At 42.2% G+C, this 144,179-nt stretch overlaps 1 protein-coding gene across 2 annotated transcripts; it reads right to left on the bottom strand.

Annotated features, from left to right (window-relative positions):
* Positions 1-59,159: 59,159 nt before the first annotated feature.
* SLC39A12 (solute carrier family 39 member 12) lies at positions 59,160-141,355 on the bottom strand. 2 transcript variants are annotated; one of them, XM_075553187.1, is made up of 12 exons: positions 141,062-141,355; positions 134,596-134,877; positions 126,159-126,366; positions 119,717-119,889; positions 115,806-115,977; positions 108,249-108,424; positions 104,242-104,391; positions 101,002-101,094; positions 95,023-95,089; positions 82,286-82,444; positions 79,212-79,399; positions 59,160-59,288 (listed from the first exon to the last, which is right to left on the bottom strand). In XM_075553187.1, the coding sequence occupies exons 1-12, from the start codon at positions 141,311-141,313 to the stop codon at positions 59,160-59,162; spliced, it is 2,049 nt and encodes a 682-aa protein (XP_075409302.1). In that variant the 5' UTR covers positions 141,314-141,355. The 2 variants fall into 2 exon arrangements, with proteins under 2 accessions (XP_075409302.1, XP_075409303.1); XM_075553188.1 differs by lacking the exon at positions 101,002-101,094.
* Between the last annotated feature and the right edge of the window lie 2,824 nt (positions 141,356-144,179).

Raw genomic sequence — 144,179 nt, 5'->3', positions numbered from 1 at the left:
GGAGGTGACAGTCTTGAGGCTGAGTCTTCCTGGCACAAACATTCAGCATGCACTGGTATTGAGCCAGGAGTATAAAATACAGCACTTGCCTCCCCGTTAACTCAAGACACTCCAAAGGCAGACTGGCACCCTTACCCTCGCCAAAGAGCTGATAAGGGTTAGGGGTTGAATTATTTTTCCAAAAAAATATGTCAAATCCTAGCCTCAGTCCCTGTGAACAGGTCTTTCTTTTGAGATGAAGTCCAAGCAACTGTATTCTATTAAAATGAGGTCACATGATGTTGGCCCTGGACGCCTTTAGTGGCCAATATTGTTACAGGAAAAGGAGAAGTGTCATCTATAGACAGGTGATGGCCACATGGCGACAGATACAGAGATCAGTGTTGCTATGTTGGCACAAGGCAAAAATGGCAGAATCACCATTATTACCAGAAGCAGACCCTGAACCCATGATGCCCACACTAAAGTGTGCCCACCCAGACTTTAGGGGTACCCAGACAGTCTTCAGAGTTTTTATAAGGACTGAGAGATTTGCAACAAGTGGATAAACTGTTTTGAATTTTTATGTATCAATCCCTTAGGAAATGCTTAAAAGCAAGCCAGCATTGACCGGCGATGAAAAGGTTAAATCAGCAACAAATCCCAAAAGACCAAGAACATCCCCTCAAGGGACACTGGTTAGTCCACTTCCCAAGTCACACCCACTTATGTCTCCTAAATTCTCTTTCTCCCTTGAATATTGTGACTCCCTTCCAAGATTTCGAATTAATTTTTAAAATCTAAAGTCATTTTTGTTTATTATTTAAGAGACAATGAATAAAATCTCTCTCTTTCTCTCTCTCTTTTTAAAACCCCTCTATAGAACAAAACAGAAGTAAGGACATAAATGGTGGACATTCATGAACATTTTGATCTTTATAAACAAGATGAATTGAAAGTAATTTTGACACATATAAGAATCTGCCTGCTTCCAATGCTTGTTAGCTGTGTGGCCTTGGGTAATTCAATTAACCTCTCTGAGCTTCTGTTTGTTATCTGTGAAATGCTCACGGTAGTTCACAAGCAAGGTGATATAGAAATTAAATTAACGAAGGCCTGTTCAGGCTTACTTTACCTAGTCTCCGGTGTACTACTAAGATTTCAACACTTGGTAGATAATTTCTGTTGGCACTGTTGCTGCTGACAGTGACTGCCATACCCTGTGCTGGGCAAAATATAACTAGAGGCCTTGAGCAGGTATGCCAGCTCAGGGATCTTAGCCATTTCTCCCATCTGATCCTGGTGCTGACCATTGGCCTGCCCTTCATTACCTTGTTCTTCATTGACAAGGTAACCTCTGTTAAGAACTTTCAGTGCTTACAAAGAGCTCTTCATGGCCTTGGTAGCCTCGGTGTTTAGGGGTGAGGTGAAATGTCATTACTTGTTTGGGCCCTTCTACCCATAGTCTTTGTAACGCCCATCAAATGAGCTGGTGGGATCATGAAAATAAGGTCTAGAGGACTGTAACTGAGGGACTGGCCGTGCCTTTTGCCATTCTGCTGGGTGTAACAATGAACCATCTCAGAAGCAGGAACAGGAAATTCTGTGACCATTAAGAAGAACCACCAGCAAAATGTGTACGAGATCCCTGCCTAAAGGGGCTGAGACAGCAGAGGCGTAATACTGTAACATGAAACAGGGCAGAGGAGCCGTGCAGCGACCATGTGATAGAGTGGCGGGCTTCCAAGCCCCATAGAATGAGCAAAACTGAGTGCTTTGAGGTGGGAGTCTGGCTGCAGCTTGGGGTATCTTGTGAACAGGTATTCTTGCTAAATACATTTTGTGGCACTTGCTGGAGCTGGACAGAGGCCGTGGGGCCTGGTGGCCTAGGATCATATCAGTTGGCATGACTGAGAAGAAGCACAGTGGATCAAAAACCTATATCCTTAATGTTTCCCAATTCTGACTTGTGGTCACCTGTTAACTTTCCCCAGTAACCCCCCACAAATGTGAGTATTGTCTGTGAATTCCGGGTGGCCATTGCAATGCATTATTGAACCTACTCGAGAAACGGGGTACAGCGGGAGGGATGCTTGCTGTCAGAATTGGCTAAAGAAGGCTGGAGGGCGAAGGCATGTCTGATGGCTGCCGCTGCCTTGTGATGATCCGCCTTGGACCGGGGTAGATTTGGATTCTCCCCTTGAGGAGCCAGAGGAGGTCAGATGGACCACCCATGTCCTTGCCCCAATAAGCTTCAGTGTCCTCTTTTCGCTCCTCTGGGCTGCATCTGTGCACGAGTCCCCAAGAGTCACAACCAGGCAGCGTCACGGAATTCCTGCTTTTATAAATGATTTCTCCAGTCTGACCAGGCTCTTCCTACCCCCGGAGAAGACCGGCAGACCATCCCGGCAAGGAGCGTTGACAGGAAGGATGAAAGAAATCAAAACAGTGAATGCTTTTGACCCTGACTTAAGATCCTTTTCAAGTGTGACCTTCTCACAGACATTCTGGACATTCTTTTCCTGGACTTGACTTTGAGATGCCGCTCTCTGCAATAGCAGCGCATGGCCAGCCGGCACGACGATGAGAGAGGAATGATACAAGACCATGGCGGCCTGCTATGTTTAGTCAGAACTACTGGAAAATAATTAGGCACAAAACTCGGTCATCGTTGTCAATGAGCAGGAGTCATTATTCCTAGTTCAAGGCAATTATGTGGGTAGGAGTCAAACCGATGACTAGTTGAGGGAGTGATAGACTCTTGAGGCTGCGCCTTCCTGCCACCAACATTCAGAATGCACTGGAGTTGAAGCAGGAGTGTAAAATACAGCACACACCTCCCCGTTTATTCAAGATGCTCCAGAGTTAGAAGTAAAGGCAGACTGGGACCCTCACCCTCGCCAAAGAGCTGATCAGGGTTAGGGTTGAATTTATTTTTTCCAAATTAATATGTCAAATCCTAACCCCAGTACCTGTGAATAGGACTTTATTTTGAGATAAAGTCCTAGCAACTGTATTTCATTCCGATGAGGTCATTGGGTTGGCCCCTGAAGTCTTTGGTGACAGATATTGTTACAGGAAAAGGAGAAGTGTCATCTATAGACAGATGATGGCCAGGTGGAGACAGATGCAGAGATTAGCTTGTTACCAAGCAAAAATGGCAAGACTCACCATTATTACCAGAAGGTGGGAGAGAAGCCTGGGGCATTTTCTCCTTCCAAGTCCTCAGAAGGAATCAACCAGCTGGCCCTCCTGATTTCAGACAGCTACCCTCCAAAAGAGAGACTACATTTCTCTGGCTGGGACTTGGTGACTCTCAGGCCTGGGAAACCGACGCAGTCAGTTGTGAGCAGCGGACAGACAATCGGTTCCTTGGGGTGTTTTTTTGTTGCAGAAGGGTGAAAGGAGAGGCTAGAAAAGAGGGAACCAAGCGCATGGTCCTTAAGAAGTAGAGATTTGTTTCTAGCTAGATGTAAGTCTCTGTACAGAAATCCAGAGAACCATGGCCTCAAATCCTCTCTCTTACTGTATCCCTGAAAAAAAAAATGTTTGAAAAATCTCATCTCTTCCTTCTTTAAAATGTGTGTGGAATATCTTATGTGTGCCTCATGTTCTTGAGCTGGATGGGCCAGTAGAAGGAACCATTACTATTGATGCACCATATGTCAAGTTTTCTGGGTTCTCCTGTTTCTCAATGATCCTTCAAGATGAGCATAACGATGTCAGCATTCTACAGATGGGAAGCCTCCAAGGAAGGTAAAGAACTGAAAAGAATTTGAGCAGCTCGCGGGCATAGTGCTAGGTGAAAAGAAAAGTCGGTTTCAGTTTGCATTTCCTACTTTTCTTAGTTGGCCACATGAGCATCACCGGTTCTAGCATGTGTGACTGAGATCCTGTTAATGACCATTCCATAGCATTGTCCTTCTGGTACAGCCAATTTGCACTGGTAACTCCAGTGAAGACTGAGTGCTCAGAAAGATTTGCAGGAAGAAGAGGAGAAAGTACTGCTGACTTTCATGAAGAGCTGATGTTTTCTCTGGCAAGGCAGGACGGGAGTCCCTGCTTCTCGAAGACAGCCTCATAGTCACAAGACGGGACTGAGGCTCCTTAGATAATGACCCCACCTGCTTCCGATTTTCTACAAGGGCCACTTTAGTCCACATCTTATTTCATGTTTTTAAAGAAACATTCTGTCTACCTTTAATATAAAGAAATATATTTCTACTCTGGTCCCAAAAGATCCTTTTCCCATTAGGCAAGGAAAAGGATGCTCAGTTAATCCGATATTGCTGGACTATGCCTGGAAAGGAGTCTGTGATCTGTCCAACAATCTATGGAAGCAATTAGTTTGAAAAGAAATGCAGCAGCATGATAAATAGGGGGAATATTTTTGTTGTTGTTGTTGTCAAAAATGTCATGTGACTTGGATTTACAGCCAAGGGCCATGGCAGCAGAAGCCAGGAAAGCAAATGGCAGAGCGCAGTAGGAAATTCTTTTGCCAAAGACCTCTTTCCAATGTCAACAAGTGAGGATGCTGCTTTGAAGACTAAGGTGCCCCCGATCCTGCCATGATAGTTTTCATTTAATAAGGAAGACAGCAGGATCGATGTCTTTGAATTATGGTGTTGAGAAAGAATATTAAATAGTCTACGTGCTAGCAGACAAATGAGCCAGTCTGTTTTGGAAGAAGTAGCACAAGAATGCTCCTTCAAAGCGAGGATACTGGGACTTTGTTTTGCTTGCTTTGAACATGTAATCTAGAGGGGCCGGTCCCTGGAAGAGGACAACATGCTTTGGGAAGTATCGGGAAGATGAAAAAGAGAATGGCCCTCAATGAGATGGATTGACTCCGTGGTTGAAACAATAGTGTTTAAGCACAGCACCTGTGATGTGAGAACTGCATGGGATCCACCAGTGTTTCACCCTTTTGAACATGGGGTCACTCTTGGTCAGAACCAACCAGACAGTACCTCACAGTAACGACATGGATGGCCCTAAGTTGCACACCTGTGAAAAACGGAATGACAAATGCTGTGTGATATATGGTGTGGTTGGTTTTAGATGCCATCAAGTCTGCTTAGACTTCCTCTCTGTCACTGTCCCTGCTTTACCAAGCATGGTGGCCTTCTCCAGAGACTGATCTCTCCTGCGAACACGCTTGAAGGACATGAGATGAAGTGTCATCATCCTCGCCTCAAAGGAACATTCTGGCTGTATTTCTTCCAAGATAGATCTCTTTGTTCTTTTTACAGTCTCTGGTACTTTGAATATTCTTTGAAAACACTCTAATTCAAATGCATTGAGTTTTCTTCAGCCATCCTTTATCAATGTCTACCTTTCACATGCATATGGTGTGATTGAAAATACCGTGGCTTGGGTCAGGTGTACCTTGGTCTACAAAATACCACACTTGCTTTTCAACACTTCAAAGAAGTCTTGTGCAAAAGATTTACCCAGTGCAATGTGCCATTGATCTCTTGATGGCTGTTTCCAAGAGCATTGCTTATGGACCCAAACAAGATGAAATCCTGGCCAACCTCAATCTTTCCTCCATTTATCAGGATGTTACCTGTTGGTTGGTCCAGTTGCAGGAGTTTTGTTTTCTTTACATTGAGTAGCAACGCAGACTGAAGGCCACAACCATTGATCTTCATCAACGAGTCCTGTAAGCCCTCTTCCCTCTCAGCAAGCATGGTGGCGTCATCTACTTGACGCTGCAGGTTGTTAATCAGCCTTCCTCCAATGCTGATGCTGAATTCTTTCCTGTATAACCCAGCTTCCCCGATCATTTCCTGAGCACACAGATTGAATAAAGATGGTGAGAGGATGAATTCTGATGCATACCTTAGACAATAAAACTAAGCCAGCTGCTGAGTTGACTAATGTACAACCAGACGCTGTATGTTGTTTGATTTCTTTTTTAAAAAAATAATTTTATTGGGGACTTGTACAATTCTTATCACAATCCACATACATTCATTGTGTCAAGCACATATGTACATTTGTTGCCATCATCATTCTCAAAACATCTGCCTTCTACTTGAGCCCTTAATATCTGCTGCTCATTTTCTCCCTCCCTCCCCACTCCCCCCTAGCTCATGCATCCTTCATCATTCATATATTGTTATTATTTTGTCATATGTTACACTGTTCGACGTCTCCCCCTGCCCTCTTCTCTGGCGGGTTGGGATCACGTTTTAATGGGACATCCCAGTGAACTGGGCAAAGATCATGTGTAGTGTTTTTTTTCTACCTTTTAACTCCTTGTAGTGCCTAGAGTCTTAGAAACTTACAAGGAACCTTCAAAATACAATGATTGGTCTGGATTGGTCGGGATCAACAGAGGCAGCAGGAAATTCAGGAATTGTCTCCATGAATATTTAAAATGGCCTCCTTTGTCATGAGCCCATAATTAGATGGACTCTGGTTACTGTTACTGGATACTTTGATCAAAGATTGTACAGGCAAATACTGATCAAAAAGGGTGAAATATGGGACAGAATTTCAAACTCACAGAATCCAAACTCTCCAGAGCCACTGAGACTGGACAAAACCTAAAACCATTTTCCTGAGATAATCTTTAAACCTAAAACCTTTAATCTTTAAACCTAAGACCTTTAGTCTTCTCTTATTTAAACAATGGTTTGTTTTAGGAAGCAAATATATAAATTTATATATATAAATACATTTATATAAATTTATATGTAAATGTTTACATATATTTACTCATAAATTTTTATATAAGTGTTTTATTTACAAATTTATATAGTTATAGGTAAATGTATAATATATATGTAAAGTAAAAGCAAAAGAAATATATATATATATGTGTGTGTATATATCTGCTTTGAACATGGTACTGTTTTAAGAACTTTCTATGAGGGATGCAATTGACAACAGCAACTCTAAAGGTAAAAGAGCACACCCAGTGGGTGGTAAGTTTGGGTTCATGGGGCGTGGGGGGTGGGGGGTGGTAGTAGCAATTTGGGAAAGGAGACCGAGCGTGTTGCACAACTTGATGAATATCATCATTGCCACCATACAAGTTTATGTAACATTGTTGAACTGGTATATGCTCTGTACCTATTTTCAACAATAACAAGATAAAATAAATGATTGAAACATGTACCTCTGTCTAGAGAGAGAAGGGAAGTTATGGTTTCCTGTCTAAGAATTTGATTTCATTTTTGACTGGTGGAAATTTAAGGAAAACTGAGGGACATCATCTTTTCCTTGAACTTGAACTCCCAGTTTATTTTCCTTTCTGTAGAGTTTTCCTCAAAGCACCACACCCATATTTCCTCATGAGTTCCATCTCCTCCTCCTCCATCTTCTACTTTGTTGAAGGAAAAAAAAATGATGCTGTATAAATGTAAAAGTAAAATATGCCAAGTAGCCAATTTAGAAGGTAGTAGGATGTTACCAATAGTTCCAAGGAGAATTTTTAAAAAACAAACATATGTATAGGACAACAGGAATGCTGAAAAAATTTACATCTAGGTGCAAAAATGGTCAATATTCACATGGTAGTATTCAAAAAGCCAAACTCACTGCCACTGAGTCAGTGCTGACGCACAGTGGTACCCTCTGCGTTTCTGAGACTGTCACTGCTTATGGGAGTAGAAAGCTCAGTCTTACTCCCAGGAAGCTGCCAGGGGTTTCAAACTGCTGACCATGCAGATGGCAGCCCAATGCGCAACAACCACACCACCAGGGCTCACACGGTAGTAATCACACAATGTGCGTTTTCATGAACCAACATCATTTGTATTGCTGCCAGTCTTCTGCATATACAGCTATAAAATAACTCAAAGGGCTGGAGTGGAACCCCCCTACAGAAAAGCAAATTGGCCTTTTGGTCCTGATTTCTGAGCCCGATGCTGTCTGGCCTGGACCAAGATCACCTCGGACTCTGCTCAGCCTGAACTAGCTGGGGGAGCACATCCTGCCGTTGACTTTTACATAGACTGGTTCCCTTCCATAACCAGGAGTTGCCTTCACATAGATTAGCTGCAGGACTAATGTATCACCTATCTATTAACTATCTCAACTACTGAGCGACTAATTGAAAATGTAAGAACAAGGAGGCTCTTGAGCCACATGAATCAGCGGGGAGTACAAAGGGAGAACTGTCCAGACAGGGCCATCCGCAATGGCGGGTGGCAATTGAGGCAGTGGCTGCAAGGGTATTAAAAGCGATAGGGATGATGAGATGGACCAGATCTTTCAGATGATGCCAGCACAATGCAAAGACCAATGGCCAAGGTCATTATATTTCCTGTTGAAACGTTTCATCCTCTTCGAAATGTAATGGGGTCTCTTGAGGTGTTGTGGTTCAGTGGTAAGACCGTACCCAACCTCTCTCTCTCCCTCTTCGTTTCTCTTGTGCCTTTTCTGTGACTACTGCAATTAATCATCGAACCCAATAAAGAAGGAGTGTTGGCTCTGAGTGGGGGTGGGGGTGCGGAGGGGTCATGAGAAGCTGTGAAGAAGCTGGTGTGAGAAGCTGTGGAGAAGTTGGAGAATGGAGGTATATGTGCTTTCTGCTGCCTAGGAACCAGCCTGGAGAAGATTGTCATGGTCAAGGTGATCCTTTCATTTGGTTTCAAACAAACATTCTCTGATTTCACTCAAAGACAATGAAAGACAGAATACCAGGATGAGTGAACTGGGCAGGGCCCTCTGGAATCTTTTTTACCCCCTGCAATCTTTCCTAATTTTTCTCAATACCTTCACCTTCTTCATTCTTCAAAGGAAATAGCACAACATGAAACAGCGGGAGGCAAGTTGAAATTTAATATGTTGGGCATCATTTAACATTAAATCCACCTGTGGGTAATAAAGACTTTCCCATTGGCCATCTTTCTCCTCAAAGAAAGGAAGTCTTCACCAACTTGTCCACAGCACGGTAATCATATATTCATTTTCCTCCTTTTTCTTACCAGTGACCAACTTCTTTCCCTTTCTCATCCAGACAAGCACAGATTTTTCTTTTTTTTTTTTTTTGCAGATTCTAAAATTCCCGTAGAACTCCTGATGACATAGTGGTTATGTGTTGGGAAGATACGCACAAAGTCAGCAGATCTAAACCACTGAGGTAGTTTATTGTGCCAACCTGGCCACTATACACTTGTGGGGTTATTTGAAGGGAAGAGGGATAAATGGCTCAGTAAGCCTCACCCTTCTAATTCTCGGGTCTGTTGCTTTCTGATAGTCAGACCAGGGTGCAGCTGCCTTAGCCAGTTCCCTGCTTCAGCTGACAAGGCTCACTTTCTGTGAGACATCCCCAAGGAGAAGCTACATGGACTTACTCTGATGCAGCCCTGGGTGCTAGAGCAGCCATGTGGAGACCCCTGTTAGTGCTAAGATGTTTACACATTTCACTGACTCGGCTTTCCTCCTGCAGTAGGCATCATTGTGTATGTTTTGTGAGATGGAGGAGGACTTTGTGGATTAGTGTTGGATATATGAGTTAATGTTGCACTTGTGGGCTTGGGCAGTACTGAGTTGAGATGTTTTCTTGATGTGCGCTTACCCTTTATATAAAACTCTCTCTTACACAGGCGTTTCTGTGGATTTGTTTCTCTAAAGTACCCAGACTGACACAACCACCAACCTCTTGGCAGGAGAAAGACAAGGATTTCCTGCTCCCAGGAGGAGTGACAATCTTGGAAACTCAAAGTGGCAGTTCTACTCTGCCCTAGAGGAGGTCATTATGAGTCGGAATGGACTTGATAGCAGTGTGGTGTTTTTTTCAAGGTCCAGTAGGTGTTTTTCCAAACAATGAATATTTTTCTACTGAAGTAGTATCTGCTATCCCTGTGATCTGCTCCCAAGCTCTGGCAGTGTCAAGTTTTAGTTCTTTGAGGATATCTTTGGAATTCACAGCAATGAGTGCAAAGTGAGACATCAATAACATGTTGATGTTTGCAACTTTGATCAACAAAGTATTTGCATTGCGGTTAGAAGTCTCCTTTCCGGACGCTCTACCCTTCAGCATTTGCTATCAAGATCTGGCTCCTGGTTCCCTTTCTAAATTGCCTGCAGGATTCCTTGCCTTCAGAGAGAACTTAGTGTGAAATAAGACATCTCTTACTCCCTTCCCAAGTACATGTTCAACGGACCATCTCCCCCAGTTGGCCTGCTATGAATCAGACAAGAAACCTGGCAGATGTGAAATAATGACAATCAGAAATGCAGAAAAACTCAAACGGAATGGTTCTTGGGCTTTAAGTCATGGCTTTTTGATGTGTTTCCAGAATGTAACAAGCTGAACACTCCAACTTGTTATTGGAGGAGTTAAGCTTTCTATTTTTGCAAGGAAAAATAAAATCCGTTTATCAAAAGAATAATTCATTGACAAGATAATTTGCTGTAAATACAGAGCCATGCTCGACAGGAAGACCAAATGAAGGCATGGTGAAAAGGAGAGGTATTGGGAAGCCTGGACTGTGTTTGCCCCTAGGTTCCATAACTATGCCCTGCCTTTTTATCCCCTTTAAGGTTGCAAGCTCTAATATCTACAGTTGTCGTCCTATTACCTTCAACTTACAGGTGATAAAATGCTAATTCAGAAAATTGAAATAGCTTGTCTAAAGTGAGTCCAAGGTGGAATGTAGGTTTCTACGACTAAACCATAGATCTTTTTTCTACTTACTGCTCTATCATTCTGGTGCTAATATATCGGTCAATAGTCAATGAGTGAGCAAGAATTCAGAAAACATTATGCTACAGAATCTTTGGAACATACCATTTTAGGGCAGAGAAAAAAAATTAGAAGTGACAACCAACAACAAAAATGGTCAGCTATTTATTTTCCTTTCAAATGTTACAATGAACTGACTTCATTCTCCACTCCCATTTTCATTCTCATAGTCCAAGCCCTCATGATTATATGCCTGAATTGCCATAGCGACCTTTCCCTGGGCTCCATAAGCCAACCTCTCCAACCCTTCCCCAAATCACAGACAGTACCTGTCTCAGGTTGTTGGATGATACACCATCAGACACCATTTTCTTCTTTGTGTTTGTCTGACTCCTCATCCAAAAATGCTCAAGTTCTATCTGTTCTCAAGGTCTTCTCAGATAAGCCCATGCCTCCTGGATGCCCCTAGTCTTGAAATTCATTCAGTACTTGGATCTCGCGTATATTGGTGCTATTTCCCTGGGTAGAGGATAATCTTTTTGAAATGACGGAACCTGAAGATTTGCTAAGTAGTGTGGTTTGTACAGGATCCAGCAGAGTGTTGAGTTCATTGTGTGCTAAGGGACCCATCTATTGGAGTGATAATAGTAACAGAGGTTTAATTGTAAATTGAGGGAGCAACACGTAAGTGATCATGCTAACCAAAAGGCTGTCCATTTGAAACCACATAGCAGACCAGGCCATCTGCTGCCATAAATATTATAGCTTAGAAAACCCAGGGGGTACAAACAAATATTGTTGCAATATTCTGTTATCTTTGAGTTCCATTTTCCATGAACTTTTTAAATCTCCCTGGTATGACACTCTCATAAGAAGCCACCGTTAATCAACCCAGCAGTACCCACAACAACAACAATGACAATACCTTTGAAAAATGAAGAAATGCCTTATGACTTAAGTAGGAAGGATTAGAAATCAAAATGTAAAAGATGTTTCTGATGTTCGAATAGTAAAACCTCTGAAGATTATGTTTGAGTCCCTTATCTAACTCAAGGTCATTAGCATAAAATATTTCAATAATTTCCTCTTTTAATATTGTTTATTTCAAACCCGTAGATGTAGACCCCTTTGTGTTATTCCATATTCTACCGGCCCTGTCTCTTCTTCATTGTTTCCTCCATCCACACATGAGTAGACCTCACAGTGTAACCCTCTCAGGTCAGTATTCTCCATGTGAGTGCAGACATTCAGGTTGTGCCCTGTACTGTCAAATTCCTGGATACCCATGGACCTCAGTCAGTCTCAATCAAGTACGCACTGGTTGATACGTGAAGGTGCCAGGTCTTCCTTCATGGTGGCGATCTCCATAAAGAGACAGATGCACACTGGCAGGTGGGGCATTTAAGCAGGACTCAAGCCAACTGCTGGATGGAAGTCCACATCTGGATGCTTGGGCAGCACACTAATTGCTCAAAACCATTCGTGCTGCCCCCAATTCAAGTAGACTTTGTAAGGAAATAGCAGAGAAGAAAGCAAAGCACAAAGCTGCCCAGCCTCAGGATACTAGTCAGGGGAAGCTCATTTTTGAGAGATTCTTAGGGAGCATTAAGGCACTGAACTCACAGAGTCCTTACACTAGCTCTGCCACCCTCTTCCTTTCTAATTCCTAGTTAGCTTTCCTAACTGCCTACTGTGATGCAAAGCATTTCTTCAAAAGTGATTTCAGTCACCTAAGCTTCCCAAACAAATAGCTTCTTGGTATTGTTTTAAAACACCCAAAGAATTGCTTGCTAAGGACTAAAAGAGATTTTACCGTCTAAACAGCTGAATTCCTAACATTTATTGATTTAATCATTCTACAAACATCCACTGAGCACTTAAAATGGGCCAGGGCTATGTTAGGGTCTGAGAAAATCATACCAGACAGTCATTTCCCTCAAGGACTTACATACTAGCTACTGGAAGACAAAGTTCTCAGATATCTTATTATATCATCACTGACACACAAGAAAACATTCTTATTCTCTCCCACATAACCTCCATGCTGATATTGTTTATCTTGAAAGGAAGGTGAAGTCCTGAGTACCTCTTAAGATATCCAGTGAAATTTGAATGAAGAAATCTCAGTTGGTCCCCACAGACCTTGATGCCTTTAACAACTAGTAATCCGATCTGAAATCTGCATATTCCACAAATCAGAATCCTATCATTTGGGGAAGCTTACATTCTGGGAGTTTATATACAACTTTTGCCTTCTGCATTCAACCTTTGTTCTAACTACTCTGTAATTTCTGAAGTTGCTGTATCTCATCAAGCCCACTACAAAAATACAGACTGGGAAATGTTGATGATCAAAAGAAATAGAGATGAATAAGAGGCACAGGGCGACCAGCACATTCTAAACTATTTCAGCATCAGGCCTCTGGGTAAATGCACCCCCAACCTTTTCTAAAAGGAAAATGACCTTTTATCCAAAGTTGCTCAGGATCAGTTCAACAAGGGAGCTTTGAACTCTTGTGTTGGGCACACTGCCCGGTGGCTCCACATATCTTCCCCTGGCCAAGGACCAACATGTGACAGTTCAAGGATGAGGTTGGGCTTTTGTTTGTTTGAAATACTGGCTTCGTGAGCTGGGGTTGTCCTCCCTGGTTTCAGCCAGCTGTGCAGCCAGTCTGAGGGCTTGTAGTCTGAAAACTCTTTGAGCCCACGAGTCAGAGTTGGGGATCCAATCCTGCCACTTTACCCTCCTTCATAGTTTCTGAAAGTTCCAGAGAAAGTCACAGCTCGGTCTCCACATGAAATGAAGTGCCTGCAAAAAGCTGTCCTGCCTGGTAGTTAAACATTCTCCTTTAAAAAGAAAGACGAAAAGAACAGATCCTTAAAACCATCATAATCAAACTCTACACTGTGAAAATAATGAGCAGGCGTAGCCCAAAGAACCCAGGCCATGGCCTCAGCTCGACCACTATAATAGTTATTTTACAAAATGTATTATACTCGAGAAAACACATATGTGAAATGTGAAACAGAATTAGATTATTCTGGGGTATGTTACTATTAAATCCTAAGTATGTGAACACCTGCCATTTAGGGTGCTGTGCTAGTCTGGGTAGACTAGAGACACAAATTCATAAACATGCAAATGTGTGCAAGAGAGAGTTTTATATCAAGGGTAATTGTATGTTAAGAAAGCATCCCAATCCAGCCCACTCCAAGCCCATAAGTCTGATATGAGCCCATATGTCCAATACCAATCTATAAAGTCCTCTTCAGACTCACAAAACACATGCAATGATGCTGAATGCAGGGAGATCAAAGGCAAGTGGGTGGAAAGTCTTTGGATCCAGTGGCAGTGGAAGCATCTCAATGCTGGTAGGGGTCTTTACACAGCTTCTCCAGCACCCTGGAGGGGTGCCTCAGGGTAGGTTCATGTGGCTTCTCCTCAGGGCTGTCTCACAGGGAGTCAGCCTTGTCGGTAGAGAGTCTCCAAAGGAGTGAGTAGCGTGAGAAGATATTTCCCGCCTCCAAGGAAGAAATACAGGAGTTCCCAGAATTCTCAGGAGAAGGCCATGCCCACACAGAGACCTCATTGGCTATGATCCGATGGACAGGCTAGACTCCACCCCTACAGTCTTCATCCTCAAAATGACAGATGATTATCTACCTACCACAGTTGCCGTCCCAAGCAATTCTTCAACACATTGAGAGATCGGTCAACTCTCAAAATCACGACAGGAGGGAAGACAGTGCTCTAAAATGGACGGTGGTGATTGTTCACTACTCTTTGTAATATGGCTAAAGTGTCGACTTGGTTGGTTGAACTGGTGACTCATATGTCAACGGATAAAGAATAAGGACAACAGACTGATATTCTCGAACATGAATACATTCATAAATAGACAGAAGAAAGTGAGGCATCTCCTTACTGGGAGATTTGGGGACATCATCAAACAACATCCCAAAGGGAACTCCAGCTCCCAGCAAGCTTTTCCCTCATCTACAGTGCCTTTCTTGTACAATCTACCAACTCAGCATGCATTTGGCTTAATAAGCTGACGTTTTAAGATACAAACAGTTTTTGGAAATAGTCAACGTTAACCATTTTTTAAACTATCATTCAGGTCTGTGCAGAGATTTTATTTCGTTAGCAAATCTAGTGCTCTGAGAACAAAGACTGGGATGACCGAGTGGGGAAGAGGAGAGAGCAGATAGAGAGGCCTCTGTGTACGGGCCGGACCAGCGGGCTTTGCCTGCTCAGAGGGATGCACCAGCTCACCCTGGTAGTTCCCTGAGTGTGAGGAAAGAGGCATTTGGAGACAGAACGAAAGGCCAAACTATTCCAAGGGAAATCCATTATATGCCTTGAAATTTCCTTCAACCTTAATCATTTTCCTCTCCCCTCTTAATAACACTCCAAAATGTCCTCCCTGATGTTTTTGGTTCTCTCCTCCCTTTCCATAAGTGGGGGATTATTTTTTTAATTTTCCACGACTTAGAGTTCCCTGAGAGTGACCAAGTTGGAGCAGAAGAGGGTGAGGAAGTGACTGGCGTGCATGGCAAAGGGAAGTAGGGCAGAAGCCCTGCAGGGGGCATGCCTGGCATGTCTGGGAAATTCTGGAAAATGGAGAGGCTGGGGGACAGAAGGAAGGACGGGTCTCTGAGGACCCTGAAGGCCCCAAAAAGTGGGCTTTCAATTCGGTGTGAGATGGGAAGCATTGGAGGGTTTTGCGGAGGGTAGATTTTGCAAGGTTCTGGCTGCTGTGTTGACAAATAGTCCTGACTTAACAACTGCTGTCCAACTGAAAGTTGGCCATTGAATAAGGAGCATCGAAGAAGCAACGATGCCCTGACTTGTGGTGCTGGAGAAGACTATTGAAAGTACCCTAGACTGCTTGCTATAAGGACGAACTCATCTGTCTTGGCAAAAGGATGGCCAGCTTGTCCCTTAGAGGCAAGGATGGTGAGACGTTGTCTTACCTACTGTAGACGTGTTGCCAGGAGATGTCCCTGGAGAAGGACATCAAGTATGGGGTCATAGGAAAAGAGGAAGCCCGTCAAGGAGATGTGCTGACACAGTGGCCGCATGGGAAGAGTTGTGAGGACGGTGTAGGACTGGACAGTGTCTCCCTGCACCTGTTTTATAAGATTGCTGTTGGTCAGAGTCACCTTGACGGCACCAACCAACAACAAGAGCGGCCACAGCATCAACTTGTGAGGAATTGTTTCAGTCTATGAAATCCAAAATTAGCTTACTATATATTTTTGGAGGATTTATTCTCTAGCAATCCTGCAAATATATATCTCAGTTTAAAAAAAACACACCCCAAACTCACAGCTGAGTTGATTCCAACTTGCAGTGACCCTACATATCTCAATAGCACCCCAACTTAGGTGTGAAGAGTGTTAGATGTTTTATTTGGACTTCTATATCTATAGCAGTTGTCTAAACAAGGTTGGAAATACTGAACACCTGTCACTTATAAATGGAGCCTAGTAGTTCACTACACAAGCTCAGACAATAAACGTGTGGCAGGTTCCACATCTACCCGAGGAAGCAGCCAATATGCATTAATGAGTACTTCTATTGAGTCTGGAACTGTGTGCAGAAACAAGCCATAGAAGGCCAATCCGCAAGGAGTTCCCATTCTGCTGTGCGAGGCCATGAAGAAGCTTCCGAAGGGAGATGGGTCTTGGGTTTCCTTTGTGTGGGTGGAACTGAGCATTTTCCCAGGCGGAGGGAAAGGAGCTATCTGCCAGGAAGAACGGCCTGAGCTTTGGTCTGTGGGAAAGAGAAGAGCGAGCGTGCAGAGCACAAGGAGAAAGAGCCAGGTCTTCCTTTGTGATAAAAAGGACACATGGCGACCAGAGGTCGTGCGCTGGGAAGTGAGAGCGCGTTATTAGAAGGCTTCCAAGACTGTCCTTCTGCAGTAGAGGGGGAAGCCACCTGCGGAAGGTGGGGGCGGGGGGGGCAGTGAGAGAGGCAGTGAAGTTTTGAAGCAACTTCTGTGGAGAATTAGCCAGTGAGAAACCACGGGGGGGTTTACTTTCTAGAAGTGCCAATCTGTGTTCTTTGTGATTTTTTTTTTCAACTCCAGAGGGTAGAAGGGGAGACCACTCACATTTTCCATTGCTTCAGAATTGGGGGGGGTCGCAGCACAAGCCAGACGTAGACACAAAGAAAGCCCGGGATGGAGGGCATTGGTAGAGCCATTGATGTGAAGGAGCGTTTGCTCTTGGCTAAGGAGAGGAGAGGAGAATCTCTTGTGAAGGTTGAGGCAGGAGCAGAGGGAGGGTTAAGGAGACGGACAGGTGGAAGATGGGTTGTTTCATGCAGCCCTTGACCTTAGTCCTCTGGAAAAGAGAGCTGTCCTCTGGAAAAGAGAGCTGTCCTCTGAAAACCGAGTACTTCTGTTTACCTGAGTTTTCTATTACAGAGCGTTTGCTACTCTTGTCCAAGTGGGGTCTTGGTTACAAGGTGGGGCACTAACAGAAAGGTCGGCAGTTTGAACCCCCAGCTGCTTTGCAGGAGAAAGATGGGCATTTCTACCCCATCAAGATTTACAGTCTCAGAATCTCACTGGGGCAGTTCTACCCCGCCCTATAGCATCACTGTGCGTTGGCATCGACTCGACGGCAGCGAGTGGGTAAACTTTAAACAACGTGTGCCTTGGTACTTTGTGTTGGGTCCTGAGCGACAGCCTGCCTCATGACTAGTTTATTGCCTGTAGGCATTGATCAAAACACTTATGCAAATGTGGTGACCAGAGCATACCATAGGAATGAAGTATCTATGGCCTAATGAGCGGAAATTAGCCCTGAAGAGAGCTAATGCCTTGAAATTCATGAAGAGTTTACTTCGTTGGGTAGATAGAAGTGTGAACCCCACAGAGCTTGACACCCAGGAAGAGAAGGCAGACAGCGAGAAAGAAGAAATCGGCAAAAAGGAGAGACACAAGAAGGGTGAAGAAGCAGAGAGAGGAGGTAAGGAACCTTCTAAAAGATTTATGACACGGTAGGCACCGAGAAGCCTAAAAGAGGCCCCAAGGCAATGCCAGCAGCCACAGGCTGGGGAAGGGCACTGTGGCTTAGTGGGCAGCGATGATAGAAATCTGCTGGCAGGAGCACAACTAAGAGATATGGACAAAACGGCTGGTGCCACGCTGCCTCTGAGCAGGGTCAGTTCAAAGAGGGAAAGGCTGACGGCCAAGAGGCATGTCTTGACAGGGCTGAGAGAGACCTGTCCTCTGGGCTCAGAGAAGCCTATCTTCAGTGGACTGGGAGAAGACCTCTGCTCAGAGGCTGGAAGGAAACCTGCTCTGTAAAGACAGAAGGGATCCTGTCCTCTGGAGATGTAGAGGAGGCCTATCCCATAATGCCATGTTGACCAAGGCGCACGTGACTAAGCATGGCCTATTCAGTGGCCTTGTACGCAGGTGTGAGCTGGCGATGATTAAAGGAGACCGGAGAGGAATAGACACATTTGGACTAGAGTGTTTGTGGAGACTATTGAACATACTACCGAAAAAATGAATCAAACGGATTCCAAGTTGCGCCTTGTGACGTCCTTCATAGATCGCTCAACTGTAACCATAGTCCGTGAGTTCTGTGGAGCTACTACAGTAGATTTTTGAGCCTCACAGAGAAGTAGAGTGTGCCCGCAGGAGGACATCTGGGACCAGAACTGGTCAAAAGGCTGCAAAGTGAAGGTATGTCTGACCTTGATCTCACAGGGGTCAGCGTTGGGCTGCTCTTGGTTCGCCGTCACCCCCGGATGTTCGGCAGGTTCAGCTGTTACCTCTTCTCACCTTTTACAAAAGGTGTCCCACAAGGAACTGAGTGAGAGAACTTCTCAGTGAGTACACGCTTTTGATTTGGACGTTTCAAAAAGAATCTGTCTGGGGACAATCCGGATATGGTGAGGAGAGTAGAATGTGAGAGAAATAAGAGGTAGTTGGAATTCGAGTGATCCAAAAGCTGAGCGAGGACCAGCTGCTTACACGAAAGTAGAAGGCACATGCAGCTTGGCTTAAAATCTCACACCCTATTGTTAGATTCCCTGTATGATCCATTTAAATTTGTTCCGTTTTTTAAATGTTTTCTGCTTTCTTTTCTATTGAGGGTTTCCTCTGTTTTACTTTGTTATTCTTGTTCATCTTGGTCGTTTGATTTTTAAGGTGTCTCTGTATATGAAATCTATGATAGATGTTAGTCTGGGGAGACTAGAGAAACAAATTCATAGAGACACTCATATATGTGTAAGAAAGAGGTTTATATACAAGAGTGATTGAATATTGAGAAAACATCCCAGTTGAGTCCAGATCGAGTCCATAAGTCTGATATTAGCCCATATAGGTCCAATACCAACTACATACCAACTTCAGACTCACAAAACACATGCAATGATGCTGAATGCAGGAAGATCACAGGCCAGTGGGTGGAAGTCTTGTGGATCCATTGGTGTTGCTGTAAGCATCTCAGCGCTGGCAGGGTCTCCATGTGGCTCCTGCAGCTCAGGGCACTAGCATAGCTCCATGTGTCCTCTCAGCTGGAATGTCTCCCAGGGAGTGAGTCTTGTCAGTAGAGAATCTCCAAGGGAGTGAGTGTGTGTCCCACCTCCAGCAAGCTATGTATCTCCTTAGGGCCTCCAAATGAGGTCATCAAGCTGCGACCCGACTGACAGGCTAAACGCCACCCCTTCACTCATAAGTCTCAAATTGACAACAGATTATGTAGCTACCACAATAGGTAAATCTATAGTGATAGTAACTGGATTAATGGTTCATTGTAAGTACAGCAAGGCTTTGGGGGCGAGGATAGGAAGTGAATAATGATGAGTACAAGAATGAAGAAAATCCTCTAAAACTGATTGTAGTGATTGCACAATGCTTCTTGATATGTTTGGATCATATGATATGTGAATTATAGGCCAATAAAATTGTTGGAGTAAAAATAAGTAAACCAGTTGCACACACACACACACACACACACACACACACATACCCAAGTAATTTGAAGGCAAATGGGATTCTGAAAGTGTTGATGGAGAATATCATGTTGAAATGTTCCTTACGGATCTAATATATTGTTGGGATATAAAAGTAACAATTGTATTAACAGTAGATCAAGGATTCCTTTATTTATTAAATCACTCAAAGTGCATCTCCATTCAAATGTTGTATCGTAGTAAGAATGGGATAGATTGTGATTCAGAAGTTGACCTTTTCCACCATTTTCCATCTGGGTGATTTAACTTCTCCAGTGGTTTTTCCTCCTTTCTAAATTAGGACGATAATATCGACCTCATATGATTGCTGACAGTGTCAGATACTATGACAGATGGGAAATATACTCCTAAAATAATCTGCCTATTACCTGTATTCTGAGACCTGTCATGCCCTGGATCAGATGGGAGTTATCACACTAACAAACATAGCTATGTCCCTAACCCTGATTGGTAAATTTTGGTGTAGGCACCTGGCTCTGTCCCTCAGCAGCGTTTGCTTGAACCAGAATGACTAGAATTTAGCCTCTCTCCCATACCTGAAATCTTGGAGCATACGTGCAAAAGGTGTTAGGTTTTGAAGAGAAATAAAAACAGATCTGCACATATGTGTCAGTCATTTCCCACTTTTGCCTGAGTTTCAAGGTTGAATTTCTTTAATGGAATCAAAACCAATATGTGATTGCTAATAGCTGAGTCTCTGACACCTTCCTAAGTGTTTCTGTTTTAAAAGCTGCTGTTCCATAGAATCAGAATTGGGGTCAAAAGTCTTCTATGTGAGTTAGATACAATTCTGTGTGTGTGTGTGTGTGTGTGTGTGTGTGTGTGTGTGTTAGGGGAGGAAGAGTAGGGAGGTAGATAAAATAGAGAGGGAGCAATAAAAGTAATAACAAATGAAATGATTACAACAAACCAAATCTAACAAATCAACAGAAGAACCAGAGAACACTTCCTATCTCCATCAGACTTCAAGCCAAAGTTTGAAGTGCTGCTGAGCAAAGGCAATGAATGCATCAGATACCTTAAAACCAGATGCAAGCGAGAGAAGAGCCACAGGGAAAGGGGCCTGAGAAATCGCTACAAGAAGCCAGAAAGTGGAGGAGGGTGATGTTCTGCTGGAAAGTGCACCTTACAATGCAATAAACTTAGTCACCAGACTCAGGGAACAGATAACAGGAGTGGGAGGAGGTGCTGAGGAACGGCAGTGGAGACATATCTAATAAAGCTCTGCGATTCTAACAAATCAGTCACGCTGCTCTTGACAAACAAATGGCCTTATGGAGATTTCAGAAATTAAAGAACCGACTCATGGGATAAGTCATAAAAATCGATGCTGCATTTTGTGTCGCAGATCCAACTAACACCCACCTGATGGATGTTGTTCATGTTGGAGCTGGTCCCAAATGAATCACCTACCCTTAGCATGATTATATTAGATCCTCGTTAAAACCTGCAATGGGCTGCCCAGTTTTCCAAGTGACCATTTCATTCAAATAGCCTCTGTTGAAAAAAATCTTACTCCAGAATTTCATTTAGTAACCATAAGATTAAGAAAATGTTCTCTAATTTTTACAAGCTGTCTCCACGGGGACCTGAACATGGTTCATAATGCTTGGCTGCTAAGTAATAGGGGCAGAAGTTTGATTCTACCCAGAAGCACTTCAGAAGAAAGACCGGGCCATTTGTTTCTGAAAAACCAGCCATGGATAAGCCCATGTGAAACTGGTAGCCTCTGATACAGATGGGTTACTAAGAAAATGGTGTGGGGACCATATCTGGTCTCCTCAGGCTACCTAGGGAGGAAGGAGAATTCAACCCCACATCTGCCCAAGGATGACTCTTTATGGAGCAGAGATCAGCCATGCCTCCATCCTCTATCTTTCTGACACCGACCATTCCTCCATGGGTTTGATAGTTTGTTGCCACAAAGAACTCACAAACAATACTCATGATCACGAGGGTTTCTTAGGGGATTTCACAGGGGTATCCCAAATTGGGATCAGAAAAAAAAATGACGGCTATAGCCCATTTGCCAGTAGCAGCTCTTGTTCTCAGTCATGCGGTAGACACGCTTCTCTCTGGTCGTCGACCTCTCAGTCACCAATCCCCTGGCCTCCACCGTGCTTGGGCAAATGATACAAAGCTCCTGTAGTGCTGCTACATTCCCAAAGGTGACTTCCACTCTGCAAGCCGGCCTCCTGCCTGAGTGCACTCAAATTTGCCTGCTCCATGGGCTGGGAGGCATACGGCTACATCGGGTGGCCTCTGTGCCAATCCTGTGCTCTATGTCATGGTCTAGGTTCTGAGAGCTCTTGTGCCTCTGTTGCCGCCACCACTTCCCAAAGGGATCTTCGCATGTGCTTCTCTACGGGATCTTCTTTCTTGATGGTTATGGAATTCTTTTCTTCCTGCTTTTGAGATGGCTCACTTATATACCCAGGAAAATGGCAAAATTGACCAGTTCTTTCAAATGGAGTTTTGCACACTCTATTTGCATGGTCCCAAGCAATCGTTTGGTGAGAGTTACAAAGGCTGTAGATGAAGACCTATACCAAGTATTTTATCTGCACCACAGCTGCCAATCACTGGACTTGACACAGCAGCAGCTTTCCTTTTAGAAAACAGAACTAGTGAGCAATAAAGTAAATACGGTGCTGAAATTCTCCATCCAGAAGAAGCATCACGTTAGTCAAAACTTTTATTAGTTGCACACTTTGTCACCATGGTGGGAGATTTTAAAGGCGTTCGTAGAGAAATTTCCAGATCTCTGAACACACGGCATGAAAAGTTTCAAGGCCTATGAATCCTAGTTAAGGTATGGACAGTCATTTATTAATTTTTAGTGAGAGAGTCATCATGGTCAGATTGTTTCTCGCTGTCACTCTACAGTGGACTAGGTGACTAAGGGAAGAAATGAAGGAAGCTGTTGCATTAGTTCATGTAGACAGTGACAGTGGGGGCTGACTGACTGGAATGTGAAAGGAAGAGAAACTTGGTAGGAGGTGTGAAAGAAAGGAAGAAAGGCTCACTGGAGATGGAAAACTGAGAGAGGAGTCAACAATGCTTCTTAAGTATAAGATACATGATTCACATAAAGTACGTGATATATATATATTAACACCATGTTTATATATATGTATATATATATTTCAAGGGTTGTAATCAGATTATGGGATCCCTAGGTAGTGCAAAAAGTTAACAGAGTTGACTGCTGGCCAAAAGAGTCGTGGTCTGAGACCACCTCAGAAGAAAGGGCAGGTTATCTAGTTCTGAAAACTCAGCCATGGAAAGATTATATTGCACGCAGGGATAGTCACTCAGAGGATCATCATCAATCAGACTTGATTCAAGGACAACTGGACTGGAATCAGAATGATATAATATGGCAACAAGTAACTGTGTGCAATGGATTGGACACAAAGCTCCAGAAGAGATACTTCCTCCCACTCCAAGTGGGACATGTAACTGGAGAGCTTGGGTCCTCTTTTGAATGCTGCTCACCTTGGGATGCTGAGCCCGTCATTCTCTGTGTCTCCATATTCTGATCGGAGAAATAGTGAGGGGCATATAGCATGGGTAGACTAGATGCTCCATGACGAATCACCAGGAAGCCTGACAAAAGACCCAGAGGAAAAGAAGAGGCACCAGGCAAGAATCAATTCTGGAAATCCTTTCATCAATTGCCCAAGCAAAAACGAACAGAGCTTGTAAAGGAGGAAATGGTGAAGTTGGAGAGAAGATTTTGAAAAGGAATTTCAAATAATTGCTATGTTCTCTGCAAACCAGAGTGAGCAGCTTGGCTTTCAAAAGAAATAGCCATTTATAGCTGTCAGCGCCTAACAGATCCACCTGCACAACCACCCTGATAGTATTAGGAATGTTGCCATTTTGCCTACACATTGCAGCCTGCACAAAGACACAGCAAGCAAGATAAACAATGACTTTCCATACAAAAGAGCCTCTCTCTTCTGTGGTTAGCAGCAGTTGAGTCAAACAGACTGTGACTGAAGAACAATAAATTCATATTGTTGTCCACCCTGAGGCTTGATTTTTCTGGTGGCATGACATATTCTGAACAAGACTGGAAAATTACCGCTACTTACTGGAAAGAGCCATGCTGATTTCTTCCAAGCATGCCGCACTTCGGTGTTGCTCGGGGCAGCTGGTTTAAGTCGTGGAGATTCTGCCTGTGATTGATATATTAAGAAAGGTAAAGCTTAATTTTAACAGAGTTGAGTTCGCATTATAATAAACCAAAAAACACAAACCCAGTGTTGTCGAGCCACTTCCAACTCATGGCGACCCAATGAAACAGAGTAGAATTGGCTCACTACGCTTTTGAAGGCTGTAAATACTTCAAGATCGTCTCCTCTTTCTCCTTCAGAGTAGCTGGTGTGTTTGAACAGACACTTTTGGGTTGGTACCTACACTGCTTTAATGAGGGTTTTTAGTTACAGAAAGACGCGGTTAGGAAAATCACAATAGAGTTTAGACGTGTTTAACGTGTAGAGAAATGGCTGGTACCTAAGTCTGAGTTTCTTGTGAGAATTTTCAGGCAAGATATTAAGTAAAAGAACCTTTTTTTTTCTAAGAAAAAGATTGACTGGAGGCATAGAAATAACCAGACACATCCAACCGATGCATTTTTACATAATGAACAAAAGTCACTATATAAATCCAGATTATAACGTTTTATAAAAATAACCCACAGAGTAGATTAGAAGTAAGTCAGATATGATGTAATCATATTAGTGCTATAGTCTGAAGTAGACTTTGGAAGACTATACTTCTTTATATTTTAGACAATTTCCATTTTTCACACTGACATGGGTACAATGATCTCAAATTATATATATTTTATACTGATATGGGTATAATTATCATCATCTTGCTGGCTTACTTTTCTTTTGAAGAAAATAAGCAAATGGTAAACACTCTCAGACATACATGTCATTCAAAGATGTAATGAAGTCAAAACTCAACTTGACTAGTTTATTGAACATAAGTTCCGGTAAATACTGATGTGTTAGTTAAGTATGCTGTTTGACAGTGCGCATTATCGATTGGGTCCAAGAGTCTGCTGCCAAAGTACATTCCGAAGTCATGAAAAATAACTAAACATGCATACTTTATAGGAGTCGACATAATATAGCCAGTTCACTTACTTTTGAATCATGCACACACCCTGTTAGGTAGCTAGAGGCAGAAACCACGCCTAGTCCCTCTACAGGCCAAGGCCCACCTTTTCCTGTTCACAGGAAGTTGGAAGCTGCAAGAACAAATTGAGGCCTTTGAGACAGGAAGCCAGTACACCTGGTGGGTCCCAATCAAGGCCAGGTGGTCATAATTCAGTCAATGGGGTCAACCAGTACCGCAGACCACGCCCCCCAGAGGAGGGCCCTGGAAAGCCAGAAACTTAGACACCACACCCTTTCTTTTATAGCTGCTGCTTGACTGGGCTGCAGTTTTCTCTAGCTTCAGGTCTCCACGTATGTGTGAGAAGTGCCCTGAGGGTGCAGGTGTAAAACCTGAAACTTCTTCTATCCTTTATTTAAACTCACTTGGATCACAAACCAGGCTTCACTCTTCTCAGTTAAGCCATGGACTGAAGTATTTCTAACCCGAGAAACCTAACAATATCACAGAGTCTAAGACTGTGTTACACTTAATTTCCATCCAGGTGTCTCCTATATGTGTGAAAGGTGGTGAGGGCAGAGAATGTGGCTCATCCCTTTCTGTGGGTTTAGCTCCTGGGCGGGTGCCTCCCCCAGAGGCAGTACTCAATAAATGTGAGATGAATGGGTGGTTACGTGCTTTCTTTGATTTTCACTCATCTGTGCACTTTTGAGACTTCATACAGTTCTAGAAAGTCCATCACATTCATTCTTTTTTCTTTCTGTGTCTATCTGATCAATCTTTATTCTAGCTGTCCAGGGATACCTCGTTTTATTGTGCTTTTCTTTATTGTAGTTTGCAGATATTTCATTTGTTAGGGAGTGAAGGTTTGGGGGCCCACCCTGTGATCAGTACCGTTTTCCAAAAGCATGTGTTCACTTTGTGTCTCTGTCACATTTTGGTAATTCTTTGAAATGGTTCAACCCATTTCACAATGCCGTCGCATACTTAATAGACTATAGGATAGTTTGAACATAACTTTTACAGACTTTGAGAAATCAGTCTACCTGTGTGACTCATTTTACTGCAAAGTTTTGCATCATTCCATTGGTCTGGAACTGAACCTGCAATGTGTCCAAGGTATGCATGGATGTAGGTTATTTCTTATCCTCTTGTTATTAACATTTCAAAGTATAATGCAGGAGGAGCAAACTTCTACCTTGACTCTGTGGGATTCTTAAATGAATCTTCCTGCCTCATATATTAGCTCACAGTATTTTCTTTTGCTGTGCTGATAGCTGCCATTCAGTCAGCACAATCCTCATGGTCATTGGTTAGTTTGTTGGAGTCCATTGTTCAGCAACTGTGTCCATCGATATCATGGAGTATTTCTTCTTTTCGTGGACCCTCTACTTTTCCAAACAGGAGGTCCTTTTCTAAACAAGTCCTCTTCCTGGATGGCATGTCCAAGGTTGGAGTCTTGCCATCCTTCCTTCCATTTGTATTTCTTCTAAGACTTATTTCTGAGTCTCAGCCTTCATTGTTTCCTCCATTTTCTACACTCAGATGATAGAGCACGTTTTCATTCATAAATCACTTTTGTTTCAGCTTATTGATTTTCACTAATGTAAATAATCTTTGAGTATATATAGAGTAGTAAAATAATTGTCTTCTTTTCAAAATATACCCAAAACCTCTTATTTTGTTTAGGTATACAGGGGCCAAGTATTAAAACAGCAACAACAACTAAATAAATAAATAAACTCTTACAAAAATGCTTCCTCTAATTAATCCTGTTCTGGTTTTTAGGTGCCAGCAAGTCAGTCTCAAATCATAGCCACCCTGTGTCCACAGAATGAACCCCTGCCCGGTCCTGCACCATTCTCTCAATTGTTGTGATGTTTGAGACATTGTGGCAGCCACTGGGCTGATGCATCTCATTAAGCGCCTCATTCCTTTTCACGAATCTCCTATCTTTTTAAGCACTCAGTCCTTTTTTCGTGATTTTTCCTTCCTGAGAACATGTCCAAAGTATGTGAGACGAAGCCCTGCCAGGCTTGCCTCTAACGAACACTCTGGCCATACTTCTTCCAACTCATATCAGTTTGTTCTTTTAGAAGTTCATGGCATTTTCAAGATTCATCACCAGCGCCACAATTCAAATGGACCAATCCTTCAGTCTTTCCAACATTCACATGCATGTGAAGCAACTGAAATTACCATGGCCTGGGTCAGGTGTACCTTAGACCACAAAGTAACATCCTTGCATTTCAGTCCTCTAAAGAGGTCTTATGCAGTACATTTACCTAATGCAACTCATCTTTTGACCCCTTGATTGCTGCTTCCTTGAGTGTTGATTGTCGAGATAAAATTCTTGACAACTTCAACCTTTTCTCCATTTATCATGATGTTACCTCCAGTTGTGAGGATCTTGGTCATCTTTACTTTGAGTTGTAATCTATACTGAAGACTACAATCCTTGATCTTCATCAAGTGCTTCAAGTCCTCCTCGCTTTCAGCAAGCAAGGTTGGCTCATCTGCATATCACAGGTTGTTAATAAGCCTTCCTCCAATCCTGATGCCACATTCTATTTCCTATGATCCAGCTTCTCTGACCTGCCAAACACACAGATTGAATAAATGTGAGGAGAGGATGCGACCCTGATGCACACATTTCCTGATGTTAAGACATGCAGTCTGCCCCAGGTCTGTTCACACAGCCACCTCTTGATCCATGTGCAGCTTCCTCATGAACACAATGTAGTGTTCTGGGATTCCTATTCTTCTCAAGTCTATCCATGCTTTGTTATAATCCACACAGTACAATGTCTTAGCACAGTCAACAAAACAAGAATAAACACCTTTCTTCTATTCTTGGCTTTCAGCGAAGCTACATCTGACATCGGCAATGACATTCCTTGTTCCACACTCTTTTCTGAATCCAGCCTGAACCTCTGGCAGCCCCCTGTCAATGTACTGTTGTACGATGATCTTCAGCAAAATTTTACTTGCATATAACATTAATGATGTTGTTATGTAATTTGAGCATTCTATTGGGTCATCTTTCTTTGGGATGGGCAAAGTGCTTCCAGTGCTTCATCAACTTATTGAAGCATTTCAATTGGTATTCCATCATTTCTTGGAGCCTTCTTTTTCACTAATGCTTTCTGTTCAGCTTGAATTCCTTGCTTCTGCATCATTGGTCCTTGCTCAGTGCTTCCTTTTGAAATGGCTAAACGTTGACTGGTCCTTTTGGCAGACTGGATATTCTTTCCATCCTCTCTCGAGGCTTCCTGCAGCATTCAACGTTTTGCTCGCAGCATCTTTCAAGAGCCCAACTTAAGGCTTGAATATTTTCTTGAGTTCTTTAAGTTTAAGAGCGGCTGAACATGCTTTTCCTTTTTGATTTTCGAACTCTAGGTCCTTGCACATTTCAATACAATAGTTTACTTTGTCTTCTTGAGCTGTCCTTTGAAATAGCCTGCTAAGCTCTTTGACTTCATCATTTCTTCCATTTGCCTTAGCTGCTCGATGATTAAGAGCAGGTTTCAGAGTCTCTTTTGACGCCCGCTTTGATCTTCTCCTTCTTCCCTGTCTTTTTAACGGCTTTTGGTTTCTTCATGTATGATTTTTAAAAACCGTTATCCCACAGCTCATCAGGTCTCTGTCATTAGTGTTCAATGAAGCAAATACGTGTTTTAGTTCTTCTTGAAATTCATGTGGGATCTACTCAAGGTCTTACTTTAGCTCTTGTGGATTTGTTTTAATTTTCTTCAGCTTCAACCTAAACTTAAACATGAGCAATTCATAAACTATCTGACCCAGAGTCAGCCCCTGGTCTTGTTGCAGCTGCTGGTATTGAAACCATCCCACAGATGTAGTCAATTTGATTTCTGTATTCCATTTGGGAATTCCACGTGTACAATCAGCTTTTGTGTTGTTGGGAAAAGGTTTTTGCTGTGACCACTCATTGGTCTTTCAAAAGTCTATCGTGTGATCTCCAGCTTCATTTCCATCACCAAGGCAACTTTTCCTTCTTCTTTGTTTCTACTGTTTGCATTCCAATTGCCAATAATTATCAATGCATCTTGGTAGCATGTTTGATCAATTTCAGACTGAAGATGTTGATAGAATTCTTAAACTTCTTCATCATTAGCTTTGGTGATTGGTGCATAAATTTGAATGATAGTTGTATTGATTGATTTCCTTGAAGGCAGAGAGATATAATCCTAACACAGCAGCATGGTACTTCAAGAAAGATCTTGAAATGTTCTTTTTGATGATGAATATAAAGCTATTCCCCTTGAGTGTTTTATTCCCAGTATAGTATAGCTCTGTTTTCGCATTCAGACTGGCTCAAATTCAGCTAATTAATGCTTAGAATATCAACTTTTATTTGTTTCACTTTATTTTGTACAACATCCAATTTTTCTACATTCATATTTTGTACATACCACGTTTTGATTGTTAGTAGATGTTTGCAGCTCTTCATCTTGTTTTAAGTGGTGTCCCATCGGCAAATGAAGGTCCCCAGGGCTTTGCTCCCAGAGGCTTTACTCCATCCATGCCATTATGGTCAACTCTACTTTGAGCATGCTGCTCTTCCTCATATCTTGAGTGCCTTCAGACCTGAGGGGTCACCTTCTGGCACTATCTCTGACCATGTTCTACTTCTTTTCATGAGCTTTTTGGCATATGATGATATTTTGATTCTGTCCATAAAAATTTCAGTGGATGATCCTCTGAAGTGGACAGGCTATTTCTTCTTTGTAGTCATACTTAGTCTGGAAGCTCTGCTGAAACCTATTATCTTTGGGTGACCCTGCTGGCATTTGAAATGCCAGTGACATAGCTTCCAGCATCATAGTGACACCCAAGCCACCACAGCATGATAAATAGACACGCAAGGGGTGGGAAGGAGATACTCCATAGTTTAAAATCAGAACAGGAGTTTGTCAGGGTTGCATATTTTCACCACATGTATTCAATCTGCATGCTGAGTGAATAATCTGAGAAACTGAACTATATGAAGAAAATGTGGCAACATAGTGGGAGAAAGACTGGTTAAAAGCCTTTGCTACTCTGATTACAATCTTGCGTCCTGAAAGTGAAGACTTAAAGCACTTACTGGTGAAGATCAACGATGACCTTCATCAGAGATTACACCATAATGTAAAACAAACAAACAAACAAAAGCCTCATGCTATCAAGAATGCCATTTTCAGAATTCACAGTCAACCCAGATAAGTAGCAGTTCAATAAATCAAATACCCAGTAAATGTATGGGGCAATCCAATTGCCTCCAAATGCTTTTAAGTGTTAGAGGGAAAGATGTAACTTCTGGACTGATAGAAAAAGGAACAAACATGCTTTTGAAGAAGTGCAACCAGAATGTTCCCTAAAAACCAAAAAAGCGACATTTGTCTTGTGTACTTTGTGCATGGTACTAGAAGACAACAGTCCCCGGAGAAAGATGACATGCTTGTAAAGCAAAACTGAGGGAGCCCCTCAGTAAGATGGATTAACTCAATGACTCAATGGGTTTAGGCATAGCCGGGGTTATGGATATAGTGCAGGACCCAGCAATATTCTGTTCCGTTGTACATAGAGTCACTATGAACCAGAACGGGCTTGATGGCCTCTAACAAGAATAACCACCATGATGGAGCTCTTTGGTGCAGTGGTTAAGCACGTGGCTAGTAACCCTATTTCAAGAGTTCAAACTGACCAGCGGCTCAGCACGAGAAAGATACGGCGATATGGCTTCTACTAAGATCACAACCTTGGAAATCCTGTTCAGTCCTCCAAGGTCACTCTTGGTCAGAATCAATGAGGTAGCAATGTTGTTGTTGTTGTGGTGGTGGTGGTGGTGTTCATCCTGAGGCCGATTCAGCACTTCTTGGGCATAGATATTTGCCTTCGGTGCTTGTTTTCAAGGTAGACTGGACTCGAGTCTTTTAAGAGAACAGGATATGATGCGACTTGGAATGTTGATTTTGAGAGTTGTCTCAGTGCAAGGCAGCTCTCCCTCTGCTGTACTTGCAGTACCGGAGCCCTGCAATATCAAATGACAGACTAGCCACCTGTATTTAAAGTTGGCTTGGGTTTAATACATCAGCAAATCTATTTTTTTAAGAGAGTTAAAAGCCAAAAGCTGCTAGCATCATGCTAGGCTTATTTCAGGGGAAGCCATTTAAAGCTAAAAACAGATTATTCCATTGTTTATTTGTTCGTTTTCTTTCTTTGGCTTTCTTTTTCGGTGGGAAATGCTGCAACAAACAAAACTCACTGAGGATTTCTGGGGGAAGTTTGGCTTCTTAATTCCAACACAGGGTATACAGGTGTCTTTACCCATTGATCTATATACTTATGATCTGCATGCTTTTCTGTTGGGTGATATATTAATACAGCTTTAAAAATAAAGACAAGGGAGCTGTCCGGATAAAGGCATCAGGCCTGCTGGGCAGCGAGGACAATTTCTCCTGAAGTTAATGAAGCTTCCGCTCCTGTAAGTCATGGGAGGGGCTACAAGCTGTTGCATATTCTCAGTGGGGAAGAGAAGGGAGGGTGTACTTTTATTCTTTTAAGTTAGAATAAAGAGTGCTGAATCTTAAAGATTCAATAATTTGCTATGATTTTTCTTATTCATCTAAGATGATATTCACTTTTTTAATTGGAAAAGTAAACAAAGTGAATGCCCTCCGGGAGCTTGAAGTGCTATCACCGGAAGGTGCCCTGCCCTAGCAGAGCGGCCATATCCTAACCCACACAATGCAGGCGAGATGCAGGCTTTGCATTACTGCTGTATTACTTAGTTGCCAAACAGTAGAGTTTCCAAGGGTCCCGGAGTCCTTATCAATTCTAGTGCCTTTTAGACATTCACTCAACAAATAACTATCAAATACGTACCGTGAGGTAGCAATTCTCAATTTTGGTCCCTTGGAACTAGGCAACATAGCTAGACAAAACTCCTGCCCTCATGGATCTTCCTTTGTAGAATGTGGGTTGGAGAAACAGACAAAAGGTTGTACAATATATGAGCTATAGGAAGGTGACAGTGCAATAGAGAAACATAAGTGAAGGAACAGAGTTAAGAAAGGACAAGGTATGCGTAGTAGGGGCATGGTTGTGACTTTTAAACAAGGAAAGCTTGCTTCATTGAGAAGACGATGTGCTCATCTATCTTCAAGATGAGGAGGAAAGTGCAAAGGTCCGGGAATGCAAGGCTCAAGGAGCCAATGTGGTGAGAGCAGATTGAGGGAGGCGGTGAATGGTGGGGAAAGACTTCAGGGAGTGAAGATGTCCTAAAGCAAAGCAGCAATTTGACTTTTACTCTGAGTGAGACGAACAGGACTTGACTAGAGGAGTGTATCATTTCAATTAGACTATAACAGAATCAAGTGGCTCTGTGTTGAGAAGAAACATTTGGAGGGTAGGTGTGAAGATAAGGAGGATTAGGAGATGTCAGACAGTGTAAGACATGACAAAATAATAATCATTTATAAATTCTCAAGGGCTCATGGCGTGGAGGGTGTATGGGGAGGGAGGGGGAAAATGAGGAACTGCCACCAAGGGCTCCAGTAGAAAGCAAATGTTTTGAGAATGCTGATGGCAACAAATGTACAAATGTGCTTGACACAATGGATGGATGTGGATTGTGATAAGAGCTGTATGAGTCCCAGATAAAATGATTTTTTTAAAAGAAGAAACTAGATAAACATTGATAGTGTGGTTGGAGGCAATAGTGGACTAAAAGAGAAAACGTCAGATTGTTTCTACTTTAAAGCCAATAGAACATATCCCTACTCTACAGTCAGAAGGTAGGGTGAGAAAGGGTAGAATCAAGGATGACTCCGTTCAAACCTCCTGAACTAATGAAAACTAATTGCCACTAGCTGGCAAGAGAAACACAGAGGAATAGATTCTGGAAGCCTTGTCAATATGTGTTTGTAGACATGATACTTTTCAATTTTCAGCAGAATATCAAGGAGCTATGTTGACACTGTTAAGTAAGCACTGACATCTCATTGGAAGAGAGGTGGTCAAGCCCACCAGTCACTCAGTGGGAGTAAGGTAAGGCAATGCGCTCTCACAAAGACTTGTAGCCTACAGAACACCTCCATGAGTTGCAATGGACTCAATGGCAGTGGGGATAGGATAGCAAAGAGGAGATGCCGAACCAACAGTTGAATATGAAAAGTTGCATTTTGAAGGAGAAGGTCGAGCTAGAGGTACAAACTAGAAGATGTGAGGTTTATGAAATGCTGAGGCCAGTGTTCTTAAATATTAGTATTATGAGAAATCAATTATCTCACATTTGAAATTTTTGAGCAGCTTCACAAGATTTCTCTGAAATTTACAAGAAAGAATAAAGCAACCAAAAAATAACTTGAAAGGAGCAGTATTGGAGGATTTCATCTTCCAATGTTAAAACATGTTCCAAGACTCTAATAATCAAGACCACGTGGTACTGGGGTAGGAATCAACATATAGATAATGGATAGAATTCAGAGTTCAGAAATAAGCCTACATATTGATGATCCACTGATTGTTGAAAAGATTTTCAAGACAAATCATGGAGGAATAATCATTTTTGTCACCGATGGTACTGGAGTAACAGAATAGGCACATGCAATATTGGCGCTATCTCTCTATGTACAACAATGAATTAAGTAAAAAGTAAAACTCAAAGTAGATCTAAAGCCTAACTGAGTAACTAAGACTCTAAAACTCTTAGAAAATTTGTAGGAGTAAATCTTTGGGATCTTAGCAGTCATTTCTTAATTATGGCCCTAATAACACAAGTAATAAATCAAAATGATTTGTGTTTCAAAGGCTCCAATCAAGAACTCACAAAATGGGAGAAAATTATAACAAACCATGTGTCTAATAAGAGTCTAGTAATTAGAAAACTATGGATCACCATATAAACAATAGGGATTTCAGAACACTTCATTGGGTCCATGCAGAACCTGTATATGGATCAAGAGGCAGATATCCAAATAGAACAAGAAACTACTGCATGGTTTACAATCAGGAAAAGTGTGTAAATCAAGGTTGTATCCTTCATCATACTTATTCAATCTGTATGCAAATAATCAAAGAAGCAGGACTATAGGAAGAAGAATGAGGCATCAGGGTTGGAGAGAGACCTACTGACAACCTGAGATAATGCAGATTACACACTTCAGTTGCTGACAGTGAGCAGGACCTGATGCATTCAATGAAGATCAAGAATTGCAACCTTCAGTATGGATTACAACACAGCGTAAAGAAAACCAAAATTCTTACAACTGGACCAATAGATAATATAATAATAAAGAGAAAAGAATGAAGTTGTCCAGGATTTCATCTTGCTTGGGTCCACAATCAATGCTCATGGAAGCTATAATCGAAAGATTAAATAACATTAAATTGTAATCAAGAGATTAAATTGTATTAGGTAAATATGGTGCACAAAAACTCTTAAAATGTCTAAAAGCAAGGGGTTTACCTTTTAAAAAAATCAATTTATTGGGGGCTCTTACAGCTCTTATCACAATCCATACATCCATCTGTTGTGTCAAGCACGTTTGTATATATGTTGCCATCATCATTTTCAAAACATTTTCTTTCTATTTGAGCCCTTGGTGTCAGCTCATTTCCCCCCTCCCCGAGCCACCCTCCCTCATGAACTCTTTATAATATATGGATTTTTTTCCCTGTGTCTTATACCAAACACTGTTTCCCTTCACCCACTTTTCTGTTGTTCATCCCCCTGGGAGGGGGTTATATATCAATAATTGTGATTGGTCCCCTCTTTCCCTCCCCACCTTCCCTTTCCCCTCCTAGTATTGCTACTCTCATAATTGGCCTTGAGGGGTTTATCTCTTCTGGATCCCCTGTGTTTCAAGTGCTTATCTGTAGCAGTGTGCATGCTCTGGTCTAGATGGATTTGTAAGATAGAATTGGGGTCATGATAGTGGGTGGAGGGGGAAGCATTAAAGAACTAGAAGAAAATTAATTAATTAATTAATTAATTAATTTTTAAAAAGAACTAGAAGAAAGTTGTATATTTCATCGGTGCTATATTGCACCCTTACTGGCTCATCTCTTCCTGTGACCCTTCTGTAAGGGGCTGTCCAGTTGTCTACAGATGGGCATTGGGTCTCCACTCCACTCTCCCCCCGTTCACATTGATATGATTTCTTGTTTTAGGTCTTTGATGACTGATACCTGAGCCCATTGACATCTCATGATCACACAGGCTGGTGTGCTTCTTCCATATGGACTTTGTTACTTCTCAGTTAGATGGCCGCTTGCTTAACTTCGAGCCTTTAAGACCCAGATGCTATGTCTGTTGATAGTCAGGCACCATCAGCTTTCTTCACCACATTTGCTTGTGCACCCATTTTGTCTTCAGTGATTGTGTCAAGGAAGGTGAACATCATGGAATGATGGATTATTAGAACAAAGTGTTCTTGTGTTGAAGAAGTACTTGAGTGGCAGTCCGATGTCCATCTGCTGCCTTAATACTAAACCTATAAATATTTATACATAGGTCTATTTCCCTGTCATTATGTATAAATATATTCACATATGTACATGCGTGTATTTAGACCTCTATAAATGTCCTTTGCCTTATAGTTCTTTCCTGTTTCCTTTTACTTTCCTCTTGTCCCACTATCATGTTCATCCTTCATTCTGGTTTCGGTAATTCCTCTGGGTTTCATTGTTCTTGATCAAGCCTTACCTGGCATCCTGGCCTTCCTTGCCATTAATTTTAGATCACTATTTGTTTCCTCATCCCTAGGTTTGTTGGCACCCCATTCCCTCCCTGTACTCCTGGGTTCCCCCTGGAACCATCAGTCCTATTGTTTTCTCCTCTGGATTATGTATTCCACCTATCCTATCTAGATAGATACGAAGAGACAATAATAAGCACAATAAAAGAAAAGTCTATAAATATTCCCAGGTCTGGTTTTTTTTCCCAGTTGAGTCTGATGGGGTGCCATGCCCTGGCCCCAAAGTCTATTTTTGGTATTCCCCAGGGACTTCATCTCTTTGCTCCTCCTGCTACCCTGTTGCATGCCCTTAATGTTTTGCCCAGGTGTGGTGAGGTCAGATCAGGCACAATTCCCATAGTGTGTGTCCAGTGCTGTCCCCATAGTGCTATGTATCAGTGAGGGATGTCATGTCTCCTGGTGGGGCCAGCCCTATGGTCTTCTCTGTGCATTGGCAGCTCAGAGTAGGAATATCATCCATGGGACTTGGTGGGCCAGGATGTGTTCCACGCTCTCTCCTTTCCTCTTCATTTGCTCCTGTGTGCCCTGATCAGAAGTGCTTCTCTCCCTGAGCTATAGCTTCAGTGTTGTCTTCTGGAGAGCATTCTTTGGGTGGTGTGTGTGTGGGGGGATATGTCCACATAGTTGGGATTGGGGCTGGCCCCGCAGACCTCTCTGTTAGTTCGCTGCTTCATGCTGGTTTGTTGCATTCACATCTGGCACAACTGGTTGAAGTCTCATCTTTCTTTTCATCTCCTATGGAGAGATAAACCATATCCTCCCCTTGGGTGGGTTAATTTCCTGCTCCCCGGCTACTCATGTCTTTTCTTTCTTTCTTTCTCCCTCTTTTTCAGTTGGTTGCCATATGTTTCCCTGGATTGGGTCTGGCCCCTGACATAGTACCTGGACCTCACCCCAGGAAAATTATACATAGATTAGCTTTCCCCTTATGCCCCTTTTGCATTTTTAAGCTTACTTCAGTGGACTCCTGTTGTACATGACCTTTTGTGTTTCACTTACTTCTCTTAGCATACTTTCCTCCAGTTCTTCCCACACAGAAATGAGCTTCATGTGTTCATCACTGCTGTTTAGGGATGCATAGTACTCCATCGTATGTATGTGCCACAGTTGTTTAATTCATTCATCCATTGATGGAAATTTGGGTTGCTTCCACCTCCTTGCAATTGTAAACTGCACCACAATGAACATTGGAGCACAGATGTGTGGCCGTGATATGTTTCTTTCCTCTTCTGGTTATATACTCAATAGGAGGATTGCTGGGCCTTATGGTAGCTCAATTACCATTTGTTTTAAATATCACCAAATCAATTTCCATAATAGCTGTACATATCTACAGGTCCACCAGCAGTGGACGAGAGTTCCTATCTCACCACAGCCCCTCCAACACTTGCTACTTTCTGATTTTTTCGAATTGGGCTATCTTTGAGAATGTTAGGTGATATCTCATAGTTGTTTTAATTTGGATTACTTTTATGGCTAATTATCGGGGACATTTTCTCATATGTTTATTGGTCCTTTGGATTTCCGTCCTTGAGAAACTTCTGTTCAGGTCCTTTGCTTACCTTCTCAGCGGGCAACTAGTTTTTTTCTTATTGCAAGCTAGCAGAGTATTGTAGATTTTTGTAATAAGGCCTTTGATGTGTCATTGCTAAAGATGTTCTCCCAGTCTGTGGGCTCTCTCTAGGCAAATTCTTTCAACGAATATAGGTGTTTTGTCTTCAGTATATCCCATTTGTTACTTTGAGTTTGTGCCTATTTCTAATAGCCTATGTATTCAGGTTTATCCCAATTCCCTTATTGATGGCCCTAATAGTTAGGGTTTTACCTTAAGGTATGTGACCCACCTCGAGTGTTTGTTCTTGTGCATGGAGTGAGGTAAGAGTCTTTCTTCATTTTTCTGCAGGTACATATCCATTTTTTTCCAGCACTGCTTGTTGAAGAGTGCATCCACTTCCCATTGGATATTTTTGGGCCCTTATCAAAGATCACTTGTCTGTTCACTGATGATTTTATTTCTGTGTTTTTCAGTTCTTTTCCACTGGTCTGAGTATCTGTCATTATACCAATTCCACACTGTTTTGCATCCTACACAAACCCTTCCAGAGCATAGGAAAAGGTGGCAAGCTCCCAACCTCTTTTTATGAAGCTAGTATAACTCTGATATCTAAAGTGGACAAGGATCCCACAAGAATGGAGAACTACAGATCAATATCCCTAATGAATATCAATGCAAAAGTCCTTAACAAAAATACTACTCAATAGAATACAAAAGTATATAAAACAAATAATTCACCAATACCAAGTGGAATTCATACCAGGAATGTAGGGATTGTTCAACATAATGAATACCATTAGTATTATTCACCACATTGACATGACAAATTATAAGAATCACGTGATAATATCCATAGATGCAGAAAAAGCATCCAACAACATCCAAAACCCATTCCTGATTCAAGAAAATAGGAATGGAAGGAAAATTCCTCAATATTATACAAGCTATATATGAAAAACCAACAGCCAACATGGTAGTCAATGGAGAGAAGACCAAAAAAATCCCACTGAAAAAGGGGACCAGACAAGAATACCCCTTGTCCCTCCTCTTATTTTACGTTTTTTCTGGGAGGTCCTAGCTAACAACATAAGGCAAAAAAAAAAAAAAAGACATCAAAGGTATTCGTCTGGGGAAGGAAGAGGTGAAACTATCATTATTCACAGATGATGTGATTTTATACATGGAAAATCCCAAAAGTTCCACAAGAGGAGTCTTGGAAGCGATATAGGAATGTGGCAGAGTAGCAGGATGCAAGATCAACAAACAGAAGTCTATCAGACTGCTATACACATTGGACAAGACCACAGAAGAGGAGATCAAAAGGTAGTGCCCTTCATGATAGCGAAGCACAAATTTAAATATCTAGGGATATACCTGACTAAAAGAACAAAAGATCTACATGAGGAAAACTACAGAACAATATTACAAGAAACCAAGAGTGAACTCAACAAATGTTCACGTATCCGAAGACACAATATAGTAAAGATGTCAATTAGGCCCAACACACAATGTAAGTTTAATGCTATTCTTGTATAAATACTATCATCTTTCTTCAAAGAGTTGGAAAAACTGATTACCAACTTCATACAGAGAAGGAAGAAGCCCAGAATTAGCAGAGGACTCCTCAAGAAGAAGGACAAAGTTGGAGGGCTGGCTTTACCTGCCTTTAGCAAGGAGTTTCCGTTGAGGACAAAGGTGTTCCTGCCCCAAGACGTGGTATTTTCAATATTCAATGTGCATGTAAAAGTTGGACATTGAATAAGGAAGACAGAGGCAAAAGAGTCAATGCACTTGAACTATGGTGTTGGTCAAAGATATCTAAAGTGCGATGGACTGCAAAAAGAATAACTAGATCCGTCTTGAAAGAAATTTATCTAGGAAGCTCCTTAGATGCAAGGATGGTGAGACTTGGTCTCACATACTTTGGATTTGTTATCAGGAGAGACTTCCTTGGAGAAAGGACTCATACTTGGGAAAGTGGAAAGGCAGCACAAAAGAGGAAGGCCCATGAGTAGATGGACTGACACAGTGGCCTCAAAATAACAACAAATTTGAGGATGGTTCAGAACCAGGCAGTAGTTTGTTCATTGTACCTATGCTTGCTATGAGCTAGAAACTACTCACTGGCACCTAACATCTGGGACATTCAATGAATACTTGCAATTCGAAAATGAACCCAATTAGAAAATTGAACATATGAGGGGGTATCCCTGCCCAACTGGATTTTTTTAAACCTATGTTTTCTGAAAGAGCACGTGAAAGACACTCAACATTATTAGTCATAAGGGAAATGCAAATTAGAAATACGGCATCTAAGTGGCATTTTACGCCCACTTCTCTGATTATTTGCTCAGACGCTCTGGTAGGGCAGTGTTTGGGTGTTGGGCTGTGACCTGCATGGGAGGCAGTTGGAAACCACCGGCCGCTGTACTGGAGAAAAGCTGGGTTCTATTCCCGTAAATTGTTACCGTCTCGGAAACCCACAGAACATTGCTATGAGTCAGCATTGACTCTATGTCAGTTTGGTTTATTTTTTTAATATTAAAAAGGTGGACAATCATGAATGGGGACGAGGGGAATGGAAATCCTCAGACATTGTTGAAGAGAATGCAAAACTGTACAGGTACTATGGAAATAGTTTGACAGTTCCTGAGATAGTGACCTTATGACCCAGAAATTTAGCTCTTAGGTATATGAGGGGGCTTCCAAAAGTTTCTGAGGCAATTATATTATCTTTCAATTTCATTTTTCATCAATTCTTTGAAGCCCTTTGGCACACTCCAAAGAATTGAAATTATATGTTCACACAAAAAACGTGTATATAAATTTCATAACAGCTTTAATCATTATGGGGCAGAAGAGAACCCAAACAAAATATCCATCAATAGATCAATTGATAATCAAATATGGTACATCCATATAATGGGATGTGATTTAGCAGGTAAAAGGAATAAAATATTGATGCAAAATGGATTGTCCTTCACTATGCTAATTGAGATGAAATTCAAAACAAAACAAAATCCAAATTCATTGGTATTACATAAATTATGACTCAGAGTCAGAGGGGAAGAGGGAGCAATGTGCTGACAGAAGTAAAGATTTGAGGGGTATGTTTATCTGAAGGTAGAAGAAAGGGACACAAGCCAAAGAATCCCATTTCCTGGAATGAGGAAGGAAATGGACTTTCCCTGTAGAACAGAAAGAATCAGCCATGCCAACACCTGAACATTCTTTAGCCCAATGAAACTAATTTTGAACTTCTAGTTTCCAGAATACTAAGAGGAGCCACTGTCTCTGTGGCAGTTTATGACAAGAGCAACAGGAAACCAATATACCCAATAACCATTCTTAAGCCGTTATACCAAACACTTCCCAATCACAAAAAAACAAGGGTCTTTTTCTTCCCCCCTTTCCTTCTTAGTCTCTTGGCAGGCTACCAGATGTAGTAGTGCAAAGAACATGGGTTTGGGGAGGGGGAGCACCCAGACCTGGTTTTAATTAGGGTTTTCATGTGAGAATTTCTTCCTGGAATTTCTCAGAAAATTTATGTTTTGCCAAATCCTGACGAAAACAATTGAAGAAATTGGGGGGAAATTATGCTATTCTGATGCTGTAGCAATACATACTGCTTAAGAATCAGCAAAAGAGAAAGACGGACATCGTCTATCCAGTCTCATTGTTGTCTTGTTATAAATGTGTTCGTGGCACTTTCTGCTGTGAACAGTGAGTCATGCTTGTGAACTAGGAAGTATTAATAACTATATACATGGTCTGATTTAGTGAAAGCCTATGATTGGCATTCTTTATAAAGGAAATCACCACTTTAAAGACAAATACGTCCTTAAATTGGCATTTTCTACAAAGGATTCTGCTGTAAATCTTCGTCAGAGATCTGAATGTTACATGATTCAAACACTACCCAGTAAGGCTGGCTGGCATTTTCCAGTGTTAGCATATTTATTACACTTCTCAAATATTGCTAAAGCGAATATTTCTGGTTTATTAAACACAAACTTAAATATCCATAGCGACGTGGAATGTCTCTGAAGAGTGCTGAAAGTATTTTAAGAATAATTTGTGAGTTCCTGAGAAATCTTGTGAATGCTAATTGTCTTGTTCCTGAAGGCTGAAAATAAGTATCTGTAAGGAATTTTAAAACACCCATTCAAATCCTTGCCCTACCATTTTACTAGTTTATGATCTTGGCGGGGCTGGTGAGGGTGGGGGACATGCTAATTTGATCTTCTATTTCCTCATCAATCAAAAGGGGACAATGATACCACCTTGCCTTTTTTTGGCAAGAATTAAATATTATATATGCAGGTGGCTCTGGCAGAATAAATATTTAAAGCCTATATGTGTGTGATAGGTATGTGTATTGTGCCAACGTGGCCAATGAACACATGTGGGAATAATTGAAGGACAGAGAGAGAAATGGCTGGGAAAGCCTGGCCTTTCTTGTCTCTTGCTCTTTGATGATCGGACCAGTGTGTGGCTGCCTTAGCTTGGTCTCTGCCTTAGTTTTCAAGCTACACTATCTGTGGGACACCTAACCCGTGGGCTGTGTCACTGTTGTTTGAAGTTCCTTCAAGACATGCTTCTGCCACGCTACTGGAATATATATCGCTTGAGCTAGGGGTTGTCAGACCCTGTCATCTGGCTGACTGTTGGTGACCTGCCTTGCTGTTTGCTGCCTATGTCCGGATAGCCTGAATTACTCTACAGAAGTCTCAGCTGTAGACTTGAAGGACTGCCAGTGTATTAGCTGTCTCATGGAAGTGAGTTTCCCTGAGCCATTTGTACTGCTTTATAGATTAATTGTTTATTTCTTATGTTATATCTATCTATCTATCTATCTATCTATCTATCTATCTATCTATCTATCTATCTATCTATCTAAATAGATTATAAAATCCTTAGTGTCCTGGTTTTGTTTCTCTGGAGAACCCTGTCCAATGATGCATTTAAGACCAATTTGGTAGCCTAATCAATTAAAAAATGCCATTTGGAACCTGTTGACCATTCTCGTTGTAGAACAGAAACAACTGTCCCATGGGTCCTAGCCTGCTTTTCCAAGGGAAAACAGGCCCTGAGAAGGGTTTGCTCAAAGCTATTTATTTTGGGAAGTGATCCCAGGGAATAGGAGGCAGTGTGGAAAGTGAAGCAAAGAATGAAGGTCAGCCAATTCCAAAGTACATTTTGGGCACAATTCTCCTGGAACATGCCTAGGAGCTGTGTAGAATGTGCCTGAGAAATGTCTGCCCAAGAGGCAGGTAGCATTGATCATCTGGTTCCCTCTCCAATTTTGGAAGCGTTTTCCGTGTGTTCCCACGTTTGCGCACTGAACCGTGCAAGAATATGGGTTGACTAAGACAGTTCCCTCCCAACCCTGGCTGCAGCCCTGAAGAAGCGCCAGGTCAAAGAGTGCAGATGATCCTAATGCAACCCAAACAAATGCCGTCAGGCAACATCTGGAGTAAAAGGGGGCCAAGAAGGCTTATAGAGGCGCACAGGAGCTGACTGATACCTGCAGGATCCGAATCCTGCCTACACAGAGAAGCTTGAGCATATTGCACTGAAGCAGATTCCAGTAGCTTCACATTATCTATTGAATGAAGGCTAAAACAAAGGTCTGAGTTTCCTTAGGGCTGTTACGGAAAAGCATCACAGAGTGGGTGGCTTATAAAAACAGACCCGTGTGTGTCACAGTTGTGGTGTACTGACATCCAAATCATGGTATTAACTAGATGAATTACTTCTGCAGATTCTGAGAGAAACGTTCTCATGCCTGCCTCCTAGTTTCTTGGGATGTCAACACTCTTTGGTGTCCCTTGGCTTATGTGAGCATCTTTACAGGGCTTCGTCCCCTGTGTCGATGTGCATCTGTTTTTCTCTTTTGTAAACCACCACGCAGGGAATGTCTAGCAATGTCTGCAGTATGAAGTTGATCAAACATGAAAATAAGAGGCATTGACAATTGCTAGTGATTAGAATGCAAAAGTTGGAAACAAAGAGGAAGGATTAAAAATGGGAAAATATGACCTTGGTGTTAGAAATGACACTGGTGATCAAATGATAGAATTTTGTAAAACAACAACAACAATGACTTATTCATTGCAAATACCATTTTCTAGAAACTTAAACAGCGATTTGTACCCGTGGAGCTCATTAGCTGGAGGACACAGGCATCCGATCAACTACTTCTGCCCACAACAAGAAAATCTTTCCAAAAGAACGATGAGGAAGCTTGATACTGTCCGTCAGAACAAGGCCAGAGTTGTCTGTAGAAAAGGCTATCCATTGCTCATTTGAAAATTCAGCTTTCAACAGAAGAATACTAAAACAAGTCCACAAGTGCCAAAATATGACCTTGAGTATACATGCACACCCCGCCCAAATTGAAAGATCACCTGGAAAATAGATTTGATGCATTTGATGGTGATCACTGATGATGAGTTGTGGTATGACATCAAAAATATCATACAGACAGGAAAGAACAAAATGAATGTCAGAATTACAAAATAACCCAACCCCGAAGCACCTCTTTCCTGATTTAAAATATCTCTTACAGCTCAAGCCATTGCCATCTTTTTCTGTTCAAACCATTGCCTTTGGGCCTATGTAGAGATTCCACACGAATACAAATGAATGTTCTGGAATTCCCATTCTTTGCAGAGTTAAGCATTGTTTGTTATGATCCACACAGAGGATTGCCTTATATAGTAGTCAATTAAACACAAATGATTATTTTCCTGGTATTTTCCACTTTCAGCCAAGATCCATGTGATATCAGCAATGGCCTACATATGCCCTTTGCTGTCCTTTTCTAATGCTGGCTAGAAAGTTGGGCAGCTCCTTGTGGCTGTACTGCTGCAACCATTTTTAAAATATTCTTTGTAAAAATCTTACTTGCCTGTAAAGTGAATGTTATTGCTTGATAATGTCTACATTCTGTTAAGTCACTTTTCTTTGCAGTGGGCAAAATGTGGATCTCTTCCAGTTGTCTGATTAGATAGCTGCCTTCTAAATTACTTGGCATAAACAAATGAGCACCTCCAGTGGTTTATTCTTTTCTTGAGCAATTTTAATTAATATTTCATCAATCCCTAGTTGTGTTAGGCTAGGTTCTCTAGAGAAGGAAAACCAAATTATATATATATATATATATATATATATATATCTCAGAAATTGGCTCACGCTGTTGTAGAAGTGGGTAGGTCTAATTTGGATCAAGTCCGTGTGTCAGATGTTAAATGGGAAAACTTTCCCTGATGCATGTAGCTGCCAGGTCTGACAAATCAGGAAGCAGAATGATGAAATAGGAAGACCTTGGCTAGCGGGGTCCAGAGAATGGCAGGTTCTGATGACTCCCAGGGTCAGTAGGCAATAGGGCAAACCATTGACTCAAATCCAAAGAACTAGAGATTACTGAGCTAGAGGCGAGATCCACACCAGCCAGACGGGAAGACGCTCTCCACAGTGCCTGCTTGCATAGGATTAGGCCTTATCTGAGGAAACTTTCCTTTGATGACACTCCACGCTCTTCTTGCAGCTGCGTGGCTGCTAGCAGCAGACACCATCGTGGTGTTGATTACACTGGGTTAGATCACATCACAGGGGATTCACAGGCTCTAACTGACAAACCATTGAGCATCATGGCCGAGCCAAGTTGACACAGACTCTAATCATCAGACTAGACTTTCCCCAAGTCTTTAGTGCACCTTGGGGATGTTTCTTCAATAAACATCAGATTTTGATCATAGACTACCTCCTGAAATGGTTGATTATTGACTAATTTTTGTCTGGCACCGTGATGCTATATTCTCCTTCCATCTTCTTTTGACACTTCCTGTGTCGTTTAATGTTTTGCCCATAGAATCCCTCAATATGTCTACTTGAGGCTTGATTTTTTCTTCAGGAACTTTTTTCTTCTCAGCTTGAAAATTGTTCTTCCCTTTTGGTGATTTAATCCCAGGACTCTGCACATTGCACGGCATCAGCTCTTCTTGAAATCTTCTGTTCATCTCTTTCAGTTAATCATTTCTTCCAGATGCATTAGTTTCTCTATGTTTAATAGTGTGTTTCAGAGTCTTCTCTGACATCCATGTGTTCTTTTTTCCCCTTTCTTTCCTGTCTTTTTTAGTGACCTTTTGCATTCTTTATGTATGGCATTTTGGACATCATACCACAAATCATCAATGATTATTGTTCAATGCATCGAATCTATTATTGAGCTGATCTCTAAATTCATGTGCGATATACTCAAGATCATATTTTGACTTTCTGTGGATTTGTTTTCATGTTCTCCTGTTTCAAGCTGAATTTTCAAATGAGCAGTTGTCAGTCTTTTCCACAGTCACCCTTGGCCTTCTTCTGATCGATATGTTTGCACTTTTTCACTGTTTCTTTGGAAAGATGTTCTGTTGTGGACAGATGTTGTTGTGTATTTCATTTGGTGAACTCCATGTGTACAACCACTGTTTACATTGCTGGAAAAAGATGTCTGTAAGGAATAAGTCATTGTTCTTACAAAGTCTATCATTTAGTCCGGTGTCATTTCTATCACCAAGGCCATATTTTCCCACTACTAATTCCTTCTTTTTGTTCCCAAATTTTATATTCTAATCACTAGCAATTGTCAATGTCTCTTATTTTCATGTTTGATCACCTTCGTATTACAGGAGTTGGTGGTGGTTTTTGTTCAGTGCTATTGAGTTAATCCCCATTCACAGTGGAACTGACTGGACAGCACCTAACAACACAGCAACATAATCGTCACCAGAGAACGACAAACTGACAGACAAGCGGTAAGCAGGAGTTGGTAGGCATCTTTACTTTCTTCATTATTTACTCTCATGGTTGGCTTGTAATTTAAATAGTAGTCATATTAATGTGTCTTCTTTGTTGGCATATGGATATTATCCTATCACTGACAGCACTGTACTTCAAGACAGGTTTTGAAAAGCTCTTCTGAGGATGGATATGATTTCATTCTTCTCCAATTTGTCATCCCTGGTAGAGGACACCTTACAATTGTCTGGCCCCAAATGGCAAAAACCAGCTCACTTCAGCTCATGATGCCCACAATGTTGATCTTTATGTGTCCTATTTCATTTTCCATGACTTGCACGTCTCCTGGGTTCATCCATGTTACATGTTAAACTCTACACGCACATTACAATTACTAGCAAATGATTGAGCGGTTTCTTCTCATGCTGAGTCATATCCCATCAGCAAATGAAAATTCCAAAACCTTTGCTCCATATATGTCTCTACTTTGGGAAGATATATGAAGGCCTTAGAACCCCAGAGATCATTTCTTAAACCATATCAATTAATGTTCCTGCAATATGAAGACAGGGCAGTACAGCAAAGTGAGAAGGAGTGGTAGATATTCTTGATAGCACTATATAAGTAAGAACTTGGAAATCTAACACCCTGGTATTGGTGTGCTACTTTACACTTATGAAAATGATGTTTCTAAAGAGTAAAAATTTGAAAATGTGTCTCATGATCAACTATCAACTAAAAAAGACATGTAATAAAAGTCCTCCAAGTTTGTAGAAATCATGTAGCTGAGCTCACTCTAAAACAGAATATTAATATTTAAAATATTAACATTTATAATACTATGATAATGTGATTGTGGGTGAATAAAAAGACATTGAATAGCGTCTTCAAATTTTGTAAAGATCATGTAGCAAAACTAAATTTGAAAACAGAAAAAATAATATTATTTTTACAATATTAGGATACTGTGATTATAGATGCTTTTGTGAAATCTACTTTTCTAACTTTCTGTATTTTTCTGGTGTAATCTAAAGTAAAAATGAAGATAAAGGCAATCATCCTCCTCTCAGCACACTGTCTTACTCATGTGATTCTATTTGGTGAGACAGGAAGCCCCAAAGAACTCAAGCGAAGGGTCTTTAAGCTTCATTCCTCAAAGTTCTTCCTTTGCTTTGAAACCTTTTCCAGATGCTGCGATGAACTCCATTCAAACCCCATATTCATAGGGACAGCAGTGAAGCAGAATCATGAAGGGATTTATCGTTTCAGAGTATCTTTCAAGAAACAGTCTAGCTTGTATTACAGATCAAGATCCTAAGTCCAGGGACACTGAGACAGAATCCTGGAGTTGATGATGGCCCCAAGGCATGCACAATAACTCTGGGTAAAGGCTCTTTAGCCTTTCAGGTGCTGTGAGGTTTCCTACCTTTATGAACATCTCCTACCTTGGACCTAAGTAACTTTTCTCAGTGGCAGCAAACCTTGGGTAGAGTACAGGCTCTAGTCGTTGTAGTACACTAGAAAAACATCCTTGCTGTTCTTTTCTTTTGAATTTTAAATGAAAAGATAAAATAGCAAATAAAGCTAACAGAGAGAATAAATATAAGTCATAGCATCATAGATCTGAAAGGTTCCATAGAGGCCCCAGCATGAGGGAGAGATAGGAAATGTCTGAGTTTGACTGATTCATAATTTAGGGTATTGCTGGGAATGAGATCATATTCCAGCAAGAGTCAGGCTTCTCTCTTGCTGTTCCAGAATGAGGTGGGAATTGGGGAATGGGAGAAATGGGGAGCTGAGGAGAAAAAGGGGAATAACAGTATTTTGTTCTCTTGCATCTCGGTACCTTCTCCATTCCTGTCCATGTGCCACTGATGGACTGAAACTCATGATGAACTCCTGTAGCTTTGAGTAGTGCTTCCATCTCATAGATACTCAAGGACTGGAACCCATCTCATAGATACTCAAGGACTGAAACCCATCTCATAGATACTCAAGGACTGAAACCCATCTCATAGATACTCAAGGACTGAAACCCATCTCATAGATACTCAAGGACTGAAACCCATCTCATAGATACTCAAGGACTGAAACCCATCTCATAGATACTCAAGGACTGAAACCCATCTCATAGATACTCAAGGACTGAAACCCATCTCATAGATACTCAAGGACTGAAACCCATCTCATAGATACTCAAGGACTGAAACCCATCTCATAGATACTCAAGGACTGAAACCCATCTCATAGATACTCAAGGACTGAAACCCATTTCATAGATACTCAAGGACTGAAACCCATTTCATAGATACTCAAGGACTGATTTTTTTCAGCAGTAGCTCACCAAGCCTCTTTTTCCACAAGGTCCCTCTGGATGGACTCGACCCTCCAACCTTTGGTTGGCAGCAAGCACACTAACCATTTGCTCTACCTAGGATCCCCCCCACTCCTGAGATCCCATTGTCAATTTAATCAACAGGTTCTCTACATAGCCAATTATCTATGCCCATGAATGCTATCCAGAACACTTGCTTACAGAGAGAAATCAGGCCCAGAAGAATGACCGACTTGTTTGATATCATTCTAGAAAGTGAAAGCTCACTTAGAATCAGAACCCCAGGTTGTATGCTACTCTTGCTTCCCAGTGGGTTTCTAGCTCTGTTCCACTAAGTGAATGGTGTTTTTCAGGAGGGCTTTTACAGGCTCCCCAAGACTCCCAACACCTTCCTTTGACCAGGAAAATTGCTTAAATTGGGGGTTTCTTGTGAGCTTTTCTATAAGGCAAAGGTTCCACTGCTGATGGACTTGACAGTCATCTTCCCACATTACTTATAAATGCTTCCCCAGAAGTCCTGAGTATGCCCTGTCTTAACAATAGTATAATTTTATTTCACCAAGTGAAATAAAATTCCTTTATTGTTTGGTTTTGCTCATAACCAAAGGGGACATGCAAAGGAACATATAGAAAAACTCACCAATCATACACATCATTATCAAACCTCATCTCACTTGCAGAATGGAATCAGAGAAGCCACACCCCTGGTCCCCTGACCCTTATATGCCGTCAGTCCTACATTACAGAGCAAACACTGGAAGACTGAAAACCAAGAGGCACCAGACAAGACGATCTTCTACAGCAATTAGACTTGGTGAGGAAGGTGGATGCCTGAAGGAAGCATGCTACCTCTTTCCATTTTTCCTTTGCATTAATAATTCTTCTGCAGGCTAGGGACGGGGTGGAGCGGGGTGGCTAGACAGTTGTTAGTTGAAATTAACAACGCAAAGGCTCCCAAGATCCCAGTTTGGTGGTCTTTGAGGTGAGTGGAATCCCTGGCTGGCTGGTTTCCTTGTTAACTTTTACTCACAATAGACCCTTTGCATTAGGACACTCTGAGCCAGCATCTATCTGTCAGCATGAAACACTAACACGAGGCAGGGCCTACAGCAGCTTTGAACTTATCTGAAAGGCATTATGTGATCAAGCGAGACTTGGCACTCTTCCTCTGCTGTGCTCGGCAGAAAAGGCTCAAGCGCTGATGTTAGCTTCCCCTGCTCGTTTGGCCTCCGCTAAAGGAAGGGACAGCAAACACGGTGTCGGTGTGATGACTGAAGGGACACAAACCAGACCCAGGCTTGCTAAGTTAAGTACATTCAACGGGGAAATATTTATCTTTTACATTTTAAATAGTCCCCGAGGGATGTGCAATATGTTTTTCATCTCACCCGTGTTTATGAACTTAACTGGAAAGGCCCCTTGAGCCGTGCATTCAAATGATTGTGATTTTCTTATCGGACCGATCAAAATAACAGACTTGGGGTACAAGCGAGGCTTTCTGTGCAGAAACACGCCATGTGGATCACCCCGAAGGAGCCCTCCACAGCTGTAGGCACTGCCAACTTGCGTTCGCTCCCACCACCAGGCTCGCCGAGGGGGAGCCGTTCAAAGGTAACAAGCTTGCCCACACTCCTCCCGTGTAATTATGAAATGCACATGTATGTTTGCAGGGCCGATTCCTACGACACTGGAGAGATTATAGACAGATGTGGCCCAACCGGGGCACTTGCGACCAGGATGGGAACCACACAGAAGAGGGAAGATTTGAGTGAACCTGCAAAGTTGTGTGTGTGTGTGTGTGTGTGTGTGTGTGTGTGTGTGTGTGTGGAGGCAGGCTTTTAAAAGCCTCCATGTGATCACAAAGAAGAAAGAAACCTGTCTGACTTGAGTTGGTCTCTCTGGAAACAGGAGACCACCCAAGCAGATGAAGAAGGAAAACTGGTTATTCATTACCTGCAAGAAATACTTCTCTAAGCAGATGAGGGAAAGAGGCATCTTACAGGACAACGGAACAGTGAGTCACAGTCTTGACTTCCTTCATGGGGTACAGCCTTCTATTCGGTGGTGACATCAAGCCAGATTGATGGGCCTTTAAGTTAAGGGACCCACGAGTCAACCTGGCAGGATTTGGGTTCTACCCATACCTCACCTAAGTGACTCAGTTTCTCCATCTGATACATGAGGAAAACAATGGTGTTTCTCTCTCTCCCTCTCGTGTGTGTTTGTCTTCTTTATGTTACTAAAGATGACAAAGCATTTACTATGGGTCAGAATATACATGCAAGAAGGAGCCACAGTGGTGCCCCTGGGTAAGCGTTGGACTGCTAACTATAAGGTCCACGGTTCAAGCCCATGCCTATGAAGATAAGGGTGATATAGGTTGACATGAACTTGATGGCAGCGGCTAATTTTGCCAGAAATTAGTCTAAGTCCTGTAGACATGGACTTTACTCCTTGATTCTCATAATGGCACTATGACATAGTAGTCAGTGACAGTTACTACCAGGCTTAAATGAAATCACATAAATATTACTTATTTATTTGAACAAATGCGACACTTAGAATAACAAGTAAAATGTTTTGATAATAAACAAAAATTCAAACTAATATCTATATAAGCTTAGGTAAATATTTTAAATATCTGTTTAAGTGATCTGATCTAAAAGGTTGATTTCATTAGATACTTTTTCTTTTACACAACAGATTTCAAAGTATAAAAAGATATGTATTATATGCATGCAAAGTCAAACTATGGCTACAAAAATCATAGAAATCTTACGAAACAAAACGATGAGAGCGTGAACCTGCGTCCCCATGTCGTTCTGTAGCTCATAACAGTTCTGAAGACGATGTGTACATCGTTCTGACCCTTTCCCAGAGAATTCTTTGCTGTTAAATTTCTATCGCAGCAGTTTTTGCATTCTTAAGAGAGGCACACTGTGCTTTCTAAAGTGTTATCTGAGCACCAAGAACCAATGGAAGTCAGAAGGCAGCCCTTACTACCCTTGAGGAGCGAGCAGATGGTTTTGTCAGATGACGAACAAGCAAAGTGTAGTTCAACTTTGCCAGCCCTTTTTCTTACAAACGCTGTTTTCAATTTGCTTCAGACTTCTTCACCATACCCCCTTGATTGCTCTGTGTCCATCAAGAAAATCTACCCAGATTACTGCTTTGCAATCTCAAATGAAAGTCCCCGTAATACTCTGAACTGATTGCCCTGCTTTGAATTTAACAGGCCCATTGGACCTTGTCAGAAGCTACCGCTTTGCTTGGACCTGTTTTGGCTAAAGACACCCTACGAGTACTAATAAAAATTTATCACTGAAAGCACGGGTCTGCAGCCCGCCACTGATTACAGAGACATGATTAAACAGGGCTTAGGATCAATCTGTGTACATATGAACTGAAACCCTCGTATCAATACTTTCTGATACAATAACCTCCTGCATACAAAGGTATATATGTGTATATGAGTCAGAAACAACTCAATGACACCTAACAAGGACATATAAGGGACTTTGAAAAGTTTGTGGAAAAATTACATTATCTCTTAATTCCACTTTACCATGAACTTTTTCCATTAAAACAATCTCTAAAAGATACTTACATACATTTCTTTAAAAACTTTTAGACAATAGTCCTTTATAGCCTAAGGATTTGCAGAATTCTAGCCCAAATCATCTTACCATTTGTCACTATGCTTCAAACAGGAATAGTTCTCTAATACGACAGACACCTTCAGGCACGTCTCAGCTATTTAAATACTACTCCTGAGTCTATAAAATGACCTGGTAATTAGTTTGTTTGAAACAATTAGTAACAGTTTCTACCATTCCCTCCAGTTAATCCTTTCTTCGCTATTTAGGCAAATTAAATCCGTTTCATACTGCAAAGCCAAAGTCACTGAAAGCAACTTTGTAACTAGAAATGTGTTTTCAAACAGACTTGAAATTTAAAATCTCGCTCAAATAACACGGAAAGTGGTTGAATAAACTTTGGTAGCAGATATAGTTAAAGTTTATTGTGCCAACCTGGCCGATAAACACATATGGGGTTAATTGAAGGGCAAAGAGATAAATGGCTTGGTGAGCCTCGCCTTTTGAATTCTCAGGTCCCTTGCTTTCTGATGGTCGGACCAGGGTTCAAGTTCCTTAGCCAGTTCTCTGCTTCAGCTGGCAAGGATCACTTCCTGAAAGACATCCCCAAGGAGAAGCCACATGGACTTAACCTGATACAGCCCTGGGTGCTGGAGCACCCATGTGGAGACCCCTGCTAGTGATGAGAGGCTTACACATTCACTAATTTGACTTTCCTCTTGCAGTCAGCATCATTGTTTGTGTTTTGTGAGATGGAGGAGGACTTTGTGGATTGGTGTCAGACATATGGGTTAATGTTGGGCTTGTGGGCTTGGGATGTTTTCTTGATGTGCACTTAACCTTTATATAAAACTCTCTCTTCTACATGAGTCTCTGTAGATTTGTTTCTCTAATGTTCCCAGACTAACACAGCAGCATTTGTCAAAGCACTTTGATTGATTTATTCAAGTCTAAGTCAAATATTTACTGACTGTCTCATTCGACGCCTGCGGAGATGCTGCTGCTGGAAATATCAAGATGAAGACAAGTTACCACCTGTCCTCAAGAAGATCGTCACCCGGTCGGATAGATTGCCCCCTAATCAGTGGTGGAATACAGATAGAAGTTTTGAGGAAACAAAGGAAGTGGTTTTGAGACCTCATGAGAGTTTGCCAATTTCTGAGAGAGTTAGGGAAGGACTTTTGTTGAGTCCTGAAGGCAACCCAGAATGGGTCCTCTCAGCCAATAAACAAAGGTAAGAAGTAGCAAACAGGCAAGGGACATTGGCAGCAGTTTCATTTTGCTGGAATATAATAAGAAAGAGTGGGATGTACATGAGACAGGAGATATGGAAAAGGGGTATATTATGGAGATTCTTTCATCCATCTTAAATGATTTTTTTTAAGCAGTAAGCTGAAACTCAAGCATTTTGCATAGGTGAGTTGGGATGGTTAGTTTTGTGGATCAACTCGACAAGCCTAAAGTGCCCAGTGGAATGTTTAATAATTGCAATTAGTTGCCTGCCTCTAAATAAAGGACACTTTAAGGTCAGGCAACTAATTGTAAATATTAATGTGGAATGTAAATATAATGTGTGTGGGCCTGACTGCATCAGTTGAAAGCCTTACGAACAAAATATGAAGTTATTTGAGAGAGATGAATTCTTCCTCAATTCTGTTGGAGTTGATGGTCTCCTGACTGCTGGCATTTTTAGCCTGGTGGCTGGCCTGCTGAGTTTGGACTTGTCAGCTCCACAATCACATGATCAAATACTTTAAAATAGACTTCTCTCTTTCACTTGGTCTCATTGGTTCTCTAGAAACCCTCACTAATATTGGGGTGATATGATCTGATTTGTCTTCTAGGTAGTTCATTTCAACAAAGTTTTATTTAGCATCTTCTGGGCAGTGCTCCAGTTCCTAAAATGATCTACACGAATAAGAGAATTTTACTGTGAACGGACTGAAAATCTAGTGGAAAGGCTAGCCAATACAAGAGTTAGGTTTAGAACTTTGTCCAGTGCTATGACAATGATCTGGAAGTTTGAGCAAAGAGCAAGCAGATACAGTTGGCAAACCCAAACGAGCTCCAAAAATAGATGGGAAAGTGTCCACGCCCACCGCCCTGAGTGCAGGTAGCTCAAAGATGAAGTCTTTGCCACTCAAATCCGTGGTCATTTTCTACTCCTTCCAACAAAATGCTTTTTACACTGGCATCAACTCCCTGGATGTCTAAGGTGGAGGCCTTACGCGTCACTAAGTTCAAACTCTCCTTAAGAACCCGATTAGGGGTCCCATCATACTGCAAGCAGTTTGTGTGTGGTTAGAAGCAGCGCTGTGGATAGGTCATTCTTGTGCGGTGCTTCTGAGTCTCCTCTTTTGTGTATGCTTGGCCAGTTCCCTTAACAATTGTCTGAGGTGGTGAGGTGGAATGGAAACGACCTAGTTCAAGAAATCATGGTTGAAAGAAAGAAATCATGGTGACCTGCTATTATCACATAAGTTGATCCAAACCAGTTCCCATGAAATTGACTATAATTAGTAGTGTCTTGTGGACAGAATTGTGCTTCATAAGGGTTTCAATGGCTTATTTTCCAAAAGTAGAATACCAGGTATTTCTTCTGAGGCACTTCTTTGTGGATTTGAATCTCCAACATCTCCGTTAGCAGCCAAGCGCATTAACTGTTTGAGCTACCCAAAGTTTCTAAACTAGGTTGATGAAGGGCTTAATTACAAGAAAAGTAATATATGTAAAGCACATAACAAGTATTTAACTTATTGAAGTTTAAAAATAATAGTTGTTGCAATTATTATGAAACTGTACCTTCTAGATATGCCCCGACTTCTTTAAAAAGCATCCTATTTCCATGTTCACATGTTTCTCTCAGAAGTGAACTCAGAACCTGAGATATCATCTAACCCATACAGCAAGAGCTAGAATTATTATCATTCTTGATCAAAATTCTTGATCATTCTTGACCCCTCCTCTATTTTAAGGAGCTCTGGTGGCAAGGTCAGTAGCAGCTGCTGTGCTGGACATGTGGGTCTCTGCTACAGTAAAGATGTACAGTCTCGGAAACCATCCATCTATGTAAAGCACATTGTATAATATCTGGCAGATAGTAGGTTCTGTAAAGTGCTTGACATTACATCATTACTATAAACCTTAGGAGCTGAATTAAATATCCAAAATTGGTTGCAGCTCTAACTCTTTGGGATGCTGTGGAATGAGTCATGGGGCCCTGCATAACCTGAATTTTACAGGAAAAACAGTGAGACCATGAGAAACATTGAATTCGGGAATCCCAGATTGCTTCCAAATCCCTGAGTCAAGCCAAGGATGTGAATGGGAATCAGAGGGAGCCCATCATGGGATCTTGGTGACATAGCATCTAGCACCATAGCAACATACAAACCACCAAACAGGTGTGTGCATTTGAGAGAATATGTACGTGCTTTTCCCCATTCATTTTCCAAGCAAAGATACCTCTTTGGTACCCCTTGGAGGGGGGCACTCGCCAACCTGTGGTGAGGGCGGGGCGTACCAGTGATGATGATTTAATATTTTTTGAATCATTAATATGCCGCAGGCACTGTGCTGAGGACTGCATGAGCAATAGCCTAGTTTGTGGGTTCCGTTTTAGCCCCATTTTACAGAAATGGATGTTCCGAGAAGTTCCAAGGCCATTAAGTGGCATGCCTGAAATCTGAAGCAAGATTCCCATTTCAAGCCCGAGGCCCAACCTGGTTTCTGGACTCAGCGAGTGATTAGCAGCTTTACAAAGGAGCCCCTCCCTTCCATCTCAGAAGAGTAAAAGCCAAGCGTCCTCTCAGCCCTTCCAAATCATGGCGACTCCATGTACGTCTGAATGGACCCGTGCTCCACAGAGGTTTGCATAGCTGCTTTTAGGAGGGGGTCACCGGGTGATGTGTTCCTTCTCTCTTTTTCCTTCGGGGCCTTTGGTAACCCTCACAGGGGCAGAGCACATTAACCCTTTGTGCCACCAGGGACTCCTGGCAGGGGAAGCTACACCATAAGGTGTGCATGTCAGAGAGAGAGAGATATGCACTCCACTCTGAAGGCTGCCTAGTGGAAGGAATGGTGGAAGCTTGTAGTGGTAGTAACCCAGGGGCCCTTTAAATAAGGCTGGCTCAGTAGAACCATTTTCCCAGGCTCTGTGCTCAGCATCACAGGCGGTGCCAATCGCCCTTCTTCTGAAAACCGAAGCTTCCGCCAGTGGATGATGGATGTTCAAATCAGATTTCTGTGTGATTTGCTCTTGGATTTTTCTCCCGGATTATTTCTAGTTCGGTGACTAAAAATCAGCCCCATCACCAAGTAGAAATACAGTGGGTTCCTAAATTTAGACCTGGTAAACAGAAATACTGTAACATGATTGAGAAATCTGGTTTGAAGGAAAATGCCATTTACCAGAAGACTGCGTGAGTAACCCGTAACTTAAACAACTTAGAAGAGATGCTGATGTTCAGCCGTCCCATATTAGGGCCTGGCCATAGGAGAGTGAAAACAGTTGTAGTATTCTTAGGCCACTCCACTTTGAGGTTAAAAAATGCTCATTCTTCTGAGATGACTTGTAGCTGGAAGTCCATTTGGGCATGTTGCTGTGCTGCTTGGACCCGGATGTGAATTATAAAACAGCCAGGGTTGGAAGGGGATAGATGGGGCAAAGGAGGGTAGGCCTGGAAAGGTGCCCTCTGGAGCCAGTCCATTGCATTAGCCTTGCGGTGATCCCCATAGGTGACATCTGGATAATTGAGTCTCTCTCTACTCAGAGTCAGGACATGCTGGACAAAAATCTGGAAAAGGCTCTCTTCTAAATCTTCTAACTGCATGGTGACATCACTAATAATAATAATAATAATAATAATAATAATAATAATAAACCCAAACAGTTGTCAGTTCTACTAATGAGGTAGAAATGTGCTCCATACGGTTTTCAATGGTCAATGTTTTGCAACTAGATCACCAAGCCTTTCTTCTAAGACATGTGTGAATGGACTAGAACTGCCAAACCTCTGATTAGCAGCCAAGCACTCCAAGGGATGAATCACTCAGAGATGCCAACCTCAGCATAGGATCAAGTTAAACTCACTCTAATTTGAAGACTAGACTATGGGGTAGCTCATACCAAGCAACAGTAATAAGAATTCAGCCAGCTCTCTAATACTACCAATCTGAACTGGGAGCAAAGACATCCATCAAATATTCACTGATTAACTTGGCTTCAATGAAGGCTAGGGGTTTAGGTGCATAGTAGTTATGCATTGGGTGGCTAATTGTAAGGTTAGTAGTGTGAATCCATCAGCCGCTCCTCAAGAGAGAGATGAGGCTTTCTACTTCTACTCCCATAATGAGTTATAATCTCGGACATGTACAAGGGCATTCTATAGGCTCCTATAAGACCTGTCCGGTAGGGTGGCTATAAGTCAGAATCAACTGGATAGCAGTGAATTGTTCAGGTAAATGAAGGCTTAATGTCTAAATCTGAACCTGGCCATAGAAACCCAAACACAGATGGTGACAGGCTCTTCTTGCACATGAGGTCCATGCTGTGCTTGTCCTTCACGAAAGCGTGCTTGTTTGGCTGGAATGAATAAGAGCAGAGCACTAAGATATGACACTTCTCAGATCTGACTATCCTTCCAGGTGCCTATGAATAAAAATACTGTCCGCTGGCCCTTCATCCATCCACCCCAGAAATGAATCATTTGCTCCAAATCAAGATATCAGAAAGAAGGAGTTTCAACTTCGGGAATCAGGTACATAAAATTTCAACATGTATAAGGCTTGCAGAAAAATGAAACAATGTGCTGAGAAGCATGTGCCTGGTCTGACAGTGTTCAGGGGTGCTCAGCAGTGACCTCAGTAGCCGCCACCAGGGTAGTACCCGGTGCTCGTTAGAAATCACATCTCAGGCTCTACCCCAGAGCCACCGAATCAAAACTCTGTCTAGGAAAAGAGCAGCAACCTGTACTGAAACACTTGCTCCAGCTGATTCTGACAAGCACCAACCTTTGAGAGTGATGGCATGATCCTGAGACAGCTCTTTCAATCAAACCCAGAAGAAAACTGAAGAAGCAGCTTGGAAAGTTACAAAGATGAGACTGAGTTAGATTGTACTAGGTGGGGCAGGGCAGAGTACCTGTCTATGGTGGGTCCGAGACAAAAGAAATGCATTTCACCTTAGCAGAGTGAGTCATTCTGCCAGCAAAATGGGCTTTTTTCCCTAAAGAGAAATCATTTCAAATTTTAAGAAACGTAAGGCATCTATATTCTAAGTAAATGACCCAAACTGGGTTATTTTCTAGTTTTTCAAGTGTTGCTGGTAGATCACCAATGTTGTATGTTCATTTCATGAACTTCCTGAAATACTGTTGAGGATTCTGCGTTTCCTCAAAATAATATTCAATCGATTGTGTTTGTCAGTAAGATTAGGTTCTGCTAAATCTGCAAGACTTTAGGCTTTGATCTATGGCCTGACTGACGTCAGTTCTGCTACTTTTCAAAATGTTGAACTTCATCTTTGGTTTCCAGCCCCTTTGCCCAGAACAGATTATATTTGGTAACTACACACAAGAATGGAGCATTAATAGTGCTGTCGGGTAAGCGTGGGATTGCTAGCCAGAAGGTTGATGAGTCAAACCTACCAGCCCCTCTGCCGGAGAAAGGTTGAGGTCGTCTGATTCTATAAAAATGTACCGTCTCAGAACCCCGAGCTAGGCTTGCTATGAGTCAGAATCAATGCGATAGTGGACGATGCAAAATGCTAGCATGTGTGTTCTTCAGGTTCCCCCCAAATTGCTTACTCACATAGGACCCAGCAGGTAATGGTTCCAGGTGACCACTGCTATATTGATTTGGGGAGCAATTATTCAGAAACTGGTATTCTGCCATGGAAGATAATAAAATCACACCCAAACTAGAGTTTATTACATTTTGGGGTGTGTGTGTATAAATTAATTTCCTTATAGCCTAGAATATCTAGAAGTAGAATATATCTATCTTTGCACCAAAACATTGGCCACAAATTTTATCCCTTTAGGAATCTGTTCATTTCAAATCCTACAGTCTTTATTAAGGAAGCAAAGTATTTTTAAAAGCTTACTACAATGAGCGCAGTAGTTGCTAGTTCTTAAAAACAGTAGGATTTTCCATCACAATATTGGAAACTAAGGCCAAAATTCCAGACAAGGACCACCTGATCTTTAAGAAAATATAAAAACAAAGTTGTGTTATAAAATTAATAAGTGAATGAACTAAAATACACACACCATCTCAGGCTTAAGAAAACATGTAACGTACAACAAACGAAACAAAGTGAGATCATGTTATTTTTATTTTAGGCTCTTTAAAAAGCCTTTATATTCTCATGTTTTGTTCATATAGAGCCAAGAGGAGGAGGGAGAGCCAGCCGAGCATCAATCCGAGGTTCTGCAGCAGAAACATCAACCAGGGTCGCCGTGTTTGAACATGAGTCATTTCAGGGAGCTAAAAAAAGAATGAGAAACCAGAATAAGATCCAGATATAATTCACTGCTGGGAAAAAAGTTTGGTGGGAAAACATGAGATACGCTGCTATTCGGAACTCCGTATCCTTTCAGATTCCTAAAGCAGTTACAATGTGCTTCATACCTACTCATAGTATAATTTTAAAACTTAAGATAAATAAACCCATTCATTGTGCATTTCCAATGAGAAACTCACTCACCACCACTGAGTCAGTTCCGACTAAGAGCAACCCCCCCCCCCTCCCCAGGACAGAATAGAACTCCCCCTGTGGGTTTCTGAGCCTGCAACTCTTTATGGGAGTAGAAAGCCTCATTTTTCCCCCAAAGAATGGCTCATGGTTCAGAATCCCTCACCTTGCCATTAGCAGTCTCGTGGATAACTTAAGACTACCTGGTGTTACTAGAAGCCGTTAACAGACATCGTTATCAACTGAGAGCCAAGCCACAGTTTTGTTCTGGCAAAGGCTGAAATGTGAGATTTTGATAAGGACTCGGATGACACTCTATTCTGGTAGGTTTATGGCTCTTCCAAATATACAGAGCATTACAAAACATTTATTTTGTTTCGCTTTGTTTTTCTCTTCAAAGAAAAGGCCAAGGTCTTCCTGACCTTTCTAACAGCCAAAACTCGATCTCATGCGGATATTATGCATTCATGGGAAGATAAGTGAGGTGACTGTGAAATGCCACATGGCCATGTAGAGGGAAATGTGCTCCCAAGACCCTGGACAAGGCGCCCCAGCCTGCCTCTCCTCACAGAGTTTCAGATCCATCACCTCGGGAATGCCAGGGGGAGAGGTTCCCATGCAGGACAGCCATTGCTACTGGCCTACAGTCTCTGTGTCAACACACACAGGGCAACTAATGGGTTATCTGATTCGAATACATTACTCCTGGGTTTCATAACCTCATCATTCCTGACATTTGGGTGTTGAGTGTGGGGTCTCTTATAGAAAGGTTCCCCCCCCCCTTCCACTTCAAACAAAGACACTTTCCAATCGATAGAAGTTGTACATCAGAAGCAAGTTCTGGGACAGCCCCCTTAGCTCCCTGACGTGTCCAGCAAGGTTAAGGCTTACTAACTTTCTCGAGTACCATTGACGGCCAGATGACTTGCTCAAGAATGACAGATCAACATTGGGCTGATGGAGGTCATGAACCAGACACAGGAGTGACACTAGGCAGAAATGAGCAGGTGACACTCATCGCAAGCAGGCAGCTGGCCCCACTCACACTTGCTGGCCACAGACTCAGCTTCAGGCCACTGTCTACGAAGGACGTTTCCACAGAGTGGGCACCACCTCCTCCGTGGCTGAGACCCGTCAATGTCCACCAGAGCCCTGTTGACCCATGGGGGAGCAACAGCTTCCCTCTAGTCAGGCCTCCCTCACAGCCTTAAGAAATGGGGCCTGGATGCTCTCTTCCAAAACACAGCTAGCTGTAGGGTTTGTATTATCACCCTGGTTTTTCCTCGCTAGACAAGAAGAGCACTCCCATGTTCACCCTATCACCTTCTCCCAGGCACACTTCCCAGAACTGTCCCGAAACATTGCCACCGGGGAGGAGCGAGGAGATCATCTCTAATCCAGAACCACTGGCTCCATGCTTCTCAACCTTCCCAATACTGTGACCCTTTCATGCAGTTCCTCATGTGGTGGTGGCCTCCCTCAACCAGAAAATCATTTTCGCTGCTACTTCATCGCTGTCATTTTGCTACTGGTATGAATTGGGCAACGCCTGTGAAAGGGTCGCTCGATCTCCAAAGGGGCAGCTACCCACAGGTTGAGAACCGGCGCACTGGATTGTCCAAAATCCATCTGCAGGGTCCAAACATGGAGTCTCCAGTGAATCCTCCCTGATCGCAGGCGAGGATGTGACAGCCCCAATACCAGACAGAGAGCAGCACAAAGTCAATTTCAGCAGACCCGTGTTAAAGGATCTCTTACCATTTGATCTCCCCTTTGACCCATTTCAAGGCGATTTCTTTTATTAAGAAATGTTTTATTATTATTAGAGGCTCATACAACTCTTATCACAGTCCATACATATACATACATCAATTGTATAAAGCACATCCTTACATTCTTTGCCCTAATCATTTTCAAAGCATTTGCTCTCCACTTAAGCCCTTGACATCAGGTCCTCTTTTTCCCCCCTCCCTCCCCACTCCACCCCCATGAGCCCTTGATAATTTATAAATTATTATTTTGTCATACCTTGCCCTGTCTGACGTCTCCCTTCACCCCCTTTTCTGTTGTATGTCCCCCAGGGAGGAGGTCACATGTAGATCCTTGTAATCGGTTCCCTCTTTCCAAGTCACTCACCCTCTACTCTCCCAGTATCGCCACTCACACCCCTGGTCCTGAAGATATCATCCACCCTGGATTCCCTGTGCCTCCAGCTCCTATCTGCACCAGTGTATATCCTCTGCTCTATCCAGACTTGCAAGGTAGAATTCGGATCATGATATTGGGGGGTTGCCTTTAGGAACTAGAAGAAAACTATATTCTTTATCGGTGCTACATCGCACCCCGACTGACTCATCTCCTCCCCTAGACCCCTCTGCAAGGGGATCTCCAGTGGCCGACAAATGGGCTTTGGGTCTCCACTCTGCACTACCCCCCCCTTATTCACTATGATGTGATTTTTTGTTCTGATGATGCGTGATACCTGATCCCTTCGGCACCTCGTGATGGCACAGGCTGGTGTGCTTCTTCCATGTGGGCTTTGCTGCTTCTAAGCTAGATCGCTGAGCTAGATGAGACTCTCTGCTGTCACAGAGAATTGCAAATCCTTGCAAACCCTGTTGTCTAGAGTAGATAGGAGTTGGAATGGACTAGGTTTTCCCCAGAGACCCGGAGTGGAAGTTTAAGGCAAAGATGGGAATCAGAAGAGGAAATCTCTAAAATGTACTTTCATTCAAATATTGGTGATTTGAAAAATTATCTCAAGTGACATCTACTTTTCCAGAACTATTTTCACCACTACATTTATATCCTATATAAAATGTTTTTCCTCTGCCAGGAAATCAAAAGGGGATGGGGGGATTACGCAAATAACCCATATTTTAAAAGTCTTTGCAAAGAAAGAATTGTTTAGACATCATTTACAACTTATGCAAGATGAACAACAGCCAGGTAGCACTTTGAACAAGAGAGGTAAGACAAGTTGTTAATCCAGCCACAATTTGTAAATGAGCATTACTTACTGTGATAGTTAAGGTGTATTGTGCCAACCTGGCTGATGAACACATGTGGGTTGACGGGCGGAGCGTTAAATGGCTCAGTGAGCCTCGCCTGTCTTGGTTCTTGATCTCTGATGGTTGGACCAGTTGTGGCTGCCTTAGGTAGTTCTCTGCCTCAGCTGGCAAGGCTCACTTCCTGCTAGACATCACCTGAAGAGAAGCCACGTGGGCTTTCCTCCTGCATTCAGCATCATTGAGTGTGTTTTCTGAGTTTGAGGAGGACTTTGTAGATTGATGTCAGACCTATAGGCAAATGTAGGACTTATGGGCTTGGACTGGGCTGTGTCGGGATGCTTAATGTACAATTACCCTTTACATAAAATTCTCTCTTATAAAATATAAGTGTTTATGAATTTTGTTTCTCTAGTCTACCCAGTCTAACATATTTACCTTGTCTGAAAATCAAGAAAAGGGATCTATGCAATGTTTTATTCCAATATTTAGAAGTAAGGTTAATCCAAGTTTGAGTACCTTGAAGTGACCAGGGATTACATAATTATATCTCCCCAATACAGTCTGAGATACAGCCGATAGAAGCAGAAAGAAACCAGCTGAATTTGTTGTCTGGCCTTGGACGAAATGATTGAAAACTACTTACAAACCAGTGAAAATCAGAACTACAAGACACCCTGATGATACATGTATGCTGTTACCTTCCTGAATATAACCCTCAACTGACAGTTCTATGAGGGCTAATCGTATTCCCTTCCCCAAACCCAAGCTCTGATATTACCTAGAATGCTCCTATGCTTGCTGTGGGGGTAGATTAGTGTTATGATGGCAGTGGACATACAGGTGACACAAACAGTTTGCACTCCACTGCTAACCTCAGGTTTATAATTCAAATCCGCCCTGTGGTCCTGAGGAAGAAAGGTCTGTTGATTTGCTTCCATGAAAGCCTTGTGCCCCTATAAAGCAGTTCTAGTCTGTAACACATGGACTCACTATGAGTAGGCATTGGTTTGACATCAACAACAATAGACATACGTAGACCTACACCCAAAGGCCAGTTCTCTAACTATAATGGATTCCATGGTGCTTCAGTGGGTTAAGCACTGGGCTGCTAACTACACAGTCACCAGTTCAAACCTACCCGCCACTCTGTAGGAGAAAGATGAGGCTTCCTGATCCCAAATAGTCTCAGAAACCCTATGGAGCAATTCTACTCTGCCCTGTAGGGCTCGTAGGAGTCACAATTGACTCAAAAAGAGTGGGTTTAGGATCTGGGGCTAGTTATACCTAACACATTTCTATCTAATTAGATTAAACAAAATTTAAAATTTCCAACTAAAAAATTATTCAATTAAGCATAAAATGTCATTACATGTGAGTATACGATGAAACTACGTCATGCACTATCTCGTTATGCTACCTTTGTTACAGACGACAGTGATGACATCACTACTTGTATGTTAAGACCAAAAATACACACTTCTAAAAATCTGTAGAAATAGATGAACAAAACATGGATGGTGATAATCAAGTCTTCAAAACAATGGATATCACCCTAATACAAAAACTTCTATCTCAGTTTAGGTGGCCTATCTGAACTTTCCATGTCTATATATAAACTGGTTTGGTAAGAACACCCAGCTCAGCTAAATTTTGAGGCAATACTTGGCTCTTTGTAGCATGATTACAGATGAATGTAAGAGCCACGATATCTCTTGGATACATAGCAAAATACCAGGGTCCCACAGAAAGTCTTTCCAAAGGATACAAATATAACAGAAACTACCAAAGCTCCAACCGCATCGGAGCACAACGTTCAATCTTCTCTGAAAATTCTCCTGTTTTTCACCTCTTCAGCGTCATGAGTTTTGGAAACAAAATGAAAATCCATATGAATTCATTTTCAAGGACATTTATTTCAGAGAGGTATTTGTTTTGATGTTTAAACCATTTCAAATAGAAGTTTAAGTGCACATTTTCCCCTTGAATTTCAAGAAAGAAAAGTCTCCTTTTTCCTATTGTCTCAAATCCAAATCCATTGTCCATGTGTCAATTCCAACCCACAGTGACCTTGTAGGACAAGTTCAACTACCTATAGAATTTCCAAGGTTGTAAATCTTACAGGAAGTCAACTGGCATATTTTTTCAGTGCAGTGGCTGGGGGATTCAAACCCTCAACCACTGGGTTAGCAGCCTAGCACTTAATCATGGCACTGTCAGTTGCTTCACCCCCACCCCCCGAAAGCAGAAAGCCTCATATTTCTCCCATGGAATGGCTCGTGGTTTTGAATTGCTGACCTTGAAGTTAGCAGGCCAATGTGTAACCCATGATTGACCAGGGCTCTTCATTCTAATATAGAAATTCAATATTCTTTATTGAAGGCAGGTCGTAATGTTCCTTATGAAAGTCAAGTTCTATTACAATGCTTTTTTTTCTTCTCAAGAATGTTTAGTGTTTTACTATCATCAATTATTAGAAGAGATTTGCCTCTTCATTCATAAAGTTCAATTGACAACTGATCTTATGCCCAGCATCTTTATGAAGATATTTCAAACCTCTTATGCACATTGAGGCAGGACTTGATCCATTTGGCTTTGATAAGCAGAACCAGTCTTGTTCCTCTTAATATCAGGCTAAATCAAAATATATTGCTACTGAGGTTCTAGTTAATACATGTACTGGTTTATTCAAAACAAAACATGTTTACAAAAATCTCTGTAATGATTGGATAGCTACTGTGGTCGTTACCTAATCTGGTGCCAACTTGAGGCTATTAAGAGTAAAGGGGTGGAGTTTACCCTGTCAGTCTGTTTGCAGCTTGATGACCTCATTTGGAGGCTGATAAATAGCTTACTAGCAGACTGACAGACTCTGCTTTGTCTTCCTGTTGACAAGACACATGGAACTATGCTGATGGAGCCAGAGCTCTGGAGCTGGAGGAGCCACATGGAGACCGGAGACCCACACCAGCGCTGAGATGAGATGTTTGCACTGCTGCTGGATCCACAAGACTTCCCACCCACTGGGCTGTGATCTTCCTGCATCCAGCATCATTGCATGTGTTGTATGAGTCAAAAGAGGAATTTATAGACTGGTATTGAACATATGGGCTCATATTGGACTTATGGACTTGCTCTGGACTGGACTGGGATGTTTTCTCAATGTACAATTGCTCTTTTATATAAGGCTCTTTCTTATACACATATGTCTCTGATCAATCTGGACTCACATAGCTGCACATAGGTTCTTTCAATAATACACTTATTTCAGTCTTTTAAGAGTGTCTTCAAGAAAAAGTCCAATAAAAACAATGACTTCCAAGGGACCTTCTGGGCCAGTTAAATTCTGGGCAGAGAGGTCAACTGCAGGGTATGGTGATGTTTTGTTTGTTTTTCTGGGTTTTTGTTTTGTTTTGAATTCTGTGTTAGTCTGCGTAGACTAGAGAAACAAATTCATAGAGAAAACATCCCATCCCAGTCCATATCAAGTCTGATATTAGCCCATATGTCCAATAACAATCTATAAATTCCTCTTCAGACTCACACAACACATGCAATGATGCTGAGTGCAGGATGATCACAGTCCAGTGGGTGGAAAGTCTTGTGGATAAAGTAACAGTAGAAGCATCCCAATGCTGGTAGGGGTCTCCATGTGGTTCCTTCAGCTCCATGACTCTAGCGTAGCCCCATGGGACTTGTCATCAAGCATGTCTCACAAGGAGTCAATCTGTCTCCTGCCTCCAGTGAGCTAGTTATCTCCTTGGTGGCTCCAACTGAGTTCATCAAGCTGCAACCTGATTGACAGGCTAACCTCCAGCCCTTCATTTTTAATCCTCTCCAATTGACAACAGATTATGTAACTACCACAATTCCAAAAGGATAATTTTGAAAACTTTTCACAAAGGATACAGGATAAGCATAGAGGCTTTGAGGGAAGAAATTTTTTAACATTGAAAATTGTATTGGTGAGAAAAGTGGAGGACAGTTATAACAAGGATTTTCCCCCATCATGACAATGTATTTCAGGGTGGCAAAGTCTACCTCATGAGAATTTAATTGGGAAAACTTCCACCATCCACTCTAGAATCCTGATCTGCCCTCGACTTCTTTTTGTTCCCCAAAGAGAATATTCCAAAAAGAATATCAAAAGGGAGCACAATTTGTGTCCCTCTAGGCCAGAGGTTCTCAATCTGTGGGTTGTGACCCCTTTGGGGGGGTCGAATGTCGCTTTCACAGGGGTCATCTAAGACCACAGGAAAATACTGCTCCTCTATCCGTCTCTAGGCAGGACCGCCCACATGCAGATACGCCCATATACGAGTGCCCAGCATGAAGACCATTACCCATGGTACACCATGCTTCAAGACAAAATTTCATTATTTGTCATTAGAAATAAATATTTCACAATACACAATTACATATTGTTTTGTGATGAATCACTATGCTTTAATTATGTTCAACTTGTAACAATGAAAATACATCCTGCATATCAGGTATTTACATTACATTTCCTAACAGCAGCAAAATTACAGTTATGAAGTAAGCTCCAAAAATAATTTTATGGTTGGGGTGTCACCACCACATGAGCAACTGTATTAAAGGGTCATAGCATTAGGAAGGTTGAGAATCAGTGCTCTAGACTGTCAAAATTGCGGGTGTAAATTGAATGGCACAGAATTCTCAGAAGAGAGTTAGGGAAATGGATACGCCCCCATTCAGAAAAGAATAGTCCTGGATGAAGCTATGTTGGAAAATGATAGTTTCACATTTTGATAATTTTGGTTAATAAAAATTTCTCTGATTGTATAGAAATACTTCCCTTATTCTCATTGAACAAGGAAGAAAACTAAGGGATGTAGTTGGGAAGATTTATAGGTCAAGTTTAATCTACCAGAGGGCACACATCCCATGGTCACATTTGCAGATGTCCTGTGTCCTTGCCAGAGGGTACAGATCTAAGAAAAAAGTGGAAATTTGTTGATGCCATGCACATTTTGATTTTCCAATTTATAAGCATCTGTTTGCAGGTGCAAACTTTGTATTTAAAAATTAGATGAAATAACCTAATCCTCTGGATAAATTAAAGGAACACCCTTATCTTTGTAGGAGCTGCAAGGCTGCCTGGAGAAAAGTCATTGTGATATGTCTCTCTATGATATTGCCATCTGTCTCATGATATTATCTCTCTCCCACACATACATTCGTATTGCTTAAAAATTAAAAACAAAACAAACAAAAAGAAAGAAAAACGTTTGATAGTTTGAGTGGCTGGAGTGCTTAGTGTTGAAGCTCAAACCAGACCATGCTAATGGGGAGTCTGCTTTCAAACACAGGACAGAAAGATCTCAGTCCATGTATTCTCACCCATCGTATGCCAATGATATACCAAGATGATTTTTTTCAACTGTTGATTATTGCTTTGAAGAGCCACCAAAATATCTCTTTATTATTACACTTGGAGAAAAAGACATTAGTTAATGGTTAAAACGTCTCCCTATCCATCTATTTAGAAGAGCCTTTAACAGCCATTTAATTAATTTTCATCTGTTCTTTTTTTTTTTCAGAAACACTTAGTAATTATTCACTAATAAATTACCTAAAGGATTATTTAAAAGAACTATGTAGGGATCTTAGTGTTAAATAGATAAGTTACTATGGGTCTTCATGGCATCTGCTATAGCACTTCAAGAAAAAAGGTTCTTGACACAAACCGTTACATGCATGCCCTCGTTCATCACAGCATGAGTCACATTAGCCACCCCCCCCCCCAAAAAAGGGTATAAAGTAAATGCCCACGAATTAATGGATAAACAAATGATTTTCTGTACACATGCTGGAGTACTATGTATATTAAATAATAATAAGGAATCTGTGAAATACCTTATAACATGGGTGAACCTGGAAGAGATTATGCTGAGTGAAGTCACTTCCAAAAAGGCAGATATCACGAGACCACGGCTATGAGAAGTCAAGAAAAGGTTTATACCCAGGAAGAAATATACTTTGAAGGTTGCAGGGGTGGGAGGGGAAGATAGAGAAAAACATTAAGCTAGAGAGTAGATACATATTAACTTGGGAGAAGGAAAAATCAAATAGAGTTAACACAGAAAGTAAAGGCAACAACTATAAATACTATTCCATACAAGTCTGCAGTAGCAGTTATAACAATAATATATCAGTAGACACACAGATAATTACTTTACTTACGCTTAACTGATGGGGAAAGGCCAAAGGGGCGATAGCCACTAATACATATTAGGTTAACAGTGGATGTTTTTTTTTTTAAACCAATGTGGGTTCTGCAACTGTATCCATGAATATAGTCGAGCATACAAAAGGAAAAGTTATAAAAATTTCTTTAGTTTTAACTAAACACCTTTAAGGAATGACTCATTGGACCTGGTGGCTTAGGACCTTGGGAGATGGGAAGGATCAAGTTCAATTGGCATCGCATACCACAAAGACAATGTTCTAGGGTTTCTCTTGGGAATAACCACTGGGTTCCCCCAAGGGAATGCACAGACCGTAGAAAAGCCCATCAGAGGAGACTGAAAGGGCACTGTCTAGTTAGGGATAATGCTCAGAAAGTAGGAAGGAGTCAGAAAGAAGGCTGGATGAAAATGGGAAACAAAGGAAGAAAGTGCTCACAGTGTGGTTCTCTGGTGCAGATTGCCATTAATATAATGAAATGAATCCTGTATGAATTGTTGAATGGATAATCAATTTGCTCTGTCACACAAATCATTACCCAAAATACCCCCTAAAGCAAAACCCCAAGCACCTAAGGTTTATTTACTGTTTACAAAAATCTGTATAATCATTTATCCACATACTGTCTCCAAAAATTTTTACTGTAAAAGTCACACATGATAACACACTATTTAGAAAACTTGGTAAATTTGGAAGATTGGCATTTGTGAAACCTGAAAACAAAACCAAAGATGGAATGGCCTTTGTTTACTGTTCCTCCCACGCATCCACTGGCTTGGCAGTTTACTGGTTGTTTGGATGCTCCACCAGAAAAGACATCACTCTTGGTCTCTTGGCAACTGAGATAGTTAAAGTTTGTGTCGATTTGACTGGAACCAAATTCTCTCTAATTTGGCAGTAAAGAGCTAGTAATTCTGCAGGATGAGGTCTAATATAATGAGATCTCCTAGTTTGACAAACTACTGTGGTGGTGTGTGCCTTGCTATAATGCTGGACACCATGTCGCTGGTGTTTGCAATGCCAATAGGTCCACCCAAAGTGAACAAGTTTCAGTAGCACTTCCAGACTCACAACAGACTATGAAGACCAAATAGGCTGCCCACTTCTGAGGAATTGGCCACGGAAATCCTTATAAATAGCAGCAGAACATCATGAAAAATAGGCAACATCATGTAAATAGAAGTACCAATCGGTGACATAATGATCAATGAAGAAAAGATTAAAGTTGTCCAAGATTTCATCTTTCTCGGATCCACAATCAAGGCTCACGGAAGAAGCACGTAAGAGATCAAAAGGTATATTCCATTGGGTAAATCTGCTGCACAAGACTTCTTGAAAGTATTGAAAAACAAGAATATTATTTTAAGGGCTGAGGTGTGTCTGAGCCATGCCATGTTATTTTCACTTGTTGAAAATGTATGTGAAAGTTGGCCATTGAATAAAGAAGACCAAAGAAGAACGGATGCTGTTGAATTGTGGTGGTGCTGGCCAAAAATATTGAAAGTGCCACGGATTGCCAAAAAAAACCCAAAAAAACCCAAACCAAATCTGTGTTGGAAAAAGTACAGCCAGAATGATTGACAGGAACAGCGATGACAAGATTTCTTCTAACATGATTTGGACAGGTTATCAGGAGAGACCAATCCCTGGTAAAGGACATCGTGCTGAAGAAAGTAGAGGGGGCAGTGAACAGGGAGAATACCTTCGACAATATGGATCGAACCGTGGCTACTGTGAGGACTCAACTATCAGAACGATGAAGACAATGGCGTTGGACTGGGCGGTGTTTTGTTTTGCTGTACAGAGTCACTGTGAGTCAGACCAACTTGATTACACGTAACAAAACACCACAGCAGTCACTGTTGAAAACGAAGGCAAGTCCTTTACGGAGCTGAGCCATTCATTTCTTTACAAGTTAGGTTGTCCTTGGGTGCTGGTGAGTGGCTGACGACTCAAATGGACCGTGTAGCGAAGAGGAGAACTGCCCCACCTGGCCTTGTAGGCTGGTATCCTTGAGGGGGCAGACCAGCAAGCCTTTTCTCCCACAGAGGGGCTGGTGGGTTTGAACCATCAGTGTTTTAGTCAGCAGCCAAGCACTTAATCACTGCACTACCAGGGTGCATAGGCGTTCAACTCAGACCCAACTCCACTGTCACTGAATTGATTCCAAGCCATAGTGACCCTCTACAGCAGTTCTCAACCTGTGGGTCACGACCCCTTTGGGGGTCGAATGACCCTTTCACAGGGGTTGCCGAACTCATAACAGTAGCAAAATGACAGTGATGACGTAGCTTCATATTTCTTACTCAGGGTGGCTTGTGATATTGAACCACTGACCTTGAAGTTGGCAGTCCAATGCTTACCTGAGAGTGCCATGAAGCTACTGTGATAGCTATGCTTGTTATTGCTAACTAGGCTGGGTCAAGATTCTCAGTAGGTTGGCATTTAAGATCAGAAGTCTCCCATGATGAGGTCGCCTTGAGTGTGCCCTGCTTCCATTATAAGTAGATGTTGTGGGAAAACTTGCCTGCTTTATGCTGAGCCTGGTCCTGAATCTTGTTCATTGACTTAAACTAACAGAGATGGATGTAGAAAACATCTGAGGACCCATAACAAAAGAAGACATTGGTCAAGGACAAGCAAAGCGCTATTCAAGAAGAAGAAGAAAGTAGGAAGCCTATCACTTCCTAACATCAAAATCTACTACAGAGCCTTAGTAGCCAAAACAGCCTGGTACAGGTCCAAGGAGAGATAGACTAATGGAGTGGAACAAAGAACCCAAAAGTAAATCCATCCACATATAGACAAATGATTTCTGACACAGGACGCCCATGAAGAGAGTCTTTTCCACAAATGGTACTAGCCAACGTGGATTTCCATTTGCAGAATAGTGATGCAGGGCCCATACCTCACTCCATGTGCAAAAATGAACACAAGATGGATTAAACACCTAAATGTCAACTGCAAACTACAACTGTAAAGATCATCAATGAACAAATACGAACAAACATGGAGGCCCTAATACATGACTTCAACATCCTGTCATACAGAAGCAAAAACCCACACGGAAGGGCAGCAAGCAAGAGGAAGATTCTCCACCAGGTGGATTGATACAGTGGCTGGAACATAACAATTATGAGGATGATGTTGGACCAAGTAGTGTTTTGTTCTATTGTACAAAAGGTCACTATGAGTCAGAACTGACTAGATGGCATCAAGCATATCAGCTGTGAGCAGCCAATTAACCGGAAGTACGTTTCCTTGGGTGCGGCCTGCTTCCAATGTAAACAGTGACTGGAAATGCTTGAGTCTTCCATAGTGTTTATTTTATTAAAGGCTCTTATCACAATCCATACATATTTCCATTCTGTCAAACACATTTGTACATCTTTTTCAAAATATCTTCTTTCTACCTGAGCCCCTGGCATCAAGTTCCTCATTTTGCCCCCTCTCTCCCCTTCCCTCCCTCCTGCCCACCTTGGTATTTTATAAATTCTTCTTTTTTTTTTTCCTTTCTTACACCGACTGCTGTCTCATTTCACCCACTTTTCTGCCGCCATCCATATTGTCTCTTAATTCTGGGCGTCATCAGAATCCTGCCATCTTACCTGTTGTAATAGATTTTGTGTCAACTCGCTGGTGCAGGATTCTCAGGAGGCTGGCAGTTGAAGCATGATGTGATCTGACTGGGGAATGGGATCTTTATGAACAGACAAGCAGCGTGGGAACATTCGGGTGGAGCACAACCCCTAACTCAGGCCATAGCTTCTATAGGAGTGTGGTCTACTTGATATATACGCCGCTGCTGTGGAGGGATGCTATGCTTTTTCTTCATTATATTCTGCATCTGGCTCAATGAGCTCTGGTTCTTCGAATGTATGCTAACTGTCCACCATATTGTCTGTTGACCCTGGAAGCCATTAAAGCCTGCCATCTGACCTGTTGATCTTGGATTTGTTCATGTCTGCATCACCAACCATGATCTTCTTTCATCTTCCTGCTTCCTGGTTCATCAACTCAGGCAGCTACATGAGCCAAGAAAACCCTCCAGCTGAACATCTGACTCACACATTTGAACTGCACTGAACTTATTCACTTCTCTAACCTCATTAAAACAGGTGTGTATGTTTACACCCACACGTTTTTCTTCTCTAGAAAACCCAGCCTAGCACACCTGCCAATTTTGAATTCATTCGCTTCTGCAGCCATAATCCTGATGTGCCAACATTGGATTGATTCACCTCTCCAACCACAAGCCTATCATCCTCGTGGTTTTGTATTCATTAGTCCCTGCAACTATGTGAGTCAGGAGAAGCTTCCACCCTAACATTTAATCCACAGGAGTGAAATTTGCCTGCTTCTATAAATGTGCTACCTTTTGTCTTGATATTAACTTCTATAGATACAGACACGAGGAGTTCTGGTGGTGCTGTCGGGTAAGCCCTGGACTTCTACCTGAACGTTGGTTCAGACCCACCGATCACTCCTTGCGAGACTGATCACTCCTTGCGAGAAAGAAGAGGCTCTTTGTTCCCATGAAGACGTACAGCTTGAGAACCCCTACATAGGGTAGCTATCAGTTGGAATCAATTTGATGGCCATTGGCTTTGCTTCTCTAGAGAACCAGCCCAAGACAGCAGTCCCCCACCCACCAGATAAGTGGTTATGAGGTTCCTCACTCCGAATAATCATCTGATGCTCCAGGTTTTTTCTAGATAAATGAGAATGTGGAGTTATTCAGGTGCTGTATCTTCCTAGCAGTGATCAGCTTTTACATTCCATCAACTTAAGCCACACTGATTTTGTGAACAACGTATGAGGGCCTTCGTGAGAAAGCCAGCCTGCATTTGGCATTCTCTGCCACAGACTTCATGAAAATATGAGCAAAGATTCTCTTGTGAATGTGACATCACACATGGATGGTGTCAAGCAGAGCTTTCTCTGTGCTTTTTCCGTCTGCCATAGAGCCCAGATGAATAATTTACAAAGACTCATTCTTTTTAATTTTGAGAGATGTCATGGGTTAGCTTGCATTCTTCCCCCCAAAATGTATGCCAACTTGATTGGGCTATGGTTGACAGTGGTTTTCCAGTTACATAACAATGTAATCTGGAAATTATGTAATGATGTAATCCACCACCACCACCACCACCACCACCACCAACAACAACAACAACAACAACAAACCATTTGTAATCTGCTGATTGACCAATTCGTTGTAAGAGGATTAGGTGGGATGCAGTGCCCTTCCTTGGGTCACAACCCTGATCTGTCACTGCAGGAATTGTCCTGGGGTGTGCCCTATAACACCTCTTCTCTTGTGTTGTTACGTGCTGTTGAATCTGTTCCGACTCCTAGCAACCTGATGGACAACAGAACATACACCGACCAACCTTGCACCAACCTCACAATTGTCCTTATGGTTGAGCCCATCATTGCAGCCACTGTGTCAGCCACGTGGCCGAGGGCCTTCCTGGTTTTCATGGCCCCTCTATTTTACCAAGTATGATGTTTCATACTCCAGGTATTGATCTCTCCTAATAACATGTCCAAAGTACATAAGACAAAGTCTCATCATCCTTGCCTTTAAGGAGCATTCTGGCTCTTCTTCTAAGACACATTTCTTTGCTGTTTGGCCGATCTGGTATTTTCCATATTCTTCACCAGAAGCAGAGTTCAAATGTCTCACTTCCTCTTTGTAAAGGAGAGAGGAGCTTGCAGAGAAGGAGGGATCCAGTATCACCAAGAAAGAAGGGCTGAGGTCTGAGCATGTCGTTTCGACCCAGACACCCTGCACTGAGGGCTCTCTAACTTGAAGGCACAGGTAAGTTGCACAAGGAAGTGGCCCTAGGCCCATGGTCTTCATTCTTGTCATCTTACCTTTTCGACCCCAGGCTGTACCCATAGCCTTGTTAGCCTTGTTCTTTATGATCAGTTGACTGAGCAAGAGAAAACGCTGTGCTTGGTTTCTACATCATTCTGCACAGGATGCAGGTGGCATTCGCATGCGGACCATTGCAGCCTGGGACCTCCCTGAAGGAAAGTGGTGAAGGGAAAGCCTTCCAGTGGGCAAAGCACTGAGCAGTGCAACCAATTCACTTTATTTGAAAGAAGACAAGAACAAGCCCCCCCCCAAACACACACACACACACACACACACACACACGCACACACACTCAGTGCTGATACATAGAAAAATCCTTTGCCTGGCACTGGCACCTTGAGTTCATGTTTTGATTCTTCTAAATTGTGAAAGAAAAAGCTTGTATGTCAGTCATCTCCGTGTGGTGTTTCTGTTGTAGCAAAAGTAAATAGCGAAGACAAGAGCCTATAGAGCAGCGGTTCTCAACTGGTGGGTCGTGACCCCTTTTAAGGTGGCAATCAACCCGTTCACAGGGGTCGCCCCATTCATAACAGTAGCAAAACGACAGTGATGAAGTAGCGACCAAAATAATTTTATGGCTGGGGGGTCACCGCAACATGAACAACTGTATTAAAGGGTGGCGGCATTAGGAAGATTGAGAACCACTTCTATAGAGATTTCTTTGATGTGCTTATTCTTATTTTTTTAATTTGCATGATGTTCATTTACATTAACCACAGCTCCTCCCCTGAGTTTCCCCAGCTCCCTCAACAACAACACAGCACCATTTAGCTTGAGAAATCTGATTCATAGTGACCATGAATAAAAAATGTATGCATTAAAGACACATTTACAGGTCACCAGCATGCCATCACTGATCCCACAAACTCCTTTTGCTTGCTTTGGTCTTTAAACTCACTACAAATAGAAGGCAGCAGGGATTCAGCTTCTGTAAGGAACCCTGGTGACTCAGTGATTAAAGTGCTGACTGAACTCTGTTGAACTCACACCCACCTGTCACTTAGCAGGAGTAAATTGAAGCTATCTACTCCTGCAAAGATTTAACATCTTGGAAACCCAGTGGGGCAGTTAAACTCTTCCATACAGGGTCTGTATGGGTCAGAATTGACTCGGTGACAGTAGGTCTTTTGGCTTGAATGTCACTGGATATGTCTCCAGTGGGTTGTTTACTTAATAGCACTGTATTGGTTCTTTACAAACCCCACTGAGCAGCTCTGCTATATAGTATATTGGGAAACATGAGTAAAAATCAACCAGGTGGCAAAGGTAATTTTTAATGGCATTCAAAATACAACTGGGGAAGAGCTTTCCCATCAAAGTTCAATCAATGTTAATGAGGCGAGTAACATAAAGCTTTTGTGACCTTCATATGCTGACATGGAATGATTCAAAATGAAAAGAAACAACCACAAACATCCACTAATAATGAGAATGAGAAATATACAAAATATGATGAAGGATAAGTTGGAGTAGTCAAAAAAGGAAGTGGAGCACATAAAATGTATCCTAGTCATTAGTGAGCTCAAACGGACTGATATTAGTTATCTCGAACCAATCATACATGCTAAGAATGGCCAGTTGAAGAGGAATGGCTTCATATTCATCATTAAAAGACTATTTCATGCTGTCAGTGGTAGGATAATATTTATAAGCCAACATAGAAGATCATTAATAGAACCATCGTTCGGTTATCACAGCAGTAAAAAGCTAAGACAAGAGCCTGTGGAGATTTCTTTGATATGCTTATTCAAAATTTCCCACCAATCTCTAATGCCAAAGAAGAACAGAACATTCCCACCGACTGCTGCAGTCTGAAATTGATCAAACACCTCATAAAAATGCATGGATATTTTTTGGTGATTGGAATTTGAAAGCTGGAACAAAGAAGAGGGATCAATTGTTGGAAAACAGACTTTGGTGACGGAGGCAGCTCCAGAAAGAAAGCTCATGATAGACACCTCAAGACCAATGACTTCCTCATGGGTCATATATTTTTGACTAGGATCCCTGGTAGGGTGGTGATGGCGCAGAAAGCCAGCAATTGAAATCACTAGACACTCTTGGGGAGAAAGACAGGCTTTCTATTCCAGGAAGAGTTACCGTCTCAGAAACTCACAGGAGTACTTCTCCCTGTCCTATAGTGTCACTATAAGTCAGCATCGACTTGAGGGCAATGATCTCTTCGGTTTGTTTTTGCATTCCTGTTTTTGACACCAGAAATAGTGACAATGGACGCTGATCTCTCTAACAGAATTCATTTCCTCTGGCCACACAGAGCTGCATTCATCCTCTACTGCCTTTCGAACTGATTGAGTGTAAGTGGGAATTCCAATGCTTGGATAAATTGATGCTGGATAAATTGACCCTGTTGGAGAATTGATGCTGGCAGCTTCCCTCCAGAGGATTGTTCCTGGTTGATCTCACTGTGAATGCCTCCATGGCTGTTCCCAGTTCTCTTTTCTTTGAGGAGTGTGAAATTGAGACAACCCAATTTCTTTGAAACAAAGCAAATACCTAGCTGGTCTTTTCACATTAGCTCAGTCAGAAGGTGCCTGTTCCATTTCCAGGATTTAGCAAGGAGTCAGTCAATGTAGGAATTCTCCTGGTGGCTGTCCTTTATTTCCTTTGCTGTTTTACAGCCGTGAAACCTTGCTTTTTTACCCCTTTCAATGGCCAAAAAAAGACTGTTCTCTGGCACACTTCCAAGGCCCGGCAAGGGGTGAACTTGCTGCTGTGTGAAAGAGCTGTCTGGGTTTAGAAATCACTCAAAGGCCCTGAGAGCAAGCAAGCTGGATTATAGAAAGAGTCTCCGGAAACTCCGAGTATGTTCTTTCCTGCCTTTTCATCAGGATATTGGTTTGCCCTTAGGCAATGGTCATCAGCCATCTGGTCAAATGTATGCTTATGGACTTGCATAGGATGTTAGCCATACTGCTTCTTACGAGACCCGGAGGAGAAATATGGAGGGGAAAATGAGCCCTTTACTGTAGAGCTCTCTGTGATAAATGGTTCCTGATAACCTTCCCAGATTCATCTTGGGAAAAGAGACACAAGATGATTGACCACATGCATACAGAGTCATCATACTTGAAGCGAGATTTGGAATAAAGCAAAACCAGACGACCTTGGACACTGCCAAAGAACACGGAGAACTGTCCCAGACTGACCCAGAGGACAGAGAGAAATCTGAACCCAAAGCTGACAATCGGGAGGCTCAGCAGTGAATCCAAGGCTTGAGACACAGACATTTTAAACAAAGGGGAGCCCATTTCATTAAGGGATTAGTGGCTGTCTGGTTTTGAAGTCAGGAAAAGCTCAAAACGCAAATTCCTCCAACGAGAAGGCTCTGGAGTCTTGGCTGTGCCCTAGGAAAAGGGGTACACGAAACAGGGGGTGATACCCCCCACTTTTAAACTATTTTCACTATCAAGATTAGAGATTTTTTTTCCCTGAGGATCAGAAATATTCTAAAAGAACATTTGTACGCCACCATGGCAGGACAAATGGTGTTTAAGTCATCCACTTGAATGTCACAGGAATGCAGAAAAACAGCCAGAAAGTCAGAGGCGTGAACACAGGGATTGCAAAAGGTGCTGGTGCGGCCTTTGACAGGCCCCTTGCTGCAATTCTGCTTGTATATGCACTGGTGCCCAGACCTGATCCTGAGCAAACAGTGCTTGTGTGTGAACTTCCAATACCATAGTTGGCCTCAGCCACATGACCCATCAGTCCCAAGGGGTCTATTCTACATATTCCTTTCAAATTGGTTTATTTCACTTAATCTGCATCGTGATACATGTAATAACATAGTTGACGGCCATTTGGACTTGTTTTCTATTGGTTTGAGTGCAAATATTTCTCTTGCTGGTTCAAGAGAATATTTCCTTATTTCCTTATCCCAGCAAGAATCATCATTGGGGCATTCACTTTGTGGTGTTTAAATAATAGATGAGTCCAACAAATGGTGATCTTAGAAAAAATACTGGTTATATATGGTGGTGATCAGATTTTCAAAATGCATAAAGCTTGGAAGTTCCCAGATTCAATTCCTTCATGTGCATATTGGAGGTGAGAAGTAGGGTTAAATCACCATTCAAAGAGATACACGCTACGACATTGGAGACCCAGGGCTATAGTTAATGACCTCTGTCAATTCACACAGCAGGATAGTGCTTTGGCAATTAAACTTCAAGATGGAATCAGTTTGTCGACTGAGTGGAACACGGATATAATTCAGTGAGAAGCGCCATCAAAAGGTTTTGCTTGTATAAATAAAATAGCCCGTCATTTAACATAATGCATCATTTAAAATGGAAGTATATGTATCATATGGACATGTAAAACCTGAACAGACTGCACTATTGATCACTTTTTGGCCATTCTAAAGGTCACCTCCATTCCAGTTAAATTCACATAAAAAAGGCTAATGTCCAAAAGTATATTCTACTTACAACTTACCCACATAGATTACATAGAATATTTGCTTATTCTTTTTATACTGTAACCTATATTCTTCTTCCCTCTCCCCTCTCTATCCTTCTATTTTATCGCTTGACCTCAGGTGCACCATTTCAATGTTTAGAAAAACGAAACAGACAAACGGGAAAGCTTACCATCTCCACCAAGGATAAATACAAGAACATCCCAGCGGTGACTGTTAAGATCCAGTTTTGAACAGATGGATCGGTCGATACTGAGAGGCCAGTGTACAGCCCTATGAAGGCAGTGAGACCACTTATCAGATTCATCAGGATGGCAATCTTAATGGACAGCCCAGAGTTCAAGAGCACGGCAAAGTCACCTGCCATTCAAGGGGAAAATAAAATGAATGTTTCACCGGTGATGTCAGTCATAAAGTAATGCGCTCTCAGTTTGGCTCAAATTTCAGCAACTTCGTAGACAGAGTTGAATGATTGGTTAATAAAATGTTCTCTTGTTTCTCTTGGGTTCGTGGCCAAGTATGATCAAGTTACATTTCACGTGTTCTTTTCTTTTGTCTTTGTGACTGTGATGGGAGAGCAGTTCACACTGCTACTAACCAGAGGTTGAATCAACCCAAAGGTGTCTTCGAAGAAAGATGCAATGGTTTCTTTCTGAAAACCAGCCGTGGAAACCATGGGGCGTGAGGTCTACTCGGATGCTCTTGTGGTGACTATATGTGGGAAGTGACCAAACGCTGGTCGCAGGGCCAACAGCTTGACAGATGCTTCTCAGGAGAAAGAGGAGGTTTGCCAAGCCTGTAAAGACTTACATTCTCGAGTACCCACAGGTGCTGTTTTACTCTGTCCTAAAAGAGCCCTAAGACACAGAATTGACTCAGGGCCGGTGAGTTTGGTTTTGAGATGCTGCTTCTGAGGTTAGCAAATATTCAGAGACCTGTGGCAGATGCTGATTCCTGATGTCTGTGACATTGTCGACTTAGATAAATGCCAAATAAAAACTCTTGCTTCCTGAAGGTTGAAAACTATCTCCCCCCCACCCCCTCCCCCACCCCCGGAAATCTGCCTGGTGACATCAGGAGGCAGTAAACATTTTATGAGCTTTATTATTTATTGATGTAGATACCACTATGGGGAGGGAAAGAGAACCACGTACTTCAACCAAGGGTTTTAAAATCATTGCAGAAAGTGGTTGGAAGAAGATGATTCCCACAGCTAGGTCTTCCATCATGGCCCTGCTCAATACTGGCCCTCCGGAAGGGATCACAGAAGATACGGGTGCTATAGCAAAATGTGGCGAAGAAATTAGATGGTGCCCGGCTATCAGATAAAATAGCGCCTGGGGTCTTAAAGGCTTGTCTCCAAGCAAGCAGCCATCTAAGTGAGAGGTCAACTAACTTCACATGGAGGAAGCACACCATCATCAGTCAATGAAGCATTGTAAATCATATCATCTGAAACCGAGGGAGGGATTAGGATCAGAGCCTAAATTGTGAGAATCTGGTTTTCAGAAGGCTGTGGATGACAGTGGGAGGCCAAGGGTCATATGTGGGAACCCCACAGTAAATAAGCCCCTGGTGACTTCCCTCTCTGCACAGCTGAGGGATGGGAGGGAAGTGGTGACTAAGCCAACCGCACCAGAGAGCTGAGTATGGAAGATGAAAGGCAGGGATCTGACTTGAAAGGTTAAAACTTTGTCAGTTGATCCCCCTCTCTGGTGCTTGCTGGACCTGATGTGACTTTCAATATTTTCTGTATTTTTGTTTTGTTTTTGCTTGTTCGGATTAGGATGTATCTCAGAGGTCTTATGTCATTGGAGGTCACCTGAGAAGCTGTGTTATTTGTTTTTCTGTTTCGAGATATGACACTCAGGATTGATGACACTATAGGGGCAGAGAGTACAATAGGGGTTTCAGGTACAGTGGTGGGGGTGGGGGATGGGTAAGGGGGAGATGATGTCATCAAGGTGTGCAGGAAGGAAAAGAATGTTTGGAAACTGTGGTAGCGATTGTCCAACTCTGCTTGACGTGGTCAAACTACGAAATGGCATGCAATAGCTATTAATTCCAATTAATACATTTTTAAAATAAAAAATAATATTCCCTTAAGAAAAGTGTTTTAATGTCTTGATGAGTAGAAGAAAATTATTATTCTCTATATATCTTTCTTTCCCCCAAAGAAGAATGACCTATTACATAATCACAGAGCCTCTATTTCTTAAAGTTTTGAACACTGAAAAGAGACTGCAAACCAGTAAGGAGGCAATCAAGGATGCCACCTCCTTGTTCTAACTGCGTAATCGACCCTCTGGACAGATCAGAAATACCTGTGTGGTTGTCACAGATTTTGTGCTACACTGTGGTGTTTAACTGATCACTGGATAGTATTATATTAGCAAACAGCACGAACATAAGTCCACACCAAGTCCATTTTAATGCGTTCAAGAAGGGTTTTGAATGAACAGCTCTACAAAGAATGAGTTAATTCTGAGACAAAGAACTTTGAGCAATAAGCACTGACTAGCAGAGAATGAGACTGGGGGCTGAGAGGGGATACAGAGGTATCCCAGAAGCAACGTAGACCTCAAAGGAGAAGCACAAAGAGAGGCTAAAAGACCTCTCCCTAGGGCTTATAAGTGCCTGGGCCAGCCTGTTCTGGGTCTGTTTCAGAATTGTCTATCCTAGCCTACTTTAATTCCTTGGAGGCAGGGTTTAAATTACAGGGTTATTAGGATTATCCAGAAAAAGAATCATATATGCCTCTGCTACCATAGGCCTGTCATTTCAATTTTATGCCTGGCTTTCAGCACATTGTGAAAATCAGGTTGATGAAACCATGGCTTGGTTTTAATTTAAATGTTATTTTATCTCATTGGTCTGTTTGCTGACCTAATGGATAAAGTTCCCTTCTTAATGTTTTTCCCACACTTAATATGCACAATTTAAAGGTCTAGCCAAACTTTTTTTTTTTAAAAAAAGGATCTTTCTCTGAATAGCATGCTCCAAGACACCAAAAAAAAAAAAAAAAAAGAGTCACTTTTGGCCCTGGAAAATATTGCAAGAGTTCCATTGAATTGTACCAACCATGGGGTCCAGGAATTTTTTCCCTCCCCATTCCTCTTCCTCTTATGGTTTAAATCAACCATAAGTGGGAAGACTCCACCTTTCAATTATATATTTGAGAAAGAGCTACAAAGATACCATGACTTTCTCAGGAAGCCAAAAAGGAATTCCATTTGTCAGACTTACCCATTTCATGTGGGATTTCATGACACAAGATAGCAACAGTCGTGGTCACTCCCGACTCTGATGAAGATGAGAAAGCTGCTCCGATCATTAGGCCATCTGCGAAATTGTGCAGGCTGTCGCCAACCAGTATCATTATTGCTAGCAAGCTAATGGTGGTGCCTGAAGAAGCAATTGAAGAATCAATCAGAGCACTACACATTTCATAGAGTTCTCCCAGCAACCAATGTTGCCAGCCGCCACCGGTATTTTAAACTGCTTTGTATCAGATAACCTTGCTTTGTTTTGGCTCACCAAAAAAGGCAGGACTGGAGGTGCCACTGTGATACCCAAACTGCTGGCATGGGAGTCGCCGAGCCAGTGAACAATGAGTCAAGTTATGAATGGCCATGAACTGTCCCATCGCCTCATCCAGATATGACAAGAGAAGAAAAGGACAATGCTTTTGTTTTCAATTCCCCAACGTCACTGAAGATCTCTCCACATGTGTCTTTTGAAAAGAATTAAAAAGTAATAATCTTGCCATGGAATGCAATGAAATAGAGTGTGATTTATCAAAAAATTCCTTCTGAGAGGAGATTGTCCCACATCCCCTGACTGCAGGGTACTGTCTGGGTTGTGGGCTCATTGTGTTTCACTCCCCAGGTGGAGTTCATGGCTTGGTCAGTGCCTTGTCGATTCCCCAATGGGGACTGGGACAGACAGAAACACTACCATTTTGTAGGATTTTACTACATAATATATCTTTAATTAGGAGAGTTCAATTAAACATTTAGTTCATAATGGCTTGGTTAAGGTTAAAATTTTTTGATGGTTCAGCATCTGAAAACCAATCATGGCAATACATGACATCAATAGAACAAAGATTATCTTTATGGAGGCAGAGAAATCATTTGATAAAATTCCACCAGCATTTCTTATGAAAACCCTACAGAAGACTGGAATAGGAAGGAAAGCATATATGAAAAGCCAACAACCAACTTTATAATTAACAAATAAATATATTTTTTAAAGTTGCAGGGTGCAAAGTCAACAAATATCAATTGAGTTTCTATTCACCAGCAATGAGAAATATGAAAGAGAAATGAGGAAAACAATTCCACTGGCAGCAACATCTAAGAGAATAAAATACATAGGTATCGATCTAACCAGGGACATGGAGGGCTTACAGAATGAAAACTATGGAGCTTTTGGAAGAAATTAAAGAAGACTTAGATATGTGGAGAGATCGTCCATGCTTGTGGATTTGAAAACCCGATATTGTTAGCATGATATTGATACAAATCAATCTCATGTTCGATGCAATCGCAATCAAAATTCCCATAGTCTTCTGTACAGAAATAGAAATAATCAATCTTTGAATTTATATGGAATAGTAAAAGTTTCCAACTAGCTAAAGCAATGTTGCAGGAGAAGAAAAGTAAAAAGACTTTCTGATTTTAAAACATATTACGCATACCGTGATAGTAATCAAAACAGTCTGATATTAGTATAGTAGGAGACACACTGACGAATGGAATAGAACTGAGAATTCAGAAATAAACCTACACATCGAGGATTAGCTGGTTTTTTATATGGGTGTTAAGTTAGTTCATTTGATGGGAGAAAAAGAGTCCCTGCCAGTAATGGTGCTGGGAAGCAATTGAACGTTCACTCACAGAGAAACAGCTTGCTTGCCTCACACCACACCAACACAAAACCAAGTTCAAATGTACAAATGAAAACATCACAGTGCTTACAGAGCAAGCAGGTGCAATGTGGCCAGGCCTACATCTCACCAAAGGATTCTCCAATAAAGAAAAGCACAAAAAGCAAAAGATAAAAATGTTTAAGTAGTACTTCATGAAATTAAAAACTTTTGTTCACCAGAAGACTTCACAAAATAAGCTAGGAGAATAACTTTAAAAACATATCTCTGATAAGAAAGTACATGTTATATATACAAATGTAAACAACATATATGATATATACATGTATACAGCATATACATGTATGTAGCTATATATCTGATACAGCTACCTGTATACATACACATGTACACACCTAGACAAGCTAGAGATACATATATAATATATGTATGTGTATGTCTATATGTATATCTTGGACAATTTAACAATAAGAAGACAAATAAGCCAATCATAGGTAAATAGGCAAAGAACTCGAAGAGACATTTTAACAAAAGAGACATTCAAGTGGCCAAGAGACACATGAAGAGAGGCTCAACATGATAGGCGACAAGCGAGATGCAGATAAAAGCTATCATGACGTATCCTTTGACCCCCAGGTAGGAGGAGCCCTGGTGACATGGTGGGTTACACAGTAAGGTCGGCAGTTTGAAGCCACAGCCACTCTTTCCATGGATGAACATGAAAGCCCACAATCCGTCTGTGAAGCCTCCACACCATTAGCTCTCCATAGAATTCTCTCAGCCCACAGCCCAGAGACGTGAACAGTCTTGCTCTCAGGTAAAATGTATTGGAAAGTGGATTATTGCAGATATCGTTAGTTTGAAACTTATCATATTATCATTCGATTTCCCTTTTGGCCCATTTTCAACTTGCTCTAGTTTCTGTTATCATCTGCTTTCACTTGGATTGAGTTTTTTCTGTGTTTTAGTTTGTTGTTGATATTGGGGCTTTGCATGATTTTCTTTCTTATAAAGTGTATTCATTTATTTTTTAGTATATTTTTATTGGGATATAGTGAACACATGATACAATTTAATAGTTCAATTACATTAAGAAGATTTGTGCAATCATCACCTCAATCAATTTGGGAACATCTTCTTCTTGTACTCACTGTTGTAGACTTCTCATGCCTGCCATGTCCCCGATGTCACACCCCCAGCCAATTATCAATCCAGTTGCTGCCTATAGAGATCCACCCATCCATGGCTTCATATGCGGAAATCATGTGTAATACAAACAGGAAGCAAGAACCAAAGAATATCAAAATCCCTAACAATAGTGAATAGAGAAAAACCTCATCCCATTAGGAAGTGAAGCAACTTTAAAATGAATCAAAAGGGAAATCAAGCCATAAGACATGGTCTTTTAACCTAACTGCATGGGCCATAATCGACTTTACAATGTGTTCTGTGTGATAGTAAGGCTATGGTCAAAGGGAATTCACTAAAGCTTAATCCACGTGGGGACCCTGAAAATCGATTTAGGTCTTCTACAGTCATCCCTAGCCTTCTGCAAACCAGATGTTTATAGTTAAATTCTATACCATTGGCTAAACTAATGACAACCAATTGATTTACCTTATTCCCTAGGAGGTTTATTGATAATGTTATCTGTCATAAAAAGACAGTAATGTCCTTACGTGAACCACATGCATGCACAAACTACAGATATATAAATATTATTTGGGCTCAGAAAGCTCCAGTCTCAGAACATTTGGTTCTATTGCATAGCCTGCTCGATACAAACTCCCATGAAGAGATCACCAGAGATATAGGCGCTAAAGCAAAGTGTGGCGAGGAAACTAGACTGTGACCAGCTACCAGAAAGAACAGTGTCTGGACCAGATTTTAACATTGGTGAAACAGGACACCATTGATAAAACTCATATCCTGTCGAAATAGCCACATGGCAGCCGAAAATTGTATACCCTAGGTTGTCGTGCATTCTTTCCAAATATCGGGACTTTTTAAAAACATCGCGGGACATGGGACAAATTGTTAAAAATCAGGACTGTCCCGCCAAAAGCAGGACGTCTGGTCACCAAGGCACGTCTCAAAATAAGCGGTTATCTAAATGAGGTTTCAACCAAGTCCACATGGAAGAAGCATACTAGCCTGTGTGATCGAAGGAATGTAAATTAAAAAATGCAAATCTGAAAGAGGGACTGTTATCAGAGCTTAAAAGGTATGATTAAAATCCAGACTAGGTAGATCTCCAGAGATAGTCACTAGATAAAATGTTCCCAAATTGATTGTGGTTATGATTGTACAACCCTATTAAATATATTCCAGCCATTGAATTGTGTGATACGTGGATTATAGGACACTAAACCTGTTCGTAGAAAAAGAGTTACAGTCTAGGAAAGCCGCGGGGCAGTTCTACCCTAGCCTATAGGGTTGCTATGAGTCAGAATGAACTTGATAGCGGTGAGTGATTGAGTATGGTTAAGATTCAAGCCAATAACAGAAGTTGGAGAGAATATGAAAACTGGAACTCTTATCCATGGATCATGGGAATGCAAAATATGACAGTGTGACTGTTCTTTGAAAGACCTAAAAGTAGTGCTGTCATCAGATTCAGCATAATTTATAAATTATCAAGGCCTCATGAGGGAGGGGAGAGCGGGGAAGGAGGTGGGTGGGAAGAGGACCTGATGCAAAGGGCTTAAGTGGAGAGCAAATGCTTTGAAAATGATGAGGGTAAAGAATGAACAGATGTGCTTTACACAGTTGATGTATGTATGGATTGTGATAAGAGTTGTATGAGTTCCTAATAAATTTTTTTAAAAAGATTCAGCAATTCAACTGTAGCTATAGTTCTCATATACTCAATACAATGTAAAGCAATGACTCAAACAGAGATGTGCGCATCAGTGTTTATTGTATTATTTTTCATAAAAGCCCAAAAGTTGAAACAACCTAAGTGCTCATTAGCATCTTAATGGTTAACAAAATGTGGTAGATGCATATAATGGAATACTACTGAATGTCTTTAGAGGCTACTTTGATATACAGCCAAATGCCTCGCAGAATCTGGTTCTTTGGCATGGAGGTTTAGGGCCATGGTTTCATGTGGCACACCAATTCAATGATCTAATGGCATATTTAGTGCTTCTTAGTCCCTTGCATCATGTGCATAATGACTGAGGTCAGTAACGCTTGCAAGCACTGAGCCCCGGCTCAACAGTTGGCCTCTGCTCACGTAGCAACAGAGGAAGGAGAGTCAGGATTAGGAGGGTAATTCATAGAATGGGTGGTTGCCTCCAGGAACTGTCTCCTTCCTTTCCCAAGAGACGGGAAGAACTGGATGGTGCCCAGTTACCTTGAGTAGTTGGATCAAAGCTTTCATAGAATCCTGTTCAGAGGGAGAAAGGGGAGCAAGAATACTAATCAAAAGTAGGGAATAGAAGACAGAAATATGGATTTTTTTGAGCCACACAGGGTAGATGAGCCTCTGAAATGATGCCCCTAAAATCTTTAAACTTTGAACCAAAGTCTCCCCTAGAGTCTTCTTAAAACCAAATCATAATTTAGCTTAACTGGTAAAAATGGTCCGCATGATGCTCTTTTAAGAACTGTATGGGATGAAACAGTCAGCAGCAATTTGGTAGATTAGGTAAGAAGCTGAGTGGGCAGTGAGCTTATGTTGTGGGAGAGAAACACGCTAATGTATGAGAGGAGTTGAACTCCATCCCTGCAATTAAGTTGTACAAGTAGAAACGGTTGATCAGTGTATGATCTCCTGTGTTTCTTCTCAACAACAACAAAATAAGTAAAATGAGCCAGGCTGTGTGTGATTTTTTGATGAAAGAATTTCTGTTTAACGAAATGAACATTAGATATTGGCATAAACCTATTATGACATTGAATAACTAACAAATGCAAAAAACAAAAGTATTTTGAGGACATTTTTTTCCTGATTGTTACACTGCCCTCGTCTGTAATTTGATCAGAAGGGTCATGAAAAACCATTATGATATTCTGAAACGTCGTCAGGTATAAGTAGCATTTTGCTTCTAAAACTATACCTTTATAGTAATATCATTGTAAGACTAACATGTCCTCCATGTGGCTTAGTGATTCATTTTAGTGTGTGTGTGTGTGTGTGTGAAAAACAGGCAGATTCCACGCAGTGTCGCAGAAAGCACAGAAAAATATCAGATCATTGGCTGCAGAGAGCTCTTTTTGGCATTGCCTGGATTTGCTCAGTCTAATAATTCTAACAGCTGCTCCTCTCAGTTTCCTGAAATAAAAGTTGTTCTTTGTGAAAGAAAAAGGAAAGTTCGCAGTAATACATTTGACAGTGCTGAGGCATGTGAATAAGATATTCGTTTCCACAGATCAACAAGTAGTTTTGATATTAATTGCCTATATTCAAATGGAAGATTTTTGCCCAATATATATACTCTGCTGGAAAACATTGTGGCCCATTTTTGGTTGTCTATTCTTCCATCAGCACTGAGTATCCATTATAAATACCAGCTCATGGGTATATAACAAGCCACTAAGCAAATAATGCATATTTGCCTGTAAGTCACAAAGAACACACTATACATAATATTTAAGATAATTTGTTTTATTCAATAGAAGAGAATGTTGGGCATTCATTGGTAATTTAATGTACTCATTACACAATCATCTCTAATACTGTACCTTTACTTGTGTACCTGGCAGGCATACTGAGTGCCGTGTTTCTAAACAATCAGATGTTTTCCATAGTGAAGCGTGGGTGAGGGCTTGTATCATTTTGCCTTTTTGTTTACTTAACTCAGCCGGTGGGCAGGATTTTCAGATCCTGTCTTTTGAAACACAAGTTTCACCAATGAGGTAATATGAAACAACTAATCAAATATTTGAAAGCTAATTCAATATATGCCTGGCAAAAGGGCAGTTGAATAATCTAATTTGGATTTATTCCGTATTCAAGTTACGTGCCAAGCTTGATCTCTGAAGTGGGAAGCTATCAGCTCCACAGAATATTTCACTGACAGTCATTTCTCCCTAATCTAGCATCAGCCTGTATCTAGTTTTCCTTGGCATATCCCTCCCCACCACACCCCTCTTCCTTTCTTTCAGAGAAAAAAAAACAACAAATACAAAGGTCTACTGTGGACCTACTCTGTGCTGGGCACTCTAAAATTACTCCAAGAAGTGAAAAATAAAGGAGGAAATATATTATGAATAATGTCCTGAAAACAGAATTGAACAGCTGCATGATTACATAGTTTGAATCAAATAAGTAAGTTGCATGAGTTAATATAGCTGACACATTTACAATAGTGATGCTTACATAAAACGTGTTTTCTCTGTATAGCCAACTGCATTGCAAACTAAGATAAATCAGTGCTATTTTATTCTCCCTTCTATGCACATTGATTCAAATATTTCTGGAATGAATGAACGGATCTGAGAGAACGAGCACAAGGATGTAGTTGGTGCATTCTCACTTCCTTCGTTTTCTAATATGCAGTTTCCTAGCTGTGTAATCCTGAGCAGTTCGCTAACCTCCTTATTAGCTTCTTCATGTGTATAATTGGGTGATAATTATTCTAACTACTTACATTGGCTGAGATTACTGAAAGCGATCATCATTGTCAGGCACGCAACATTGTGCCTGGTATAGAACGAGTGTCCCGTGCTTCGTTTTATTATTGGGTAGCCAGATTTTTATGGCAAAAATCACGCAAGCTAACATTAAGACGCCGGTATGTGGCACAAAAGAGCAATGTAATCGAGGAAAGTGGGGCGAAATCTCAGAAACAACTGATGAAAAGTGAAAGTAGACAAAACTTCAAAGAAACACGAGTCAAAGATTAATGAATTCCTGACTAAAATATTACTCAATTTAGCAAGGTTCTATAGTCATCGCAAATCAGCAGACACGCTTACAAGAATAATTAGTGAACTTTCCTGGGAATTCGGATCAAGAGGAAGGAAAGGAGAAGATAAGTACACTTATGGTGAGTAAACTGGGTGGGGCAACCTGCCACTGAGGAACAATACTTCACAGGACTCATATAGAACTCAAGGGAGAAATATGCCAGGTATTAAGTTTCTAGATAGACACTTTTAGCCTGGTGAACTGGGACACTAGATTCTGTCCTCTTGTGACGCACCATACCCTTCGTAGACCACACCAGAAGAATCTGAGTTGGAAACCCCACTAAGTGAACTCGACTTTACTTTGTAGCAGATCTAAAGAACTGAAATCACCCCTTTGACCTTAAAACCGAGTTGCCCTAGGGGGAGAAGAAGCAGATGATTGCTAACCCAAGGTTAGGGAAATGGTGGCCGTTGGACTTGTTCTGGTTCAGATCCCTGTAAGGGTCCCCAACAAAGGGTGACCCAGAACCAGCATATGCTTGCTGTTAGCATGCCCTCTCTGCTTTTCTGTGACAAGTGTGAGCCCACCAAGCATGGTCCTGCCTTTATAAGTGTTATTGAAAGTATTGCCAGATGTCTAATCCTCCTGGTTGTGTAATAGTGTCTAGTAACCCATTTAAAAAGTACTAATTAACAATGCATGTATTATAGTCTAAAAGGGCATACATTTCTTTTCTCAACAGTGTTTTAAATTTTATACCAAGGCTAAAATAATCATACTATTAGTAGAATTACCTTACGTCCTATGGGGATAATTTAGGATGCATTCCAAAAAAATGATACTGATGTCTCTAAATGGAACTATGGCCATATATATACCATATGTATATGCATATGTATATATATATATATTTTGAACTCTCACTTGATCATAGCTCTAATATAAGAATAATTAGTTCATGTGATATAACCCTGCTCAGTATTTGCCCTCATGAGATTGCTGAAGAAGGTGTGATAGCAAAATGTAATGAAGAAGTCAGATGTTATATCCTGTGTGATCATGAGGTGTCGAAGGGATCAGGTATCAGGCATCAAAAAAAAAATCAAATCATTGTGAATGAGGGGGAGTGCAGGTTGGGGACCCAAGACTTATCTCTAGGCAACTGGACATCCCCTTACAGAAGGGTCGGAGGTGGACATGGGGTGGACATGGGGAGGAGATGAGCCAGTCAGGGTGCAGTATAGCAACGAGGAAACATACAACTTTCTTTTAGTTCCTAAATGCTTCCCTCCCTCCACCCCACTATCATGATCCCAATGGTATCTTACATATCTGGCTAGACCAGAGGGTGTACACTGGTACAGATAGGAACTGGAAACACAGGGAATCCCGGACAGATGATCCCTTTAGGACCAGTGGTGAGAGTAGCGATACCTAGAGTGTAGAGGGAGGGTGGGGTGGAAAGGGGGAACCGAGTACAAGGATCTACATATAACCTCCTCCCTGGGGGACTGACAACAGAAAACTGGGTGAAGGGAGATGTTGGACAGTGTAATATATGACAAAATAATCATAACATAAATTATCAAGAGCTCATGGGGATGGGGGAGCAGGGAGGGAAGGGAAAAATGAGGAGCTGATACCAAGGGCTCAAGTAGAAAGAAAATGTTTTGAGACTGATGATGGCAACAAATGTACAGATGTGCTTGACACAATGGATGTATGCATGGATTGTGATAAGAGTTGTATGAACCCCCAATAAAATTCTGAGGTCTTAAAGACTTGTCTCAAAACAAGCAGCCATCTAAGTGAGGAGTCCGCTAAATTCAGTCTGTTGATCCAAAGATTATAAATAATAAAATCCAAACCCCGAGGAGATAACAGCACCAGAGCCCAAACTCTAAACACTTGGTTTGCAGAAGGTTTTGGACGATAGTGTAAGTCCACATTCCATTTTCAGGGTCCCTACATGAACTGAGCCTACAGTGAATCGTGAGTGACAATAGTCTAGAAATGTGAATAACTTTAACAGCAGACAAAGAGCATCATAAAGTGGACTTTAGTAGCTGTATTTAGTCTGAAATGCAACATCATGTCATTAGATTTCCTTTTAGATTCGTTTTGAACTTTTTCTGGTTTTCAAAGTATTTTCTGTTTCTTTTGAGATTTTTCTCTGTTTTATTCGGTCAATGTTGCTGGGCCTCTTTTAGTTTTGTTTTTGTATTTGTTTTTTGTGTTTTTCTCTATAGAGAATTCAGGATGGGTGGATCTAGGAAGAAAGCAACTGGATTAATAATTCCATGGGGGCCTGAAAGGGAATGTTGGGGAAACTCGTGAAGTCAATAGCAAAGGAATAAAATGTTCCGAAGATGATTGTGGTGATGATTATATAACCCTTCTTAATAGGAGCAAATGATTGAATCGTGTCATAGGTTAAATTATATCTCAATAAACCTACGTTTTTACAGCACAGGAAAACAAAGCCCTTTAACGTTAGTAAATGAAGTTCAGAAATAGGAATCTTAGCAAAGAAAAGGTTGATTAAAAATCACTATGGGAAAATGAGTTAATAAATAAGATGTGAGTCATGAACTATCTCTGATTTGACATCACTATCTTAATGACAGTGTTCCAAATGATACAAGCATTTGTGAGGCATTTCCATGGACTGTGATAGAAAATGAAAACCTGTAACTGTATCCAGATTCCACTGAGAAGCTGTGGTGGCTGGATTTTATGTCAACTTGAATTTGCGTTAGAATGTGTTGGTTGAATCCAACCTGTCTATCAGGTTACAGCCTGATGATTCCTTCTTGGGGTATTGACCTTTTTTTACGGGAAAACTAGGAATATCCCCCTGTTCACTGCCTTTCCACCTTCCTGCTTGCTGGGATTTGGAGTCAGCTTCTGTGACAGTTACATAATCTCCTGTCAACTTGAGTGAATGGGTGGGGTTTAGCCTGTCGATCAGGTCGCAGCTTGATAACCTCATTTGGAGGAGCAATAGATATAAATAGCTCACTGGAGGCCAGACTCACTCTCTCTAAATCCCCTTTCCTGCATGGAGATACTCAGAGAGCTGGAGGAGACAGGTGGAGACCTGCGCCAGCGTTTGAGATGCTTCAACTGCCAATGGATCCACAAGACCTTCTACCCACCAGCCTGGAATCTTCCTTCATGCAAAATCATTGCATGTGCTACATGAGTCTAAAGAGGAATTTATGGACTTGTATCAGACATATGGGCTTATATAGGACATATGGACTTGACCTGGACTAGGCTAGGATGTTTTCTTAATATATGATTACTCTTTGAGATAACACTCTTTTACACATATATGAGTGTCTCTGGATTTGTTTCTCTAGTCTACTCAGACTAACATAGCTTCCAGGCGTGGCCCACATTGAGATCCTGAGAGCTGTCAGAGCCCTATCATGATTCCACCGACCGTGGATCTAATTCACTTTGTACCAACCACCCTCTGATCTTCCTGCAGCATGCTTCTCCTTTCTGCATCATTAGCTTGCAGTTACATGAGTCTAAATAGGGCCCTAGCTTGCACAGGACTTATGGACTTGAGTTGGAATGGGCTGGGATGCCTTCTTCATATAAAATTACCTTCTGATAAAAGCTCTTTCTTATACAAATATGCATGTCACTGGTTTTATTTTTCTAGACAATCCAGCCTACCGCAGAAGCACAAAGCTCAATCATCTTGGAAGTATCATTCAAAATAAGCCCAACTAACGAACACTTTTGGTGCATCAGCATTAAGTAACGGGGGAAATGCTTTTCTTTATAGATGTGTTTGTGTGTGGAGTTTTTTTGAATGCAAATGGGAACATACTGTAGATACTCATGTATAAGACGAGTTTTTTCAGCACATTTTTAATGCAGTTTTTGTGGTAAAATTAGGTGCCTGGCTGATATTCAGGTCGGCTTATACTCTAGTATAAATGGTATGTGGTTATATGTTTCATGCAAGATAGTATGCATTTGTCAAAACCAATACAGCAAAAAAGTAAGCCCTCATGTAAGCTATTGACTTTAATTGATAATAATGCATTCATATTATAATTCATGTAAGATATCAATAACAGAAATTGTGTGGGATATAGGAAGGTTATAAAGAATGCTATATTTTCTGGACTGTTCTGTAAACCTATCACTAAAAAATAAAGTCAACATTTAAGAAAAGAAAACCATTATGGTTAAAGTGTATAGTAGATATTAATCAGTAATATAGTTGATAAATTGATAGAAAATCTCTGTTCACAAGTTTATCAAGAGATTTTTAATAATGAAATTTATCCCAAGTATGAAAACTGTATGGTGTTGCCATATCTATTTAAAAATAACTTTCATTTTTATCTCTGGCATTTTCTTCAGTGAAAATTTAATTTAAAAAAATCAGTATTCATAGCAACTATGATCTTTAAGATTATTAGCAGCCATATCTCTCACTCACTGCAAGCAGGTCAATGCTGACTCATAGCGACCTCTTGTGGTGTTCTGAGACTGTAACAGTTCACTGGAGTAGAAAGTCTCATCTTTCTCCCATGGAGCTGCTGGTGGTTTTGAACTGCAAACCATGCAAGTGTCAACCCAACAAGCAACCATTACCCTATTGGACTCTCCCTGTGCAGACAAAAGAAGAATGATGAAAGTTGAAGACCTGTGGAAACAAGGAGCCCCGTGGATTGCTAGATCATGCAAACCTCAGCCTCCACAATTTTGAGACCAGAGCTAGAGGCTGGTTTGCTCCCACTACCAATTGCTTGGAAAGGGACCTGAAGAGAGTGGGAGAAACATGTTGAACAAAACTCCAGATCATAAGGAAAACCAGCATTGCTGGTCATATGGAAACTTATGGAACCTGTCAGACCACGGCCTTTAGTTCCCCCCTCAGATCAGAACTGAACTCACTCCCCTGGCCCCACTTACAGCCAAACAAGAGGAAAGCCTCTCAAAGGAAAAATAACACCAGCGACCCTCCATTTCCAATCAAAAGCAGTGTCTACCCAAGGATGGCATTGAGAATGGATAAGAAAAGACAAATAGAAATAGGAATCTCAGGGAGAAATTGGGATAAGGTATGCTACGCGGAGAGGATGGCAAGGGGTGAGCTGAAACAAGCTGTCTTTGAAGTTTTTAATGTGAAACAGATGATCTGCTCCATAAACCTTCACCCACGTCAAGGTCAAAACCAAAGAACAAATCGGTACTCACATTTCCTGTTGAAGGCTGGCCTCCTGCCTATAGGAATTTCAGCTGCCTGTAAATCTTCTGGGCTTTTCTATTTGAAAAGAGAAGATAACTCATAAAGGTAAGCATTCGTCACTCTTCTGTTGAAAATTTAAACACCCAAAGGATTGCACTGCATTTTAAAAGCCATACTAATACTCTGTGTGTGTTACCTATTGCTACTCAGTCCATTTCAACTCACAGTGACCCTGTAAGACAGAGCAGAAATGCCCCCCCCCCACTTCCCAATACTGGAATATTTATGAGTAGCAGTCCTGATGGAATTGAGTGAATGGTTGGCTGCGATAGACATTCTGGCAGTTGGAAGCCACCAGGAGCTTTGTGACAAAACGACCTGGTAATCTGCTTCCATAATGATGCCACCACCAACAGCTAGATTTTGAGGCAGACTGACCCAATAGGGCAGAGTGGAACTGCTCCATAGGGGTCCTAAGACTGCAAATCTCCACGAGAGCTGATCCCCTCATGCTTCTCCCACTGAGCACTGACTCTGAACCTTGGACCGTGCAGTTATCAGGCCAGTGTTTAATCCACTGTGCCAGCTGGGCTCTTTCCATAGAGATCACAGTCTAGGAATCTCTATGGGGATGTTCTACTGTATTCTATTGAGTTTCTGCAATTGAAAATGACTCCAAAGCCTATAGCAACGATCTTTAGAGAAGTTACCTTTCTCCTGAAGATTGACTAGGCTTATGGGTTCAGCCCACTCACCTTTGGGTTAGTGGCAGAGTATTTCAACTACTGTGCCCCGAGAGAGTCTCATTAGATGCCTATTAGACCTTCTAAACTCAGACAAACATAGGAGGGAAGCCTGCAGGTCTGGGAGCAGAGCATGGTTTTTGGATTCTCTATATTTAGATTAAAATACACTCTTGTGTTGTTCAGAATCTTCCATAGATGGCAAGCCAGACTGCGCTTCAGACTCTTCAACTCGGAATGCTTTCATGAAATGTAAGAGCTGCAGGGATAGGAAAAAGAAACGGTTCTTGACCTAATGTGACACTACTCCTGTCTGTGGATCATGGATCTGGGATTTGTTTTCTGATATTAATAGATGATGTATTCTGGATGGAGAGGGAAAAAACTAATGCAAACCCAGCACCTAATTCCAATCATCGTAGTATGAACAATCTGTTTTTGTTTCTTTGCCAGTCAGAAACAGAATATTGCCAATTAAGAAAGAAGCTCGGCAGATTTACAAAAGACAGATAGAAGAACTTAACCCACCTCCCACCCTCCCACCCCCGCTTCTTTCATCTTCTCATGTGCCAGAAAAGTGTTTGAGGCTAGTGTCTAGATGAGTCAAGGTTACAGGATTTTATTTCAGAGATTGACTCATAGTTCAATTCCACGGGCGCCTCTTCACCTCTCCTTGCCTCTGAGTCTTACATGATGTGGGGGATAAAATGATTTTCACCTGCCTCATGAGCATGCCCCCTTTAAAAAAATCCATATAATTACATCTTTGTAAGTAAAGGAGAGAAACTTTAAAAATATATAAATATCTATTTAAAATAAAATTTCAAAGAAGAGAGAAAATGAACATGAAGTTCACCTGTTTTATTAACAACAGTTATCCAAAAAAGATAAAGTGAAAGGTTCTCTTTGGAGAAGGCTAGGTGCGAAGGTTCAAGAACGCCAAGAGGACCTGCAGGAGGCAGGGTTAGCAGGAAGGCCGCTTGCATAAAATGTTTGATTTTAGAAACACAGACTCTCAATGTAATGCTTTCCAATTATTATTAAAAAAACAACCTTTAATTCCATGAAAATTCCAAGATTTAGATCAGAAGTTGCTTTTTATTTCCTCCCGAGAAAGCTGTACATGGTGACAGAATGTAAAGGATTTGGGAGGCAAACATCCAAGACAACTTAATGATTCAAAAGAATTGTGAGTTCCCCTCCGGCAACTTCCTCCACTTGTCTGCCAGTTGGTCCCACTGCAGTGGCTTGGGTGTTGCTGTGATACAGACGGCTGCATCACTGGTACTTCAACTACCAGCAGGGTCACCCAAAGTGCACAGGCTTCAGTAGGGCTTCCAGACTAAGAACAGACTACGAAGCAGGAATGGGCTACCCACTTCAGGGGATCTGGCCACTGAAATCTCTCTGGATAGCATCAAAGCATTGTCTGTTCCTGAACACCGAAAGAATAGAAGCAGAACATGGTTATAGTTAGTGCTAGGAGACAAGCCTCTCAGGTCAGAAGACACTCAAGGTATGACTGAGGAAGAGCTGCCTTCTCAAAGCAGAGTCATCCATAATGATGTGGATGGAATCAGGCCTGTGAGAGCTAAATTTTCAGGATTCTCATTGGTTGATGGGGCATGACTCAACATAAGAAGAAACCGTTGCAAGCATCAACAAATACCTGTAAGAAGCATGAATTAAGAAAACGTATAAGTCATTAAAAATTAAATGGAACCAAAAAAGAGAATCTTCTAGGCTAGTGGTAGCCATTTTGAAACAGATTGTGTGGGAATGACACGGTCAGGAGGAATGGCTTTGCACACATTCTCAAAAAGGACATTTCAAGCTCTATCTTGAAGCACAAGGTTGTCTGTGATAGGATAATGCTCATCTGCGTACAAAGAAATCCAATCACTACACATATTATTGAAATGTATGCACCAACCACTAAAGCTAAGGATGAATTGAAGAATTCTACCAACATCGAGTCTGAAATTGATTCAACATACAATCAAGATACATTGATAATTATTGGTGATTGGAATGCAAAAGTTGGAAACAAAGAGAAAGAAACAATATGGGAAAATAAGGCCTTGGTGATAGAAACAAGGCAGGATAATGCTTGTAGAATTTGCAAGAACACTGGGTTCTTTATAGCAAAAATCTTTTTTCAACCACAAAGAACTGACCAGAAAATTTCAAAGGGCAACTCGAGAAGACAAGGTAAAATATTATAATAAAAGGTGCAAAGATCTAAAGTGAAAAAACCCAAAGGGAAGAACAAGCTCAGGTTATCCTAAAGTGAAAGAACCTAAGGAAAAAATTCAAACCTCCAGTTTGCAAGTTTGTCAAATTCTTCGGGCAAAATGTCGACTGATGCAGGAAGCAGCAAAAGAATATGGGAAGAACACACAGGGTCACTGTCCCCCAAAGACTCAGTCCACATCAAACTCTTTCAAGATGTAGCGTATGAGCAAGAACTAATGATACTGGAGGAAGAAGCCCAAGCCACATTGAAAACATTGACCAAAAAAAACCCCAAAAAACTAGTCTCCAAGAATTGATGGAATACCTACTGAAATCCTTCCAAAAGCTGACGAAGTAAATGGAAGATCATCCAACAATGGTGGCAGCGATACATTGACAGGGAGCTGCCAGAGATTCAGGCCGGATTCACAACCTTGCTTGCTGAAGTGAGGAGGACTTGAGGCACTTGCCGATGAAGATCAAGGATTGCAGCCTTCAGTGTGGCTTATGACTTCAAGTAAAGAAGACCAAATTCCTCACAACTGGTTCAATGAGGGACATCTTGACAAGCAGGAAAAAAGATTGATGTTGTCAAGGATTTCATCTTTCTTGGTTCTACAATTAATGCTCATATAGAAGCAGCAGTCAAGAAATAAAAAGATGTAACTGCTACCCGAGATTACTTCAAAGTTTTGAAGAGCAAGGATGTTACTTTGAGGACTAAGTCATAATTGAGCCAAGTCATGGTGTTTTCAGTTGCCTCAGAGGCATGTGAAAGTTGGACAAATTAATAAGGCAGACTGAAGGAGAAAGGATGCATTTCAACTAAGGTGTCTGGCAAAAAATATTGAAAGTACCATGGACTGCCAAAAGAATAAACAGATTGGCCTCGGAAGAACTGCAGATAGAATGCTCTGCAGTGGCAAGGGTGGCCTCACATACATTGGACATGTCATCAGGAGAGCCCAGTCCCTGGAGAAGGACACCTTCCTTTGTAGAGTGGAGGGGCATTGACACAGTGGCTGCAACCATGGGCTAATAATAAGAGCAATTGGGACGGTGGCACCGGAACACATTCTGTTGAGGGGGGACTAACTTCATGGCACCAAACAACAATTCCTTCAACTCTTCCTGTGGGGAGTAAAACAGGAACTTGAATACACTAAGGAATCCTAAAATACATCATTTCTATCTCACCTTTATGTTGAGCTTGCCACTTAACTTACAAAAGGAATTGTGATTAAATTAGTGAGTTCCAAGACACACACACACACACACACACACACACACAACCTCACTGCCAGCAAGTTGATTGATTGAGATAATTAAAATAGATCATTAGCATCAAAGATTATCTCATATGTAGCTTGGGACTGGAAATTCTTCATTCGAATTGAAGTTAGGATTCAAGTGATATTAAAACTAATTCCAGTCCGAAGTTATCATCTTACAAATCACATTTCAGGTATTTTTAAACAGCAAACATAACAAGACTTTTAAAATAAAAATTTTAAGGAGCATTTCTTGCTAACATAGGTAAGTCAGTTCTCTGTCTGAAATCTATGGTCAGACTTCTGTTTTGCCATGCTAATGTACAAGGAAAAGGTCAACATGCTTAGTACAGTACAGGGGGAACAAAAAGAGGATGACCCTCTTGGAGAGGGACTGACCCAATGGTTGTAACAAAGGGCTCAAACATGGCAACAATTGTGAGGATGGCACAGGGGCAGGCATTGTTTCTGTTGTACATAAGTCGTTAGGAGTTGAAAGCTATGGCACCTTCCAACAACCATTTCCAAGGAATGGCTTCTTTATTGATTCTCTGACTTAGAGCTCTATTCTTGAAATGTAAACCCTCTACCCCAATGTCAAGGTTACAGGAGGCAAGTTTTATAACAAAATTATCCTGGTAATTATGTAATCTGTTGTCAATTTGAGAGCATTAAGAGCAAAGGGGTGGAGGTTAGATTAGCCTGTCAATCAGATCATAGTTTGATGACCTCTTTTGGAGGTGCTAAGGAGATTAATAGCTTGCCAGAGGCAGGACACACACACGCTCCCTGGAAACATCCCTGTTGACAAGCCACATGAAGCTACCCTGGTGCAGCCAGAGCCCCGGGAGCTGAAGGAGCCACGTGGAGAACCATGCCAGTGCTGAGATGCTTACAACAACACCACTGGATCCACAAGATTTTCACCCACTGGCCTGTGATCGTCCTGCATTCGGCATCATTGCATGTGTTTCATGAGTCTGAAGAGGAATTTACAGATTGGTATTGGAAATGTGGGCTAATATTGGATTTATGGACTTGGTCTGGACTGGTATGATTTCTCAATATTCAATTGCTCTTGCATATAAAGTTCTTTCCTATACACATGTGGGTGTTTATAAATTTGTTTCTCTAGTCTACCCAGACTAATACAATTATATTTTACTCTCACATTAGCTTTTTCCCCCTTTATTTTATTTACCTTAAGAATTAAAATTGAAATAGCTCCGTGAACCTGACTGGAAGTTGTGTTTTGAGTTAATATAGGGAAACTTTTGGAAAATCATATTAGCAGAAGATACTTGATGTCGGACAAAATCATTTCTCTTTGGACAAAATCAATTCTCTCCTCATCTTGAAATTAATTCCCCACCTGTTGATGCACTGGATAATTCTTTTCAGTCCCCTACATACAGCCAAGGATTACTCAGTAGTAAACCAAAGGTCAACTTTGGTGTATGATAGCATGCAAATAAAAATAATTAAGGAAATGTATACGCAGCCACACATGTTTCAAGTTGATGCAGGCAGCAATGATGTGACACTACAGGAAATGGACCTCACTTTTAAAACAACTTTCAGCTACTTGGCCCAGTTCAGGGCAGTATTTATTATGATCAGTAATAAGCAAATCAGGAATACATACTACTTATCTTTTCTACTAGCTTTCGTCTCTTTATTCAGGAATAAAAGGAAGAGGAACATCAACTCAGTATTAAGCTTCAGTTCAGTAACGTACCAACTGGATAGTTGAAGGAGATTTGCCACTTAACTCAGAGTCCAGGGCTTGATGGTGGGAATGCCCCACATGTCCATTAATCCAAGAAACCTCCTGTGGGGTGAGAATGGTTTACAATTAGTGCTGAAGCCAGAATGCCATAGTTACAGCCTTTGTTGCTTCCACGAGTCAATTTAGCCTTGGTCCCAAGGTCACAATGGTGGAAGCACAAGAGTGGCAGGGAAATCTCACTGCAATACTACTTGCTAATATGCCTCCTCTTTCAGAAGCCCAAGCCTGCTCTGAAGCACCATGTGTATTCCGAAACATTTAAGAATCCAAATTTAACTATATCAATGTGAACAAGGGGGGTTGGAGTGGAGACACAAAGCCCATCTGTAGACAATTGGATATCCTCCCACAGAAGCGGTACAGGGAAGGGATAATTCAACCAAGGGGCAGTACAGCACCAATGAAACGCACATCATTCCTCTAGTTCCTGAATGCCTCCCCACCCCACCCCCCACCATGACCTGGCTCTACCTTACAAATCTGTTTAGACTGGAAACACACATTGGTACGGAAGATAAGAACTCTCAACACATGGAATTCAGGACAGATTAAACCTCTCAGGAACAGTAGTAGGAGTAGCAATATTATGAGGGTAGGGGGATGGTTGGGGAGGGGGAAGGAGAAGAAAGGGGGAACCCATCACAAGATTGCATATATAGTGCCCCCCACAAGGGGACAGATAACAGACATGTAGGTGAAGGGAGATAATTGACAGTTTAAGATACAATATAGAGATAACAATATATAATTGATCAAGGATTCATGAGGATGGGAGGGTGAAGGAGGGAGGGGGAAAATAAAGAGTTTATACCAAGGGACTCAAGTAGAAAATGTTTTGGAAATGATGATGGCAACATATGTACAAATATGCTTGATACAATCAATGTATGGAATGTTATAAGAGCTGTAAGAGACCCCAGTAAAATGATATTTTTTAAAAAAGAATGCAAATTCAGAGTTCTTAGCTGATTTTAGAAGAGACTTAGTGAATGGTTGTTTCTGGCATTATCTTTGGCAAAAAAATAAATATATTGTTTACTGAAAAAATTACATTTGCTACAAAATTTAAATTTGTATTCTTTCTCATCTAGTTATTAAAATGATAACCATCAAGTCTATATTTTATACTGTAACTACTAAAATACACTCTTCTACCAAAGTATATTCATCAAGTAAAGCACTTTATCTATAAAACATTTGTATTTGTTTTATTTTACACATGGCTTGAATCTTGAAATGATAGTATTTCTTTAAAAATGATAGTCTTAAATGCTTATTTTTAGTTCCCCCCAAACCACAAGTATAATCTGAATAAAGTCTACATTTTTGAGTGTACAGAATTTCTTTCATCATTTCCATTCTGGCTACACTTTTAACGTCCGTGAATAAGTAGAAGCATTGACTTTCTAACTTAGTTTCCCCAGCCTAGGAACGACAATCTATTGTGTATAAAAGGAGAGATCAAAATCCCTTTGTGTATATTAAGTTCCCAAATTTTATGGCCAAATGCTCTCAGAGAAGCCAACATTCCTAATTTCCAAGTTTTCTGTGGCGCTTAGCTTGAGCCTTTTCTTGCAATCGTACTTTGTTTAAACAGAAATGTTTTACAAGATTACTATAAAACATACCAATATCTTCAAAGAATTTCAACATGAATACTCATAGAACCACTTCTTAGCTTCTCTCTTAATATTTTACTTCACTTATTTTAGTCTATATCTAGCCAAAAATTTCATGAAAAATAAACTCTTCTTATCTTTTAATCCCACTTTTCCACAAAACATTTTCAGCTCTTTCGTGCTCTGCTTTTATCAATCCATCAATCTTATTTTTTGATGTGTAAAATAGGATCTGGAATAAATTTTAGAATAATAATTTTAAAATACAACAATGATATGGTAAAGGGTTGCTATTAATGTTTGCCAAAGGCACAAATACCCCGTACCTGGGTTCCCTGTTGTCATGGGAACAATAAAAAGCCAGGAATGCAGGACATCAGGATTTGGGTAGGAATTTTCACTTTATTGTAACCTCGTGGGATTAACATACTTTTCTTATATGATTATGTGTAAAAGCAGAGTTTAAAAGTGCCCCACAATCTACTCACAGCCATTGAATCGATCCCAACTCATGGTGGCCCGAGAGCAGTGGTTCTCAACCTGTGGGTCGTGCCCCTTTGGGGGTTGTATGACCCTTTCACAGGCCTTGCCCAATTCATCACAGTAGCAAAATTACAGTTATGAAGTAGCAACAAAAATACTTTTATGGTTGGAGGGGTCCCCACAACATAAGGAACTGTATTAAAGGATCTCGGCATTAGGAAGGTTGAGAATCACTGCCCTAGAGAGTTGGTTAACATCAATATCCTTAAAATATAAGTTAATGCCTAAATGCAAGGGAGCTTCAAAAAGTTCAGGGAAAATGTTAATGTTCTCTTCATTCCATTTTTCCACAAATTTTGGTAAGCTCCCCCTTTATATATTGGACCTTTTGTTTTTCATGATATACTTAGAAGCATATTAAATTCAGCACAATGAAAAAGTTTACCCAACCTGAGCAAAGACCAGCCAGAAACCATTTCTGAATTTCTCATTTTCATGAGTTGCAATGTCCCTGCTATAGAAAATAGCAGGCAGTCTAGCAATTACAAGCTGGACTGCTAGTCTCAAGACCAGCAGTTTAAAACCACCAGCCGATCCTCAGGAGCAAGAAAAAAGCCTTCCACTCCTGTGAAGAGTCACAGTCTTGGACACCCCCAGGGCCAGTTCTACCCTGATCTCCAGTGTTGCCATGAGTCAGAATTGACTTGATGGCAGTGCATTTTATTTGTGTGGGTGCGACTTTTTAAAAAGTTTTTGGTTTTTTTGTGCTTTGTAAGCAGAGGCACCCAAAGCTTTGACGAGCAGCCAGCCCATTGGCCATGTCATGCAATCTTCTCCGGTTTCTGAACCAGTTGGTGGTCAGGTGGCAGGTGGGTGACAATGGCATTAACTGGCCAGTAGCAAACTTTTGTTTAAGCCCAATTCACAGAGAACCCACCAATTAGGTTGTTTGAGTACTCTAGGAACAGAGTTCTATCCCTTATTCAGACAACCTGGCGAAGATACGAATTAATATTGTAGACATGTCTCTGACACAAGAGATTCTGAGAAAAGCCTGAAGCACAAGTGGAGTAAATTCCAAGCATACCTTGGTCCTTGGTGAGACAAGAATAAAAAACTTTTCTATTAAGAAAAAACCATGAATGCCTCCAATTAGCCCCAGCAGTTTCCACAGATGGCCCTTGTTTCCATGGAAATGTCCGAATTCTGAAGCTTCTTGCTTATAGAGACCAAGAATCTAAAAAAGAAAAATGACAGCAATGAAATAATCAACTACTGAGTCCTGTTGATTATGTCAAATGGGAATCGATACTCAATACCCCAGGTTGACCATAGTCGTGGGGAGCCCATGACGACTGTGATCTCTCAGAGCCTGGTTCAGTTCTGAGTATGGGAACACATCTATTATATTATTTAATCAGAGCCAACTAAAGTGTGCACACCGAGAAATAGAAAGCTGTCACCAAAAACTAAGCCTCAGCTTTATTTCAGCAAGTGGACTGGACACTCTAATTGGGCGGTCCTCCACCTGTGGGTCGTAAACCCGTGGGGCAGTGGTTCTCAGCCTTCCTAATGTGACCCACAGTTTGAGAACCACTGCCTTTGGAGGGCAAACGGCCCTTTCACAGGGGTCGCCTGATTCCTAACAGTAGCAAAATTACAGTGATGAAGTAGCAACGAAAATCACGTTATGGTTGGGGGTCACCACCACATGAGGGACCGTATGAAAGGGTCTCGGCATTAGGAAGGCTGAGGACCACTGCTTTACTAGATTCTCAGTCTTTTATACTGATCCTCCACCCCCACCCCAGGATTTCAAGCCACATTGAAATACACAAAGCAATGTTTTACACAAATTCACCTATTTTATATCTCCAACAATAAAGATATCTTTCACCTGGGGTTAATGCTCCCACGCACCATTTCAAGTAATGCAAACTTTAGTAAGTGATCAGATAAGGCTTCTCTGTTGAATACTGAGATAGTTAAGGTTTATTGTGCCAACCTGGCCAATAAACACAAGTGGGATTAATTGAAGGGCAGAGAGATAAAGGGCTCGGTGAGCCTTGCCCTTCTGGTTCCGTGGTCTCTTGTTCTCTGATGGTTGGACAAGGTGTGTCTGCCTTAGCTAGCTCTCTGCCTCAGCTGGCAAGGCTCACTTCCTGCAAGACCCCCCTGAGGAGAAGCCTCATGGACTTACTCTGATGCAGCCCTGGGTGCTGGAGCAGCTGCGTGGAGACCCCTGCTGGCGCTGAGATGCTCATACCACCACCAGATTCAATGACTTTCTACCCACTGACCTGTGATCCTCCTGCATTCGACATCATTGTGTGTGTGTGTGTGTGTGTGTGTGTGTTGTGAGTTTGAGGAGGACTTTGTACATCAGTGTCAGACATATGGGCTAAATCAGACTTATGGACTTGGACTAGACTGGGTTGAGGTGCTTTCTGAATGTACACTTACCCTATCTATAAAACTCTCTCTTATACATAATGTGAGTTTCTGTGGATTTGTTTCTCTTGTCTACCCAGACTAATACAAATACATAACAAATGCCATGGACTATATAATATGTGAGTGTCAATAGTGTCAGCTCTCTGGGAATACACCAGGATGAGGAATTTCCATCCAGTTGTTTCACTGCCATGGTTTACTCCATAATTTTTGTGACCTAGTAAATAATATGGAAATCTTGTCTCCCCCGGGGCAGGCAGGCAGCACAAGCACTTGGTTGTTCCCAGATTTGGAATGCGAAGCCAGCACATAAACCCACTCCCATCAACACAATCTGAGCGAGAGGCTGGAGAAGGCAGAGAACTCCTCTCAAGACGCTAAAGCTGTAAAGTGTTACGTTGGAGACAGCCTTACCTTCTCCCTCCCAGGGACTCATGAGAGGCTGAACTTTCAGCCAGAAGCCCAGTGAATAGCCCACTATACCACTAGGATTCCTCAGAAAAAAAGCAACAATAACAATAAAGAAATTCCATGAAAATATTGTGTATATATGTATATATGTTCATGCATATGTGTACATGTGAACACACATGTATGTGCATATAAGTGTATGAGTAAATGGATCTGGATATATCTGAAAACCAACAAATATATTCTTTTGTTAGAGCCTTAAAGGAAACCTCCCTGATTTTATCATCACTGTTTTTACTTTAAATGGTAGACAGTGTAATGTCAGAAAACAAAACACACTTTAAAAAAACTAGCCAGAAGATCAGCAATCTCCGGGGGGTGCGGGGAAAGGGGGAGAAGCACAGCTCATTAAGTTGAATGAATTTAGTTCATGACAACAGGAAGTCATGGTGGTTTTCTCAAGCCTGGACAGATGTGCTCCAACTTGCCAGGAGTCATATTCAAGGCCCACGGATTGATGACGAATGTCAGGCTTGCCTCTCCCTGGATTGCAGTCTTCTCTTTCTGCTTTGCTTCCCTCTTTCTCCTAGATTCCAGGAGGCTGGAATCACATTTGGGGTGATAGGTAACACATTTGGGGAATACCAGCTGAAAACCCTGCTTGACCCTCTGGGCGCTGTGCTACAGAGCGGAGGTGGGGAGGAGGGGGCAGGGCGGGCGCACCAGGGAGAACCCAGTCAGCCTTGCGATCCCGGGCATGGGCCATTCTGCCACCACTGTGACCTGGAAAGTGCCTCCGCCCGAGGCCACAAGCCAACAAATCCCAGAAACATTTCCAGAAAATTAGATTATGAGGGAAATTAAAGCTAATAAACGGCTGGTTTTAGTTCTCCAGTGTTCGCTGCAACTTCAGAACAACCCCCCACTCCCCCACCCCGCAAATGATGGAGCCTTTAAGAGACTTCAAGTGACATTTGCAGGAAGCTGCCAGAGGCTTGTGGACAGTTTTGACGTCTCAGGCTTTGTGACAAGGAGAATCACTTGCCCATTGTCATTTTTCCTCGTCTGAGATTTCCTGGGGTAAGATATCTTTATCTGAAGACCCTGCAGCCAGCTCTCCTTGCCCTTCAGCCCTTACCCTCTCATTTTGCAGGACTAGCCATCCTCAGAAAGTTGTAGCCCAAGGCCACCTTCAGGGCATCTAAGCACAAGAGGCAGGCAGGAGAGAGAAGTCCAGTAGGGTCCTTCAGGTGAAGACATTTGTGGGCAGGGTCAGGGACAGAAACTTGGGTAGTGAGGCACCCAGAAGCTAGCAAGTCCAGGAAATGATTGCCCTCCTCAGGCAGAAGGGGTAGAGAGGGTAGAGCCCACAGAGCACTAAGCTGGGGGTCAGAGGCCAACCACTCTAGGAGCTGGAGCGAGGGAGGGAATGAGCTGTCTCTAGGAGGCAGGGGAGAGCTACCCTGGGTCTCCCCTCCTTCCCTGGCTCACCTATTTTGCTGCCTATTGGTTGAATCAAAACAAAAGGCCAGGTTGTAAGGGACTGGGAAACACCAACAGGAAGATCAGCCTTCTGGGGCACAGTGCAGAGTCAGTACAGAGACAGGGGAAGGGGTCTGATGAGAGCGAGGGGCCGCTGGAGAATTACAGGCTCAGTGTCTCGTAGCCCACTCTTTATTTCTTCATGTTCACTCAGAGTTGTTGTTTGATGCCGCTGCTTCGGCCCCAGTTCTGCAGCACCCCATCAGCAGTGGCAGTCGGGACTGTGGTGGGCCATAGGATTTCCAATGGCTGGTTCTCACAGGTCGATTGCCAGGTCTTTTCTTCCTAGTCTGGCTAAGACCAGAATCACCACTGAGCCCTATTTGGCGTCAAAGCAAGACGCAACTCTCCATGGGCGAGAGATGAAGGGCATTGGCTAGGAAGCAAACGTAGGTCTCCAGATGGAGAGGGGGAAGTTTATCACAGTACCACCACTCCCTTCCAATCAACCTTGGCTTTGTGAGTCTCCTTCAGAATCTTCTTTCAATTCAAAAATAAGAGCCTAACACCTGTTCATTTCTTCTCTCTTGGCGCACAGATGTTTGGGAGAAATAGTATTTACTCTCCAGGAAAAGACCAGCTGCTGTACTTAATCATCGTGGTGTCGTAGCAGTTTACACAGGTAGCCCCAATGGCCAGGTGCAAGGAGAAATGAGCAACAGCAGTACAGGTGAAAGAGTGGGTTACCTGAGGGATAAGGTGCAGCAGCGCATCCCCAGAGAGTGTCCCAACGGCCAAGCCCACAAAGAGCTGTAAAATAAGCCTGTAGTTCTCCTCCTCGCAGCTGTTGCAGAGGATCAGCACGGTGCCCAGCATGGAGCCCAGTGTGATGAGGGTCACCGCCACAGTGCTGTAGCCAAACTCTAAGTCAAAGGGAGATGACAGAAGCCATTAGTGCTCCTGAGCCTCCACCAGTGCCCCCACTCCTAACGCTGTCAGGTGAAGCTGCCTGACAGGAGCAATGGACGCCAGCTGCCCCTGAGTTGTTTCTGACTCACCGGTGACCGCTTGTGTGCGGAGTAGGCGCACACTCCTTGGGATTTCCAAGGCTATGGCCCTTTAAAAGCAGATCTCCTGGGCCTCCTTTTAAGAAGTGACTGGCTGGGTTTGAACCATGAACCTTTCAGTGAGTAGACAAGTCTACATAACCATTTGTCCCACCCAAGGGGACTCAGAACTGCTAATAAGGACATAGGATTGTTTCTCAAATTTTTATATTTGGCAGTTTATTTTATTTTTTTCTTAATTTTCTGAAAAAGAATGGGCACATCTTCATCACATGGCCTATGTGGCTTTGAAGCTACTTGAACTCTTAACTGAAAATCACAGTGACAAGCACAGAATTCAAAAGAGCCCCGGCTATCCCTCCCTCTATCCCCCATCCCCTCTGCCCCTGAGAAAGTCAGATTTCTCTCATTCTAAACTGAAAAACGTATTGACATCTACACATTGGTGGTAATTTCCATATCATCACGTTTAAATATTTTGAAGGCAAGAAAGCTCTCTCTGAGGAAGCAAGCAGAATGTTCGGGCCCGTCCTGAACCCACGTCTTTGCACAAGCAAGTGGACCGGGTGGAAAACCAATGTCTCCCAAGAGTTCTTAAACTTAACTGTAATGTCAGAAGCATGTGGGATCGTCGATGAACAGCTGTATTGCTGAGAACTGATCAATGAATGAATGCACAATAGTTGACAATAGAATCTGAACAGTCTACATTAGAACTTGTTGCAATACTTTTGAATATAACTGAAAATGTAGTCTATGTTTTCAGGCCTTGAAAATAGTTGGAAGGTATCCTTTTAAAAGGATGTTCAAAACAAAGATGCGTCGGCCGGGGATGAGAAGGTATGGAGAGGAGGGAAGAGAAGAGGGACAGAAGCAATGGCTCCTTGAGTCAAGTAGAAGGGCCTATCGACTTGGGTTGCACAAATCAAAGCACAGAGCGATCACTCCCCTTCAGTTGCACATATTGATAGGTGCACGAGAGCAGATAAACTATTTTCCACTTATCTGAACATCGGTAACGAAGTTGTTAGGAGGAAGATGTCCTAGTGACAGGTGACACCAGTCATCCTGGGGTCCAGGCAATTCTTCCTCATGATGACCTCACACGTGGAGAACACATTACCTCACAGATTTTCAAGGTCATGGCCTTTTGGAAGCAAATCACCAGGTTTTTCTTCCCAGGATACTCCCGGTGGGGTCAGACCTGTAACTCAGTGGGGTCAGACCTGTAACTCGTTGGAGCTCACTGTCATTTCCCTTCAGTTGCCTCAATCACAGCAAATACCCTGTGGTTTACTCATTTGAAAATCACTAAAGTTGTGCAAAACTGGTTTGCTTCACGAAGATGCCATATATACTCGTGTATAAGCCGAGTTTTCCAGCATAGTTTAATGCAGTTTTTGTGATAAAATTAGGTGCCTTGGCTGATATTCGGATCGACTTATACTTGAGCAGATATGCTAATAGCAAAATTATGCTATTATTCCTTTTTGTGACAACAGATAAATAAGATGTTTAATTTTTAAAAATCAGCTGTCATTACACTTTTACCATGAAAAATCATTTTATGATGAGGGCAACGAATGCACAAATGAGCTTGACACAATGGATGTATGGATGGATTGTGATAGGAGTTGTATGAGCCCCCGCACAGCAATGATCAGGATCCATTACATACATCCATTGTGTCAAGCACATTTATATATACATTGTATCATTAGTTTCAAAACTATTTTCTTTCTACTTAAGCCTCCTCCTCCCTCACCCTCCCCCCTTCATGAACCCTGATAATTGATAAATCTCTGTCTCCCTTCACCCACTTTTCTGTTGTCCAACTCCTGGGAAGGGGTTATCTGTAGATCATTGTGATCAGTTCTCCCTTTCTCCCATCACCTTCCCCTTTCCCTCCTGATATCGCTACTCTCATTATTGGTCCTGAGGGGTTTATCTGTCCTGGATTCCCTGTGTTTCCAGCTCTTATCTCTACCAGTGCCTGTGCTCTGGTTTGGCCAGATTTGTAAGGTAAAATTGAGGACATGATACTGTGTGGGGGGTTAGGAGGGGCACAGGAGCATTAAAGAACTAGAGGAAAGTTGTGTTTCATCGGTGCTATACTGCACCCTGACTGACTCATCTCTTCCTTGTGACCCTTCTGTACGGGGATATCCAACTGTCTACAGATGGGCTTTGGGTCTCCACTCTGCACTCCTCCTCTTTGATGCCTGATACCTGATCCTATCAACACCTCATGATCACGCAGTCTGGTGTGCTTCTTCCATGTGGGCTTTGTTGTTTCTCAGCTAGATGGCTGCTTGCTTATCTTCAAGCTTTTAAGACCCCAGATACTATATCTTTTGATAGCTGGGCACCATCAGCTTTCTTCACCATGTTTGCTTATGTACCCATTTTGTCTTCGGCAATCATGTTAGAAAGGTGAGCAACACAGAACACCAGGTTATTAGAATAAAGTGTTCTTGCAAATTGAGGGAGTACTTGTGTCAAGGCCCAATGTCTGTCTGCTACCTTAATACTTAACATATAAATGTATGCACAAAGATCTATTTCCCTATCATTATAAATATATTGACATATGTACATGTCTGTATTTAGACCTCCATAAATGTCCGTTGCCTCTTAGTTCTTTCCTCTATTACTTTACTTTCCTCTTGTCCCACTGTCATGTTTGGCCCTCATTTGGGTTTCAGTAATGCCCTGGATCAAGCCCCACCTGACCTCCTATACCATCCTCGCCATCGATTTTAGATCTCTGTTATTCCCTTGTCCCTGGGTTGTTTGACACTCCACTTCCTTTTCCCCACCTCTCCTTCTCCCATGCCCCCTGGATCAGTTGGTCCTATTTAAGGTATACTTGTTTTAAAGTGTGTTCTTACATAAAATGTTCCATTCTCTCCATTTTTGTAGTTTTTTTGAGAGGTTCACCCTTAGATTAGTTCATGATGTTAGCTGATAACATGGTACTAGACCTATGATTTTGGAATATTTTTGCTTGTGTCACTGTGGGTTACAAAATGGGCTGTATGATAGTTAAGCTCTTGTGTCAACTTGGCTAGGACAAGCTCCTCTGTGGTTTGTCAATTAAGAGCTATCGAGTAATCCCCCATGATGAGATTTCCTCAAGGGTGTGGCCTGCTTTCAATAGAAGTGGAGAAGTTGCCCCCCACCCTGTCCCCTCTCCTATTCCCCATGGATCTTGATCCTGCGTCTGGTTTATCAGCAAACTTCTGGTTCATTGAACTTGAACCAGTTGCCTATTACGTCCCTTGTTGGTCCTTGGAATTGCCTTAGGTTCTTCACTTCTTAAAGTGATATGGGTCAGGTGAAGCCTTCAGCCTGACATGTGAAATACAGGCTTGGAACTTGCCTGTCTCTGACACTGTGTGAGTCACTGCCTTTTCATAAACCTCTTGGTATGTGTGTGTATATATATATATATATATACATATATATACACATATATACACATATACATTTAATGGGTTTGCTTTTATTGAACATGCGCCTAAGGCACACTGTTAATCACAAGCCAGCAGTTCAAAACCGCCAGCTGCCCCAAGGAGAACGTTAGAAACCGTGTGTTGTACGAATTGATTCAATAGCGGTGGGTTGTTTTTAATGATAGTGTTTGATAGTATACAGAGTATAAAAGCAAAATAGACTTTGTTGTGAATTCAGGGGAGGCCAAAAAAAAAAGCTTTCAAACTTTGATCCCTCCCCCTCATCCTTATCCCTTCACCCCTGTACTCATATACTTGCCCCAATCAAGTCAACTCAAAGGAAGGATAGGGTAGAGCGTAGACCATCCCCTGCGGGTTTTCTGAGACTGTAGCTCTTCAAGGGAGTAGAAGCCTCAGCTTTCTCCCACTGAGCAGTTTGTGGTCTCTAACTGCTCGCCTTATCGTGAGCAGCCCTCCTACACCCACCACCATTGACTTCGAGTGAGCACACGCTTCCACAGAGCTTTATTTTGTTCTCACTTGATAAAATACCTACGCTGCTAAAACATCTATGCAAGTTCCAGACCCCAATTCTCCCCAAACTGATTCTGGTGGCAGCAGCAGTTTCTTCTAATAACTATATGGAAGGATTTTTAGCAGAAGCATTTCTGTGTCTCACAAAGTGATTGCATTTTATGGGTATTTACATAGGATCGCAACATGTCAAGAACTCACAAGGAAAAGTTAGGGTCTGAGCCCCCCCCCCCCCCGGGCAAAGGGCAGAGTTCAGTTCTTCTTCTCCCTCTCCCCTTTGTGATATTGGAGGAGGATGGGCGTGCCACAATGGTAGAGCTTCGCAAACCTTTGCAGGTCTGCTGAGGGTCAAGTACAGCCTGTTCTCATATGGCGTGGACACCCCCAAACACACACAATCTCTTCCTCTTAGGGCCATGTGTGTTTGCTGTTGTTGTGTGCAATCCTTGGGTGCCCTCGCCTGATGGCAACCCCACAGCACACAGTGAAACTGCCCCATGTGGTTTCCTAGGCTGTGAACTTTATGGAAATGGATGGTCAGATATTTCTTCCACAGAGCCACCGGATGAATTACAATCATCAACCTCTGGGTTAGCAGCGATGAGAGTAGCTACTTTTCCCTGGTTTTCTTTAAATGTATAATTCAATTTTATTAGGATATTCACAGTACTGTATAATCATCACCACAATCAATTTTAGAACCACTTCATGACCCCTAAAGAAGCCATTAAGAGTTATTCCCCATGTCTCTCCAACCTCCCACCTCAGCACTAATCTACTGTCTTGACAAGTTTTTAAGATAGTCTTATTGTATGACCTGCGTCTAAGAAACCTTTGTTTACACCAAGGTTATGACCATGTGAGAGCTACCACACTGCACAATTACTTGCTCTGCGGCCAGAATTTATGATGGCGTCAAACTGGTTGCATGAGGCATAATTCTTTCTCAGAAAGAGTTCTTTCCCAGGAGGAGACGTGGTCTTTCACTCTCTGTTGTCATCGGGTCAATGCTGACCCATGCTGAACCCTTGTGTGCCCCAGAGGGTCTTCAGTGGCTAGCTCTTCAGAAAGAGATGGCTAGGCCTTTCTTCCACGGAGACTTGGATCTTCAGCCCTTTGGTTTTTATGCCAATCAGGATGAAGCTGACTTACCCTATGTCCCTACATAGGTGCCACACGGCATCTTGATGGCAGCCAGGCATAAACATTCCGCACTCTTAAAATAGTACTGGACTTAGTCGCTCATGAGCTGCTACTCAGCACATATGACAGTTAACTTTTGCATGACTCAAACAGTCTCTCCTGGTAACGCAACTGAACGTGGCATTTAGAATACTGCACAGTATTGTTTCAGTAATGTCTCCCTGGGTTCTCTGTGGGATTCCCGGAGGTGTAGTGGGCAATTCGAGCCTATGAGCTGCTTCTCAGGAGAAAGATGAGGCTTTCTGTTCCTATCAAGATGCACAGCCTTAGAAACCACAGTGACAGTTCTATGCTGTCAGATAGGGTCACAGCAGGTCCAAATGGACTCGAAGACGGTGAGTTTAGGGTGCTGCGGGTCCCCCTACATTTCTGTTATGTTAGCACGCCAGTATAAGCCTTCCTTCTCATGACACAACGAAACATTTTAAATGAAGAACACGAATGTCCTTCTTAGGTTCTTAGAGAGTATGACATTTGGAGGATTACCTCCTCCACCCCCAAAAGACTACCATTTAGAGAGGTCTGCAAATATATTAGGGATGAGAGAAAGGTTTTTTTTTCATAGATCTCTAGTTGCAAGCATTTTTTTAACGGTGCCCCCTAAGTGCTGGGCACTTGGCCTGGTGGAGAGAAGACAAACAGGCCCTTGGAAGTTCATAGATGACCCCATCCTGTCTTCTTCTTTCCTTTCATGACCCATCGCTCACCACCAACTGCAGAAGTATGCAGCCGCTCTCTATTAATGAAGCCCCCAGCCCCACCCCAGTGAACATGGAGTCTTAAATATTTAGATCTGGCATAGTTTTGAGTGCAAAATATTTCTTCAAGTGAATCACTTGATGCTGCCAGATCCACTGTAAGTTAGGACGTGAAAAATTCAGCAACTGGCAGACATGGCAAGCTACCTCAATGAGAAAATTTTTTTAATGTTTAAAAAGCAGTTCTGGGGGAAAAAAGGACACCTGGCCTCAGATGAGTGACAATACAGAAGAGTAACTTGTGTCCATTGTCACATCTTTATTGTGTATCTTGGAGATCTTTAAGTCAAAAAAAATTTTAAATGTATGGACCATATTTTCATTTTTTAAAACATGATTTTGTGTACATTATTCCATTCAAGGCTTCCATGTATCCAGGGACTTGCTAAGGTAGAGGTCACCCAGTGCAGTGTCGAAACAGGACACAGATGAGGTGCAAATATTGACCCCTTCACATTTTGGGAGTGCCAGCCGGGCCTGCGAGGTGCGCACAGCACTGGGCTGGTCATCTCCATCCCACATCAGCCTCTCTGAGCTACCCCAATAAGTCTGTCTCTGTGTCCCATGATGCATGACAGGGTGGGACCCTCCGTAGGACATCACTATGCAGAACAAACCGACACGCTCAGGGAGACAAAGAGATTTGCTTAAGGTCTCAGAAATTGGCTATCGATAAAAGACCTGCGTCAAGCAGGGTTTCGGATCAGTGCTAATGTCCTCTCTCTTATGCCATGTCACATCTCAATTTGGAATTTTAGCTTTGTCTATGACTGAGGCAGGTTTGTAAATCGACGTATATCAGTTATATACAGCACATAATCTATTGATGGAAAACAAAGCATTGCATAAAGCAAAAACACAACACAGATCCTAGTTCACCTGAGTTTGACTCTCCATCTCCATCACTTCCCGTCTATACATCCTCGTGCAAGTCACTGAGCCTCTCAGGGTCTCCTTTTCCTCTCTTGCACAATAAGGATAATGACAATATTGCACTCAGAGGAATTGTTGTGAGTAATAATCGGTAAAATATAAAATTCTCAAAACAGTGCCTGATGTATAGTACCATAAATACTCGAGTATAAGCCGACTCAACTATCAGCCGAGGCACCTAATTTTACCACAAATGCAGCATAAATAATGTGCTGAAAAACTCAGCTTATCCAGGAGTATATCGGTAAGTATCCTGTGTTCACTATTAGTAGTACACACATTGTATATTTGGCATGTACTATTCTGAGAGAATTAACATAGTGTCTAGCCTCACCTTGAGAAAGTAAAACTTACTCTCTAACGTGGTGGGTGAAGGCTTTGCCTGTCCATCCCTGGCCGGCTGACAAGGGCAGCTGAGAAGTTGCTGGATGATTGCTGGACTCAGTTGCTTAAAGGTCTCCTTGGAAATGGCAGATGGGCTGTCCTGTAAAAATATCTCCACCAGCTGCCTAGCGGAGAAGCAAGTCTGTATAAGGAAGCAAACCTTGTTACCAACATGCCAGGTCCCTGCAACTTCCTGTAGGGGGCCCAAACCCAACCCACTCCCATTAAATCCCTTAAGATCATTTCAACTCACAGTCTAGGATTTTCACTTCCATTAAATCCCTTAAGATCATTTCAACTCATACCCTAGGATTTTCACTTCCATAAAATCCCTTAAGATAATTTCAACTCACAGCCTAGTATTTTGAAGGCCCTAATCTTAAGGAGACCTAGTGATGTAGCAGGTACACATTGGGTTGCTAGCCACAAGGTCAGCAGTTAAAAACCACCACCGGTGCCTGGTAGGGCATGATAAAGGGTAATGTAACCAAGAGGAATTGCTGAAACCCTGCTTGGGGCTGAGCATGAAAGTGGGACAGGAGGAAGATCAAGGGAAAGAGAGGAAAGAGTTGGGAGGCAAAGGGCATGTATAGAGGTCTAGATAAAGACATGTACATATGCAAATATATTTATGTATAAGGATGGGGAAATAGATCTATGTGCATATATTTATAGGTTTTGTATTAAGGTAGCAGATGGACATTGGACCTCCACTCAAGTACTCCCTTAATGCAAGAATACTTTCTTCTATTAAATTAGCATTCTATGATGCTCACCTTCCCGACACAACCGCTGAAGACAAAGCGGGTGAATAAGCAAGTGTGGTGAAGAAAGCTGATGGTGCCCAGCTATCAAAAGATATAGTGTCTGGGGTCTTAAAAGCTTGAAGATAAACAAGCAGTCATCTAGCTCAGAAGCAACAAAGCCCGCATGGAAGAAGCACACCAGCCAGTGTGATCACAAGGTGTCAAAGGGATCGAGTGTCAGGCATCAAAGAACAAAACATTTTACCATAGTGAATGAAGTGGGGGAGTGCGGAGTAGAGACCCAAAGCCCATTTGTAGGCCACTGGAGGTCCCCTGGAGGAGGGGTCTTGGGGAGGAGATGAGACAGTCATGGTGCGATGTAGCAACAATGAAAAATACAACTTACCTCTAGCTCCTAAATGCTTCCTCCCCCACCCCCCACCCCACTATCATGATCCCAATTCTACCTTGCAAATCTGGCTAGACCAGAGGATGTACACTGGTACAGATAGAAACTGGAAACACAGGGAATCCAGGGCGGATGATCCCTTCAGGACCAGTGGTGTGAGTGGTGATACTGGGAGGGTAGCGGGTGCGGGGGTTGGAAATGGGGAACTGATTACAAGGATCTACATGTGACTTCCTCCCTGGGGGACTGACAACAGAAAAGTGGGTGAAGGGAGATTTGGACAGGGCAAGATATGACAAAATAATAATTTATAAATTATCAAGTGTTCATGAGGGAGAGGGGAGTGGGGAGGGAGGGGGAAAAACATGAGGAGCTGATGCCAGGGGGCTTCAGTGGAGAGCAAATGTTTTGAGAATGATGAGGGCAATGAATATACAGATGTGCTTTACACAATTGATGTATGCATGGATTGTGATAAGAGTTATATGAGCCCCTAATAAAATGATTAAATAGTAAATAAATAAATACATAAAGCTATTCTCCAGGAATGAAATAGGAGACTTTATATTCCTGTAGAAAGTCACCATCTTGGAAAACCACAAGGCAGTTCAACCCTGGCCTATGTAGGTTGGTGAGTCAAAATTGACTTAATGGCCGTGAAGTTGTGTTTTGTTGTTGTTTTTGTTTTAATCGTTATGGAAGCTGGCGGTCACCTCTTCCTCCCGTGGAGTGGCTGGTGGGGTCGAAACGCTAACCTTTGAGTTTGGCAGTTGCGTGCTTAACCACTGCCCTGCCTGCATTCTTCATTCTCTCATGGCAAAGGGCATATTATAGACGTGAACAAGTTAGGGATTCAGAGATAGGAACAATCACCCTTATTGTCTCACTTCAGTGGACCTGTGCCTCCCTGATCAAGAGGCAGATGGAGGTTTGACTACTGAGAAGGCCAGGTGACAGTAGGAGTGGGGACTGGAGTCCTGAAACCATCAGTCAGAATAAGCAACAGATGCTCCCCTGGAGCCTCCTAAAGACCCCAGGCCTGTTCACACTGGGTTCTTAGCCCCCAGCGGTTCAGGCCCCCAGAAGGGCGAGAGCTTGTATGGCTGTTGTGGGAAGCCAGGGACTTTGCGGTAACTCGTGACAACAGCAAGAGGAAGCCGACCCACTCAGAGGTGGAAGGAAGAACCACCTCCTAGGATGAAGGCTGAGACCTGCGAAGTCACAGCCATCAAGGACACGGCATGTGTGTGGGTGGCTTCCTTCTGTGTCTCTCTACTTACACCTTTCCCTATTTCTCCTCATAACCTGGCCTTCCCTCGGGGAGTAACTGAAGAGCCATCTAAGTCCACATTCTGAAGGGATCTCCAGTCCGAGGTTCTAGGACTGGGTTGAGCCTTCAACAACGTCACAAATGGGCGCTCCTTAGCCAGGTGTGCATTTTGGTCAATTGGCTTTGCGCACAGATGGGGCATAAACACATTTTTCTCGTGACCCCTGTGGGTAAAGAAGGCATTTCCCAGCAAGGGATTGGACCAGAACCTCATGTAAAAGGTTTCTGCTACTTCAAGCAACAGATAGATGATTTCTTGTAACTTTTCACAAATGAACTACAAATATGTCATTGAATATACTGGGGAAAAAAATAAAGGGAGACTAACAGTAAACCTTTGGTACATAACACTTCATAATAAGTATTCTTAGTGGAACATTCTGAGGGGTAAGCCCAAGTGGAGAAAGAAGCATGGACAGAATGCCAAACTACTCGACATACTTCATTGTCACGAAATTGCATAATTGCTAGTTTTGGAGTTGGTGAGGCTATTCTTTGCTAAGCTTCTATGTCCTTGATCTTTACTTGCGGATCCTGCAACTATTTAGGTCACTGTTGTTTTTCATTGCTCCTGAAATTACTAATCCAAATGTTCTTCAGGGTGTTTACTGACAAAACTTTGATGACAAACATTCTTAGTCAAGAAGAAAACAATAGGAAATTTTACATTAGCCAGTCAATCATCTTATCTTTAAAAACTCTATCACTTTACACAAAACTTCAAAATATACAGACAGCTACCCTGACACAGCTGGACTTATCTGGGAACTTTGCAAAGTGCATCTCCAAAGGCAGTGGTCTGCAGGCCTTTGCTCTAGGAAAGTATGCCCAGCAGGCAGTTCTGGGCCCCACACCCTGAGTTATTGATTCAGTAGGTCGGGGTGGGGCCTGAAGAATTAATTCCCAAGTCCCCGGGTGATGCTGATATGACTGGTGGTGAGACCACTCACGATTGACAACTTTTGTTCTAAATAAACATGGGCAGTGTCCTCAGATCTGTCACCCCTCTCTAGAGGCCAATTGAGAGCCACGAGGGAAGAGGCATTGAGAAGCAGATGTGAAGAATCTTGGAAGAGGTTTCTTGTTTTATTTTACATACCTAGGATAGAGTTGACCAACTACCACTCTTAGAAAATGCATGCCATAAGCAGGTAATCCCGAGTCTTTATGAAGTAACTTCCATGCTTGAGGCAAAGATCATTTGTACTAGACAAATTTGTCTGCGAGAGCAACCCTGAAGAAACACTGGAGATTTCAGAAGCGAGGTATAATGGGTTACCTTCATTTGAAAGGACCAATTCTAAACGATACTGCTTCGACGTGGCAGAAACAAGAGTAATGCATCCCATCTGTCTGACAGTAGCATGAGACGGTATAAGAGAATGAGTAACAGTACCTGATCCCAGGAAAGTGGAGCAACGTCTGCTTCTTTGTCCGTGGATACAGATAGATTAGGGTAGCCCTGATCATGGACTGAAACGCTGTTTTGTTTCCGCTGAAATTGGTAGATCGTGTCCCTTGTGTGACAGGTCCTTTTTGTCCAGAGAATGTCAAGGAGTTGGTCTAGTTCTAGAAATTTCATACAAGATCTGGTGTCACATAAACTAAAGACAGGCCAATCCCATAATAATCACAGCTTCCCAGACCCACAGCCTAAATGTTTTACAAAGTGAATTTGATTCCAACAAAAAATAGAGGGATTTTTCCCTCCTGAGTAAATAGACAGACATGACAGAGAAAGGACATTAGCTTGAGATATATACTCTAGCACTATTTGTATTAATGAGCCAAAATTTAATCATAGATGAATAAATTGTGGTCCTCCCTACAATGATGTAGTGCAGCTGTTAAAAAGGAATTGAAAATATCTCCAGATACCATGGTAAAGTAATATTTTGGATTATTGCTTTTAATCTTTCCCATTAAGAAGCACCAGGGATCTTTGGAGAACTTATTGGTTATAGGACTGGGATGGAAACTGTACACATACTTCCACTTCCAGACTATATTGTACAAGAAAGCAAAGGACATATTCAATATTTTAAGAGATTTTTTTCCCAAAATCACTTATGATCCAACTTGAATACAATATAACTGGTGAAAGTCAGGATTAAAATGATGACAATTGATTAAGATATATGTAATAATGATGATATTAAAAAGCTTATAGTTCTATGAAGAATATAAGGGAACTATATTATTATTTTGAAATCAAGCTTTTAAAAAAAACGGTATCATGATGATGTTCTCAGTGTTATAGTTGTATACATAGAAAACCCCACAAGCTTAACATGAAATTTGTTGAAAATAATTAGAAGATACAGAATCTTAGCAGAGTACAAGATCAACCTACAAAAATCAATTGAGTTCCATACTAAGGAACATAAATGCACTATCAAATATAATTTTAGAAATACACAAAAGCAGCATCTAGATAGGTGACTGGAACATCCTAAAAAATAAGACTCTTAATGTGATCAAAAGACTTCACCGAGTGGTTTAGACTAATAAATACAAAATTGATGATCTGAAATGTCAATCCTCACCTAATTTACAGTAATTTATAAAAAAATAATACTTCATCCAAAGAGTAGAAAGAGAACCCACCAAGTGTGGAAAACATTTTGGCAATGATACACCAAGCAGGAGACTCGTTTCTATAAGCTATAGAAAAGTCTATCCCTTCAATAAGAAAAAGACAAATAATCTAATTTAAAAATGAAGGAAAGCCTTCATTTCACCAATGAAGGAAAACAGTAAACATGGAGAAATGATCATGATCATTAGTCATCTGAGATATGAAAATCAAAGCAACTAGAAGATGCCATTTTACACTGACCTTGAAAACAAAGCTAAAAAAATTTTTTTTTAATTGAAAACAAAACCATACCAAGACAGAAAATAGCAAATGCTGGAAAGGATGCAGAGAGATCGGAACCCTCAAACCCTGCTGGTGAGACTGCAGCCTGTGAACCCACTGGGAAGAGTGGAGTGGTGCTTCCTGAAGCAAGTGGGGATAGAAACACTATCCGATCCAGCATTGCCTTTACTTGGTATACGCCTTGAAGTAAGAGGTGTAGCAGGAACAGATAGAAGCGCTATTAACACCAGCAAGAACATGGAAACAACTTATTTCCCACCAGTGGAAGACTAGACAATCAACCGTGGAACACACACACCGTGCAATATGACTCGTTGCTAAAGAGCACGATGGAATGATGAAGCACCTCATGGCAGGGCTGGATTTGGAGCCCATTATGTTGAGTGAAGTTAGCCAAATACAAAAGGGCAGATATTGTATGAGGCCACTATTAGAAAAGAAAAGAAGACAACACTTTCATACCCAAAGAAACAGGCTTCTGATGGCTACAAGAGGGAGGGGGGAACCAGAGAGAAAGGAACACAGTAGGCCAGGAACACAGTAGGCCAGAGGGTTGACAGGGGTTGACCTGGGTGAAGGAGAAGACAATATTCCACAAGAGGGAGAAGAGAAAGAAGTGTGGGGGGAGGGGTGGGCAAGATATCGGCAAGTTCAATAAGTAGTTACATACAAAAATGCCATCTAAATGTAGACTCCCACCTAGTTCACAATAAAAATTAACAACAACAACAACAACTGATGCTGTCTTCCTTTTCCACGCAGAAATTCAAGAAAATGAAATTGTGATGGGGAAACTTTTTCCATTGAGAAGTGTTACACTAATAATAAAAAATGAGAGAATGAACATATTACACTATTTTACACTGATGGAATTACAACTATTGTTACAAAAAAATCATTAAATGGAAAACTAATTTGTCCTGAAAATCTTCACCCAAGCCACATACAAACACACACACAATCATTATCTTTGTAAACCCTAAATAATTAATCTGGGAAATGATCATCAATAACTTATCATGTGTTTTATAATTTTTAACTCTTTTGTTGATCTAACTCAAATACCACACAATTCAATGGTTTAAATATGTTTCTTAAAGTTATGCAATCATCACCACAAATAATTTTGTAAACATTTTCTTTATTCTCATAATCATAATTATGCTCATTTCCCCCCAACCACCCCTGCCTTAAGTCCCTCAGAAACTATCCATCGAGCTACTATTTCTATAGATTTATGTTTCCTGGACTTCACATAAAGAAATCATACCAGAAACAAAATCCACAGAAAAGTCTCATTTTGAAAACAAAAAATAAGAAAAACTAGAACAAATTAAAAGTGGTTGAAAAGAGAAAACAAATGATCAGGTGTTAAATTTTAACCTAACTATGTCTGCATTAATCTACTCTCCAAAGCCCTCTGACTGCGGGCAGAGCTGTTCACATCCCTGGTCAATAGTCAGAGAGGAGTCACCAGAGCTGACCCAGGTGGGGACTCTGCAAATGGGTGGGGGACTTTCACTGCCATCTTAGCCTTTTTCAAACCAGGTGCTCAGAATTTACAAGCTTCATGGAAGGGACCAGCTTAAAAACAAACAAATCTAAAACCACCACCTTAGTGCAATTTTGTTTGTATTGTTTTCTGTTGGGTCTCCCGGCTGTGCAGCACAGAGGAGTGGATGCATAATGATAATAACTGATACAAGGGGATATAGGGAGTACAGGGGGGAGGGGGAGGGGGAGGGAAAGGGGATTTCAGGAGTAAACAATGAAGGCAGGACGCAGTAGGGAGCACTAGAACTGATTGTGATTGCATAAATCATCTCAAAGGCGATGTAACCATGGGCGGGCTGGGATGCTCTAAATTGATGTGTCAATGACTGTACAATTCTCCTTGATATGATTAAAAAATTGAACGGTTGCGTTGGATGCTGTGTAAACTATGTGTCAATAAAACTGTTGGGGTGGGATGGAAGCCAAATAAAATATTTTGTAGAATTTTTTAAATCCTAATAAAACTATAACAATAAAGATGTATCACATCTCCCACCACTGTCAGATCTGACTCAGTGACCCTGTGGAGCAGAATCGAACTGCTCCATGTGGTTTCTGAGGCTCTAAATATTACGGGAACACACAGCCTCATCTTTCCTCTACAGAGCAGCTGGTGGGATCTGAACTGCTGACCTTGTGGTTATCAGTCCAACAAGTAATAGCATAGGGACTCTTTAGATGAACTACAGGGCATAGTAAATAGCTAGAAATGCAGTCAGCCAAGTCAAGACCGGATAAATAACTCCCCTTTTAGGTTTCCAAAATTTGAAGAGATGAGGGGAAAGTGTCATGGCAGCTAGAAAAGACACTTAAGACACAGAACAATTATTTGGTTTTTTTTTAAATTTAAGGACTTTAGTGGATTATGATTCAAGTTAAAAAATAAGAGCTTTTAAAAATCTGAAAATGTGAACTTTGAATTTTTGATGAACTTAAGGAAATTGTTATTATTTAGAGGATATTATGGCAATCAGCTATTTGTTTTTCAATCCTTCTGCTTTAGAGATGCACGGAAAAAATGTTTACAGATTGAGAATTTGCTTGAAAATAATGAAGGGGCGCAAGAGGTTGGAAATAAATCGGAGACAAGATCATCCAATTGCTGGCGATAGTTACATCTCCAGTGGTGTATTCATACGTGAAGGGTTGTATTCTTGTCTTGACATTTATTTATATTCATGAGTTTCCATAACAAAGCCTTTTTTTAAAAAAAATAAAACACTTAAAATTGACCTTCTTCTTTCTTCTGATCCAAAAGTATAATCAGGGCCCGTCCACTTCTATCTCAGAAGCAGCTGTCAGAAGGTGCCTCGTAGCTTCTGGACGAAGCACTTAATTGCAAGGTGTTAGAGTCCCGGGTTAGCACACTGGCTAGTTGGTGCCTCGGGGTGTACAATTTAAGATCTCTGATGAGTAACTAGCTGGGCTCTTAAAGAAAGCAGGGTCCACGAGGCTTATCTTGATCAGATAGTGCATCCACGTCTACATACTCTACTCATCGATTCATGTTTCTTAGGATAATGGCATTTTCAGTTGGGAGGGTTTTTTTTCTAATATTCTCGAAGAAGTGTGATCATGCACTGCCTTTCGTTGCAGTGGGATCTGTACAGCTACAGCTCGATCACTCCAGACCTGTCTCTCCCAACTCGATCACTCCAGACCTGTCTCTCCCAACAGGATCACTCCAGACCTGTCTCTCCCAACTCCTGCTCCCCATCCCCCCGAATGGTTGTCAACGTGGCATGCCATTTTCTTGCTTCTTTCCTAGTTATGAGATTTAGAGGACATGACACAATCACATTTCGGGTTTCACTGTGACAGAAAAACGGGAGTGAGCTGTCATGCAACATGTCTATCGCTCAGTCTATTGTACAAACAGGTCCAGAGAAGATTCCATAGAAGTTGTCTGATTCCAACTCCCCAGCTCTCCTGACAGAACAGGAGATTTATGCACATCAATGAGGGTCTGCCATTCTCATTGTCAACTTAGAAGTCTGGACTTTGTTTTGATCTCCCCTTATGTACAACGCCCCATGAAGAATTATTGTCAGCAACGCACCTGCTTTTATGCATCCTTCTAGGACCCCGTGGCCTAAAAGCAGGGCACCAGGTGCTTGGTGCATATTTTAAAAGTCAGTTCATTTATGTTAAATAGTCTCATCACATACAGAGCACAGCAAACACCCTGAGTTTACTCCTACCATTAACTTCATCTTGGAGTCTAACAGGCTGGTTGGTGGTGGGCCCCATTGGACAGAGTACACCTTCCCCATTGGGTGTTTAAGAACCCTGGTGGCATAGTGGTTGCATGCTGTGTTGCTAACTACAACATCAAGAGTTCAAAACCACCAGCTGCTCTGTGGGAGAAAGATGAGGCTTTCTACTCATGTAAAGCACTATACTCTCAGAACCCCCAAGGGCAGCTCTACATTGTCCTAAAGTGTCACTATGACTCAGAATTGACTCGATGGCAGTTGAGGGCCAAGTGAGTAAATAAGTAAGAGAGTAAGCCATGCGTATGGAAGCAGGTGGCCACACCTTTCTCTTATGGAGTGGATTTGAGCCTCCGTCTTTTCTGTTATCAGGTGAACGTCCAACCACCGCAACCATCTTCATTCACATGACTTGTATTTCAAATGACATTACTTGCTTTTATGGTTTTTAAGCAAACTACTCGCTACCCAACCTACTGTATCACATTTATTCTTTCGACATAACCAGTTGCCAATGTTCACGAAAGAGCACCATCATCACCCCACTTGGCTATCCATCCACCCTTTCACCATCACTGCCAAGGTGGAAGAGTGCATGATCTTGTCTCCTCCACACCAACATGTCACTGCTTCCTGTCTTGGAAAGCCACTCTCTCACTGTTGCGTTGGCGCTGACACAGCATTGACCTCCAGCTCATCGTGGTCCCAGGCACAACGGAATAAAATGGCCCCTGGTTCTGTGCTAGCCCCATGACTGAGCATTACGATTCATGGAGTTCTTTCCAATGACGTTTCCAGAGCAGATCACCAGACCTTTCCTTCTAGCCCATCTTCATCTAGGAGTTCCAAAGGGACCCCCTCAGCATCATGGCAAAACCCATGTCTCCACTGACACATGAGTGGTGGCTGGGCAGGATGTGGACGGACCTAGTATTGCCAGCACGGAGGGTAGGAAGAAGGCAGGAGTTGAGCAGATGGAGTGAACAGGAACAGAGGTCAAGTTGAAGTCTATTGGCCATCAAAGGCTTAATTTTATTTATCCTAAAACCCATGAGAGTTCTGTTACCTAGCCAGCAATGCCTTTAACTGTAAGATAAAATTATGCTGAACACACACACAGCCTTCGCTTTTGGTACAGCTTGTGTCCTAGGTAGGACATGGAGGGTAAATTCATTTTTTAAAATCCTTACCTGGCAGGTGAAGAGTATTTGTGCTGTTCAAGGAACTGAAAATATAGTCTGTGAAATAGTCGGAAGAAGGCAGAGGTGTCTGTCCCAGACAAACATTTTGGAGGGACAGAGCAATGATGGTGGCAGCCAACCGAGGAAGCGTGTTTTCATCAGCCCCTTCGCTCCTTAGTATTCCAGATTTTTCATGCAGCCTTGTGGTCTCCATACACTAAAATCCAGATAAAAGTGGAGGGAAATGTTAGCTTCTACGTTGGTTTTTATCACCACAACTCTAGGAATTCCCCAGGAGACCAAGAAGAGCTCTTCATCTGAAAGAGAATGAGACTGTGGCCATGTGGCTTTCAAGATGCTGTTAGCTGAGATCTGAAACAATTTAGAACATAACGTTTTCTTTATCTGCCACGTGTTGAGTTTTCTAATCCACTGGCCCTCCTTGATCTCATCTTTCTTTTGACGCCCTTGAAGATCTGTGTTCTCTGAGAAGACCTTCTGCATTTACAACTGATGGCCTTTCCCAGGATGCATTGCTTCTCTCCAGCTTCATGGACAGCCTACTTTGGCTTTATACAAGCTATGCCCCTGTACTGTTGCAGAGAACCTCCATTTGAACAGCTGGCGACTTTATTCTCAAGTTCAGTGTGGGCTAATTGCAAATCAAAGCCAGCATGCAATAGTAATTGTGCTTTTAATCTCCCTCCCTTTAAAAATTGTGTCTGTCAATTTTTCCTTTATTAAATATTAGACCTGAAAGACTACTACTCATACAAGTATTTACATAATTTATTTAAACATTTGCTCATTGCAAGGCACTATGCTAATCTGATGGCATTTCTGTGTGTGTGTGAGCGGGGGGGTACACATTTAACCTCTCAAAGGTCTGTGAGGTCTACACTCCTACTCCCTCTTATAGATCACCTGGCCAGGAAGGGGCGAGCATCCAGATTTAACTTCATGTCTGATGACACAGAGTCATTCTTAAATGCTCTTTTACTTCCCTGTGGAAGTAAATTGAAATGTAGGATGGTCACGGGACTTTTACATAGGAGCTGAAATAGGCAGAAAAGGCTTTCATCTGATATCTACTACCGCCTAGCCAGGTAACATTGGATAAAGCATTTACCATTTATAGTCATCATCTGCAGACCTCAATGTTTATTAATGTTAAATAATATGTATGAAACACTTTATATAGTTCCTGACACGTGACACACTCAGTAATTCTTAGCTACGATCATAACTGCCCCCAGTGTCTAGAGTGTGTCGGATAAGGCAGTAACCTGATGACAAGATCAAAATGAAGAAGAGTCTTATATTCAATGCTATGGAAAATAGTTTCCCTAAAGATTCTGAACAAGCCAGTGAAAACAATAAACAAGAAATACTATAATAGGTTTACTGGAGAAGTATTACTCTGGTGACAAAGTGAATAGACGGACAGGAGTGTGATTTAAGGCCAAGAAGTCTGGGTAAGACGTTAATGATGTAATCCAAGGTAACTTTGGACCTAGGATATTAACACAAGAGGTAGAGAGCAGTGGAGCATTGAGGACTATTAAGGACATGTAAGTAGAATAAAGGACTTTGAAGAACATGTGAAGAAATACCATGAGTCAAAATTGACCCAGGTTTCTGGAATGGACAACTGAATTGTGGAAATGTCTTCAAACTACAAAAAAGAAATATTTGCTGAGCAACTAATATATGTTCAGGATTTCTCCAGGAACTACAGATAAAAAATCAAAAGTATACCCTGTTCTGGAGCTTGCAATTCAGGGTTGTTAATACAACAATACCGTAACCAAATGATAAGATTACAACTTTAGCCATGGCTTTGAGTAAGAAGTGCCTGATGCTGCGAGGTGGAAATATAAACACCTGTCCTATCCCTTCTGGCAGGTCAGGAGGAGCTGCTTCAAGTGTGTGACACACACACAGCTGTGAGAAGCAGAAGAAAGGAATATCACAGAGAGAAGGGAGTCGCGTGTGCAAAGTTCCCGTGTCAGGGGGAGCATGGCAAATCTGAGGGGCTGTGAGAAGACAGCTGAGTCCAGGTGATTCAGCAATCAGAGTTCTCAGTTGCTAACCTAAAGTGGATGGGTCCTACCCACCAGCCATCCCACGGAAAAAGACATGGCAGGCTGCTTCTCTCAAGAGTTGGAGCCTTGAAAACACCATAGAGTAGCTCACCTCTGTCCTAGAGGGTCACTCTGAGTCAGCCGCATGGTCACTTGGGGACAGACAGCAGATGGAGTAAATGTAGTGAGGTGGGACATGGTGCCAGTTAAAAGTGTATTTGCAGATCAGGGACTGTCACCGCTATCCTAAAATCCATAGGAAGCCAAGGAGGGTTTTGAGCCAGCATTGGGAATGAAGTTTAAACACTACTAGCTTCCTACTGGGACAAGTGCCATCTGGTTACATGAGGAGGAGTAAATGGATTGGAAACAAGCTCTAATTGGGAAATAGTAATACACTTGAAAGGTTTTAAAGTAGCCCATGTAGAAGATGGGTCCGTGTCTAAGCGTTCAGCTGCTAACTATAAGGTTGGTAGTTCCAGCCCACCAACCATTGGTAGAAGAAGGGCATGGCCATTTGCTTCCATAAAGACTAGAGCCTTGATATTTTGGGGGGCACGTGTCTCATCTGCTCCTATTGGGGTCACTACAAGTTATAACTGACTCAATGGCAATGGATCGGTGAGTTTATGTAGAAGAATTTAATGACAATGAAGAAAAGTTAAGTTAGGGTGATCTTTCGGAGATAACTACAAATATCATTGTATATAGATTGAGTATGGCGAAGGGAGGAAGAAACAAAATGGCTTCTAAATTTCTGCTTGATAAGTTGGCTAGGTGATGTGCCATTTGTTAACATATGGAATAAGACAAGAGGATCATGTCTTGCCTGGTTGACTTATGACCTTGACTTTGTATATGTAAAATCAGAAGTGATTTACAGTTCATAAAAATTATGCCATGCAGAATACAGGGGTCTAAAGATCAAGTCTGGAAGGGAGGTAAATTTTGGTGACCATCAATAAGTATAGATAAGATAGTCATAGTCAAGTGAAAGAACAGATAATAACAGGATGCTAAGATCAAATCGCAAAGAACACCGACTTTTATAAGCATCGCAGAGGGGGAATAAAGAACTTGCAGAGTTTAAAAGAAGTCAAAGGAACAGAAAGAAAATCAGGAAGATGCACTGGGCCAAAAATCAAAACAGAGAATGTTTCCAAATCTATAGAAGGGCAGTTCCAGAGAAAGGAGAGTGCTAAGGAGTCAACATAGCGGCTCTAAATTTCACACAGAGAATATTAGTGGCCAAAGACCAATCAAAATGTGCGATGATATCAAAGACAACACACATCAAAAACTAACATGTCATTTTAAAACTAGGAAAGAAAGAAGAGATACTGAAACTTGCTCTTGAACGTAGAGCCGCTAAAGAAAAGGAAGCCATGGAGAAGTGCTGTGAACTGGACAGGGGAGTTCAAAGGGCAGCTCAAGGAGACACAGGGATGTTCCATGGGGATATGCGCACAAACATAGGTTCGAGAAGCAAACAGGAAGGGCATGCTTGGCATTTCTGAAGTTTAAAGACCTGCAGGGAAAAAAGTCAATTTTTAAGTTGCCATAACGAAGAATTCTATTAGCAAAACATTGACTTTCATAGGAAACATCAAAGGAAGATGGAAGAAATACAAAGGTCATTGTACTAAAAAAGAACTGGTTGATGGTCAACCATGTCTAGGAACAGGAATACCATCGTTTGGGTCAGGCACACCTCAGAACACTTGATTGTGCTCATGCAGAACCTGTACGTAGACCAAGAACAGACATGCTCCTGCACGGTTGAAAGTCAGGGGGGGGAGGGGGAATTTACTTTTAGTTATATCATTTCACCCTACTGCTCACTCTTTATGATGAGCAAATAATCCAAGAAGTTGGACTACCTAAACAAGAATCCAGTATCAGAAATGGAAAAAATAAACCTCATTAACACCCTGTCATATGGTGCTATCACAAGTTTGCTGAAATGGAAGGGTACATGAAGCTCTTCCTAAATCCAAGATTACAGTCTTCAACATGGATTCTACCTCACCAGAAAGACAACAAAAGTTCTTACCAGGGTACCAGTAAATAGCATGATAAATTGAGCAAAGATTGAAGGTGCTGATGTCATTTTCCTTGGAACCACAAAAAATGTCCACAGAAGCAAGCAGTCAGGAAGTCGAATGACATATTGCATTGGCCAACTACAACGCAAAAGACCTCTTTAAAATGTTACTGCATGGAGGAAGGGTGGAGTAGAAAGGAGGAACCGATTACAAGGATCTACATATAATCTCCTTCCTGGGGGATGGACAATAGAAAAGTAGGTGAAGGGAGATGTTGGACAGTGCAAGATATGACAAAATAATAATTTATAAATTATCAAGGGTTCTCAAGGGAGGGGGGAACAGGGAGGGAGAGGAAAAATGAGGAGTTGATACCAAGGGCTCAAGTAGAAAGTAAATGTTTTGAAAATGATGAGGGCAACAAATGTGCAAATGCGCTTGAAACAGTGGATGGATGTATGGATTGTGATAAGAGTTGTATGATCCCCGAATAAAATTATTTTTTAAATGTACATATGTGCTTGGCACACAATGAATGGATTTATGGATTGTGATAAGAGTTGTAAGTACCCCCAATAAAATGATTAAACCAAAAAAAGAGATAGTAACTGAATTAATAATTACTTAGGATCATAGCTACTTAGGATAATGGGGGGAAATGAGGAGCTAACAACAATGGATATGAGAATAAATGTTCTGAAATTGTGGTAAAATTGCACAACCCTTCGTAATATGATTTAATGGTTAAGTTGTATGATATATGAACTATAAGCCAATAAACTATCAAATATATGCATATTAAAAAGTGTTACTAGCAAAGGATATTGGTGTGAAGACTGAGGTGTGCCTGACCCAAACTATGATAGCTTCAGTCGCCTCATATGTAGGCAAAGGCTGGACAGGGAATCAGGAAAACGAAGGAAGAATTGTTATCTTTAATTTATGGCAAAAAATGTTGTTTATACCATGGGCTTCACAAAAAAAATGAATATATATGTCTTGGAAGAAATACATCCAGAAAGCTCCTTAGAGCAGTGGTTCTCAACCTGTGGGTCTGGACCCCTATGGGGGTCGAATGACCCTTTCATGGGGTCGCCCAATGCATCACAGTAGCAAAATGACAGTGACGAAGTAGCAACAAAAGTAACTTTATGGTTGGGGGATGGGGGGGGTGTCACCACAACATGAGGAACCATATTAAAGGGTCACGGCATTAGGAAGGTTGAGAACCACTGCCTTAGAAGATGGTGAGAGTTGTTTTTTTTGTTCGTTTGTTTTAATGTACTTTAGACATTACCGAGAAGGACCAGTTTCTGGAGAAGGACATCACACCTAGTAAAATAGACGGTCAGCCGAAAGAGAAAGGCCTCAATGAGCTGCATTGACCCCATGACTGCCACAATGGGCTCAAGCACAGTAACCATTGGGAGGCTACCCCAGGACCGGGCAGAGCTTCATTCTGTTGCACGTAAGGTTGCTATGAATCAGAACCAGCTGTGCTGCACTGATCCACAAAAGCAGTTTGGAGGAGAGAGAAGGATAGAATAAAGAGATGCTTCCATCCTGGGCAATCCAGGAGAATGACTGCACTAGGCTATGGCAGTGTAAAGTCGGTCTGTTCTAGAGTGAGCTGGTTGAGGACTACGTGGAATGGTTGTTATGGGCGTGGCCTACACATGGACCTGGATGTCAGAATCTTCAGTGACCTCACACTCTCTAGTGGGGCCTAGCAGTACCTCCAGGGAGGTCTAACAGGTCTCCTGCAAGGGTCTGGATGGATTGGCTCTTCCAGGGAAGCATAACCCAAGTTACTGCACTGAAGGCTCCCAGCCAGGACTAGAAAGAATAGTATCCACCCATACATGATTGGTCTACAGCCCAGCAATGGGTTATGACCATGCAAGGGTTACATGCTTGCTGAATGAATAGGTGGATACAGTCGTTCTTCACAATAATATTGAATTACTATGCTCTCCTCTGGGAGTGTTGTATCTCACAAACATTCAGAAGCTTGGGTATTTGCAGTATGTGTTGAAGAACAATAAAGCAGGCTGATTATATACACATCGTCAGCTTCTCAGTGCTGGCATGTCATTCCAGTCTGCAGCAGAAGGCAGCAAGGCTACGGTCCCAGGAGCTGATTTGAACCCAATCTCTTATTACATAACGGTGAATTTGGTATTAAAAAAAAAAAAACAACCCCAAACACACTATTCTATCCATGGCTTCCATAAAGATCGCTATTGCGTCCTAGAGACCTTGAGGGACAAAGCAGCACTGCCCTTGGGTTTCCAATGGTGTCAGTCTTTACCATAGCGGACTGCTACAGCTTTCTCCTGCAAAGCAGTTGAACTTAAAGTTCTGGCCTTTCAGTGTGCAACAACTGTGCCACTTCAAAGGCATCCTTCTGAATTCTAGAAATGAATATAATCTTCTACATTAAAGGAAAAACAAAAAGAATATTACAGGCAAATTTTGAGAGCCAAAGGATTAGAGACACAGAAGTGATGTTTGCCAGTCCTCTGCAAGCCGCCTCTCCATTAGTTCTGCCAAGAGCAAATTAGAGGCTGTTTGTTGGCTGTTAAACGTCAGCATGTGAGGTAGTTAGTTTATTGTGCCAACCTGGCCGATAAACACATGTGGGGTTAATTGAAGGGCGGAGGGATAAATGGGCGATGAGCCTTGCCTTTTGAATTCTCGGGTCTCTTGCTTTGTGATGGTCGCACCAGAGTGCAGCTGCCTTAGCCAGTTACCTGCTTTAGATGGCAAGGCTCAATTTCTGCAAGACATCCCTGAGGAGAAGCCACATGGACCTACCCTGATGCAGCCCTGGGTGCTGGGCAGCCATGTGGAGACCCCTGCCAGCACTGAGATGCTTACACTTTCACTGACTCAGCTTTCCTCCTGCAGTCGGCATCACGTGGTGTTTGTGAGATGGAGGAGGACTTTGTGGATTGGTGTCAGACATATGGGTTAATGGGTCAATGTTGGACTTGTGGGCTTAGGCAGCACTGGGTTGGGATGTTTTCTTGATGTGCACTTACCCTTTATATAAAACTCTCTCTTATACATATGAATTTCTGCGGATTTGGTTCTCTAAAGTACCCGGACTGATGCAGCGATTGCTCAGATACGTCGGGTTCCCAGAAGTCATGATGGAGACCAATCAAACTTGTCTCTACATGATTCAGTGAGTCATCCCAGAGGGAAAGACGATCGTCACGATAGCCTTCATAATGTGGAGGTACCCCAAAAATGTGGTGGTACCTCGCCGATTCATTGTTTTATGGGGAAAGCGTCCTTGGCGTTCACAGGACTCTAGCTGCAGGAACTTCCCACTGCAAACGAGAGGACAAGAAGGTTTGGGACGGGGCAGCTGTTGCTGGCAGGGTGGGCAATGAAGGAAGGGAGAGGTCAGGTGCCTGTCTCCATGGGTCCCTGGGAGAGATGAGCAGGAATGCTGTTCTCATGCAGCACAGATCAGAGGCCGCAAAGGGGACATGGCCCATGGCAGACAATCAGCTATCATTCTTTCTCTGAGGACAGCCCTCAGCCAATAGGGTTTAGTCCTTGAACCCAAAATAAATAAATAAACAACTAATGACGCCATCAAGGGCTGCCCTGTCACCTGGCCTGCCCACCCACCATCATTTTGCCTAAACTCATCTGGCAACTGTTCTTGTCATCGAGTGCCATCGGGTCCATTTTCTCTTCACAGCTCCCCCGCGATGAAGTAGAACTGCCCTCTTGGGTGTCCAGGCTGTACTCTTTTAGGAGCCCGTCCTCAGGTCCTATTGGGTGGGTTCAAACTGCCAGCTTTTCCGTTTACAGTTGAGCGCATAACCTTGGCCCCACCAGGGCTGTCGATCTGACAATTAGTACTAAAAGGGCAAACAAAGCCAGTTTCCGCTGTGTCAGTTCTGACTCGATGACCCGCTGTGCATGACGCGATGGGGTTGTCAGTGGATGGCCTCTCCGGAGTCTATTGCCAGGCCTTTCTTCTGAGGCACCTTGTGTCGAATTCAAGGCGCCCCCTTTGGGGGTTAGTTGTCACGCACTTACCTGTCTGTGCCCCCCGGGGACTCCTGAGAGCGAACGATGACGTTTCTGCTGTGGAATTCAGAAATGGCTCTGACATCGCTTCACATACCATGACAAGAAACATCACAAAAAAAAAAAAAAAAAAGAAAGAAACATCACAAATGCCGGCCTCTCCCTACAAGTCCGTGAATAGTTTAAGAATAAATAAATGACCAGCCTGTGGTTGTGTGTCTGTATCCTAGGCTCAGAGCCAGTTCGCTATGTTGCCCTCCTTACCTGGTTCCTGGACGTGTTGAAGTACTGCCGGGTGAAAGCCAGGATATCTTCTGTTTCGTTCGCTGAAAGGAAACTGGGATCTTCATCCGGCCTCAGGCTGAGTAGGCTGTGCAGGTAAAACGCGTACTCTTTATTGCTCAGGTCGAGCTTTGAAGAGCAGATCTCCTCCTGGTGAATGATGTAATAGAGGAGGATGGGAGCAACTCGCTTCAGCACTTCCTCACTGAACTGACCTTCGGAGTCTTCTCCGGCAATTAGTAACAGAGCATCTGCTTCCAAGCACTATTTAAACGAAAATCCAAGGTTAGCAAACACTCCTGAGGCCTCCCTCTGATTTTATAAAGGGCCAGGGGAAAGGCGGGCAGGTGCAATAGATGGATTTAATGAAGATGGCTGTGCTTTAGCCGTGACATGCTGAGGTCCTCCACAAAACTCCCAAACCCACTGCCGTCAGCCAGATGGGTCTGATGCACAGTGGCCCTGCAGAGGGTTTACAATGCTGCAAATCTTCAAGAGAGCAGGAAGCCCTATCTTGCTCCTGCAAAGCCACTGGTGGGTCTGACATGATGATCTACTGGTGAGAAACCAGGGCTTATTCCACTACCCCACTAGGATTCGCTCCCAGAGAGCTCCTTTTCCCTAGGACAGGTCCCTCTCTCTCCAACTACAGTAGTCACAAGTTGTCCGTTGGCTGTCATGGATAAAACCAGTGACCCTAGACTCTTCCCATAAAATTCAAACTCTTTCTCCCTATATTGTTTTCTCTATGGTCTAGTTCCTGTCAACCCGCCCTCCTGCGACTAAACTTCCTCCCCTGTGGTTTTCTGTCATATCCACCAAACCTTTCTTCAATACATTTCATGGCTACTTGTTCCTAACACTTCTGAGGTCTGTGTAAAGCATCACCTCCTCAGGGAAGCCTTCCTGAACCCCCCGGGCAAAGGAGAAAGTACAAGCACTAGCCCATAGAAATATAACATGAGCCATACACACCAGCCATCATTTTCAGTGACCACACAGGAGCCCTGGGCAGTGGACACGGTTAATGCACTGGGTGGCTCTCTGAACATGGAAAAAGCTCAGAAGGATGGCCCGGTGATCTACTGCTGAAAAGTCAGCCGTGAGAAGCCTGTGGGAACACAGTTCTGTTGTGACACACATGGGTTTGCTTAATGCTTAGCTAAATGAAATCAATTTAACGAACACATTTTATTTCCTCTTGGAGCTAGGATGTGAGCCCTCAACAGTAATCAAAATGTAAACGCCATCAAGGAGAAGTCTTGCAGCCTCTCTTATTGCACCCAATCTTCCACATCTGGTCAGTGTTCTATTATTTCAAGCACATCTCAGGTTGGAGGGACCACATAGCAAGTGCTCAACAGATGCATGGGGGCTGGTGTCCACCAGGTCAGACAGTTCAAGTCCAGAATAATACCATTTAAATTTCCATAGTGGCACGAGCATTCTACAATTACTTTGTCTGCTTGTGTGTTGGCTTGTCTTCTGCGTCTTTATTAGGTCAAGGTCTTATGTGCTTTCTGCAATGCTCTGTCCTCCATCTCTAGTACAATGTAGACACTGAAAATGGAATGAAATAGTCAATGGCTAAATGAATGAACAAACGAATGCCATTTCTCCCTCTTCCATGGTCCTAAGAGCATTGATAAAAAGAGGTTCCTGGATACCACATATCTGCTCCCAAACCACAGGCAAATCCTTAGGTGGTCTAATCCGAGATTACTTGAAAGAAGAGGGTATTTCTGGTAATGTTGTGCAACAGTGAGAAAAACATGGGCACAGCGGTTGTGGGTGGGGACTTTCCTCAATGGGGCAGAAGCTGCCTTCCTTCACCGACAGTGGGGAGCTCTCGGGAACTCTGCTAGGGTCAGCGAAGCAACCATTACACAGCATCCACCCCTGAGAGTAGACTTGGCTGTCGTGAGCCCCAAGGGATTTGTTCCATGATCTCCAAGTATTTTCTTCTGAGGTAGAAGCATCTGGGGTTCTAATTCCACGTCTACTGTGCAACCCACTGAGGAACAGCTGGTACATACCGTCTTCGTTGGGAAGAAACAAATGTCATGCATATCCAAAGCAAAGCATTAATCACATTCTTCACAGAGCTCAGCGGACTCCATGCCCTCCCCCACTGAACTGCAGCGGAGGTGGGGGGAGGCGGGGGGGGGGGCGACTTGGAAAACAGAGGAACACAGGTTCCCCATCAGTGCCAACTCACAACGTGGGTGTTTAACTCCACCACCCAAACCTCGGCAGCCTCTCTCTGTCCCCTGAGTGACCCATGGGAAAAATGCAAGGTTTGGTGGCCAGGGCCAAGGCTTGCAGCAAGATCCAAGGAAATGCCCCAGTAGAAAGCAAAATAGCACGAAGCCATTCTTACGGGGGTGAGAATTTTTGTTCTCTTTTATGAGATTTGCATCTGTGAGAAAGAATCTTAATAAACAGAGCCTGTGGCTTCAGGAATTAGCATAAGAAAATACTAACGCCTACTCCAGCCCTATGTAACCAGTTGCCAATGAGCAGACTCCCACACTCGGTACTACATGCCTATCAGTGCGGGACTGTGTTCCACTGGGCTTTCAAAGGCTTAGATTTCGGATCTAGATTCCCAGGCCTGTCTTCTGAAGAAGCCAGAGTGGATTCAAACCTCCCATCTTTCTGTGAACAACCAAGTGCATTAACCACCATTTGCAATACCCAGAGACAACTAAGATTTACAACAAGATGGAGGTTGATGTTGTCTGCTAGTATTTTAAGTTTATCACATTTTAAGAGATGGTTTGTTTGCTAATTTTAAAGCAAGGATTCATTTATGAGAGAGAGACAGAGAGAGAGAGAGAGAGAGAGAGAGAGAGAGAGAGAGAGAGAGAGAGAGACTTTAGTAGAATTTTGCAATGACTTCTTCCCCCTCCACCCCAAATGTGTATCAAGATCCATACCAGACTTTTACTCTTAGATATAGTGACTCGGTTAAAGAAAAATAGACCAGCTTAGGAACACTCCACTGATTTTCTTTTAAATCGTGTCAGGTTTGGCATAAAGTATAAAAGAAAACTGAATGGATTCTGTGAATTAGGATGAAATATTTCATAAGGAAATACATTTTGGAAGGGAAAGGGGAAGAAAATGTGAGGAAGAATGCTATCGAGTTAAATCAAATATTCAGTGACCAGAACCAGTTGCCTTTGCGATCCTTCCAACTCAGAGCAAGCTCAGGTGTTTTAGGTTAGAACTGTGGAACTGTCTTCCATGGTGGACCTTTCAGATGTAGAACACCAGGCCTTTCTTCCAACGTGCCTTCAGGTGGATCCACACCTCCAAACGTTTGGTTAGCAGCTGAGTGAGCTGTCTTTGTAACCCCCCCCCCCCCGAGGACTTGGGACTGTCCAGATACTTAGCAGTAATGACCTTTCAGTCCCTGTAGTGAATCAGACTAACTGATATGCTTTGTTTATTACTTACTCCAGGGGAGAGTCTCCCGAACAGAAAGTTATAAAACAACTTCTTCGTTGGTGTAATAAAGCAGTGGGTTGTTGTTCAGGATTGGAAGTGACTCAACAGCAGTGAGTTTGGTTTGTTTAGCCCAAGATTTGACCTTGCGGAATGGAGTAATGTACAAATCCATTGCCTTTGCTTCAGGCAAGAGAAGGCTGGCACCTCTTCCTTTTTCTGCCAACAAAGAACTGGGAAGACACCCGCTGGCAGTGGGCACAGCCCCTTAAGGGCCCCCACTAGATTGAATGATATTTCTGACTGTCAAAAACAACTCCATGTAAACTCAGACAAAGCCAGACACTATGCACATCTCACCCCATGAGAGTTAGGACAAGTGTGTGTGTGTGTGTGTGTGTGTGTGTGTGTGTGTGTGTGTGTGTTCGTTCATGTGGGGAAGGCGGTGGGTGCGAGTGGGTATTGAGTTGAAAAGAGGACCTCTAAAATGGAAGTTTCCCTCTGGAATGTGCCAGAGAATCTCACAGAGGGTTTTCTTAAAAATCTGACCCTCTGGGGCCGAGGGAAGGGTATGGGTGCTCATCCAAATAGGATGGGGGGGGGGTGGAGTGTTAAAGGGGGATGTGGCGGTGTTGTGGATCGCCTCAAGGCTTAGAATCATTACTGTGCTTGACTGCTCACAGAAAGGTTAGGGGTTTGAGTCCCTCCCCAGAGGCCCCACAGAAGATCTGCTTCTGAAGAAACCAGCCATGGAAAACCTGTGGAGTACAGTTTCATTGTGACATGTCTGAGTTCACCATGAGTTGGAATCCACTTTGAGGCAACCAACTCAGAGGTTTGGCTTGTTGGTTTGGCAGGTGTATCAGAGGAGGGCAGTTCGCAGTGTCCCTGGTAAAGGAGGGATCCGCCATGAATGACTGTGAAATAGAAGGAGCCTAAAATGTGTGAGCTTACATGACTGAACTAATTAACACACATGCCACCGAAATCACTAGGAGAAGGGACCAGGGAAGTATGATGGGGAAGCTGAGCCTATGGGGTTCCTGGGCTCCCAAACTTATTTGCCCTATCAACCCCTTTTTAGGAAAAAGGCATTACGTAACCCGCCCCTGGCAATTAAGAACATTTGTTCTGTAGGCCATAATCCAACATCTGCTTTGGTAGTACCTCTCTTCCCCACATGACCATTCAACCCGTTGGGGGCAGTTCTACTCTGTCTTAAGGGTTTGCCATGAGTCCTAAGGGATTGGTTGGCAGTGGGCATCTCGGGATGGTTCTAGCGCCCCCTGGGGGCCGGTAGCACTCCCCTTGGGAAACACTGGGAGAAGTACCAAGTCCTAGCACCCATTGGGTGCCAGAATGGGGCTTTACAGCCATTGCTGTGTCCAGCTCCCTTTCCCACAGCCATGTGGGAGCCCATGGAAGACGGTGATGCTCCCCTTAGCCTAAGTAGGGTTCCTAGATCCTTTACTAATGCATTGAAACTCCCCTGGAACCGTGGGTGAAGGGAGTGGGTGGGATATGACAAAATAATAATAATTTATAAATTATCAAGGGTCCATGAGGGAGGGGGAGTGGGGAGGGAGGGGTAAAATCAGAAGCTGATACCATGGGCTCAAACAGAAAGCAAATGTTTTGAAAATGATGAGGGCAGCAAATATACAAATGTGCTTGACACAATGGATGGATGCATGGATTGTGATAAGAGTTATACAAGCCCCCAATAAAATTATTTTATATATTTTTTTTCAAGGAAAAGGCATGAAAAGTTACAATGTTCTAAGGCAAAATGGTCTCCAATGGATGGCAGTGAGTTCGGTTGGTCTGGGGGAGCAAAACTAAAACTCAACCAGCCTAAATACAGCACTTCATGTCATTAGCAGAGCACATTCGCCTGAAGCAAATTCTCAGAGGATCTGAATAAGATACAATTCCTAGTTATTTCCAGGGGGAAGTCTCCTCCGGCCCCCACCCCACCCCCTTAGGTTGCTCTCTATAGAAATAAATATCATTCCAGCGGATTTGCCTATTATAACACGTTTTCTCTTGGACCCTCTGGAGATTTGAATGATTGTTGAATTACTTATTGTTTGCACAGAGTAGAGAAAAATCCTCTCTGCGTGCAAGACCATTCTGTCAGGAAAACAAAACAAAACAGGAAAGAGAGAGAGAGAGAGAGAGAGAGAGAGAGAGAGAGAGAGAGAGAGAGAGAACTCGATCCGGAAATGTTTTCTCCTGAACTATGCATAGTGGATACAGTCTGCCAAAATGTATTCAGGGCTTATTTCCTTTTGATCTATTTATCTATATATTTGTTCATTTGTTTATTCATGGTTCATTCTGGTGGGGGTGGGGGTTGTGCAGGTCTGGACAGGCACGGTCAAGAACCCTTGGGGTCTTGTTTAGAACCATTTGAAGACCTGGGTCCTACAGCTTATGCTGCAGTTCCTTCCACTCCTGCCCCGTACTCCCTGCCATCCTGCACATCTACCCTAATGGTCTTGTCGTACATTCCAGTGACCCAGGCTTCAGCACCACAGCACCAATGCTAGCCGCCCACGTCACATCCCCTGCCAGTGTCAAGAATTTCATTTGTAAGGTGATCCTCTAACTCATTCCCTCTGCGCCACAGACACATCAAACGATGGTCAGCAGAAAGTACTTAACATTGTAACTTTAGACAAATAGCCGAACACTATTAATAATATTACTAAAAACAATACCAAGAATTAGTAAATGAGAAAGAAGAGAGGATGAAAAGATAGCAAGTAAATATCTCTGAGCCTGCAGCCGGGTTCAGTATCGTCCTTTGAATGATAAATGCTCTCTTGACAGACCATCTGTCTAAAGCCAAATGACTCAGTGGCTGGCAGATACGGGGATTATTTTTACCACCATGCCTACTGGGCATGGAAGGATTTGCATCGAATTTGTCTCGGGATCCATTAACCCCTTGTAGACATGGCCTAGTCACTGATACCAGTTTGATTGCACTGACCAGATTGCAAGCTTCTCCCATTCCATGTGTCCTCCGAGGGCACCCGGCTTCCTCCAACAGTGTTTTCAGGAGGCTGTGTGAGGTGTTCAGGCCTGCCCCAGCAGAGAGGACTCGCAAGACATCTGTCAGGCTGCCTGCACTCCCAGGGAGGCGGCCGTCCTGGAGTGAGTGACTGTCCAGTGGGGTCGCCACAACAAGGCTGAGCAGCAGCAGCAGCAGCCTCCGTGTTGAGCACCAGCTCCAGAAACACATGTCCGCTTCCTGTAGTTTGAGCCCGTCTGGGAGGGAGACAGAATGTAGGGTGCTCTTCCCAGGGCAAGTCTGCAGCCGGAGAAACGTCTGTGGCCAAAGGGGAAAAGGAGAGGCTTTGATGATGTTGCCTGCCCCAAGAATGAAGGGATTCAATTAACTGGCTAAGCGGATTTGCAGTAACAAGGATTTTTTTTTCAGTCACAGAGGACCTGTCGTTGTTTATAAACCTAAATGTCAGGGCACTCCCAGGGCCATAGCCTTCCAGACCGTAGAAGATTAGCTAAGGAGATTGTTTCGTTGTCTCCTCCTGAACTGTTAGGGCTGTCATGTGCCCTTGAGCTTGATTCCGACTCCTGGAGGTCTTGTACGATGGAGAAGAACCGCCCCCATGGGGTTTCCCAGACTACAACCTTTACAAGAGCAGACTGTCTGGTTTCTTTTTTCCTCCAGAGGAGTGGCTGGGGGACTCACACCTCAGGCCTTTCTGCTACCAGAGGGTGTTTAACCATCGCATTACCAGGGCTCCTTGGACGGAGCACAGGGTCTAAAATTAGGAAGGGTAAGTCTCCCCGTTTATCCTGGGGGTGGCACAAGTCCTGCAGAGAAAACAACTTCCGTTGAGCTCACTGTCTGCTAGGATTCCAAATGATACCGTGCCCCTCTTACTACAGGAGAAGCGAAGGAAAGAAAATAAACTTGAAAGTACCAACGTCAAGTCGAGTTACAGGGTTTGAGACAACAGAGCCCTGGTGGGGGTGGGGGTCAATCAGAAACCACTGGAGACTCCGTGGGAGAAAGGATCGACCTCATAGCAATGAGCTTGGCTTGGGTTGGTTGGGTGGGAGAGTGCTTTAGGAAAACAAGCCCTGGCAGGAATTCTTAGCTTATTGGAGTCCGAGTTATCCTAGGAAAACATCAGCGTCTCACGGCCTTCCACACATGAGAAATCCAATCACTCCCTCCCTGGTCGTTAGGGGTGGTCAGTATTTTGGAATCAATCCATGTGCTTCGAAAAAACTAATCTGCAACCAATTGCTCACGGAATGCCAAGCATGAACAGCTTCTCGGTTAGATCGTGGCCGAGAGACAGCTAATCATGACCGTGGGTTAGTCACAAGAGTGAGGGAGCCCTTCTGCTGTTTAAATAAGAGTTTAAGATTCTTATGCTAGCATTTAAACCAGGTCAGATGATACAAACATTTCTAAGCCCAATACTTACCTCCAGAAAAAGATGAATGCTTCTTTATCTGGAGCTCCGCACAGCCTTTGGAAACTCGGAGAGTCCTCCGTGGTGACAAAGTCCTTCTTTTTAAAAATTCCTTGGTGGTGCACTGGGAACTGGAGAGGATTATTCAGCCTGGGGAGGTTTCCAGTTGCTATGGAGAGAGCTACTCTGAAGGTTAGAATGGAGGTGGATAAAAGTAAGAACGCTTTCTGTCTGGCACATTTTCAGAGTAATCAAGTTAATGTGGTGAAGGGACCAGATTTTTTTTCTAGCCATCTTGACCAGTGGACTCGGGATTAACTGCAGTCTCTTGCCATATGAAAGGCGGAATGTAGATGCAAGGCTTTCACGTTGCAGAGCGGGAAGACTATATATCAAGATTTTTTTTCTTTCCTCTTTGATCTTTTGACAAATGTTCCATCTGGATTCAAACCAAGAACTCATGGGAAAAGATTAGCTCTTGAGACCCTTAGGTATTTTGGGAGGTGCTGTTTTGCTAGGTGTCTTCAAGTTGGCTTGACCCATCGAGGCCCTGTGCAAAGTGAAACGAAACCCTGACTGGTCCGATGCCATCCTCATCATTGTTTCCATGGCGAAGCCGATGATTGCAACCACTGTGTCCATCCATCTCCTTGGGGGCCTTTCCCCTTTTGCTGCCCCTCCACTTTACCAAACATGATGTCCTTCTCCAGGGTCTCGTCTCTCCTGACAACATGTTCAAAGTATGTGAGCCGAAGTCTTTCCATCCTTGCCTCTAAGGAGCACTCTGGCCGAACTTCTTCGAGGACAGATCAGTTTGTGCTTTCAGCAGTTCATGGGACTGTCAATATTCTTCTCCAGCGCCATAGTTCAAATGCACCAATTCTTCTTCTGTGTCCTTTACGCATTGTCCAACTTTCAAATGCAGGTGAAGCAATGGAGAATACAATAGTTTGGACCAGGCTTTCCTTAGTTCTCAAAGTAACATCTTGCTTTTTAATATTCTAAAGAGATCTTGTACAGAAGATTTACCAAATGCAAGTCATATTTGGTCTCTTGACTGCTGCTTCCACAAGCAATGATTTTGGATGCAAGCAAGACAAAATTCTTGAAAACCTCTACCTTTTCTCCATTGATCATACTGGTACCTATTGGTCCCGTTGTAGGATTGGGGCTTCTTTACATTGAGTTGTAATCCATACTGAAGGTTACAATCCTCGATCTTCATTAGCGAGTGTTTTAAGCCCTCATCCCTCGCAACAAGCAAGGTTGTGTCCTCTACATACACAGGTGCCACATTCTTCTTTAATAATCCAGCTTCTCTGATTATCTGCTCAGCATCCAGATTGAATAAGTATGGTGAGGGGATACAACCCTGACGCATGCCTTTCCTGATGATAAATGATGCAGTATTCCCTTGTTCTGTTCACACAACTGCCTCTCAATGTGTGTACAACTTCTATGGGAATACAGTGGAGTGTTGTGGAATTTCCACTCTTCTCAAGGCTATCCAGAGTTCTCTATGATCCACAGAGTCTAATACCTTTGCATAGTCAAAGAAACACCTTTGTGATAGTCTCTGCTTTGAGCCCCGATTCATCTGACATCAGCAATGACAGCTTTTGTTCCACAACCTCATCTGAATCTGGCCTGAACCTCCCA

The sequence above is a fragment of the Tenrec ecaudatus genome, chromosome 6 (assembly GCF_050624435.1).
Source record: "Tenrec ecaudatus isolate mTenEca1 chromosome 6, mTenEca1.hap1, whole genome shotgun sequence".
NCBI lineage: Eukaryota > Metazoa > Chordata > Mammalia > Afrosoricida > Tenrecidae > Tenrec > Tenrec ecaudatus.
Note: the sequence above shows the minus strand (reverse complement) of the source record. Positions and strands in the feature narration are given on the sequence as shown.

What these genes read in the sequence shown, in the direction of transcription:
- SLC39A12 (XM_075553187.1), bottom strand. Translation starts at nt 141,313, where the DNA reads ATGTGTTTCTGGAGCTGGTGCTCAACACGGAGGCTGCTGCTGCTGCTG. An exon ending in AAATACTCTTCACCTGCCAG is followed by an intron (nt 119,890 to 126,158) that starts GTAAGGATTTTA and finishes TGAAATTTCTAG; the next exon opens with AACTAGACCAACTCCTTGAC. An exon ending in CTCCTTCAACTATCCAGTTG is followed by an intron (nt 95,090 to 101,001) that starts GTACGTTACTGA and finishes CTTTTCAAATAG; the next exon opens with AAAAGCCCAGAAGATTTACA.